This window comes from Zingiber officinale, chromosome 8B, assembly GCF_018446385.1.
Source record: "Zingiber officinale cultivar Zhangliang chromosome 8B, Zo_v1.1, whole genome shotgun sequence".
NCBI lineage: Eukaryota > Viridiplantae > Streptophyta > Magnoliopsida > Zingiberales > Zingiberaceae > Zingiber > Zingiber officinale.
The window spans coordinates 10,302,144-10,445,412 of record NC_056001.1 but is presented as its reverse complement, the minus strand read 5'-3'; the positions used below and the strand labels follow the sequence as shown (position 1 = coordinate 10,445,412).

Sequence of the window (143,269 nt, the reverse complement as noted above, 5' to 3'; positions counted from 1 at the left end):
ACTTCCTTGCCTTCATTTTAAGACTCCCTCACGGTTTGCTTTCTTCGTCTCTGATCGCTTCCTCCGCCTCGTTATCCCTCTCCGACCAGTACAACTACGAGGTAAATGGTGACGTCTTCTACTGGTTTTGTGATCTTGTTAATTTCTGTTTTTGCTAACGCAGTGATCTTTTTCTTTCTTCGAACCGTTGAGTCCTTCTTCGTGCTTCCTCTCAGCCTCTCTAGTATTTTCTGTTCATATCCCTTATCATATAGATTTCCGGGGCCTCCACCGCCGGACTCTCTTCGTGTTATTAGGAGTTGCAAATTTGATCATCTGTGACTTCATTATCGCATTATAATTTTTATGTGACAAATTTATGTTGAGTAGCTGGTGTTAGAATTGTGAAATATCAATAATGAACTAAGGCTGAGTTTGGTTTGGTAGGGCGTAATTTGTCTTGTAATGTAATCCAGATTACATTATAAGGCTGATTAATTTGTTTGGTTTCATTTTTAACTTGTAATGTAATATAACCTGGATTACAAAATGTAATGAAGTTTTGTAATCTGGATTACAAAACAAACACATTGTAATCCGATTACATTACAAGGTCATCGTTTAACAAAAATTTAAATGTCAAATATACCCCTAATCTATCGCCGCCCATCGTCGCCCGCCGCCGCCGCCCACCGCCGGCGACCGGCCGGCGGCGGTCGACCGACGGCGACCGGCAACCGGCCGGCGGCCGCAAACTCCGACAGAGATGTAGCGCCCACCGGTAGAGGTCGTAGGATATTTTTATCATTTTATAATAATACGAATTACATTCCTTATAAAAAATAATGGACACCAAATAAAAGAATGTAATCACCCTTACATTACATTATATTAAAAATTTGATTACATTACAAGTTCAATTACATTATACCCAACCAAACGTAGCCTAAAGGATGTATTTATAATATGATCTAGCTATTATTAATCTTTAAAGCAATATAGAAAATTGAAACAATAGCTAGCGAAGAGCTAATCTGAATCCATTGTTAAAGACTATTGCTTCTTATTTGTCACTGAAGTTCCTAAGTATGGAATAATTTTCTACAATAGTGGACGACGACAATCAGTATTCCTTCTTAACAGGGAAGAGAGGAGGTATGTGAAGAAGCTCAAGAACTTGCCCTAATCCATGAGCATCTTCTCTTATATATCAAGCTCATCCTATAAGGACCATCTATCTTAAAAACCCTATATATATATATATATCATTAAAAGTTCATTAATGTTAATGAATCAGATTATTATATCCACATATTAAATCCATCTCTATTTAATCTAAACTTTTTTTTACATGCAATTAAGTATTACATCACTTAGTTGTGATTTATTTTTTTAATGATAATTAGTTGTGTGTGTTAATCAAGTATAAGCCATCTTATGAAGATTAAGTCATTCATATGGACTTAATTAGATTTAGTCCACCATATGGATTTAATCCTACCGCCCATATGCAACCGTTAATTACATGTTTTGTTTATATCCTTTGTCACAATTCATTCACTCAAATGATTTATGAATATGAAAACTAATTTGATGCACAAGCTCCTTTTCAACTCAACTCCATGAGATTTGTGTATACAATAAATTGAAATTTGTTTCATTTTGCCTTGAACATTTATAGGACGTCAACCTTCTCTTTTTCTTGAGATCACTATTATTGAGTGCATTTTGGTTCTTCTCAGTTTATCAGGAAATTGTGTGGCAGAGTATTTTTTTAAAATTTTTTTTAGACTATCTAAGGATTGAGTCGGTGGGAACTTCTGCGAGACCAAATTGGTCATCCCAAGATTAATCGATATAAGCTGATACCTGATGTCAATTAAAAAAATAATTAAACTAACAAAGAAGATTATGTGATTAAATGATTGAACTATTATTAACTTGTGTGGTTCTAGGTTATAATTTGAATTGATTAGGAACAAAGAAGATTATGTGATCTAGCTTTTAGTCCAATAGTTGGATCTAACAAAGGGCCGACTCGACAATTCTATTGTTGCAAATAACCTTGAAGAGTTTCTTTGATACTCTAATCTTGTAGCTAATTGAACTAAATTGCTTAAATATGTACTTTGTTCAGATTCAATGTTTGGATTGGCGGATCTATCTTGGCCTCGTTGAGCACATTCCAGCAGGTACATTCTTCTTCTCTCTTTTAGATATCTGATTCACTCTTCTTGTTGTAATTATCGAGGTCCTCAATTTCTAATTTGTTGCGCCATTGATGTGGATATCGAAGGCAGAATCTGAAGAGTCTGGGCGAACTATCGTTCATATGAAACGCTTTTAGACGTTTTTATAGGCCCTTGTTTTGCTACTCTGTACGGTGCTTTTGGCGTGTGAGTTGAGGGTTGTTTGTGATTGATGCTTGGAGGATGTTTTCAAGTTGTTTTGCGACTCTGTACTCGATTGCTGAATTGGGAACTTGAGTGTTTAATTCTCGTGCGCGACTCCGTCCGCATCTCAGACTTCTGGGTTCCCCGGAGTTAGTTTGCAATAAATATTTAATTTGCATTTGAATTTCAATTTAATGCGGTCCCAATACTCCGAACTGAACTTGCTATTTTTTTTCCCCACCAAAAAAAAAAAAAAAAAAAAAAAAAAACTCGTGGTTTACTGTTCAGTTGTATTTAGAGTATTCGTCGGCCACTCGGCCTAGGGGACGAAGGCGGCGTAACTCGGAAGGGTGCGATGGCGGCTCTTCGCGATTGCTTCCTTTGCCCAGTCTATCGGCTTCCATCTCCGTTCCGTTCTACCCCAGTTTGCCGCCGCCGCCGCTTTTCTTCGAGCGTTGTTTCCGTAGGCGGCGATCGTCAGAGGCGGTCACAGAACGTAGAGGGAGACTTCTTCGTAGGTAAATCTCTTTTACTTGTTTCACTGTTCTTGGTTGGTAACTCACATCGCATATTTGGTTATTTCTCCGTGGATCGATTTCTTCATAGGTATATCTGTTTTGCTTGGTTCACTTGTTCTTACTTGCTTGATAACTCAATCACATATTTGATTATTTATCCGTAGATCAACTTCTCCGTAGGTATATCCCTTTTACTTGGTTTACTGTTCTCGGTTGGTAACTCAATCGCATATTTGGTTATTTCCCTGTAGATCAACTGTGTATCGATTGCGATACTTGCCGCTGGATGGCGCCGGTGAGCCACCGAAATAATTTGGTTTGAAATTTCGAACGATTCGATACCATATCATAAAAATAATTTTTTAAATTTAAATATTAAAAAAATAATTAAAAAAACTACAGGGTCGCGGTGCCTCCGCAACCCCGCGGAGGTCCCTGCGGGATTGCGGTGGCCCGCGGTGCTGATGCCGGTGCTAGTACTGGTGTGGGACGGCGGCGGGTGGGACGACAAATTCCACCTGTGCTGTTTGGCAAAGTAAAAAATTTTAAACTATGACTAATTCGGTGGCATCTGATGTCTGTGATCTTTGCGTGGCTTTATTGACTGCAGGAAATGTTCACACGGGTAGGGGCAATGTCAGCTGTCACCAAACAACCAATCAGTGAAGAGGAAAAAGTCATGGCTTTACAGGTAACGGTTCTCATGTAAACTTTAGGGGTTTTCGAATATAGCTTTGTCAGTGATGGAGTTTTGAGAATCGTATCAGCTTCGTCTCTCGAGAATATCTTATCAGTGTCGGAATTGAGCTTGAATGGTAAGTCGATATGGAACAAGTGTTGGCCTATAGACTACCGAAACACCATTTGGTCTGGTGGAATCTCCCTTTGAACTAGTGGGGCTGCTCTCATGGAGTTGGGAGTTGGGATTAGCCACCTGGAATTTTCATTGGTCATCGTTGTTGGTATTGAACTTCTAGAGCTGCCACTGGTCTCCTGAAGCTAAGACAGCCTCCAATAATTGTAATTGATCTCTTGGAGCTTTTGGATTAACTTCATGAAATTGTGGTCAACCTTGAGCTCAGATTTGGCCACATGGAGGTTTGATCAAAACACCAAGTACGAAAGGAGTTTTGGGAGTCCTAATGCTATACCTTGGATCTCTTAGAGGAGTATAAAATATTTAAATGATATATGATCTTTTCTAGTGCAGATAACGTAGCTGTATTAGACATGGGGATGACAGGGATCCATGAAATTTGTACCCATTAAGGCACTCGATGCACATATTCATTCAATACCTATCACCGGTATCAACTATTGTACTCATTTCCTCAATAATACACTTTTTAGATCACTTTCAATTACTTTGTTTTTTTGTCTCCCTTCCTTTAATGCCTTCAACTCTTATTGGTTCAACTTGTGTAACTTGTGAGTCTATTCATTGTTTTTTACCATGTCCACATTGTTTTAGCAAATTTTCTTAATTTTATCATCTATTAGAACTTCACCTAATTGCTTCTAAATAGTAGCATTAGCAATGTTGAGACATTTTTTTAAAATTACCAAATATGCATACATTGATGTATTATGCGCCTGTCAAATACTTGATGTAAAATGCACTGACCTGGCCACATATTGCCCACCTACACTTTTTTACATTGATTCTACAACATAGAACAAAATTAATCAAACTCAATATCTCAATTAACTGTACAAATGCAATTGCAATGACTCTTCAATTTGAAGATATTAATAGAGTTAATCAAACTCAATTATCAATTTTAATTAAATGCACAAGTCATTTATCACAAAACAAGCAATAGTTATGTTATGGATCGTGGACAAGCCCATGCAACAAAAGAGAATCTGGAGCCCATCAAATATAAGAGACACATGACAGATTTAGAAAGAAGGGTGCGTATCAAGAGAATTGATTCAGCTATACTAATTGATTTTTATTTAAGTTGTGTATCTTTTATTTTCAGTAGGATTAAGTCTAGTATTTTTTATTTTTAATAAGAATAAAACTTTTCTTATTCAATGTTTGTTTTCTTCCTTTGTTGGGAAGGAACGTCAGTAGTTGTATTTAAATGGCTGGAACAATGCAATAAAGATTACGATTGAGTTTACAAAAAAGAAACCAAACCCCCTAGATCGAGAGATTCTCTAATCCCAACAAGCCTCAAATTAGCCCTACCACCATAGGCCGTCAAGGTTGTAAAACCAAGAAGACAAAGATTGATTCCACCGATCAGTCGGAAAATCGTCCCATTACGTGATCCATATCCAAGAGCCATAACAGGTTAGTCACAAGATAGAAATACAGTAATGAACTCAGGTACAAACAATCACTATTTAAATAATTATATACCGTTTGTGTTGTTATATTGTTTGATGGTTCTCTAACTTCATCCATTTAATCAATTTTCAGGCACTAATTTGTTGTCCAACAAACTCCATACATACAGAGAAGCCTACTAAGAAGATTATTGAAGTTCATAAGATGTTTCCTCTTCCCATAGATGCAGAGAAACTCCCAGTATATTGCTCCTTTGATTCTTCTCATAGATTCATTCTCTAATTGTTCCTAGGCTGATATATATATGAATATGGTTCCAATTGTAAAATATGGAATGCATTTCTCTTTTGTTATATCCTTATTCAAAAAGATCATGTTTTAAAATTCAAAGTGTTTTGTGCTTCACCATAATAAACTACTACAATCAAAATCAATTCAGCATTCAGATATCAAGATTCACAGTTCTATTTTTATCCAATCATATAGTTACATATATTATCTATCTTTCTGAGAGATCTCAAATAAATAAACAAAATCATGTCATGGCAAATATTTGTATTGGGGCTTCATCCTTCTTCCTTGGATGAAGAAGCTAAAATTTTCATTTTATTAAAGGCGCTGAAGTACAATTGTGCGTGTATTTATTACTTCCAAATGCTACAAAAATTTAAGGAGAATTCTAGCATTAAAAGTTGAATGCTGAATGTTTTAGACTAAAAGACAATATAAACAATATGATAGGAGGAATTCAATATGAGGAGAAAGACCTCAAAGGATTAAAAGTAAAGGGTTGGAAATAGAATTCCACCAACTTAAATCCAAAAATATGAAGAAAATTATGTTTCTCTTCTGCATAGAGTCCATACTTGGAGTTTCATAGTAAGTGTTGAAGATTTATCAGAAAGTTGTAATTCTTTATTATTTAATACACAGGATACCTATATTTTTCTACACAGATAAAGGATAGTATCCTAATAGCTTCTGTGAAAACCTTACAAAATTCATTTATCAAATTCAAACTATTTTGATATTTTCATCTATAATGTCAATTAAGTGTCACATAATTGGGATGCTATTGCACTTTATGAAATTTTATAATGGTTAGTTTCTAGTTTGTGGTCTATAGTGTCTATATCTATGTGGAATCATGGTCTTATATTTATCATATATTACGGGTAGTTTTTATTCATGACACTCAAATTGAAAGGCGAACCATCTTGTTTTATGTTTTATTTTTCAGAAACGTACATTTCAAATATACTACTAGAATTTAGAAGGGTACACTTTGCCATGTGAATGCAATCAGCATTCTACACAATTCAATATTCAACGATATGGATACCTTTGATTTCCTTCACAACATTCAAATAGAAAGACATAGCATAAATCTTTAGGACAGAAGTCACTATGTTTTTCCCAATTTCTCATCAGTGTCTCTTACCTACAATTCTTAATCAATTCTCGCAAGTTTCAATTCATCTGATGATAAAGACATTCTTTCAGGGTGTTTATCATTGTGGCTATCATTCTGAGAGATCTTATGGAGCAACTTCATACTTGATCACTCATCCTGAAGGGAATATACTTGTTGACAGGTAGTTAGATTCCAATGCAGAATAATCAAAATTGGTGCTGCAGCAGTATATAGTGTACTCGAGGAATGATCATTCTTCCAATAATGACTGAGTATTTACGTGCAGCAGGAAATGAAAACTGCTACTACACGTGGAACTAGTATGTGGAAGAAGAAGATATTAGTACAACTTGAGATGAGGGTGCCTAAGATTTACATACAATATAGGGAGAGGAGGATGAGCTAAATAACTTGATGGTTTCATTCCATAATTATTTAATGCTGATTCCTAATGAGTGTTCCTCAATTATAGGCTGAAATGGTCATCTTTCCTAACAATCTATATTTAAACCTCTTATAAGCCCAACAAGTCAATACAAATATCCAAGCTCCAAGGTGATAACTGATCCTGCAATTCCAAGTTAAACTAAGCTTTAAGGGAATAGTTCAGTCCAACAACATTAGCCATACTTTAATGGTTTTAAAAGATTCCAGTTTTTGTGAATGAAAGTACTAGATAATGTTCAGGTGTTGAATCTGCTGTAAGTTCTTCAAAAAGTCTTCCCTGCGTCACTTATGTCAGCACAACCAGCACTCTTTAAATCTATGCAACTTGTTTTCATACGTTGCCCTATATGAATACCAAAATAATTTTCTAGTGGATATTCCACTATTTAACAAAAATATATGATCTTAACATTTTTATATACTATGCTATTCTGTGGGTTTAGTTGTTGTTGTATGCTATTTTGTGGGTTGATGCATTTTTTATGTCAAGCTTACAACAACATGATTCATCCTCTCATTTTCCTTTAGCTCAAAAATCACACTTAACTAATTATCAGATACTGGTTTTACTAGTACCAGCCCATTTATTGTCCCGTTTGTGAGGATCTAATTGGTGTTTGAAACTAAGCTTTGAATCTTTCTAGCATAGGTCACAAATTATATAACTAGAAGCGAGAATTTTATTGATGTTTCTTAAATTGGATCTAAAATCAACTAATTTTTTTTTGTAAAAGGTCTTGACAGCAGATAGAACTGAAATTGTCATATTATAGTATGCTACATGGTTTTGTGTTTTAAGTTGAGTTCAATAAGTTAGTTATTCCTTTTAGTTACATCTTACATGGCTATTGTAGTGATTTGATTCACCCTTCTATTTCCTATTCTTCACCAATTCATTATTTTGCTGAAGTACACACATAGAGAGTGGGAAATTACTTAAGAAGCTTTCAGCTTGTCTGAACATTACACTAACCTGGAGATATGTCTACTTTGCAGCCCAAGGTTTACAGAGAGATTAGCAAAAAATATAGAGAATCTTGGAGGGGCACGCTACATGTTTTTGACTCACAAGTATGTTAGAAATCTTGTAGTCAGCATTGTTGATGAGGCATGAAATTGATCTTCACTTGTTCAGTTGATGCCAGGGCCTCTAGGCCCATTTGTGGATATCATTGGGTTGGATCACCCCTTATGTTGTTACATTTTGCATGGTCATTTATGAAGCTCCTGACCTGTTGGTCTTAGATTTTGTTTATATTTAGTAGTATTTTTTTGGACAAGCATTGCTACACCTTTTTTCTATTTTACAGAGATGACATAGGGGACCATGAGAAATGGAGTAAGAGGTTGAGATGTGAAAGAATTCTCCACTCAGGAGATGTAAGTACTTCTTTTTGAAGTCATATTAGGTGTTTACTTCATTTAATTGATATCACAGTAGTGTATTGTCCACCACAAAATTAAATTAATATTGGAAATGTATAGAAGTAGCTTTAATCCAATGCTGCTTAGTCGTATATCACGGATAACACAAATAAAACAGGGATGATAGGGGTATTGAAGTTCCTTTAATAAATAGGAATCCTGCCACATCTGTGTACCAGGAGTGTCCTTTGCCATCAGCCACTTCTAAATCCTTGCAGAGAAGGATAACAATCATGAGAGATTTTTTGTGTTATTTCTATCATGTCATGTGAAGGGAAGGAAAATGATTGTTGAGCTAATTCATCCCAACTCCTTTGACAGAAGCAAAGTAGCCATTCAGTGCTAGGTTGCTTTGTTGCAATGCGAACATCTTACGTATACATTTGAGGAAAATTACTCTGTTGGAAATAGATTTTCAATTTACAGTTCCATATGTTTTTATTGTTCACAATGCATCATATAGAAATGACAAACTAATTGAAACAGTCCATCAACCATGTAAGAACCGCAGCATATAGCAATAACAGATTCTGTTAAGAGATTTATGTACATATCAGGGGTGCTCATTTTTTATGTATTTTGTCCATGCCAATCAGTGACATTCTTCAGAAGTTTGCAAAATAAAAAAAGCATGTTGCACATGGATCATAAAGAACTATTTGGAACTAGTAGTCAAATTATGATAATATCTCCGTTTTGTCTCCTCTCAAGGTTGTAATGACTAATGGAAATAGACCTAAATTGCAAAAAACATGCCGTCTATATAAAGTCACTAGCTAATAAGTTGTATGCAAGAAGCTAACTCAATTCATCACTTCAGTGTGAATTATATCAGCATTTCCAAACATGTTGCATCTATGGCTACTCAGCTTTTCAGTATTGGAAGTTTAATTCAAAATGTCTTGTGTTGTTTTAGGATTTCGGGATCTATGACTAATCTTATTCTGGAACTTTATCAGGTAGAGTTTTCCACAACTCATGTTGAAATTAAACTTGATGGGGAAGGCCCTTGGAGCATTGGAACTGATTTTGAGCTCATATATACTCCAGGCCATACTGAAGTAAGACCTCATTCAACATACATGACATCTAGAGTCTAATTTACAATTACTCAAATTTCTAGGGCATGCAAATGGAATGCAATTGAAAACTTTGTCTGTTCTTGTGGTAGCCATGCTACCGTAGCCTAGTTGGTTCATAAGATTTGACAAGTTACAACACTGGATGGTTTTTAGGTGCTTTATCTCATCCACTTCATATCTACCAAATTAATGTTCATTTCTCAGACTGGGTCATGTAATTATGGTTTAGTCAATGTTTGTGCAGAGTGATGCTAGGAAATCAATGACAGTTATGGATCATTTTGCTGCTTTCTGATACATATATGGTAGTAAAGCAGTTAGCATTTGTTTCCTTTATCATGCATTTTGCAAACCATTTCATTTTCTTTGTTCAATCTTTTAGAAATTATTGAGAGTAGATTTGTAGAGCACTCATTTTCTTTGAATGTTGAAAAAAGTTTTTTTTTGTGAGAAATATAACGAATTCTTTTATTTGTATCATCATGAACAACTTGTTAATGGGGTTTCTTTTATATGTCAGTGCAAGCTTTGCTCGCTAATATTCAAAATACCAATCAAAAGATGATTGATTGGTTACTAGTGTAGGCAATGATATAGATAGGTAATTTTCATTCTGTATTGGCGACTTTCCAACAAGGGACTAATACATATCCCATTTCTGAAGAACAATCTACAAGGTCTGACCAGTCTAATTTAGCTCTCTAGTTTAGTCCACTTGTAAAAGAGAAAACAAAGTTAAATGCTAATAAATTAAATTTGAATAAAATGAGACAACATTAGAAAGTCAAGTGAATGTATACATGATATTTGCAATCTCCCTAGAGATGAAATGAAATCATAAGGGCGAGAAAAAGATACTGAAAAGCTTTAAGGAATTAATCAAAGTCTTGACCTTTATCTAAGCTCTTGGAGGTGATTTAGCCACTTAATAATAATGTAGCACAACTAATAGAACTCAAGCCTTATTAGCCATGGTCCAATGTAGCTCCAAAAGGAGATCATCTAGAGGGTAAGACTTCTCAATTGAATCATAATTGTAGTTGTTAGCTAAGGATTTAAAATTTGGCCAAAAGGAGCTTCCATTTGACTGCATTTTTACTAACATATTCCCCCAAATCTTGGTGTTTATATACATGCTTGTTCTCCCTTTTCACTCCACTTCCGTTTATATAGGATATCACCATTACAAATAGCTTTTCAAAGTCAAAAACTAGCTAACGTGGTCTTTTGTTTGATCAGTGGAAGTAAACTTTTGCATTTAAGAGAATTAATCATTAGAGTTGTACTGGCTGATCATGATCAACGATTTGTGGCCGATCATGTATTTTCATCATTGCACTCTATTTGAGCCACATTGTGAATTTATATTGTGGTTTTTATACCTGTTTTGAAATGAACACTTAATTTGAGTGGTTTTTGACTTATGCAGAACTGGAAATTATACTAAACATTCTGCTTTGTGAATTCATATTGTGAAAATCAACGTCCAAATTTGCACCTACTTTGATTTCTTTTGCATGCCAGGGTTCAGTTTGTTTACACTATAAACCACTGAAGGTCATGTTTACTGGGGACCATCTCTTCAGATCAGAAGGATCTGATCTTTCAATCTCCGTGATATATAACCAGCAATCAGGTAGTATAAAAGCAGCTAAACAAATGATAATTAGTGTGCTCCAATACGGATCAAGTACCTTAATACTTTAGTAAGTCAATTCAACCGATGTTTGACTTGGCAGTGAGCTTGCAGCTGAAGAGTATTCAGAAGTTGTTGGACTTTGACTTCGAATGGATCTTACCAGGTGATTAATCTCTTAACTAAAACAGTTATTCCATTTTTTTTTTTGGTAATCAATCGAATTTCACACGCTTCAAAATTTATTTTACTATGATATCATGTGCCAAGTTAGTAATTGACATTGACTCCAATTTTAGGTCATGGGCGTAGAGTGGCATTCAGAAGCAACCAACATAAAAATGTAGCCATACAAACTTTCTTGGCGTCACAGGAACCGTTGTACTCGTACGATTAGTTTTTTTTTTTTAATCTCGTCCCAAGATCGGATTTTCTGTTTATAGAAGTATAGAACATATTTGTCCTTAAACTTGTTCGTTATCAGTAATTTGCTAAAGGTGTTTGCTGAGTGTGATTTTAATTTATTGACGCCGTAGAGTTATATTTCTGACTTAGGGGTGTCAAGCTATGGAGGCACGGACGATCAATCAACCTCCATGACCGCGCTATTTATAGCGGCAAAATGGAACAAATTTGTGGCCGTTCCTCTGCTTCCATCGTCTCCCCGCGAATTTCTCAGAAACCATGCGTCGGGTTAATCTTCTTCTCCCCCTTCATCCTCCCTCCCCTGGCCTTGATTCGTCGCGCCTCCTCCTGATTCATCAGCCATCCTTCCGCTATGGAGAAGACCCCAGTCGCCGGGGTCGATCAAGGAGGAAGAGTCCTCGACGAGGAGGCCGCGGGTCCGAGAGAGGACGACGTGGACGACCTGATCCTGGAGCTACTGGAGACGATCCACTCCGTCTCCTCCTTCGGAGACTACCGCCGGATGCATCGGAAGGAGTGCTTCAGCCTGGTGCGCTGGATGAAGCTGGTCGTCCCGATGTTAGAGGAGATCAAGGAGCTCCAAGATCCGATCCCTGACGCGGCGTACCATCGGCTATGTTGTCTCCACAAGGCCTTCACTGCCGCTCGGAAGCTGCTCCGTTGCTGCCACGACGGCAGCAAGATCTATCTGGTGCGGTCATTGCTTGCCCTAATTCCCACTTGTTCCCTCCTTTTCATGGTTTAATTCGTCTTCGCTGGTAGGCGTTGGAGAGCGAGGCTGTGATGGGGAGATTTCATATGGTTTACGAAAAAATCAAGGAGTCGCTGGACGGCATGCCGTATGAACAGCTTGGCATTACGGATGAAGTGAAGGAGCAAGTAGGGTTTGCTCGTCCTGTTCCTTTCTCTATTTCTCCATCTTTGTGACAAAAACTCCCAACTTTTGATTCTTAATTAATTTTATCTTGTACAGGTTGAGCTATTGAGCTTGCAATTGAAGAGAGCCAAGAGGAGAACAGACACACAAGATATGGAGCTTGCCATGGATCTGATGGTGTTACTCTCCCAGAATCAAGATCGGAATGCCGATGGTGCCATACTCGAAAGGCTCGCCAAGAATTTGGAGCTGCAGACCCTCCCAGATTTGAGGGCGGAAACGATGGCCATCAAGAAACTCATCAAAGAAAGAGGCGGCCAGAGCGGTGAAAGCGCTCGACAAATCGTCGATATGCTCGGCAAGTTTAAGCAAATTGCCGGGATCGAAGATAGCAATGGCCTGGACGATGTCGCCTTGCCTAAATACCTCGAGAAGTGCCCTTCCTTGATGATCCCCAATGATTTCCTCTGTCCTGTTACTTTGGAGATCATGGTGGATCCCGTCATAGTCGCATCAGGACAGGTATTTCTACGCCATTCTCGATGTAACCTGAATCAAACACCTAATTCGCTGATTAAAAAAAAAAACTTGCGTTGAATTGTTCTCGTAGACATACGAACGACGAAGCATACAGAAATGGCTCGATGCGGGCCATCGGACATGTCCCAAGTCCAGGCAAATCTTAGCTCACCTTTCACTAGCGCCAAACTACGCTCTTCGAAACGTGATCCACAATTGGTGCGAGAAGAATAAGATCGAGCTGTTGAAGCGCGAACAGATCGAAGACTCCGATTCGTTAGATGGCAAGGAAGATATCCCGACCCTGGTCGAGCAATTGTCCAGCATTCATCTCGATGTGCAGCGCAAGGCGGTGAAGAAGATCCGTTCGCTGTCGAGAGAGAATCCCGAAAACCGAGTTGCGATCGCCAAGCATGACGGAATACCTGCTCTAGTCAGCCTTCTAAATTACCCCGATTCTAAGTTGAAAGAGCACACGGTCACGGCCCTGCTGAACTTGTCCATCGACGAGTTGAACAAGAGACTCATAGCCAAAGAAGACGCGATTCCGCTGATAATTGAGATTCTGAAGAATGGCACGGTCGGGGGGAAAGAGAACTCGGCCGCAACCTTGTTCAGTCTGTCAATGCTCGACGAGAACAAAGAGTTGATAGGAAGCACGAATGGCATCCCTCCGTTGGTAGACCTGCTACAGAATGGCACCATCAGAGGGAAGAAAGATGCTGCCACTGCGCTCTTTAACTTGCTTCTGAACAGCAAAAACAAAGTCAGAGCCATCAACGCCGGAATAGTTAAACCATTACATACACTGCTGGACGACAGGAACCTCGGCATGGAGGACGAAGCCCTCTCCATTTTTCTTCTCCTCGCATCTCGTCCTGAAGGTCGCGGCGCGATAGAGAAGCATTCGTTCATCGAGAAACTCGTGCGATTGATCAAGGAGGGCACCTCGAAGACAAAGGAATGCGCGGTCGCGGTACTGCTCGAGTTGGGCTCGCACGACGCTTCCTTCACTTCGACCTTGATGCAATTTGGAGCATTCGAGCATATCTGTGAGATAGAGAGAAGCGGAACCAACAGAGCGCAGAGAAAGGCCAAGACCCTTCTGCAGCTCATGCGTCAGTGCCAGTTGCCAAGAAGCTTAGCGAGGCTGAAGAGTTAATTGCGCCAAGTTGTCGATTTACTTGTTCTAAGTTGCGCAAAAAAAAAAAAAAAATAAAAAAAATTGGATACATCTGTGCTTTAAATCGTCTTTCTCAGTGCCGTGGGATGCTAAATTGGTAAGCAATCCATTTTGTGTCCATTTTTGGAATTTTCAGACAGTGTCCATCTAGTTAGGTGTCCCCGTACTTCGTTCGTGTACCTTTTGGTTCCGAAAAATGAATTGTTAAAAAAAAACTTATATTCTGTTTAAGCTTTTGAAGTATTGTTAGTATATTACTATTTTGCATTCCGAGTTTGATATTATCTATGGTCGTAAAATTGTAAAAACATGGAATCTAACACTTAAGGGTCTCACGGTCGGCTTACTGTGAAAAAGATAAATCAAGAAGAATTTGATAATATCTAAAACGTTTTTCATTGCACTTTAAAATGTATTTGGATGTACTAAATTTAATATCAGAGCACATGATGAAATTCTTTGAAACATCGTGGACCTTATGGAATGAAAACTTCATGTGAAAAAACATTATAAATTCGGTAAATTATTGAATAATGTATTTTAAGTTTCCTATTACCTAAATCGCATAGACAGTTTTAAAAATATCCAAATCACTTGCCTGATAGCTATTTTGTCCCTTCATTAGTTCGCTTTCGCTAGCTAAATCGCTTGCTACAGTATGATGATACGATAGATTTCTGTGAAAAAAAAAAAGAATTTTATTTTTTAAAAAGTGATTTTAAAACTTTCTATGATAAAAAAATTAATTGCTCTAAATTTGGCGTATCAAATTAATATTTGAGGGTATGTATATAATAAAGAGAACTAGATGAATGCATAGAGATAGGGAGGAGCTGAATCATGTGATTTTAAAAATATTTTTTTTTTCTAATTTTTAAACCAAGTGTACAGCGAAAAAATAGTTAAACACAAAATAATGAGACAAGATATATGATTTACTTGATTTGGAGCGTTCAACGACTCCTACTCAAATACGTAAGTCCTTTGGACTTTTTCGATAGGTAATCTACTAAATTCAAATCTCAAATACAAAATACGAGAACAAGTGTAACACCCTACACTTTCCTATGCAAATATAATAATAATAAGCATGCACAATAATAGATTCGTTACCAACACGAAGATGTCAAAATGGATGTGCTCGTGTGTTGGTGTCGGTTTGTCGGTGGCGGTCGGATGTAGTCGTCTAGCAGTAAGGCAACAACGCGACGTAGCAGTATGAAGTCGAAGAAGCTGGATGGTCGAGGAATTGCATAGTAAATATGTAGTTAAGACTCTGCTCAAAACCCTCTTTTAAACAGTATTGGAGGCGCTTCCAAGGATCTAGGATGCCTTTAATAACACTTATCTGATCCACAAACTTACGTCGTTATTCACGTGAGGGTGCTTCTATCAGCTCCGAGGCGCCTCTAATATGCTCTGAAGCGCCTCCAGACACCTCTAAAGTGCCTTCCCTCAGCGAACTTTTATTCCTGAAGTTTATCCATGGGAGGACGCCTCCACCCTATTCAAGGCGCCTTCATTCAGTTCTGAGACACCTTCTCGTAGATCTGAGGTGCCTTGAGCACTGTTCATCCAAGGCTAACTTTTATATTTTAGCTCCTACAAAATATGTTAGTCCAAATAACAAAGATACCATGTAAAATAGAGTTAGCACATGAATAAAATAAATAAAATTATGACTTAGATCCTGTCTTATCAAGACCAGGATCTTGTCATAGTCTCAAGTTAGACTTTCAAAATGGATCTAAGTTGGATCAATGCCTACAACCCTACTTGGCTTGTCCTCACTAGATCATTCTGTTGGGACCGAAAAGTAGCTAGAGGGGGGTGAATAGCTCGTCGCGTGCTAGGTGTTCGTCGTTGCTTGTTTCTTCAAGGATGTGAAGCGGAAATACAAGAAACAAACCACACAACGCTAACAAGGTTGGTTTACTTGGTATTCACCTCATAAGAGGTGACTAGTCCAAGGATCCACACCTACTCACGCACCCTCCACTAATAAAACCCTCCTTTTCGGTAACTACCGAAGGCGGAGATGCCCTACAAGTTCACACTACAAGAAGAAGGGGAAAAGATACAAAATACAAGCACAAAGCTTACAATGAGTACAAGAAAACCCTAACCCTAGCTTTCTTCCTCTTGCAATAGATCCGCCTCTTGACTTGGAAGAACCTCCAAGAACTGGCATGGAGAGCTCTGTGGAGTCGCTGGTGAAGATCTGAGGTTTGTCGTGGAAGCAATGCGCAAGGAAATGAACGCCTGCGGCTTAAATCGACGCTAACGGTCGAATCCCGATCGATTGGAATGCTCCCAATCGATCGGGGAGGCTTTGGATCGATCCACGGATCGATCCAGAGCGCCTCTGTGCTCTGGAAAAATGTCTGGATCGATCCGCGGATCGATCCAGAGCTTATCGCGCGAAGCAGCAGCGTCCCAATCGATCCACTGATCGATTGGGACCTCTGGATCGATCCAAAGGCTTTCTGTGCGCTGGTAAACTGCCTGGATCGATCCACTGATCGATCCACTGATCAATCCACTGATCGATCCACTGATTGATCCAACTCTTGGTTTTTACCCAAAACCAAGTCCCAAGCCTCCCAAACCAACATTTGGTCAACCTTAACCTGTTGGTATGTCATGCCTAGCATCTAGTCACTTCCTTGACCTGCTAGGACTCCCTCACCAAGTGTCCGGTCAATCCCTTTGACCTACTTGGACTTTTCTTCCTCATGCCAAGTATCCAGTCAATCCCTTTGACCTACTTGGACTTTTCTTTGTGCCAAGTATCCGATCAATCCCTTTGACCTACTTGGACTTTTCTTCATCATGCCTGGCTTCACTCACCAGGACTTCCAATCTGCTTAGCTTCACTCACTAGGACTTCTCTTTTGCCTGGTTTCACTCACCAGGAGTTCTCTTTTCGCCTAACATCCCAGTTAGGACTTTCCAGTCAAGTATCCGGTCAATCCTTGACCTACTTGACTCTTCTTCAATCAACCTTGTATTGCCAAACATCGAAACCCAAACCAAGACTCAAGCTTGGTCAACCAGGTCAACCTTGACCTGAGAGATGTTGCACCAACAATCTCCCCCTTTTTGATGTTTGACAATACCACAATAATGTTAGGATCGATGGTCGCGGCTAGAGAGGGGGGGTGTGAATAGCCGCCCGAAATCGTTCGTTTCTTTCTACAAATCAAGGTTAGCGCAGCGGAAATAAACAATAGAAACGACAACGGAGAATAGCAAACCTCAACTCGTCGATGTAACGAGGTTCGGAGATGAAACTCCTACTCCTCGGTGTGTCCGTAAGGTGGACGAAGCCTATCAATCCGTCGGTGGATGAGTCCCCGGAAAACCGGCTAATAAGAACTCCTTCTGGGTGGAGAAACCTCACCACAAACTCTTGCAACAGCAAGATCAGAGTACAAGTACAAGAAGCACAGCAAGATACAAATATAAAGATGAATGTAACAACTCTTGCTTGCCTTCTCGTCGTCGACTGAAATCTGTAGATGAAGCACCAACTTCACAGAATCACAGCAGCAGCTGAAACCAGTCGAAGAAGTCGAGGAAGCTCACGCGAAGCTTCGGAGCTCAGCAAAGCTCAAGAGCACAGTTTTCAGAAGAACAGCAGCTCAGTTCCGAGGAGGAAGAAGAAGGAAGAAGAAGCGAGGAAATCCTCGATCTCCTTTTATAAACTCTGATATCCTGAGCCAACCTGCGAACCTGCAAGCAAAAAGGCCAGAACATAGAAGCCCGAAATAACCTAGCCGTTGAGTCACAACGGCTAGGGCCAGACCGATCAAGCATCACCCTGATCGGTCTGGGGCTGATCTGATCGGTCGTGGGGACCGATCAGGCTCTGTGCTGATCGGTCCCCAGACCGATCAGAACGCTTTCACAGAGAGTTGCCCAACTCTCTGTGCGTACCCTGATCGGTTCCGGGGACCGATCAGGCTTCCTACTGATCGGTCCCCAGACCGATTAGTAAGCTCACAGAGGCACACTGATCGCTTTCTGATCGGTCTCCAGACCGATCCAGGTCTTGGTTTTTGCCCAAACCAAGTCCAAACTAATATCCGGTCAACCTTGACCTCTTGACCTTCTCAACATCAGATGTCCGATCACCCTTGATCCATCTGGATTTTCCCTTGCCCGACTTCACTCACCAGGACTTTCACCTAGCTTCACTCACTAGGGTTTTCACCTGGCTTCACTCACCAGGATTTCCAATCTGCCCGGCTTCACTCACCAGGACTTTCCCACTGCCTGGCTTCACTCACCAGGACTTTCATCTAGCTTCACTCACTAGGGTTTTCACAACTGCCTGGCTTCACTCACCAGGACTTTCCCACTGCCTGGCTTCACTCACCAGGACTTATCCGCCTGCCTGGCTTCACTCACCAGGACTTTCCACATCCGGTCCAGAGAACGAGCTACCGAGCCCTCTCCGACTTCCATCCGGTCCAGAGAACGAGCTCCCGAGCCCTCTCTGACCACAGTCCGGAGAACGAGCTACTGAGCCCTCTCCGACTTCCCATGTACCAAGCTTCCATACTTGGACTTCTCCGTGCCAAGCTCCCTGCTTGGACTTTTCACCATGTCAAACTCCCTGCTTGGACTTTTCCCATGCCAAGCTCCCTGCTTGGACTTTTCCGAGTCAGGTCAACTCACCTCGGGTCAACCAGGTCAACCTTGACCACGGGTTACACCCACAATCTCCCAAGCTTGTATCCTTGTAAAACATCAAGGTACAACTTTTCTGTTCACTTCAAACATAGTCAAACATAACTCGTCAAACATCAAAACACAACTCGAGTCAAGTCAACTCGAGTCTGGTCAACCAGGTCAACCTTGACCTAAGGTTGCACCAACAAATAACACTTACAATACCACATGTAAGTTAGGCTAATCCCATAGCCTTAACCTTCTTTATGCCACTAGGTAATGGAAGCATAAGTTAAGCTCTTCATTCTTCCCCTAAGAGGGCAAACTCCCTCTTAGATAATGAAAGCCTAACTTACCCCCTTTCATAAGTCCTTTCATTCTCCCCCTATTGGCACACATCAAATCATGCCCCATTTTTGGGCACACATCAACAAATTCATTGTTGAAAACTCTCCCCCTGAAGAGTTGCTCATCGTTGATCACAACTTCACTCGTTGTGATCAACACGATAATGAAGGTCTCATTCCCTTCATTTTCAACCAATGCTCGCCCTGGAGCATTAACAAGGTCTAATGACCCAAATGAAGGTCTCATACCCTTCATTTGTTCTTAATCCTACATTCTCCTTCAATGTAGTTAAATGCCCATCCTTGAGCATTATCCACTTGAACAACTTGAACAATGAGGATATCCACTCCCCATTAAAGTTCAAACGCTCAACTTTGAGCATGTTCTTAAAGGAAAGTTAACCACCTTCTAAGGCTCATGAAAATAATTTTCATGTCTTTAAAAAGTCCCTCCCCCTAAAGACATGGTGATAACTTCTGTCATTGCACCAACAATGACTTGAAATCCCTAAACCTTTAGGAAACCCCAAATTTTGAAGTTGTGAGGTTCAAATATTCAAAACTTTGAAACAAACCTCAACCTAAACTTCAATATAGTCTTCCTTAACCAATCCATCCTTGTTTTCAACATAAAAACTTCCTTTTTATGTATACAAATGTATTTTGAGGGGTTTGGAATGGTTACCTAGACTAACATAGGTTCAAAATGCTGAAATCAGGCCTTCCTAGCCAAAATCAGCAACTTGGATCGATTGGAGTTGAGTTCCAATCGATTGAACCTTGCTGAATCGATCCACTGATCGATTCAGGAGGGCTGGATCGATCGGTGGATCGATCCAGACGGCTTCTGTTCGCAGAAAGCCTGCTCTCAATCGATCGCCCGATCGATTGAGACCCTTCAATCGATCGGGTGATCGATTGAGGTCTGAAAGTTGCTGAAATTCAATTTCAGTCAACTTCAGAAACCCCTAGAAAATTCTACAAAATTCCAAATATCGTGAAAATTTGTGTAGACATTGTTTAGGGCATATATTATCATGGAAAAATAGTTTTCTATGAAAATACTTCATGTTTTCAATGATTGACACAAACTTGAAAACTTACAAAAACTTTAGTGTTTTCTTCAAGTTTGTGTCTAACTATTCAATGGTGATTACTATCAAAAGATAGCTTTCACCAAGGTTTTCCAAAATCTTTTTTAAAACCATTTTCAAAACCAATATCACATCATGTTCCTTGGGCTTAATGTACATGACTTGTACATTAGCTTTCCCAATGATGGGAAAACACATAACTATGTGTTTTGATGAATTTAAAACTCAAAAGAATGCACTAAATCAACATCTTGAGTTTTTGTTCATCATCCTAACATCTCACTTGTATCTAATGCGCACTGAAACATATACAAGTCATTTTATATGTCTTTGTGAGATGTAAAGTTTGGTTTTGCCCTAATCTAGGGATCATGCATATTTATTTAGGCATTTTGAGTGGAAAACATCCAACAAGGATGTTACTTGTTGATTCCACTTGTTTATAAATGCCATTTGTTTATACCACTTGTTGGTAAAAACATTTGTCCTTAATTTTAAGGAAATAAACATAATGCATCATAATGTTATGGCATACATCAAAATAAAATAGCTTTCAAAAGAAAGATTCCTATAACTACATGATGTATGTATGACTTGACATGATATTTTTGTATTTTTCATAATAAGTCATGAATGCAAAAAATAATCATGATGTCATGGCATATGATGGGCAAACAAGATATGGTAAGGTTTAGCATAAATAAAATATTCCTAGATTTTTATCTAAGTATCCTTAAACCTTAGCTACCCTTAACAGTTAAACCTAGATCGCCCTAAATGCTTCAAGAAAATGCCAAAACATAAATTGACATTTCTAATTCTCTTGATTAACTTATGCCAATTGAAATCAAGCTTATTCCTCAAATGTTGGCATATTTCATTTTTCTACCAGAGTAGCATTTTAAATTAAAGCTTAGATTTGCCTTAAATTACTAAGCAAATACCAAAATCCCAACTTGATATTTCTTATGCCTTTCCTAAATTTTGCCATTTTAAAATAAGATCAAGACTTCTCAAATTTGGCACATTTTACTCTTTCAAAGAGTAAATTAATAATCCTTTTCATTTTCAAAGGTTAATAATAACCTTGAAAATGCTCCTTGAGTGTCAATTTCTTCAAAGTTGGGTTAACTACCCTTCTTCTTAGAGTTGACACTCTCTAACCCATCTATGGGATAGAGAAAATGCTCCTAGGAACCCAACACCTATTGGTGCTCATTGGATGCTCTAGGTATTTACTAGGGATAACTTCCCTAGATACCTTCCTAGTGACCTTGTTTGGCTTCTTGGAAACCTTGGTCACATTTTCTAGGTTAACTCTAGGGATAGTCTCCCTTGTGACCTTGTTTGTGACTTTCTTAGACTTCTTAGAAGCCTTAGTCACATTTATTGTAAAATACTCTTAGGGATGACTTCCCTAGTATTCTTGACTTGACCACTAGACCTAGGGTTGGTTATATAGCTATATGGAACCCTATGGTAAGTAGGTGTATCCTTTTTGATTTTAGGTTTGTATCCCAAACCTCTATGGCCCTTGGATGACCCATTGTGTCATATTTGTGATTTTTCTAAGGGTCTTCTCTAATTTATCAAGTCTTGACCTCAAGACTTGATTTTCCTTCCATAATTCTTCAACCTTAGGTTTTTCACTAAAACCTTGATTTTTCTTCTTCTTAGACACATACCTAGAATCCTTAGGGTTCTTGCCTAAGTTCCTATCTACCTTTCTAAACCTAGGTTGGGAGGTTTTAGCATGATAAGCTACATGATTTTCTTTAATTTTATCATGCCTCCTATTTTCATGGTAAATAGCATTTAAATGATATAAACTTGAACTATCATGCTTTTTACCATTATTTAAAGGGATAGGCTCAATAAAGGTTACCTTTCTTTTTACCTTGGAGGCTCCCCCTTGAGTTGAGCTTCCTCCTTGAGCCTTGACCACCTTCTTCCCCTTAGGGCATTGACTTCGGTAATGCCCCTTTTGATTGCAAGAGAAGCACACAATGTGCTCCTTGCTCTTCTTTGTTCCGGGGATGGTCTCCTTGGACTTCTCCTTGCCTTTTAATGCCACTTGGCCCTTCTTCTTGGCCAATTTAGGGCATTTGCTCTTGTAATGCCCATGTTCCCTACATTCAAAGCATATAATATGATTTTTATTATTAATTGAAATGTTTATACCTTTTTATGTAGGGATGACACTTTCTCCTTTGGATCCGGAGGTAGAAGCTTCCTCTTGATCCGAATATGATATTCCTCCATTTGATTTTGCTTGACTTGTGGAGGTGGAAGCTTCTTCATCCTCTTCTTCTCTTGACCCGGATGTGGAGGATTCTTCTTGCTCTTGTTCCGGTGTCAATGAAGATTGCTCCCCCTCAATCCTAGAGGTGGAGGCTTCGCCTTCTTCTTCATCTTCATCCTCTTGTACATGAAACAAGGAATATACTCCTTCCTTGCTCTTTTGATTGCTCTCCTTTGAGGATGAAGCTTCTTGGACCTTCTCTTTGGAGGTTGAGCATCTCTCAACCTCGGAGTCCTCCTCTTCTTGGTTTTGATCCATTGAGTTGCCCTGTTTGGATTCTCCTTGATTTGGTACAGTGGAGGGGATCTCATGAATCCTTGCCAATTTGCTCCAAAGCTCCTTGGCATCTTCAAACTCTCCAATTTGCTCCAAGATATTGCTTGGCAATAAATTGACCAAAAGCTTGGTCACTTTGTCATTGGCCTCACATCTTTGGAGTTGCTCCTTACTCCATTTGCTTTTCTTGAGAGATTGGCCCTTGGAGTTCTTTGGAGCTTCAAAACCTTCCATAAGAGCAAACCATTGCTCTATCTCCACCATTAAGAAATTTTCGATCCTTGATCTCCAAAGATCGAAGCTTGTAGATATGTATGGTGGAGCCACCCTTGTGTCAAATCCAAATCCATCTTGGAATTGCATCTTGAAGTTGAACTTCTTGAATTCTTTGACTTTGATGAATTTGCTCCAACTTCTTCACCCTCTAGCTTTGTTTGTTTTGTTTGCCCCTTCTGGCGATGATTCCGGTGAAGAGCAACCTTGCTCTGATACCATTTGTTGGGACCGAAAAGTAGCTAGAGGGGGGGTGAATAGCTCGTCGCGTGCTAGGTGCTCGTCGTTGCTTGTTTCTTCAAGGATGTGCAACGGAAATACAAGAAACAAATCACACAACGCTAACAAGGTGGGTTACTTGGTATCCACCTCACAAGAGGTGACTAGTCCAAGGATCCACACCTACTCACGCACCCTCCACTAATAAAACCCTCCTTTTCGGTAACTACCGAAGGCGGAGAAGCCCTACAAGTTCACACTACAAGAAGAAGGGGAAAGGATACAAAATACAAGCACAAAGCTTACAATGAGTACAAGAAAACCCTAACCCTAGCTTTCTTTCTCTTGCAATAGATCCGCCTCTTGACTTGGAAGAACCTCCAAGAACTTCAAGAATTGGCGTGGAGAGCTCTGTGGAGTTGCTGGTGAAGATCTGAGGTTTGTCGTGGAAGCAATGCCGAAGGAAATGAACGCCTGCGGCTTAAATCGACGCTAACGGTCGAATCCCGATCGATTGGAATGCTCTCAATCGATCGGGGAGGCTTTGGATCGATCCACGGATCGATCCAGAGCGCCTCTGTGCTCTGGAAAAATGCCTGGATCGATCCACGGATCGATCCAGCGCTTATCGCGCGAAGCAGCAGCGTCCCAATCGATCCACTGATCGATTGGGACCTCTGGATCGATCCACTGATCGATCCAAAGGCTTTCTGTGCGCTGGTAAACTGCCTGGATCGATCCACTGATCAATCCATTGATTGATCCAGCTCTTGGTTTTTACCCAAAACCAAGTCCCAAGCCTCCCAAACCAACATTTGGTCAACCTTAACCTGTTGGTATGTCATGCCTAGCATCTAGTCACTTCCTTGACCTGCTAGGACTCCCTCACCAAGTGTCCGGTCAATCCCTTTGACCCACTTGGACTTTTCTCCTCTTGCCAAGTATCCGGTCAATCCCTTTGACCTACTTGGACTTTTCTTCCTCGTGCCAAGTATCCAGTCAATCCCTTGACCTACTTGGACTTTTCTTTGTGCCAAGTATCCGGTCAATCCCTTTGACCTACTTGGACTTTTCTTCATCATGCCTGGCTTCACTCACCAGGACTTCCAATCTGCCTAGCTTCACTCACTAGGACTTCTCTTCTGCCTTGCTTCACTCACCAGGACTTCTCTTTTCGCCTAACATCCCAGTTAGGACTTCTCAGTCAAGTATCCGGTCAATCCTTGACCTACTTGACTCTTCTTCAATCAACCTTGTATTGTCAAACATTGAAACCCAAATCAAGACTCAAGCTTGGTCAACCAGGTCAACCTTGACCTGAGAGATGTTGCACCAACACATTCTCCTCCAATGCTTACATCACTTATCATTTGTTGGCTTATTCGACACTTTGACCCACCAAAACTTCATGCCAGATAATCCATCTGGACTCCAACCAGTTGTTAGGTCTCACAGATCCAATTGGACTTCCAACCATATATGAACCTATCTGGTTTTCTCATGCTAGCTATCAGGTCCTCTAAACCTAATTGGACTTCAGCTTGGAGTCAAATCCTATCAAGCCTTTCAGTTATGCACACTTGATAAATGAGTTATAAAAGAAGTCTAACTTTTGTTGGTACAGTTAGCACCAATGGTCAAACCTAAATTTTGATGAATGATAAATGGATTAAAGTTAAGTGTGATGTGGTCTAACTTTGTTACCAAGTATGTAAGACCTGACACCGGGCTGAAATCCAACTAGATTTGTTGGACCTCATAGTTGGTGGGAAGTCTAGATAGGTCAAGGAGTGACTCGATATCTGGCTGGAAGTTCGGCTGGGTCCACGGGACCTAACAGGTAGCCAAAGTCTAGGGTCGTAAATGAACCAACCAAGCTCAATAACCAATCAAATAACTAAAAGTTTCAAACAATCAAACAAGCTTGAATTGAGAGTTTGATAACATCTAAATAAACCAAGATTAAACCAAGCTCAAGCCAAGCTCAAACCAAGCTCAAGCCAAGCTGGAATTGAGAGCTTGATAACATCTAAACGAACAAAGCTCAAGCTAAGTTTCAAACAAGGTCAAGCTGATAAAAATAAACCAAACCAAGCTTGAACACTCATTTCAAAAGCTTGGTTCATTTTAAGCTCAGTTCGGCTTGGTTACCTTATCAAACAGGCTTGAACACCCCAAAGCTCGACTCGGCTCGGCTCATTTCCAACCCTACTAAAGTTTAGTTGACTCTGTGAACCTGACAACTGATGGGAAGACAGGGTGGGTCAAAGGTAAGTCAAGAGATTCTACATGGTAAGTAAGGTAAGTCACTGGAGGAGAGTATTCCAGTGAGGACGAGTTCCAATTATGGACTTTAGGTGTTGGTCCAGTTTATATCTATTTTGGATACCTAAACTGAGACCATAATTAGATCATGATTTTAGACAGACAAAATCTAATTAATAATACTTTTCTATATTGTGTTAACCTTGTTTTACAGGTTACACTTTATTTTTGAATTAACATATTTTGCAGGGTTGAAGTAACAAAAATCAGCCTTTGATGAGCAATGTCCGAGGCACCTCAAAGATGCTTAGAAGTGTCTCAAATCAACACTTGGAGGCACCCTTAAGGAGATAAGATTGTCGGATAAAACTTCATGGCACGAAGGTGCCCTGGAGGCGTTGGAGGCACTTCAAAGGTGCATTGGAGGCGCCTTAGAGAGCTTGGAGGCGCCCCGTGTAGATAGAAACTAAAGTTGGCAGGGGTGATCGAGTCCGAGACTTTGGGGATCATTTTTGAGTTTGGAGGTGTCTCGAATGAGCTTGGAGGCGCCTCTAACATTCTTTAAAAGAAGCATTCGACCCGTAGAATTGATACAACTCATCTTTCAGCTACTATAACTCTTCTGCTGCTGTGCTACTACTCCGAGATATTTAACCACTGTCGGTAGACCGATACCAACACATGAGCGCTCCCACAGCTACATCTTTCATGTCGGTAATTTTAATTAAAGTCATTTACTTTACTATCTAAAAGGAATGTGTGGGTTGCTATACTTTCCCATTTTTCATACTTGTATTCGATTCCCTCTTCTGTTAGTTTTGAAAGAGGTTTATAGTAGATTGTACATCGATATAGTCTGAGAGATCATGAGTCTTGGAGTAATAATCGACAAAGACTCCGAACCAAGTAAATCTCTTTGTGTTCATTTCTTTTATTACTTTGTTCAATCTCTATTTTCCGCCACACTTTTTTTTAAAGTTTTAAAAAGATTATTTTTAAAGTTTTAAAAAGATTATTTTTAAAATACACGTAATTCACCCCTTCTCTCACATGTCTCGATCCTACAACTTAAATCTTTGTCATACATCAAAATCTGAGTTCGATTATTAATGCAAATTGCACCAGCATGAACAAGGTTCTATGTACTCGTTTAGTTTTCCTAATTGTATTCATGCCCTCAAACACCATTTTCATATATCATATTGAGAGCAGTAAGTTTTTTTAAACGTAAATAAAGTTTTTAATCAATTGTTATAGCAATCAATTTAGTATATTTTTGTGATCATGAATAGTAACTTTAATCGATTGCTACATCGTAGCAATCAATTAAATCTTTTTTAAAAAATAATTAAAAGGCCTTCTATGATAAAATTCATTGTTCTCTGATCTTGTCTAAAATATGTGAAATGGTGCGCTGGCTTCGGCGAACGATGATATCTGATGAAAATGACCCTTTGAAGAAATGGAAGAGCCCCTCCGCGCTCCTACGCATAGTGAGACAAACCAACAAAGCGTTAGTGACCTAAGACTGTGGTGGAGATCCCTGGCTAGGTCCTCCGACGCTTAAGTTAGTTTCTCTCTCAAGGGTGGAAGAAGAATAATAGTAACTGAAGTACTTTGAAACAAAGTTTAGATGCTAGAACTTGTGTACCTTGCTAATGGAGAGGATCCCTTTTTTATACTATCTCATGTAACTTCCATAGTCATGAAGTGGTTCCCGGTTTATTAGAGTTTGTTAGGAGATGAAGTCATCTCTTGAGCTTTGTGCAATAATCTTTTTAAGGAATCTTTTTGGCACCCTAGATGTACCTCTTTTGTCATTTGTGACTCATATTTATGATGATATATGCATATGAACACGTCATTATAATTGAAGAAGCTTCTAGAAGATATTTCCCGCTAAGTTTGTTAGGCTGTCATACTTATATGCTTCTGTTAAGCATGTCTCGATCTATCATTTAACCCGGTCGTGTACATATTGAAAATACATTTTACTAAGCATGTTTCAGTCGAAAATTTTTATGCACTTTATGTAGGGGATCGGTCGGTCGGCTTGAAGGGGGGTTGGATAGACGACGCCCCCAAATCGATTGATCTTCCTACACTTGTTAGTATACGCAGCGAAATATACAAAATAAACAAGTTAAAGGAAATTAAACTAAAGACAAGAAAGAATGCAAACCAAGTTACACGATCATTTACGTGGTTCGGAGATAAAGCTCCTACTCCACGGCGTGTCCTTGAGGTGGGCGATCCCTATCCGTCAGTGGATTACTCCCCGGAAGACCTCCGGCTAGCTCACGTAGCTCCTTGTGGGTGGAGAAACTTCACCACGACTCTCACCAAGGACTCTTTATAAGCTAGGGCACAGGTAAACTACTAATAGAGATTAACCACCTCTATTTCGTCAACTTTAACCAAGCTCCCAAGCTTTGGTTATATAGGTTGCGGGTTGAAAACCCCGCCTACCAGTCGACTGCCAAAACATGCAGTCGACTGCCCTCTGTGGAAATTTGACCGTTACATCCCAACGGCTTGATACCAGTCGACTGCTAAAACTTGCAGTCAACTGGTGCAGTCGACTGCTAAAACATGCAGTCGACTGATCCACACTGACCGAACGAACAGAACCATTCTGTTCACACCCAGTCGACAGCATGGTCGACTACACCAGTCGACTGCTACAGTAGCGCTACATTATTGCTACAGTGCGCTATAGTAAAACCCTAAAACTAGGATTTTACTCCGAGTACAATCTCTCGTGCACTCGTACCCTTGCCCTTATGACTCATTTAATGCTTCTTTGCAGCCTTAACCTCTTGCCTTCAAGCATACTTTCTTTAGTTCTCGTCCCTCGGATGCATTCAAGCCCGCGGCTCGTCCCAATGCCATCCTTCGTGTATGTCTCGAAGTCGCTTCCCTCGGCCCTTGTCCTCGCTGCCTTGTCCACGGTCCCTCGGATGCTCCATCCTTCATCGAACCCGAAGCCATCAACCTGAGTCACATGTGTATCCTGTAAACCTGCACAACTCAAATACACATATCAAATATAAGGGTGAACCTAACTTAAACCCTTTGCCCAAACACTAAAACACATGGTCGCACGGACCATTGGGATTGCTCCAACACTTTACACTCAGTCGGGTTTTACCCGGCCGAGCACATATACCCACACTGGTGTTTGCTAGGCTTTCAATCAGCTGGTGATATACTAAAAATTTCCATAAAGCTTAAATGCCTTTACGCTCGGTCAGACATTGCCTATCCGAGCACATGTGAGCATATTAATGCTCGCTCGACCTTCCCTTGACCGGTAATATACTACAAGCTTCTATAAGGCTAAGTGCCTTTACGCTCGGTCGTATTTTGCCTGATCGAGTGCATGCAAGCACATGAGTACTCGCTCGACCTTCATTCAGCCGGTAATATATTACAAGCTTTTATAAGGCTAAATGCCTCTACGCTTGTTCGGACTTTGCCTGACCGATCGAGCGCAAGCACATGAGTGCTTGCTCGGCCTTCACTCGACCGGTAATATAATATAGACTTTTGTAAGGCTAAATGCCTTTATACTAAGTCAGACTTTGCCTGACCGAGCGCGTGCAAACACATGGGTGCTCGCTCGGCCTTCACTCGTCCGGTAATATACTACGATCTTCTATAAGGCTAAGTACCTTTATGTATGGTTGGGCTTTGCCTGACCAAGCGCGTGAAGACACCTTGGTGCTCGCTCGACCTTCACTCGACTGTTAATATACTACGAGCTTCTATAAGGCTAAGTACCTTTATGCTTGGTCGGGCTTTTCCTGATCAAGTGCGTGACGACACATTGGTGCTCACTCGGTCTTCACTCGACCGGTAATATACTACGAGCTTCTGTAAGGCTAAGTACCTTTATGTTCGGTCGGGCTTTGCCTGACCAAGCGCGTGAAGGCACCTTGGTGTTCGCTCGACGTTCACTCGGCCGGTAATATACTACGAGCTTCTATAAGGCTAAGTGCCTTTACGCTCGGTCGGACTTTGCTTGACTGAGCGCGTGAAGATACATTGGCTATATACCTTTCTTATTCTTCTCAATCATAACTCCTTCATTCGATAGGCCAACCTATCATAACTCGTATCATTCTCAATATGATAGATATATCAAGTTGATATTGTAGGGCATGAATATAATCAAGAGAACTAAATGAATACATAAAACTTTGTTTCATGTTATTCTGAGTTCTCTAGATCCATCAGTCATTTTGGCCAAAATTGGATGATGGACCTAGAAAAGTTAGAATGATATGAAATCATGTTATATGTGTTCTTCTAGTTCTCCTAATTATATTCATTATCTCAAACATTATTTCCATATGTCATATTGATAGTAGTAATTTTTTGAATATGAATATATTAAAAAACAATTTATTTTGTATTTAAAAAGTTACTGTTATCATTATAATGCTTCAAATTGATATTTAAAAATATAGATATAATCAATAAAATTAGTTGAGTATATATGACCATGTTCCGTATCATTTCGAATTCTTTATATTCATAAGTCATGTTTTGGTTAAAATGGTACGATGGATTTAAAAATTTCAGAATAATTTAGAACCATATTTCATATACTCATTTAGTTTTTTAAATTATATTTATGCTCTGGAATGTCAATTCGGTATACATTGAGTTTAAACATAGAATAGTTTTTAATCATTATTACAATGACAATATTTATCATGAAAAATTCTCCAAGCGAAAGTAAACGAACGATGTGGCAAAAAAGATATCAAATATGTAATTTAGGTTTTTTTAAAGTTATCCATGCGATTTAATAATTTACCGTTCAAAAATTTCTACTTCTCTCCCTCCTTTCTTCTCCATCTTGATCTATAAATATAAGTCCCACGGTCATGTGCATATGTGCATAATTGGGATGGTAAATAAATAAAAAATTTATTATTTAAAGTTGAGAGATTGAATCTTGAGATTGATGGAGCGTAAATCCCTATAATTCATGTGATAAGAAAGGAGAGGGGCTGCCCGGATAATGGTCAACGGTCCTGTGGCGGTCGCAACCAAAGTCAACCTACCTGAGCGATTGGCTCGGACAATGCCCGAGTCGGCGCTTTGACAGCTCGGCCGTTATGCCGAGCTTCCGACGCTCACAAGCTAAGCAGGACTCCTTTTGTTTAGAGGATCGCGCCAGTCGCCCTCAGTCGAGCGGACGACCTGATCGGCTCGGCCGTTATGCCCATCGAACGACCGGGTGACTGACGAGCCGAGCGTCCCTTCCGCTCGGCCCGATACCGACAAAAATAATATCTGGCTATATCTTCCTTGAGATAAGCGCCACCGACAGACGACATGGGCAGCGACCGGACCAGACAGAGAATCGTACGGTGGAAGCTTCCACTGTCACGTCAGGGATATGCTCGGACAATTGAGGTATGACGTCAGACGCACTTTTCTGACACGACCATTTCTAGGTATGCTTTGAGGAGCGTGCATACTTCAGAAAGCGTGCACGTGCCCCCGGGGAGCCCTATATAAGGACCCCCAACCTTCGACAGAGGTATGCATTCTCATCTACTATAGCTACAGTCTTCATTCTCGTTATTCTGCCTCGATCTCTTCTCGCCGGAGCTGACTTGAGCGTCGGAGGGTCGTCGTCGGGAACCCTTTCCCGGCTCGATTTTGTGGTTTCAGGTTCTCACCGGAGGCTCAAGCCAGTCGGAGGTTCATACGCCGTCAATGAGAGCGCCACGTCCCCAGCCTCTGTCGACTCAGCACCCGAACATGATCAATAATGTTAACTTTGCATGCAATTTTCATGTTAAACAAATTTTGTTTCCACTTCCTGCATGCAAAGTTTTATTTGTTTTAACTTCCTTATGCAAATACCATTACCTAATTGTTCCTCAGATTTTTTAGGTGCAAAAAGTTCAAAAATGAGTATAATTCCTCTTAAATTCAGCACTTTAAACTAGAATTGAGTATATTTTCTATCAAAATTGCCCCTCATATTTTTTAGGTACAAAAAGTCTAAAAATGGATATAATTCCTATTAAATTACGTACTTTTTATTAGAATCAAGTATATATTATATTCTATCAAATTGAGCATGATTTTATAATTGTCCCTCAGATTTTTTAGGTATAAAAAATCTAAAAATAAGTATAATTACTCTTAAATTTAACCATTTGAACTAAAATTGAGTATATTTTCTATCAAAATTACCTCTCATATTTTGTAAGTACAAAAAGTCTAAAAATGAGTATAATTTCTATTAAATCAGCACTTTAAATTAGAATCGAGTATATTTTCTATCAAATTGAACACGATTTTTTTCCTACTTAATATAATTTCTCCTAAATTCAACATCATTTAAAGAAAATTTAATATATTTTCCATCTAATTGAGCATCATTTAAAAATATATATATATATATTTTCTATCCAATTGAGGTGGAAAAAGAGTCGTGCTAAATTTGATAGAAAATATACTTGATTTTAGTTTAATATGTTGAATTTAAAAAGAACTATACTTATTTTTGAACTTTTTATACTTAAAAATATCCGGAATAATTATGTAAATTAGTATTCATTATATTTTACTGAAGAGTGAAAACAAAAATTTTTATCAATGAGAATTACATATAAAATTTTATTTCTAATTAAGGATTGCATGTAATTTTTTTTATTATAATTTATTTTTTCCGTATTGATTTTGGAACGAACTGATAGAGGCATTGGAAAAGCGCTTCACCGTTTTTACCACTTGATCTGTAAATATAAAATAAATAAGAGTAATGATACGCTGCGGGAAAACAAAGCACGAAACGCTGCACGAATGAGTCATCCATTCCCACGTGGAATGAAAAAAATGCATTTTCCATTCCTCTCTGTCCACCTCAACTTTGACTAAAACCCTAAACTGACACAGTTTCCCCCCGATCTCTCTTCCACAGAAGCTGCCCACCCATCTCCTCCGATTTCTCTTCTGCGCCGCACTCTCCTCCGAGAAGCTTCGCCTCTCCTTTTTCTCTTCTGCGCCGACCTCTCCTCCGAGAAGCTTCGCCTCTCCTTTTCTCTTCTGCGCCGACCTCTCCTCCGAGAAGCTTCGCCTCTCCTTTTTCTCTTCTGCGACACCCTCTCCTCCTTTTTCACTTCTGCGCCGCACTCTCCTCTGAGAGATCTTCCACACAGAAGCTTCGCCTCCTCTCCTTTTTCTCTTCTGCGCCGCCCTCTCCTCCTTTTTCTCTTCTGCGCCGCACTCTCCTTCGAGAGATCTTCCACGCAGAAGCTATGCACAAGGCAGAGATCCGCCACCATCGAAGCTCCTCCATCGCCGAGTGAACCCTAAAGGTGCACCACTAGCGAAGCCGCGAAGCTCCTCCACGGCCTAAGCCCTAAAGCTCTTCCACCGCCTAAGCCCTAAAGCTCCTCCACCAGCGAACCGTGCCTTTGTACGTGTTTGTTTTTTCTCACTTGACATTAAGTTCTTCTCAAGACTGTTCTTCTTGAACAAATGCAATTATAATTCTGTTTGCCCTATTATAATTCTTGTAGCATCTCATTGATCAAACTTGAGACATGTCCTATTATTAACCAATTTTGTTTGGTTCCCAGAAGTGGAACCAATTAGGAAATTGAAAATCATGTTTAGGATATTTTAAATTTCCAACATTTTATACACTGGAGATCTCTTATACTATGTGTGGCCTCCTAAGTATTAGTATAACTTTAACATCAATTACCTAAATTATAGTAGTTGAGCAAGGATATGAAAGAGTAGATGGTTTTTGTTCTTTTGATATGAAAAAGATTACAGGACAAAGGAACAAATATTCATGGCAGCCGGTTCGATATCATCATCATCTTTCACTCGAAGACGCATGAATGATGAACAAGATGAAACACCTCATATATTATGCTATTGTGGGTTAAGAGCTACTCTTTGGACTTCATGGAAGGAAACCAACCCAGGCAGACGATTTTTTTCATGCCCAAAATTTAGAGTAAATTTTATTTATATAAAATGATTTCAAAACCAACCGTATTTATATGCTTTTTAATTATTGGATTTTGATTAAGTTTATTCGATATTCAGGAAAGTGGATGTGTCTTCTTCTTATGACATGATCCAGAATTATCAGAGAGAGCTAAGGGAATTATTAATGATCTGAAGAAGGATAACAAAAAATTACAAATGGAGATTAGTGAATTGAAGAAATCTAATATGTACATCGAAAGTGCAGTTGATTGCAATGTTCTCCTGGAGCCTGTGAACAACTCTGTTACTATGAAGTTGAGTGATGAAATATGTTCATTTAATAGAAAGTTTAGAGTTGTTATCATTGTATTTGTATTTACTTGGATTGTGATGATTTGGAAGTGGTTGGTGTAATTTGCTATAAGCAAATAACTGTTGTAGTAATGAAAGATGTTTTTTGGTTTTTTAATGTGGCTTCAACCTATATTAGCCATATATTTCTAATTGAAGTTTGTAAGTAGTTTTTTGATATATAATGTGATTGAAGCAATTTTAGTTGCTTTCTGGTCTTGCATTTTGTCAAATTCATATCATGGTTAATCTTGTTTCTTTCTTATTCTAGATGAATGAAACTTTTTCGTTCCATTTCCATTGCATCTAGTTTTAAATTTTCTCTATGTGTTGTACTTGTAAAAGTGTAACAACTGAGGATTAAAGTGATCCATTGTCTGGAAGGAAAGGGAAATGCGGTTTCAGTGCACGAGTACCAATTGGGTAGTAGCGAGCAGAGCTGCTCTTCAAATGGCTTCATGACCATGAGCAATGCAAAATACTAAGATATCTTCTAATAAGATTTTTTTTCTTTATAGTTTTGTTATCATGTTTCTGTTTACTGATCTATTCAAATCATTGGAGAATATGTTTCATCTTGTTTATTTTTCAAGTTTTAGTATTCTAAAGGAAGTTGAGCAGAATTGTATTTAGCATTTTAAATCTGGCATCCGAGCATGTTTGGAGTTGCCATCATGCCATGTGCTGGATCACTTCAACGAATAGAGCTAAACATGGGTCAGGTCAATTGATTATATTCACCAGATTTACTGGAAACAAAATCTTTCAACTTATGAGTGGACTGTTTATTATCGTTCTGATGCTGAGGAAATAGCATGCTTAAGACAATTGTTTTGCAGCATCAAAGCTACTCATACATACTAGCATTCTCATCGTGCCAAAAGCTTCAAAAGCTAGCACTCAGCTGATCACCAAGTCAAGTTGATTGCATCAGCAACACCAAAAGTGGCCGTAGGCCATTGATTTGTCCCCCAAAGCAACGTGCACCTTGTTACTTCAAAAGCTACTTGATGCTAAAACGTTTCCAGAATGAAATAATCGTGCTGAAGGAAAGGGAAATGGAACTTGAAGCTAAAATTGTAATCCTCTTAGAAGATAAAGAAGTTCTTGCCCAAGAGCTTTATCATGTCAAAGAAGAAAAGAATAACTTAGAACAGAGAAGAAAAAAATAACTTATAACAGAGGCATTGAGATTATAAATTGGAAACTATGAACTGAAAGAGGCTCCAAATGATGCAAGCTCCAAATGATGCAAGTTCATTACAAACTTTAATTGGATACTACTTACAAACTTAAATTGGAAATATAAATCTAATTGCATTACAATTCTCAATTGGATACTACTTACAAAATTCAATTGGAAACATAAACTTAATTGCATTACAATCTTCAATTGCATTACAATATTCAATTAAAAAAGAACCCAACATAGGGCTAACATAAATATCATTGCAACCCCTCAAGCACACAACAAAAAGTGTCTAAATGTCATGAACATAAATCCAGCATATTCTCTCTCTTTTGTCATCAACTCCATTTCCCCGGCATAGGTCTTAGTACACAACCTGCAAAATAAATAAAAGCCTGATGAAATTGCTGGGCTGAAGGATAAAGTTAAGATGATTGATATAGTAGACATATAACCTAAGAAAGACATTCAAAGTTAAGATGCTGGGCAGAAGGAGAAAGCATGATTGACAACGAATTAAAGCAACTATAAAATGTTTACAGATCATTTCATTCCTAGTTAGGTATGTGCAAAGACATTCAAAAATAGATGTGTATTTTTCACCTAAGAAAGCTGTGCATACCTTTCTTTCAGGATCTTGCAAAGACTAATTATTGATCGCAATTTTGATACATAGTAGTTATTCTCAAAATTGATGTGTAGTAACCTAAGAAAGCTGTGCATACCTGGTGAAATCGCAACTTACATTTTTACTGGACTCATCATCGATCATACTTGGAGAATTCATATTTGATAACTCATCTTACTTTTTATCAACTATAGAACTCTGTAGATAGATGTAGTTATGTTCAATATTAACAAATAACAAAAGCAAAATCAATTATCACTAAAACATAACACCAAAAGTATATTTCGCTAAATATACAACCATACCTTTTTTTGAGACTTTGTCTTCGTCTTTTTCACAATTTGCTCAATTTTGGATTGTTTTCGTTTCATCGGTGGACGTCCACGAGACCTTACTTTTAGAGGACTGTGAAACTGTTTGCTCTCATTTCTTGATTCTTCATATATTTTATTGCTGTCCTGATAACCATCAAATGAATCACCAATATTTATATCCATAATTCTTTTTTTTGGCTTCTTTCAATATCCCTGTTAAAACAAAGCACCTTTCATCATTTTTTGACCCAAGCTGTCCCACTTCTTGTAACAATGGTTGAAGATTATTATATCTTTGTCGTTCCTCTGCATGATGATAAGAATCATCATATATATTGGTGATTCCTTGATATCCACGTTTAATGTCTTTGCGCCATCGTTCCAATATATAATTTTCTGGAACTATAGTTGTTGGTTGCTACTCGGAAAACCTAGAGGTTCCACTGTACAAAAATTTTGTACAAAGGTCTGAACCTTTTCCTAGCTACCATGTGTTCTTTTAAATTAAATTTTGGATCGCCTGCGGAACTTAACACGTTTGATCCAAAACTTAATCTATTTGTTCTTTTAGGTTTTGACTTGGATCTCCTGCGGAACTTAACACGTTCGACCCAAGTCACCTTAAGTTATTAATTCTATTAAATATTAATTTCCATAATCGGTTCCCAGTACTGACGTGGCGAGGCACATGGCCTTCTTGGATATGGGAGCAACCACCACCGACTAGACAAAACCTTTTATAGAAAGCTAATATTTAATTTCCTAAAATAACTTTAGGTTAACCGAAAAGAACAATCAAATCACAAGGAAAAGAAAAACAAAAGAACACTATATCGAAAACAAATTCGAAACTCTAGAATCGTATGCCTCTTGTATTTAGTATTATTTCAAAAATAACTAGTATGATGCGGAAAGAAAATTACTAGTTATACCTTTTAGAAAAACCTCTTGATCTTCTACCGTATTCCTCTTCTAACCTCGGACGTTGTGTGGGCAACGATCTTCCGAGATGAGAACCACCAAGCACCTTCTTCTTCCTTGCAAATTTCGGCCACCACAATTCTCCAAGAGAAGTAGAGGTCCGGCCACCACCACCAAGCTCCAAGGGATGCAAGAAACAAAACCACCTTTCTCTCCTTCTTCTCCTAGCTAGAACCGGCCACCATCAAGAGCTCCAAGAGAGGTTGCCGCCGGCCATAAGAAGAAGAGAAGAGGAAGAAGCTAGGGCCGGCCACCAAGGAGGAAAAGAGAGGAGAAGAATAATAGAGTTGATCACCCATGAAGGCACCTCTACCCCCTCTTTTATAATCCTTGGTCTTGGCAAATAAGGAAATTTAATTAAAAACTTCCTTAATTATTTTGCCATGAAAAAGAAAATTTTATTTAATTAAAAATAATTTCCTTTTTACAAATACAATGGCCGGCCACACCATTCCACAAATCAAGGAAATTTTAATTCACACAAGAATTAAAACTTCCTAATTTGCTTTCGGAAATTTATAAAAATTTCTCAAATAATTTTTCCCTTCATGGTGGTTAATAAAAAGGAATTTTTATAAATTAAAATATTTCTTTTAAACATGTGGATAAAAAGAAAGTTATCTCTAAAAATTAAAATCTCTTTTAATCTACAAATAAGGAAAGATATCAAATCTTTTCTTAATCTTTTGTAGAAACTTATAAAAGAGAATATTTAATTTTAAACTCTCTTTTAAATCATGAACATGATTAAAATTGAAAGTTTTCTTAAAATTTAAAATCCTCCTTTAATCAACAAATAAGGAAAGATTTCAAATTTTAAACTCTCTTTTAAACATGTAGATGATTTACAAATAAGGAAAGTTTTTACCAAAAATTAAAACCATCCTTTTAATCTACAAATAAGGAAAGAGATTAATCTCTTTTCTTAATCTTTTGTAGAAAGTTATAAAAGGAAATTTTAAATTTTTTAAACTCTCTTTTAAAATCATAATATCCACATAAGAAATAATTTTAATAAAAAACCTTTTTAATATTCTAGTGGCCGGCCACCTAAGCTTGGGACCCAAGCTTTGGCCGGCTACCTACATGGCTCATCCACTTGGACTTGGCCGACCCTAGCTTGGGTTCCAAGCTAGCTTGGCCGGCCCCATTGGATGGGTAAGAAGGTGGGTATGCGGTGGGTATAAATCTCTATATACTAGAGGCTATGATAGGGACCGAGAGGTGGAATTGGTTTTGGTCTCCCGATGAAATTAAGCATCCCGTGTTCGCCCCGAACACACAACTTAATTTCATCAATAATAATTCATTCCACTAAAGAACTATTATTGAACTACCGCACCAATCCCAAATTACATTTTGGGCTCCTTCTTATTATGAGTGTGTTAGTCTCCCTGTGTTTAAGATAACAAATGTCCACTAATTAAGTAAGTTACTGACAACTCACTTAATTAATATCTAGCTCCAAGAGTAGTACCACTCAACTTCATCGTCATGTCGGACTATGTCCACCTGCAGGGTTTAACATGACAATCCTTATGAGCTCCTCTTGAGGACATTCTCAACCTAGATCACTAGGACACAGTTTCCTTCTATAATCAACAATACAAACTATAAGTGATATCATTTCCCAACTTATCGGGCTTATTGATTCATCGAACTAAATCTCACCCATTGATAAATTAAAGAAATAAATATCAAATATATGTGCTTGTTATTATATTAGGATTAAGAGCACACACTTCCATAATAATCGAGGTCTTTGTTTCTTTATAAAGTCAGTATAAAAGAAACGACCTCTAATGGTCCTACTCAATACACTCTAAGTGTACTAGTGTAATTATATAGTTAAGATAAACTAATACCTAATTACACTACGACCTTCCAATGGTTTGTTCCTTTCTATTATGGTCGTGAGCTACTGTTTATAATTTATAAGGTACTGATAACATGATCTTCTGTGCGTGACACCACACACCATGTTATCTACAATATAAATTAATTGAACAACTATATTTATCATAAATGTAGACATTTGACCAATGTGATTCTTATTTCTAGATAAATGTTTATACCAAAAGCTAGGGTTTTAGTATACACTCTAACAATCTCCCACTTATACTAAAAGACTAAGCTGTCATATCTGCCATACATCTGATTCCCAACCCTTCAACATGCCCATCAAAAGCTCTTGCCTTAAGGACCTTAGTGAAAGGATCTATAGGTCATCACCTGATGCAATCTAGGCGGCAACAACTTCTCCTCGTTTATACGATATCTCGTATTGGGTGGTACTTGCGCTCTATTGTGTTTACTTGCCTTTATAGACTTATGGTTTCTTCGAGTTTGCTACTGCACCAATATTATTACAATAAATTGTAATAATCTTTGGACAAACCAGAAATCATATCTAAGTCTATCTTGAGGTTATTGAGTCATTCAGCTTTTATGGCTACCTCAGAGGCTTGCCATATACTAAACTTCTATGGTGGAGTCTAGAAAAACACATATGCTTATCACTCTTCCATAGTTATGACTTTACCTCCTAAAGTAAACACAAAACCCCGAGGTTGACTTTATTATTGTCCCTATCCGATTGGAAGTCAAAATCCATGCAACTCACAAGGACCAAATTAACTGCCTTGTAAGCTAACATATAATCTCTAGTACCTCTAAGGTACTTCAATATATGCTTTACTGCAGTCCACTGTCCTTGTCTAGAGTTACTTTGTTATCTGCTAACTATGCCCTTGGCAAAACAGATTTCTAATCTCGTGCATAGCATACATTAGGCTTCTGTCAGCCGAAGCATAAAGAACTGCCTTTATTTCCTTTATCTCCTTTGATGTCTACAGAGACATATCTTTAGATAAAGTTACTCTATCCTGAAAAGGTAAGAAACCTTTCTTGGAGTTTTGTATGCTTAAAACGAGCAAGGATTTTTTTTGATGTATGAAACTTGGGATAAGTAAAATATTCTTTTCTTGCGATCCCTTATTACTTTGATCTCAAGAATATATACATTCTCTCAAGTCCTTCATATCGAATTGTTTGGACAACCATACCCTTACTTCTGACAACACTTTGATATTGTTTCCAACTACCAAAAATGTTATCTATGTATAGTACAAGAAATACCACCACGTTTCCATCACGCCTTTTGTATACACAAGACTTATCCGGTTACTAAATAAATCCATAGGTCTGGATTACTTTGATAAACCGGATGTTCCAAGACCTTGAAGCTTTGCCTCAGTCCATAGACTGATTGAGCTTACACAAGATGCTCTTAGCCCTTTGCAATGAACCCTTCTGGTTGCTTTATATGGATGCTTTCTTCAAGACTTCCATTAAGGAATGTTGTCTTGACATCCACTTGCCAAATAGATAAAAGAATCCGGATAGATTTTAGCATGACTATCAGTGAAAAAAGTTTCCTTTTTCATCAAGCCTTGCTCTGAAGGTTTCTACCTTCCTGTCTATCCTTCTTTTCCTATTATAGACCTTTTACACCCAAAGGCTTTTACACCATTTGGTGGTTCTACAAGCTTCCAGATTTTATTAGAATACATATATTCTAATTCTGTTATTCATTACTCTTTGCCAAGATGCTGCATCTTTATCTTGGAGTGCTTCATCATATGACCGGAGATCAGGTTCATGTCCTTCAGGGATCGAGTCCAAAAACTCTCCCAAAACATGAATCTTTTTAGGTTGCTTAACAACCCTCCCACTATGACAAGACACTTTCTGTAATTGTGTATCATTTGTGATACGTGTTGCAGTTTTCTTGTGGTATCTCATCTTATACAGTTGGTACTAGATTAGACATATCTTTTATTATTTCCTTAAGAACAAATTTACTTATGAGCACGTGGTTCCTTATATAGTCCTTTTCTAAAAATCAGTCATTGATGCTAACAATGACCTTCTGATTTTTAAGACTATAAACCTTCTTTTGTTTATCTAGGATAACTTACAAACAAGTGAACTCCTATCCAACTTATCATTGTCTCTCTTTAACATATGTGCTGGATTACCCGAATCCGAATATGCTTCAAAATAGGTTTTCACCTATTCAGCAATTCTATATGAGTAGAGAGTTCTAACTTGGAAGGTACTATGTTCACTTTCGTTTTTAGAGTTTATCCTTAAAACAAATTTGGTAATTTTCTGAATAACTCATCATCTATCTAATTATTCCATAAGAGTCCTTTACCTTCTTTCTACTACACCATTCTGTTGGGGTGTACCAGATGCAGTTAGTTGGGATTGAAATCCAACTTCTGATAAGTGACTCCTAAAATCTCTCAAGAGGTACTTGCCACTACGATCTTCCATAGTGACTTTTTACTTTAACATTTCTCCGCATCAACCTTGTACTCTTTGAACTAATCAAAGTACTTAGTCTTGCGGTACATTAAGTAAATTTATTTGTATCTTGAATAGTTGTCTATAGACAAAATATTCAATACTACCTCTTGTCTGTATAGTCATAGGATCACACAAATCAGAATGAACCGATTTCAACATATCTTTGACTCCATACCCCTTGGACTTAAAAGCTTCTTGGTTATTTTCCTTCCAAGTAAGACTCGTAGGTTGGAAAGATTTCCACTACCAATGAACCCAAAAGTTCATCAGCTACCAATGAATCATACTCAAGTATAACCTAGCTTTAGATGCCAAAGATATAATTGGTTCATTTCCGAAGGTTGCTTTCTCTTAAAATTAGAAGATGTGTTACTAATTTCCATTTGTTGCATCGTGGGAGTTATTGGATTATAAATTGTCAACCATCATACCAAAATAGATAACTTCCCTATTTTTCTTGATAACAACTTATCAAAATAGACACAATATCTATAATAGTTTAGAAACTGAAATCAGGTTCTTTCTAAACTTGGTATGTAAAGAAAATTACTTAAAATCCATATTTTATTCTTTATCAAAGGATAAACATCTCCTACTGCAACAGCTACCACTTTTACAGTAGTGCCCATGTGGACGGTGATTTACCTTTCATTTAGTTGTCGGGTTTCCTGGAACCCTACAATGAATTGCAGACATGATTAATGGCATCTTGTATCTACACTCCAGGTTCTGGTAGATAACACCACTAGACATGTTTCAACTAATGAATTAAATACACCTTAATTGTTTTTAGTTCTAAGAAGACAGTCTACCTTAATGTCCAAGTCCTATTTCCAATCATTACAATTGGGACTACTAAGTCTTTTTCTATAGTATGACTACTAGGGATTGACAAACATCTTAAATCCTAAGAATCACAAAAATATTTGGTCAATATCAACTCCTTAAAAATCCCCATGAATTTTGTATGTCACGTTAGTGTGGACGTATACAAATTCAAAGAGGAAATTTTATCATTTAATTTTATTATGTCGTCAACCTTACTTTATGACGAATAAAATTAATAGTTGGTCTATCTTTAATCAAATATTTGGTCAAAAACTTTTGAATTTTTTAAAAAAATATTGATTCCTCAAACAATATTATTTAAATTCACCAACACCTCAAACACCGTGAATTTTGCATGCCACGTTAGTGTGGACGTATACAAATTCATCATTTGTAAAAGGAGGGTTTTAACCCATTAATTTTATTATCTTGTCAACCTAACTTTTTGACAAATAAAATTAATAGTTGGTATCATTTGGTCACACAAATAATAGCAGTGACTCCGATGGGGAGGATACTATTAAATGTGTCTAAGTGTATACCATTACTTGACACTAAGTCCATTAATAAGATTATGCCCCTTCCGTTGGGGAAGATCACACGCTCTTAATTAACTTCCTATAGTCATCTAAAATGGAAGTCTGTTCTAGTGATCCACAAACAAGCTCATCCGTTATGGAGGAAGGCACTCAGAGCCAACGCGCAAGCTTGTTTGCATCACTTACAAACCAGTAATGGAGACCATGGGATTTACTTAAAAATCCCTCTCCCACTTAGTTATTTATAAATGAGGAATTTTAACTATGCTAGCCTACTAAAAATGTAAACTAACATGCACACACAGCATAATATAAAAGCAATAAATAGAAAATCTAATTTTCAACTATTATGGCTTTTATCTCTAGTTGTCCTCCGTGTGTTGTCATCCCAAGCTGCTGCCATATTTGGCCACCGCCACCGGGTCTAGCTGTCGCATCCATCTTGCTCCTAGTTCCGCTGCGCCTCTGGTCCTCAGAAGGTTCCACGCTTTGCAAGATTCGATCCGCGACATAAATAGAATTTTACATTTTGATCCTATATTCCATAAAAGGAATGTACATGTATCTAGATCAAAAATAAAATCCTAATAAAACTAAATACAGCTCCTGCTGTATTTTATAATACAATCATGCACATACAATAAAATGCCCTTGACATGTCCAAGGGTCCAATCACACACATAATAACTATAAGCCATAATAGTTGGATCCTGCATCCACAAAGTTAGCACATCCTACTATTATCCTGCCTAAATTATGTATGACATGTGCATGATTAAACTAATACAAAATACACAGAGGCAAAACCCTAGCTCTGATACCAATTGTTGGTTGCTACTCGGAAAACCTAGAGGTTCCACTGTACAAAAATTTTGTACAAAGGTCTGAACCTTTTCCTAGCTACCATGTGTTCTTTTAAATTAAATTTTGGATCGCCTGCGGAACTTAACACGTTTGATCCAAAACTTAATCTATTTGTTCTTTTAGGTTTTGACTTGGATCTCCTGCGGAACTTAACACGTTCGACCCAAGTCACCTTAAGTTATTAATTCCATTAAATATTAATTTCCATAATCGGTTCCCAGTACTGACGTGGCGAGGCACATGGCCTTCTTGGATATGGGAGCAACCACCACCGACTAGACAAAACCTTTTATAGAAAGCTAATATTTAATTTCCTAAAATAACTTTAGGTTAACCGAAAAGAACAATCAAATCACAAGGAAAAGAAAAACAAAAGAACACTATATCGAAAACAAATTCGAAACTCTAGAATCGTATGCCTCTTGTATTTAGTATTATTTCCAAAAATAACTAGTATGATGCGGAAAGAAAAATTACTAGTTATACCTTTTAGAAAAACCTCTTGATCTTCTACCGTATTCCTCTTCTAACCTCGGACGTTGTGTGGGCAACGATCTTCCGAGATGAGAACCACCAAGCACCTTCTTCTTCCTTGCAAATTTCGGCCACCACAATTCTCCAAGAGAAGTAGAGGTCCGGCCACCACCACCAAGCTCCAAGGGATGCAAGAAACAAAACCACCTTTCTCTCCTTCTTCTCCTAGCTAGAACCGGCCACCATCAAGAGCTCCAAGAGAGGTTGCCGCCGGCCATAAGAAGAAGAGAAGAGGAAGAAGTCGGCCACACCAAGGAGGAAAAGAGGGAGAAGAATAATAGAGTTAATCCCCATGAAGGCACCTCTACCCCTCTTTTATAATCCTTGGTCTTGGCAAATAAGGAAATTTAATAAAAACTTCCTTAATTATTTTGTCATGAAAAAGAAAATTTATTTAATTAAAATAATTTCCTTTTACAAATAAAATGGCCGGCCACCATTAAATCAAGGAAATTTTAATTCACACAAGAATTAAAACTTCCTAATTTGCTTGAAATTTATAAAATTTCTCAAATAATTTTTCCCTTCATGGTTAATAAAAAGGAATTTTTATAAATTAAAATATTTCTTTTAAACATGTGGATAAAAAGAAAGTTATCTCTAAAAATTAAAATCTCTTTTAATCTACAAATAAGGAAAGATATCAAATCTTTTCTTAATCTTTTGTAGAAACTTATAAAAGAGAATATTTAATTTTAAACTCTCTTTTAAATCATGAACATGATTAAAATTGAAAGTTTTCTTAAAATTTAAAATCCTCCTTTTAATCAACAAATAAGGAAAGATTTCAAATTTTAAACTCTCTTTTAAACATGTAGATGATTTACAAATAAGGAAAGTTTTTACCAAAAATTAAAACCATCCTTTTAATCTACAAATAAGGAAAGAGATTAATCTCTTTTCTTAATCTTTTGTAGAAAGTTATAAAAGGAAATTTTAAATTTTTTAAACTCTCTTTTAAAATCATAATATCCACATAAGAAATAATTTTAATAAAAAACCTTTTTAATATTCTAGTGGCCGGCCACCTAAGCTTGGGACCCAAGCTTTGGCCGGCCACCTACATGGCTCATCCACTTGGACTTGGCCGACCCTAGCTTGGGTTCCAAGCTAGCTTGGCCGGCCCCATTGGATGGGTAAGAAGGTGGGTATGCGGTGGGTATAAATCTCTATATACTAGAGGCTATGATAGGGACCGAGAGGAGGAATTGGTTTTGGTCTCCCGATGAAATTAAGCATCCCGTGTTCGCCCCGAACACACAACTTAATTTCATCAATAATAATTCATTCCACTAAAGAACTATTATTGAACTACCGCACCAATCCCAAATTACATTTTGGGCTCCTTCTTATTATGAGTGTGTTAGTCTCCCTGTGTTTAAGATAACAAATGTCCACTAATTAAGTAAGTTACTGACAACTCACTTAATTAATATCTAGCTCCAAGAGTAGTACCACTCAACTTCATCGTCATGTCGGACTATGTCCACCTGCAGGGTTTAACATGACAATCCTTATGAGCTCCTCTTGAGGACATTCTCAACCTAGATCACTAGGACACAGTTTCCTTCTATAATCAACAATACAAACTATAAGTGATATCATTTCCCAACTTATCGGGCTTATTGATTCATCGAACTAAATCTCACCCATTGATAAATTAAAGAAATAAATATCAAATATATGTGCTTGTTATTATATTAGGATTAAGAGCACACACTTCCATAATAACTGAGGTCTTTGTTTCTTTATAAAGTCAGTATAAAAGAAACGACCTCTAATGGTCCTACTCAATACACTCTAAGTGTACTAGTGTAATTATATAGTTAAGATAAACTAATACCTAATTACACTACGACCTTCCAATGGTTTGTTCCTTTCTATTATGGTCGTGAGCTACTGTTTATAATTTATAAGGTACTGATAACATGATCCTCTGTGTGTGACACCACACACCATGTTATCTACAATATAAATTAATTGAACAACTATATTTATCATAAATGTAGACATTTGACCAATGTGATTCTTATTTCTAGATAAATGTTTATACCAAAAGCTAGGGTTTTAGTATACACTCTAACAATCTCCCACTTATACTAAAAGACTAAGCTGTCATATCTGCTGCCATACATCTGATTCCCAACCCTTCAACATGCCCATCAAAAGCTCTTGCCTTAAGGACCTTAGTGAAAGGATCTATAGGTCATCATCTAATGTAACAACTTCTCCTCGTTTATACGATATCTCGTATTGGGTGGTACTTGCTCTATTGTGTTTACTTGCCTTTATAGACTTATGGTTTCTTGAGTTTGCTACTGCACCAATATTATTACAATAAATTGTAATAATCTTTGGACAAACCAGAAATCATATCTAAGTCTATCTTGAGGTTATTGAGTCATTCAGCTTTTATGGCTACCTCAGAGGCTTGCCATATACTAAACTTCTATGGTGGAGTCTAGAAAAACACATATGCTTATCACTCTTCCATAGTTATGACTTTACCTCCTAAAGTAAACACAAAACCCCGAGGTTGACTTTATTATTGTCCCTATCCGATTGGAAGTCAAAATCCATGCAACTCACAAGGACCAAATTAACTGCCTTGTAAGCTAACATATAATCTCTAGTACCTCTAAGGTACTTCAATATATGCTTTACTGCAGTCCACTGTCCTTGTCTAGAGTTACTTTGTTATCTGCTAACTATGCCCTTGGCAAAACAGATTTCTAATCTCGTGCATAGCATACATTAGGCTTCTGTCAGCCGAAGCATAAAGAACTGCCTTTATTTCCTTTATCTCCTTTGATGTCTACAGAGACATATCTTTAGATAAAGTTACTCTATCCTGAAAAGGTAAGAAACCTTTCTTGGAGTTTTGTATGCTTAAAACGAGCAAGGATTTTTTTTGATGTATGAAACTTGGGATAAGTAAAATATTCTTTTCTTGCGATCCCTTATTACTTTGATCTCAAGAATATATACATTCTCTCAAGTCCTTCATATCGAATTGTTTGGACAACCATACCCTTACTTCTGACAACACTTTGATATTGTTTCCAACTACCAAAAATGTTATCTATGTATAGTACAAGAAATACCACCACGTTTCCATCACGCCTTTTGTATACACAAGACTTATCCGGTTACTAAATAAATCCATAGGTCTGGATTACTTTGATAAACCGGATGTTCCAAGACCTTGAAGCTTTGCCTCAGTCCATAGACTGATTGAGCTTACACAAGATGCTCTTAGCCCTTTGCAATGAACCCTTCTGGTTGCTTTATATGGATGCTTTCTTCAAGACTTCCATTAAGGAATGTTGTCTTGACATCGACTTGCCAAATAGATAAAAGAATCCGGATAGATTTTAGCATGACTATCAGTGAAAAAAGTTTCCTTTTTCATCAAGCCTTGCTCTGAAGGTTTCTACCTTCCTGTCTATCCTTCTTTTCCTATTATAGACCTTTTACACCCAAAGGCTTTTACACCATTTGGTGGTTCTACAAGCTTCCAGATTTTATTAGAATACATATATTCTAATTATTCATTACTCTTTGCCAAGATGCTGCATCTTTATCTTGGAGTGCTTCATCATATGACCGGAGATCAGGTTCATGTCCTTCAGGGATCGAGTCCAAAAACTCTCCCAGAACATGAATCTTTTTAGGTTGCTTAACAACCCTCCCACTATGACAAGACACTTTCTGTAATTGTGTATCATTTGTGATACGTGTTGCAGTTTTCTTGTGGTATCTCATCTTATACAGTTGGTACTAGATTAGACATATCTTTTATTATTTCCTTAAGAACAAATTTACTTATGAGCACGTGGTTCCTTATATAGTCCTTTTCTAAAAATCAGTCATTGATGCTAACAATGACCTTCTGATTTTTAAGACTATAAACCTTCTTTTGTTTATCTAGGATAACTTACAAACAAGTGAACTCCTATCCAACTTATCATTGTCTCTCTTTAACATATGTACTGGATTACCCGAATCCGAATATGCTTCAAAATAGGTTTTCACCTATTCAGCAATTCTATATGAGTAGAGAGTTCTAACTTGGAAGGTACTATGTTCACTTTCGTTTTCAGAGTTTATCCTTAAAACAAATTTGGTAATTTTCTGAATAACTCATCATCTATCTAATTATTCCATAAGAGTCCTTTACCTTCTTTCTACTACACCATTCTGTTGGGGTGTACTAGATGCAGTTAGTTGGGATTGAAATCCAACTTCTGATAAGTGACTCCTAAAATCTCTCAAGAGGTACTTGCCACTACGATCTTCCATAGTGACTTTTTACTTTAACATTTCTCCGCATCAACCTTGTACTCTTTGAACTAATCAAAGTACTTAGTCTTGCGGTACATTAAGTAAATTTATTTGTATCTTGAATAGTTGTCTATAGACAAAATATTCAATACTACCTCTTGTCTGTATAGTCATAGGATCACACAAATCAGAATGAACCGATTTCAACATATCTTTGACTCCATACCCCTTGGACTTAAAAGCTTCTTGGTTATTTTCCTTCCAAGTAAGACTCGTAGGTTGGAAAGATTTCCACTACCAATGAACCCAAAAGTTCATCAGCTACCAATGAATCATACTCAAGTATAACCTAGCTTTAGATGCCAAAGATATAATTGGTTCATTTCCGAAGGTTGCTTTCTCTTAAAATTAGAAGATGTGTTACTAATTTCCATTTGTTGCATCGTGGGAGTTATTGGATTATAAATTGTCAACCATCATACCAAAATAGATAACTTCCCTATTTTTCTTGATAACAACTTATCAAAATAGACACAATATCTATAATAGTTTAGAAACTGAAATCAGGTTCTTTCTAAACTTGGTATGTAAAGAAAATTACTTAAAATCCATATTTTATTCTTTATCAAAGGATAAACATCTCCTACTGCAACAGCTACCACTTTTACAGTAGTGCCCATGTGGACGGTGATTTACCTTTCATTTAGTTGTCGGGTTTCCTGGAACCCTACAATGAATTGCAGACATGATTAATGGCATCTTGTATCTACACTCCAGGTTCTGGTAGATAACACCACTAGACATGTTTCAACTAATGAATTAAATACACCTTAATTGTTTTTAGTTCTAAGAAGACAGTCTACCTTAATGTCCAAGTCCTATTTCCAATCATTACAATTGGGACTACTAAGTCTTTTTCTATAGTATGACTACTAGGGATTGACAAACATCTTAAATCCTAAGAATCACAAAAATATTTGGTCAATATCAACTCCTTAAAAATCCCCATGAATTTTGTATGTCACGTTAGTGTGGACGTATACAAATTCAAAGAGGAAATTTTATCATTTAATTTTATTATGTCGTCAACCTTACTTTATGACGAATAAAATTAATAGTTGGTCTATCTTTAATCAAATATTTGGTCAAAAACTTTTGAATTTTTTAAAAAAATATTGATTCCTCAAACAATATTATTTAAATTCACCAACACCTCAAACACCGTGAATTTTGCATGCCACGTTAGTGTGGACGTATACAAATTCAACATTTGTAAAAGGAGGGTTTTAACCCATTAATTTTATTATCTTATCAACCTAACTTTTTGACAAATAAAATTAATAGTTGGTATCATTTGGTCACACAAATAATAGCAGTGACTCCGATGGGGAGGATACTATTAAATGTGTCTAAGTGTATACCATTACTTGACACTAAGTCCATTAATAAGATTGTGCCCCTTCCGTTGGGGAAGATCACACGTTCTTAATTAACTTCCTATAGTCATCTAAAAATGGAAGTCTGTTATAGTGATCCATAAACAAGCTCATCCGTTATGGAGGAAGGCGCTCAGAGCCAACGCGCAAGCTTGTTTGCATCACTTACAAACCAGTAATGGAGACCATGGGATTTACTTAAAAATCTCTCTCCCACTTAGTTATTTATAAATGAGGAATTTTAACTATGCTAGCCTACTAAATATGTAAACTAACATGCACACACAGCACAATATAAAAGCAATAAATAGAAAATCTAATTTTCAACTATCATGACTTTTATCTCTTGTTGTCCTCCGTGTGTTGTCATCCCAAGCTGCTGCCATATTTGGCCACCGCCACCGGGTCTAGCTGTCGCATCCATCTTGCTCCAGCTGCGCCTCTGGTCCTCAGAAGGTTCCACGCTTTGCAAGATTCGATCCGCGACATAAATAGAATTTTACATTTTGATCCTATATTCCATAAAAGGAATGTACATGTATCTAGATCAAAAATAAAATCCTAATAAAACTAAATACAGCTCCTGCTGTATTTTATAATACAATCATGCACATACAATAAAATGCCCTTGACATGTCCAAGGGTCCAATCACACACATAATAACTATAAGCCATAATAGTTGGATCCTGCATCCACAAAGTTAGCACATCCTACTATTATCCTGCCTAAATTATGTATGACATGTGCATAGCATTAAAAAATATATGGAGGCAAAACCCTAGCTATCATGTCCAATTGTTGGTTGCTACTCGGAAAACCTAGAGGTTCCACTGTACAAAAATTTTGTACAAAGGTCTGAACCTTTTCCTAGCTACCATGTGTTCTTTTAAATTAAATTTTGGATCGCCTGCGGAACTTAACACGTTTGATCCAAAACTTAATCTATTTGTTCTTTTAGGTTTTGACTTGGATCTCCTGCGGAACTTAACACGTTCGACCCAAGTCACCTTAAGTTATTAATTCCATTAAATATTAATTTCCATAATCGGTTCCCAGTACTGACGTGGCGAGGCACATGGCCTTCTTGGATATGGGAGCAACCACCACCGACTAGACAAAACCTTTTATAGAAAGCTAATATTTAATTTCCTAAAATAACTTTAGGTTAACCGAAAGAACAATCAAATCACAAGGAAAAGAAAAACAAAAGAACACTATATCGAAAACAAATTCGAAACTCTAGAATCGTATGCCTCTTGTATTTAGTATTATTTCCAAAAATAACTAGTATGATGCGGAAAGAAAAATTACTAGTTATACCTTTTAGAAAAACCTCTTGATCTTCTACCGTATTCCTCTTCTAACCTCGGACGTTGTGTGGGCAACGATCTTCCGAGATGAGAACCACCAAGCACCTTCTTCTTCCTTGCAAATTTCGGCCACCACAATTCTCCAAGAGAAGTAGAGGTCCGGCCACCACCACCAAGCTCCAAGGGATGCAAGAAACAAAACCACCTTTCTCTCCTTCTTCTCCTAGCTAGAACCGGCCACCATCAAGAGCTCCAAGAGAGGTTGCCGCCGGCCATAAGAAGAAGAGAAGAGGAAGAAGCTAGGGCCGGCCACCAAGGAGGAAAAGAGAGGAGAAGAATAATAGAGTTAATCCCCCATGAAGGCACCTCTACCCCCTCTTTTATAATCCTTGGTCTTGGCAAATAAGGAAATTTAATTAAAAACTTCCTTAATTATTTTGTCATGAAAAAGAAAATTTTATTTAATTAAAAATAATTTCCTTTTTACAAATACAATGGCCAGCCACACCATTCCACAAATCAAGGAAATTTTAATTCACACAAGAATTAAAACTTCCTAATTTGCTTTCGGAAATTTATAAAAATTTCTCAAATAATTTTTCCCTTCATGGTGGTTAATAAAAAGGAATTTTTATAAATTAAAATATTTCTTTTAAACATGTGGATAAAAAGAAAGTTATCTCTAAAAATTAAAATCTCTTTTAATCTACAAATAAGGAAAGATATCAAATCTTTTCTTAATCTTTTGTAGAAACTTATAAAAGAGAATATTTAATTTTAAACTCTCTTTTAAATCATGAACATGATTAAAATTGAAAGTTTTCTTAAAATTTAAAATCCTCCTTTAATCAACAAATAATGAAAGATTTCAAATTTTAAACTCTCTTTTAAACATGTAGATGATTTACAAATAAGGAAAGTTTTTACCAAAAATTAAAACCATCCTTTTAATCTACAAATAAGGAAAGAGATTAATCTCTTTTCTTAATCTTTTGTAGAAAGTTATAAAAGGAAATTTTAAATTTTTTAAACTCTCTTTTAAAATCATAATATCCACATAAGAAATAATTTTAATAAAAAACCTTTTTAATATTCTAGTGGCCGGCCACCTAAGCTTGGGACCCAAGCTTTGGCCGGCCACCTACATGGCTCATCCACTTGGACTTGGCCGACCCTAGCTTGGGTTCCAAGCTAGCTTGGCCGGCCCCATTGGATGGGTAAGAAGGTGGGTATGCGGTGGGTATAAATCTCTATATACTAGAGGCTATGATAGGGACCGAGAGGAGGAATTGGTTTTGGTCTCCCGATGAAATTAAGCATCCCGTGTTCGCCCCGAACACACAACTTAATTTCATCAATAATAATTCATTCCACTAAAGAACTATTATTGAACTACCGCACCAATCCCAAATTACATTTTGGGCTCCTTCTTATTATGAGTGTGTTAGTCTCCCTGTGTTTAAGATAACAAATGTCCACTAATTAAGTAAGTTACTGACAACTCACTTAATTAATATCTAGCTCCAAGAGTAGTACCACTCAACTTCATCGTCATGTCGGACTATGTCCACCTGCAGGGTTTAACATGACAATCCTTATGAGCTCCTCTTGAGGACATTCTCAACCTAGATCACTAGGACACGGTTTCCTTCTATAATCAACAATACAAACTATAAGTGATATCATTTCCCAACTTATCGGGCTTATTGATTCATCGAACTAAATCTCACCCATTGATAAATTAAAGAAATAAATATCAAATATATGTGCTTGTTATTATATTAGGATTAAGAGCACACACTTCCATAATAACTGAGGTCTTTGTTTCTTTATAAAGTCAGTATAAAAGAAACGACCTCTAATGGTCCTACTCAATACACTCTAAGTGTACTAGTGTAATTATATAGTTAAGATAAACTAATACCTAATTACACTACGACCTTCCAATGGTTTGTTCCTTTCTATTATGGTCGTGAGCTACTGTTTATAATTTATAAGGTACTGATAACATGATCTTCTGTGCGTGACACCACACACCATGTTATCTACAATATAAATTAATTGAACAACTATATTTATCATAAATGTAGACATTTGACCAATGTGATTCTTATTTCTAGATAAATGTTTATACCAAAAGCTAGGGTTTTAGTATACACTCTAACAATCTCCCACTTATACTAAAAGACTAAGCTGTCATATCTGCTGCCATACATCTGATTCCCAACCCTTCAACATGCCCGTCAAAAGCTCTTGCCTTAAGGACCTTAGTGAAAGGATCTATAGGTCATCACCTGATGCAATCTAGGCGGCAACAACTTCTCCTCGTTTATACGATATCTCGTATTGGGTGGTACTTGCGCTCTATTGTGTTTACTTGCCTTTATAGACTTATGGTTTCTTCGAGTTTGCTACTGCACCAATATTATTACAATAAATTGTAATAATCTTTGGACAAACCAGAAATCATATCTAAGTCTATCTTGAGGTTATTGAGTCATTCAGCTTTTATGGCTACCTCAGAGGCTTGCCATATACTAAACTTCTATGGTGGAGTCTAGAAAAACACATATGCTTATCACTCTTCCATAGTTATGACTTTACCTCCTAAAGTAAACACAAAACCCCGAGGTTGACTTTATTATTGTCCCTATCCGATTGGAAGTCAAAATCCATGCAACTCACAAGGACCAAATTAACTGCCTTGTAAGCTAACATATAATCTCTAGTACCTCTAAGGTACTTCAATATATGCTTTACTGCAGTCCACTGTCCTTGTCTAGAGTTACTTTGTTATCTGCTAACTATGCCCTTGGCAAATCTGATCTCGTGCATAGCATACATTAGGCTTCACACCAAGCATAAAGAACTGCCTTTATTTCCTTTATCTCCTTTGATGTCTACAGAGACATATCTTTAGATAAAGTTACTCTATCCTGAAAAGGTAAGAAACCTTTCTTGGAGTTTTGTATGCTTAAAACGAGCAAGGATTTTTTCGATGTATGAAACTTGGGATAAGTAAAATATTCTTTTCTTGAGATCCCTTATTACTTTGATCTCAAGAATATATACATTCTCTCAAGTCCTTCATATCGAATTGTTTGGACAACCATACCCTTACTTCTGACAACACTTTGATATTGTTTCCAACTACCAAAAATGTTATCTATGTATAGTACAAGAAATACCACCACGTTTCCATCACGCCTTTTGTATACACAAGACTTATCCGGTTACTAAATAAATCCATAGGTCTGGATTACTTTGATAAACCGGATGTTCCAAGACCTTGAAGCTTTGCCTCAGTCCATAGACTGATTGAGCTTACACAAGATGCTCTTAGCCCTTTGCAATGAACCCTTCTGGTTGCTTTATATGGATGCTTTCTTCAAGACTTCCATTAAGGAATGTTGTCTTGACATCGACTTGCCAAATAGATAAAAGAATCCGGATAGATTTTAGCATGACTATCAGTGAAAAAAGTTTCCTTTTTCATCAAGCCTTGCTCTGAAGGTTTCTACCTTCCTGTCTATCCTTCTTTTCCTATTATAGACCTTTTACACCCAAAGGCTTTTACACCATTTGGTGGTTCTACAAGCTTCCAGATTTTATTAGAATACATATATTCTAATTCTGTTATTCATTACTCTTTGCCAAGATGCTGCATCTTTATCTTGGAGTGCTTCATCATATGACCGGAGATCAGGTTCATGTCCTTCAGGGATCGAGTCCAAAAACTCTCCCAGAACATGAATCTTTTTAGGTTGCTTAACAACCCTCCCACTATGACAAGACACTTTCTGTAATTGTGTATCATTTGTGATACGTGTTGCAGTTTCCTTGTGGTATCTCATCTTATACAGTTGGTACTAGATTAGACATATCTTTTATTATTTCCTTAAGAACAAATTTACTTATGAGCACGTGGTTCCTTATATAGTCCTTTTCTAAAAATCAGTCATTGATGCTAACAATGACCTTCTGATTTTTAAGACTATAAACCTTCTTTTGTTTATCTAGGATAACTTACAAACAAGTGAACTCCTATCCAACTTATCATTGTCTCTCTTTAACATATGTGCTGGATTACCCGAATCCGAATATGCTTCAAAATAGGTTTTCACCTATTCAGCAATTCTATATGAGTAGAGAGTTCTAACTTGGAAGGTACTATGTTCACTTTCGTTTTTAGAGTTTATCCTTAAAACAAATTTGGTAATTTTCTGAATAACTCATCATCTATCTAATTATTCCATAAGAGTCCTTTACCTTCTTTCTACTACACCATTCTGTTGGGGTGTACCAGATGCAGTTAGTTGGGATTGAAATCCAACTTCTGATAAGTGACTCCTAAAATCTCTCAAGAGGTACTTGCCACTACGATCTTCCATAGTGACTTTTTACTTTAACATTTCTCCGCATCAACCTTGTACTCTTTGAACTAATCAAAGTACTTAGTCTTGCGGTACATTAAGTAAATTTATTTGTATCTTGAATAGTTGTCTATAGACAAAATATTCAATACTACCTCTTGTCTGTATAGTCATAGGATCACACAAATCAGAATGAACCGATTTCAACATATCTTTGACTCCATACCCCTTGGACTTAAAAGCTTCTTGGTTATTTTCCTTCCAAGTAAGACTCGTAGGTTGGAAAGATTTCCACTACCAATGAACCCAAAAGTTCATCAGCTACCAATGAATCATACTCAAGTATAACCTAGCTTTAGATGCCAAAGATATAATTGGTTCATTTCCGAAGGTTGCTTTCTCTTAAAATTAGAAGATGTGTTACTAATTTCCATTTGTTGCATCGTGGGAGTTATTGGATTATAAATTGTCAACCATCATACTAAAATAGATAACTTCCCTATTTTTCTTGATAACAACTTATCAAAATAGACACAATATCTATAATAGTTTAGAAACTGAAATCAGGTTCTTTCTAAACTTGGTATGTAAAGAAAATTACTTAAAATCCATATTTTATTCTTTATCAAAGGATAAACATCTCCTACTGCAACAGCTACCACTTTTACAGTAGTGCCCATGTGGACGGTGATTTACCTTTCATTTAGTTGTCGGGTTTCCTGGAACCCTACAATGAATTGCAGACATGATTAATGGCATCTTGTATCTACACTCCAGGTTCTGGTAGATAACACCACTAGACATGTTTCAACTAATGAATTAAATACACCTTAATTGTTCTTAGTTCTAAGAAGACAATCTACCTTAATGTCCAAGTCCTATTTCCAATCATTACAATTGGGACTACTAAGTCTTTTTCTATAGTATGACTACTAGGGATTGACAAACATCTTAAATCCTAAGAATCACAAAAATATTTGGTCAATATCAACTCCTTAAAAATCCCCATGAATTTTGTATGTCACGTTAGTGTGGACGTATACAAATTCAAAGAGGAAATTTTATCATTTAATTTTATTATGTCGTCAACCTTACTTTATGACGAATAAAATTAATAGTTGGTCTATCTTTAATCAAATATTTGGTCAAAAACTTTTGAATTTTTTAAAAAAATATTGATTCCTCAAACAATATTATTTAAATTCACCAACACCTCAAACACCGTGAATTTTGCATGCCACGTTAGTGTGGACGTATACAAATTCATCATTTGTAAAAGGAGGGTTTTAACCCATTAATTTTATTATCTTGTCAACCTAACTTTTTGACAAATAAAATTAATAGTTGGTATCATTTGGTCACACAAATAATAGCAGTGACTCCGATGGGGAGGATACTATTAAATGTGTCTAAGTGTATACCATTACTTGACACTAAGTCCATTAATAAGATTATGCCCCTTCCGTTGGGGAAGATCACACGCTCTTAATTAACTTCCTATAGTCATCTAAAAATGGAAGTCTGTTCTAGTGATCCACAAACAAGCTCATCCGTTATGGAGGAAGGCACTCAGAGCCAACGCGCAAGCTTGTTTGCATCACTTACAAACCAGTAATGGAGACCATGGGATTTACTTAAAAATCCCTCTCCCACTTAGTTATTTATAAATGAGGAATTTTAACTATGCTAGCCTACTAAAAATGTAAACTAACATGCACACACAGCATAATATAAAAGCAATAAATAGAAAATCTAATTTTCAACTATTATGACTTTTATCTCTAGTTGTCCTCCGTGTGTTGTCATCCCAAGCTGCTGCCATATTTGGCCACCGCCACCGGGTCTGGCGCATCCATCTTGCTCCTAGTTCCGCTGCGCCTCTGGTCCTCAGAAGGTTCCACGCTTTGCAAGATTCGATCCATGACATAAATAGAATTTTATATTTTGATCCTATATTCCATAAAAGGAATGTACATGTATCTAGATCAAAATAAAATCCTAATAAAACTAAATACAGCTCTGTATTTTATAATACAATCATGCACATACAATAAAATGCCCTTGACATGTCCAAGGGTCCAATCACACATAATAACTATAAGCCATAATAGTTGGATCCTGCATCCACAAAGTTAGACATCCTACTATTATCCCGCCTAAATTATGTATGACATGTGCATGATTAAACTAATACAAAATACAGAGGCAAAACCCTAGCTCGATACCAATTGTTGGTTGCTACTCGAAAACCTAGAGGTTCCACTGCATAAAAATTTTGTACAAAGGTCGAACCTTTCCTAGCTACCATGTGTTCTTTTAAATTAAATTTTGGATCGCTGAACTTAACACGCTTGATCCAAAACTTAATCTATTTGTTCTTTAGGTTTTGACTTGGATCTCCTGCGGAACTTAACACGTTCGACCCAAGTCACCTTAAGTTATTAATTCCATTAAATATTAATTTCCATAATCGGTTCCCAGTACTGACGTGGCGAGGCACATGGCCTTCTTGGATATGGGAGCAACCACCACCGACTAGACAAAACCTTTTATAGAAAGCTAATATTTAATTTCCTAAAATAACTTTAGGTTAACCGAAAAGAACAATCAAATCACAAGGAAAAGAAAAACAAAAGAACACTATATCGAAAACAAATTCGAAACTCTAGAATCGTATGCCTCTTGTATTTAGTATTATTTCCAAAAATAACTAGTATGATGCGGAAAGAAAAATTACTAGTTATACCTTTTAGAAAAACCTCTTGATCTTCTACCGTATTCCTCTTCTAACCTCGGACGTTGTGTGGGCAACGATCTTCCGAGATGAGAACCACCAAGCACCTTCTTCTTCCTTGCAAGTTTCGGCCACCACAATTCTCCAAGAGAAGTAGAGGTTCGGCCACCACCACCAAGCTCCAAGGGATGCAAGAAACAAAACCACCTTTCTCTCCTTCTTCTCCTAGCTAGAACCGGCCACCATCAAGAGCTCCAAGAGAGGTTGCCGCCGGCCATAAGAAGAAGAGAAGAGGAAGAAGCTAGGGCCGGCCACCAAGGAGGAAAAGAGAGGAGAAGAATAATAGAGTTAATCCCCCATGAAGGCACCTCTACCCCCTCTTTTATAATCCTTGGTCTTGGCAAATAAGGAAATTTAATTAAAAACTTCCTTAATTATTTTGTCATGAAAAAGAAAATTTTATTTAATTAAAAATAATTTCCTTTTTACAAATACAATGGCCGGCCACACCATTCCACAAATCAAGGAAATTTTAATTCACACAAGAATTAAAACTTCCTAATTTGCTTTCGGAAATTTATAAAAATTTCTCAAATAATTTTTCCCTTCATGGTGGTTAATAAAAAGGAATTTTTATAAATTAAAATATTTCTTTTAAACATGTGGATAAAAAGAAAGTTATCTCTAAAAATTAAAATCTCTTTTAATCTACAAATAAGGAAAGATATCAAATCTTTTCTTAATCTTTTGTAGAAACTTATAAAAGAGAATATTTAATTTTAAACTCTCTTTTAAATCATGAACATGATTAAAATTGAAAGTTTTCTTAAAATTTAAAATCCTCCTTTAATCAACAAATAAGGAAAGATTTCAAATTTTAAACTCTCTTTAAACATGTAGATGATTTACAAATAAGGAAAGTTTTACCAAAATTAAAACCATCCTTTTAATCTACAAATAAGGAAAGAGATTAATCTCTTTTCTTAATCTTTGTAGAAAGTTATAAAAGGAAATTTTAAATTTTTAAACTCTCTTTAAAATCATAATATCCACATAAGAAATAATTTTAATAAAAACCTTTTAATATTCTAGTGGTCGGCCACCCAAGCTTGGGACCCAAGCTTTGGCGGCTACCTACATGGCTCATCCACTTGACTTGGCCGACCCTAGCTTGGGTTCCAAGCTAGCTTGGCCCCATTGGATGGGTAAGAAGGTGGGTATCGGTGGGTATAAATCTCTATATACTAGAGGCTATGATAGGGACCGAGAGGTGGAATTGGTTTTGGTCTCCGATGAAATTAAGCATCCCGTGTTCGCCTGAACACACAACTTAATTTCATCAATAATAATTCATTCCACTAAAGAACTATTATTGAACTATCGCACCAATCCCAAATTACATTTTGGGCTCCTTCTTATTATGAGTGTGTTAGTCTCCTGTGTTTAAGATAACAATGTCCACTAATTAAGTAAGTTACGACAACTCACTTAATTAATATCTAGCTCCAAGAGTAGTACCACTCAACTTCATCGTCATGTCGGACTATGTCCACCTGCAGGGTTTAACATGACAATCCTTATGAGCTCCTCTTGAGGACATTCTCAACCTAGATCACTAGGACACAGTTTCCTTCTATAATCAACAATACAAACTATAAGTGATATCATTTCCCAACTTATCGGGCTTATTGATTCATCGAACTAAATCTCACCCATTGATAAATTAAAGAAATAAATATCAAATATATGTGCTTGTTATTATATTAGGATTAAGAGCACACACTTCCATAATAACTGAGGTCTTTGTTTCTTTATAAAGTCAGTATAAAAGAAACGACCTCTAATGGTCCTACTCAATACACTTTAAGTGTACTAGTGTAATTATATAGTTAAGATAAACTAATACCTAATTACACTACGACCTTCCAATGGTTTGTTCCTTTCTATTATGGTCGTGAGCTACTGTTTATAATTTATAAGGTACTGATAACATGATCTTCTGTGCGTGACACCACACACCATGTTATCTACAATATAAATTAATTGAACAACTACATTTATCATAAATGTAGACATTTGACCAATGTGATTCTTATTTCTAGATAAATGTTTATACCAAAAGCTAGGGTTTTAGTATACACTCTAACAATAGTGATATTTCTTTTCACCATAACTGACATCAAATGTCTATACACAATTCCACAAAACTCAAAGAGATGACACAAACACTTCATCTGAGATTGTAACTCACTATATTGTACCCAAAATGAAACATTTTTTTTGAGTTGCTCCCTCTTTCCCATATATAGTTTCTGTCACCTCAAAAAAGAGTGTTGACCCTTCTTGCTTCACAAATGTAGTGTTACAAAACATCAAACCTCGCAATTCATCTTGAAACAACTTGAATATTTTGTTAGTGTAAACACTTTGAAACTGTTTTTCAATTGGATTGCCACTGATAACTGGAATGATTGAATTGAAAGATGCAAAATCAGAATTATCTTCCTTTTCAATCTTGCTTTTCAAAGCATTGTCATATTGTTCAATAAACTGTTTCAAAGTTGTTTTTGAATGAACATAATCATCAAAAAATGTATTCATACTTTCGCTTCTTTGACTTGTCGACATCCCTGCCCAAAATTTATCTTTCACATATACAGGCATCCACTTATGACGAATTTCATATAAAGAATTCAACCAATCATTTTTCTCTAAGTTAAATTCTTCGATCAATTTTTTCTAGTTGCTATCACATTCTTCAGATGTCATAGAATTGTAAACAATATTCTTCAAGTTTCTCTTTATCAACTTATAGTTGGCATGACTACTAAACTTCGCTGGAAGTTTTTTCATAATATGCCAAAGACATAAACGATGATGAGAGTCCGGAAATACCTCAACAATTGCAATTTCCATGGCTTTGCATTGATCTGTAATAATAGCTCGTGGAGCTCGTCCTCTCATGCATGTCAACCATGATTTAAATAACCAAATAAAAGTTTCAGAATCTTCTTTAGATATCAAACCACAACCAAGTAATATGGATTCACCATGATGATTTACTCCAACAAACGGAGCAAATGACATATCATAACTATTGGTAAGATATGTAGTATCAAATGTAATGACATCAGAAAAAGAATCACATGCAGCCCTAGATCTTGCATCAGCCCAAAATATATTTCTTATGTGAGAATTTTCATCTACGTCAATCACATAAAAGAAATTTGAATTTCTACTTTGCATACGACAAAAGTAATTATTCAAGGTTTCTGCATCACCATTCCCAAGCCTTAATCTCCGTGATTCAGCCACATAATTTCTACACTTTCTCTCATCAAACGATAAGTTTTCATAGCCACCAGCTTCAACAACAAATGATTGAAAACTCTTACTCAAAGTTATTCCCGCTTGATCATTCAACTCTAATTTCCTCTTAGTTTGGGAATCTAACACTTTATTACATCTAAAATGTCTTGACTTTCTTAGACTTAATGCATGATTGTGTTCAAGTTGAATACTCGTAATGACACATGATCCATCATTCTGAACTGTAATATTAATCTTTGCTTTGCAATCCGTTTTGCTACAGGGTCTAGGATAAAAAGAATTTTTCACTCTAGGAGCAGTCTTACCATTTTTAGAGCATCCGAATGAAAAATACTTCAGCTGGCCATCATCTCCTTTTTTGGAACCCAGCTTTGCAATACCAAAACCAAGAATCTGGGCATAGGATTTGTAAAAATCGCGAACTTCTTCTTCAGCTGAAAAACACATCCCAACTTGTGGAGTATCAACTCCATTTGAGCTTGACGAATCGCCCAACACTTGGAAATCACCCTCAATTAATCGTTCTTGCTCCATAATAATTTTACAACCTACATTCAAATAAAATAGCTATTAGCAAACTTTTATACAGTGAACAAAGAAGACAAATGATATGCTATAAGAAATGATATGCTGCAAGAAGAGATATGTTACAAGAATTACAAATAAATAAACAACATAATATAAAAGAGACCATAGTCATATGAATAACAAAATCACAAATCTCAACAGCAAGAGATATCACAAATCACAAAAGATATTCAATCCTCCATTGGGATTTCTCCCAAATATTGACAATAAATTTAATAAACAGATATAAGTTAAATAAGTATAACTTGAAGAAAAAAAATTCTGCCTATTCCATAAGATAAGAAAATGGACCCTTTAACATACTATACTAGAAAATTCATGCCCGATATAGTCACTAAAAACCTTGTGAAGCATCTATCCAAAGACCTCCCTGAACTTCAAGAGTCATGAATTTGGAGTTGCAGCAAAGTCAAGCTCGACAAAGTTCAGAAGGAATAAGCGTGTTGCCTGATTGGTTGTCCAGTAAACACTCACCTTTCTCGTCAAGGCAGGGTCGCTAGTGGAGGAGCTTTAGGGTTTCCAGAAAGAAGCCGTGGAGGAGCTTCGCGGCTTCGCTGGGGGTGCGCCTTTAGGGTTCGCTCGGCGATGGAGGAGTTTCGATGGTGGCAGATCTCTGCTTTGTGCATAGCTTCTGCGTGGAAAAGAAATTGGAGGAGAGGGCGGCGCAGAAGAGAAGAGAAATAGGAGGAGAGGGCAGCGCAGTAGAGAAAAGGGAGGAGAGGTGCAGGAAGACTTCTCGGAGGAGAGTGCGGCGCAGAAGAGAAATCGGAGGAGATGGGTGGGCAGCTTCTGTGGAAGATAGATCGAGGGGAAACTGTGTCAGTTTAGGGTTTTAGTCAAAGTTGAGGTGGACAGAGAGGAATGGAAAATGCATTTTTTCATTCCATGTGGGAATGAATAACTCATTCGTGCAGGATTTCATGCTTTGTTTTCCCGTAACGTATCATTACTCAATAAATAAATACATTGAAAATTTTCTACTTCTATCCACTCCCCTCCCTCTCCTTTTCCCTCCCCTCTTCTCTCTGTAAACAGGTCGCACTGGAGAGAAGAATTTGTCATAGGCGAATCGTGACGCGTTCATGAGATGCCGATCGGACGGCCGTGGTTCATTTAACAGCCGAAACATATTTCGTGTTGATCAAGCACTAGGTCAGTACGGTTCCTACCCAACAAACAAAGGAAAGGAAGCGAGAAAAAGAACGGGAAGAAGATGTCGAAGTCGGTGATCGAGCACGAGGTGGTGGGGCATCACGACATCCTGCGCTTCGGTCTGCACGCTGTGAAGGGCGACATCGTCGGATCCCACCCTCTTCAATCACTTCGCGATTCTGTAATCTCGATTTCGCCCTATCTTTCTCATCCTCTTTGCTAATTCGATCTGATTTTTTTAATTATTATTTCTTTCCGAATTTGGATTTCTTTTGTTATAGCTCTTTGTGTTGTTGATTATGTCAAAGCTTAACCCTAATCTTGTTTGAATTCGATCAGAGGAGTAGAATTTCGGAGGAAAAGAAGCGCATGGGGTTGGATTTTGCCTATGGATCAGCTTTCAATCTGAGGAATGATTTCGATGCTCAAATTCTATCCAGGTCTTGTATTTTTCCTCTTGAGAAATTGCATGAATACCACAAAGACAAAAATCGGTTAACTATTTGTTCTGTAAGAGAGGGTTAGGTTGTCGCAAAATCAGTAGAGTTGTTGTCCTGATCAGAAACGGGAGTATGAGAATGGAGTGTATGATGCTAAAATCCAAGTGTTACACATTAAACCCGCATAATAATGTAAAGTATTAACTCTTTAGTTCTGAATCTATGAAATCAACTTTTTTATTGATTTTTTATCACCGTGTTTTTCTTCTCAATTATATTTGCTAAATGTATTCAAGTATACCGTATAAATTTTCAATGCCAACGTTAAAGCCTTAAAGGTTTAACATTTATACCATTCGTGACATTTTCATCCTTCCATATAAATGTCAGGACAAAAACCTAACCTGATGACTATAAAATAGTAACATGCATTGGTAGTAGAAAGTGAAGAGGGTGTATGTTCCAAAACTGCATTGTACCTGAAGATTGTAGATCAATGCTAGGTGTGAAGGATATTGACAAAAATCTAATTATGTACAACTATGAACCTATGATCTGAAATGACATGTAGATGGCGATGCATTAACTTATATCTTATATAAGATCCTGCCTTTCAGTTATCATATAGTATAGTTCTATGTTTATTTTTGGATATAAGAAGTAGCATCTTGGTTTGTTCAAGTTATTGTTAGCTCCAAACATCTTTCAATAGAAAGTACTCATATATACTCTAGGGCACTACTAGACCCTTGCAAACATGTGGTTTTAATAATTCAGTATTTAGCCCCTAAATTATGAAAATCACATGTTTGCATGGATCTAGTAACGTCCAAGGGTACATATGAGTACCTCTTTAAGGAAGGAGGAAAAGCAGCAGATGTGATATCCAGTGTCCTATGGATAAAAGCTAATTAACACCTATAATTTTATCATCCTTTTTGTCTTTGTCCATTACTCGATCAACTTCTAACAGCTACTAAAAACATTGTGTTTACTTCAACTTACAATGTTCAAAGTCATCCAACCTTTTTTTTACCACCTTTCAGAAAATAGTTGTATAAACACGCACGTTAAGATGGATACGATACGTTTTTTAATTCTGTTTTGACATGTATGAGGCTTGTTCTTTGCTACTAATCACATTACATGCATATTGATTTTGCTTCTTTTTTTTAATTAAAAAATTCTGATGTTATATTACTTTTACTGAGATAACACTACAATTGTAGATTCCATAGACCTGGAGCATTGCCATCCTCCATGCTAGGTTTTGAGGCTTTTTCTGGTGGATTAGACGAATTTGCCTTTGAGGACTACCTCAATTGTATGCTCTCTCCTTTTTATTTTATATTTACATTTTTCCTTCTGGTTTTCCTTTATCTTCCATTATGTTTCATGTGATAGCTACGATGTGGCATATTTATTTGTGGAAGTAACTGTTTATTATAATTCCTCTTGGTAATGTAGTAGCTTGTCACAAACTACACACTATCGCCCCAGCAGTTTCTACTGATTTATTAATACACTCCTTTGAGCTTGGACCGTTTCTTTTCTTTTTCCCTTGATATTTTGTGTCGTAATATCAATTTTTCGTTTTCCCTTTCTTGATTTGCAGTGCCACAAGATTCAGAATCCATCAGACCATCAGACTTGCATCACAGTATGGAAGTTCGCCTTGGCATAACAAAGGGGCCTGTGTGCCCAAGTTTCACCTAGATCACTCGTCTTTGTTGTGGTTAAATTTGCTTAATGAATCTGTCTGAAGACTCAATTTGGTTGCTGCAACTACCTTTTCTTTTCAAGTGGTCATGAGACATGTTGTGTAATGTTGCTCGAAAATTATCTTATGTCGTGAACTGAATGAACTTACTTAAAATTTGGAAAAACATCTTATGATCACAATTTACCGTTGTTTTATTTCCTTTTCAGCATTCAAATATTAAATATCTGGAAACAAGGATTGTTGGAAAAACAAGTTATGGGATAGTTGGATCCGCGATCGATTCGCGTACTTGAGAGTAGTATTGGATTTGGTTTTTACAAGCACTACGCGAGGCATTTGAATTCCACTTCGTTAAGTAAATTAAATTGTTCTAATTTCCACCAATTTGACAAATGCTACCATCATTTTTTTTCTAACCAATAATCATTACTAGTTTAGTCGGTATTATTAGCAGGTGACAGTCAATCGAGGTTTTAGTGTCCGTCCGTCCTTGCCCGGTACCATGTGACGCCGTCGCAGCGTAAGCAGTGTCAGACACGTAGCCGCCGTCGACGACACTTCTTGAGCTGTCGGTTATATTTTATTTTGGCGCCTCACCTTGCCCTTTACTCGATTGATCCGGGTGTTCTGGGATTAGGGCAACGAGTTTTACTGAGTTAGAGGTAGGAACCGTGTCGGGATCGATCGCCGATCAAGGTGGAAACGGCGGTGGAAGATATGCTGTCAGTTAGGGCTCCGGGTGAAGTGAATTGGAGCTGAACCGAGGTGGGTCATTTGGATGTGGAGGGAATTGATGGGGGAAGTTGAGTATTTCCGTTGGGTTGGATCGATCCGAGTGCTCCTGCTTGGGTTTTCGAGAAATCTGGGGCTTTAGAGGTCTGTTCTTCGATAGAGGAAGAGGGGGAGAATCGAGAAAGTTGAAGTCTTTGCTGCTGAAGGTGGTGGTAGCTCTTGTTGATAACTGTGATTCTTCAAGTTTGTGCATGTAGTCTCGGGACTTAGGTAATCATCGATTTCCTGTTTCTCCCTATTTGTCGTGTTTTTGGAGAATTTTTTTTAGGAGCTTTCTGTAGTTACAATTGTGATTGTACGGATTCGATTGCTCCTCAAATGATGTTGAACGCCCTCTTTTTGATTCTCTGATGCACTCACTATTCAATGCCAGAGTTCATTCTTTTAGCTGATTTGGTTGAACTCCTCGTCGTGTGTTGTACAAAATGGCTTGATTTGAGCAAAATAAGGTTTTTCAATTGTTTGTTTTCCCTTTCTTTTTTGATTATTATTATCCCCTTTAATGAAGTTTGATTATATCGTGGAAAGTGCAATCTCTAGTTGACTCTCTGTTCTTGCTCTTTCTAGGAAATGGCTACGCTGGTCGATCCTCCTAATGGTGTGGGAAACCGTGGGAAGCACTACTACACCATGTGGCAGACCTTGTTTGAGATCGACACAAAATATGTGCCCATCAAGCCTATCGGCAGAGGTGCTTATGGAATTGTTTGCTCATCAATCAACCGTGAGACAAATGAAAAAGTTGCGATCAAGAAAATACATAATGTTTTTGATAACCGTGTGGATGCACTTAGAACTCTGCGTGAACTGAAGCTTCTTCGTAACCTTCGACATGAGAATGTCATCTCTTTGAAGGATATTATGATGCCGCCTCACAGAAAAACATTTAGGGATGTGTACCTTGTTTATGAACTTATGGACACTGATCTGCATCAGATTATCAAATCATCGCAGTCACTTTCCAATGACCATTGTCAGTACTTCCTTTTTCAGGTATGGGTCTTTGTAATTTGAATTTATATGTGCTACTAAAAGTGAATCGAGGGGGCACCAACCATAAGCCACTCTCTCTCACTTGCCCTGATTAATCCTGCCTCATAAGGTTTGGTTTCTTATGCTTCTGGGTACTTATTCTACCTTTTTTCTTTTTTGCTATGACATTAGGGTCACTTTTCAATAACTATCTTTATATGACTCGAGTAAAATGTCTCTTGCCTTAATTTCCTTATTAAAAAACACTTGGCTTGGGTTCACTGTTCACTAACTTCAAAGTATATGATGATTGGTTGGCCACTCGTTCAGCAACTAACTTAATGCCTCAAGGCTAGCTTCACCTTTGGCCTATTTTGCTTTGACAGCATGGCTTAGATTCTTGTAGATTAGCTGATCTGTTGTGGTCTTTTTGAAATTATATGTATTACCCAACCTCTTTTGACTTGCTTTTTAAACTCTGATTTTCTTTGTTATTTGTCATTGCAAGCTGACCTGTAATGATTTATTTTTGCTTATGATCCTCTAGTAACCATTAGTATCTAAGCTAAACTTCTATTCCCTGGCTTCTATTTTGCATTGTAATTAATGATTTTTTACAAGGAAAAGTGGTAGGAAAGAAGTAATATGCTGATAAGTCACTTATTGGTTTGCCTCTGATATCGGCTACTTCACTTCCATTCTTTTTAAAATGACAATTGAAATATATCCTTCCAACTTCTCCCTTTAAGGGACAATTTAGGTTTATTGTCTTCTTTTGTTCAAGTTGTGTAGCTTCTATAACAAAGCAGTCTTCTTCTTGCTCGTAGCTTTTGGTAATATATCACCTAGAAGAAAAAAAGAGAGCTTAATTTGGTAGCCTGGAACTTCAAATTGTATGCTATAAAGCGCAAGAAACATAATTAATGGGGGTTAAGCAATTCATTACTGTGATTTCACTAATGGTCCCTCATGTTGCTAAAGTGATATTCATTTGAAGGGATAGATTAAGATTCCTTCTGTTTGAAGGAAATAAGGTGAGAAATCTAGTTTTACTTTATATTATTGTAAATTATGTGTAAATGTGTTTGGTGGGAGGTTGGACTATAATCATACACTGATATTTTTGCTTTTCCAATGTGTTTACTGGTCGAAGGAAAAGTTAATGCTCTGTTACTTTTTTATGTGTGCCTGTATAAGATGGAGGGATGCAAGAACTTAAATTTAAACAATTGTTCCTTGAAAATACCAGTGTAAATTATAGTCTTTACATCATTAGTGTTGGTATCATGTCAACTGAGATGATACAATTTGTCTCTAAATTTGTTTCCGATTTGGAAACTGAAATTTGTTGCACTTCAGGCTACAACAACTCTTTACTTAAAGAGTAACTGGCTCTTGTGTATTATGTAGTATTTTTGTTCTAGATATCCAGTAAACTCTACCGTCACCCTTCTCATTGGCTATTTCAAGTACCACAATGGCATAATTTCCTTTTTAGTTCTTTGACAAAGCTTGACTAGATGCCATCTTTATACTTCTCGCTATGATACTATACTATTTGCCTTTGTACTATTTTTAATTCTGGCTGCTTCATGCAAATGAAAGTTATTTTGGTACCATCCCAGACACACTGCATCTTGTTCTGTTTATGTTCAAAATCTCAAAAATTAATGCCCATCTTGTTCGGGCCATGGTTAAAAATCTCATGTCGCACTGTCTAAGCTAGGTGCTCCATGTGGACCTACTTGGGTGGTGAAGATGCCTTACATGCCTCAGCCATTTATGGTGTACCAAGTAGTAGTGGTCCATGCAACTGATTGGTATGGGCCATATACTATTGGTTCCTACTGCTAGATTATCCATTTTACCCTTTGCATTGGCCATTCAGATCTCCAGAAGAAGAAAAATGAAGTAAATCTAGCTGCTTGGGTTGGAACACAACTAACTCACACTTATCAAACCTCTTCGTTTTCCTTAGACTGTACTTCAACTCTCTCCCTTTCAAGTTCTTCTAGTGTTCAAGGTTGGTGTGTATTCATTCTCCAAGTGAGATGAAGTTCCATTGAAGTTAAATGGTAGCCTTAATCCTTCCTAATTCAAGTTGATCAATATCTATAGAAACTTTACTTTTGTTTTATTTAATATAAATAATCCTCCAATATAAGTGTTCTAAGATTTTCGAGATCGTATCATGCTTGTGAGCTGGCCATTGGGCAAATCACTTCTCTTGTTCTCTTAGTAGACATCTGTCATCCGCATGAAGGTACATGGTCAACAGATTTTCTCTTGGGCTTGGTTGGGTTTTTACTGGATGCCATCTCATTTGCTAAAGTAACAGTTTAATCGAGAATTGCACATATATTTTGTTCATGAACTTTTATCTTTGATAACAGTTAAGCTATAGATATTTATAGGAAGAATTCAAAGTATAGAACTGAGACATTTTCTAGAATTTTCCTTTCCCCTTGATTTTAATGTTCATTCTTTCTTATATTTATGTTCTCTTATTTTACTTTATCGTTAGCTAATTCTCTTGTTGATTTGGTTGCTTAGAACAATAGCTAATATTGCGATGTCTTGTTGTCGACATTTCACCTTTTATCTCTGTTTGAGGGATATGATTGTCAAAAGCATACTTTGATTATTCCTGAATGAAATTGCTTCTTTTGATTACAGCTACTGCGAGGGTTAAAGTATATCCACTCTGCTAATATTCTGCACCGAGATCTGAAACCTGGAAATCTTCTTGTTAATGCCAATTGCGAACTAAAGATTTGTGATTTTGGTCTGGCTCGCGCTAGTAGTGGAAAAGGACAGTTCATGACTGAGTATGTTGTTACCCGCTGGTATCGGGCCCCCGAGCTGCTCCTTTGTTGTGATTATTATGGTACCTCAATCGATGTTTGGTCAGTTGGATGTATCTTTGCAGAACTGCTTGGACGGAAACCCATCTTCCCCGGTACAGAGTGTCTTAACCAGCTTAAGCTCATTATCAATGTACTTGGTACAATGGGTGATTCTGACATCAGCTTCATCGATAATCCAAAGGCCTGCAAATATATCAAGTCCCTACCATATACCCCCAGTATCCCTATTGCCAATCTTTACCCTGGTGCCGATCCTTTAGCCATTGATTTATTACAGAAGATGCTCGTTTTCGATCCATCCAAGAGGATTAGCGTCGATGAGGCTTTGCAACACCCTTATATGTCACCTCTTTATGACCCTAATACCAATCCTCCAGCTGAGGTTCCTGCGGACCTTGACATTGATGAGAATCTAGGCGAAGATATGATTAGGGAGATGATTTGGAATGAGGTGTTGTACTATCATCCAGAAATTTCTGCAAACTCATGTTAATCAATGCTTGTTTCGGAGCAGGTTGTAGGGTTCCTTCCAAGTCATAAAGCCAATATTAATTTGGCTTCCTTCCAAGTTATACAAGCTAATATTATTTTGTTGGCTGGTTTCCTGTTATGAGAATCGTTCCAAAGTCTGACTTGTAAATATTTATGTGCGCTATATTTATCTGGTTTGGAACTTCATGCAATAACAAAAATGCTTGTATGACTGAACTTTGTTATGCTTTGTAATTTACTGGGTATCTTTGGTTACCACATGTGAAGGTCTCTTACAGATCTAATTGCCTTAGTTTCATGCAATTTAGAAAGGTTGCTGGCTATGCACGTTGCTAGTGTTTGAAACGTTACGCTGCTACTGGCCCTCCGTTGAAAAAACAAGAGAGAATGTGTCAATGTGTGCTGCTACTGGTGGCCAAGTGTGCTGAGAGTTCTTATGTCAAAGAATTTCGAATTTATTTGTAGCCTTGTAATTGGATGAGTTGAATGGAGTATATATCCATCTACATAGAAGAATTCACAATTTATAAATTAAGTTGGGATGAATTACATGCAGTATATCCATTATAAATATAATATAAATTAAATAACGGGAAGAATACGAAGAGTTAGCTATTATTTGGTTAGAGTTGACGTTATCCATGCTTTTTTTTTACGGGAACTAAAATTAACTGCTAGGACACGTATAGAGTTAGAGGGATGAATACGAAGATTTGAGTGAAGACTTTATAATATTCATGATACGGTGATATAGGGAGCTTCATTTGACACGGATCAACTGTTAAAATGGAGATTAAAATTAAGATGATTAATATTAAGATATCAAAAGGTCAAACAAAGGATAATTATAATAGTCGATCAGGGCATTCAGTGCTCGATCAACGCGTGACATGTCTAAGTAGGCCACCCATCCAGTTCGGAGATAATATGATAAAATAATCCGACATTCAGTGTGGAGTTGCAGGACGCTGAGGAGATCGGATAGCTTGTCTGAACGGGGGAGAGCATGTTACTACAAAGTCACCGTAGGGAAGAGCAACTGAGGCCGACAGAGCGGAGGAGTCCCGACCGATGCCGCTCGGCCAAGCAGCGGGACCTGGCCATGGACGGAGCGGAGGAGTCCTGACCGAGCGGCTACCTCGCACGGTCAAGCAATGGGACCACTGTAGTATCTCTTGACATCCTTTTGAGAGATAGTGCCGCTGACACAAGGCATACTCGACAGACGGCGCCAAAATAATCTTGTCTAAAAACGGGAAGGTGGAAAGCTGGGGATGTGACGGCTTCGCAGACCGACTATAGACCTCGCTCCATTCTGCAAAACAAGTAACGTCAGTGCTGAGCTAGGGAAGAGGTCCTGACGTTGGCCCTTCGACGCTCAAGTCAGTCACCAGAATAGTGGAAGAAAGTGGAGCAACAGTAACTATAGAGCAAACAATGAATTTTGCGTACCTTCACCGGTGAAGGACCCCCTTTATAGAGAGTTCTGGTCGGCAACATGCACGTTTCTCGAGGCATGGACACATTCTCCAATATGTCCTATGAAGGGATCTGTTAGGAAAGTACCTCTGACATCATACCTTAACAGGGTATACATATCCCTGATAAGACAGTAGAAACTTTCACCGTACGATCCGCCTATCGACCATGCCTCGTGTCAGCGACACTATTTCCCAAAAGGATGTTGAGAGATATTACAGTAGTCCCGTTGCTTGGGCAAGCAAGGTAGCCGCTTAGCCGGGACTCCTGTGCTCTGTCCATGGTCAGGTCCCGCTGCTTGGCCGAGTGGGGTAGCCACTCAGCCAGGACTCCTTCACTCTATCGGTCTCAATTGCTCTTCCTTACGGTGACTGTGTAGTAACATGACCTCCCCCGTTCGTACAAGCTATCCGCTCTCCTCAGCATCTCGTTGCTCCATACTGAAGGTCGGATTATTTTATCATATTATCCTTGAGCTGGACGGGTGGTCCGTTAGGACATGTCTACCGCCGGTCGGACATTAAATGTCCTGACTGGCCATTGCAATTGTCCTCCATTCGGCCCTTTAACACCTTGGCGTTGACCACCTTGACTTTGATCGTTACCTTGATAGTTGATCCCGTGCTAAGTGGGTCTTCCTATATTGCCGCATCAATTCAGATGATCAATTTTATTTGGTATCTATCTCTTTGAAATAATTAATTCAGATATTCATTTTTCACGTATATCTCTACTATAAAACCCCCTTCTTAGATATGGAGAAGTCTGATACAAGTACAAATATAAGAATACAAACAACAAACATAAATAAGATTACACAATAAATTAAAAATAACTTTACAATAATGATTAACTAGGCCAGGTAATATCGAGTCTGGGGTTATTGACCTGATCCCCCGAAAATTTCTTACTGGCCACTAAGGTAAATCGGGAAGCACTTGCGGCGGGTGGCCTAGAAGCCCAGTATCCCTTAGTTGCAAGTTTTATTTGGAGGAAAAATCTTTATAAAAACACCATAGTTGAGAATCGAACCGTGAGTGTCTGGGAGACAACTGAGCACCCTTACTACTGCACTATAGCCCTAGGGACAAAATGATTAACCAGGCTGGGTAACGTCGAGTCTGGGGTGACCAGTCCGGTCCCACAAGTTTTTCACCGGCAACCTAGAAAAATCAGGAAGCACTTACAGCAGGCGGCCCAGAAGCCCAGCATCCCTTAGTTGCAAGTCCTATTTAGAGGAAAAATCTCTGTAAATACGTCATTGTTGGGAATTGAATCGTGGGTGCTTGGGAGATTACTAAGCAGTACATCCGGCCCTATATCCGGCGGATTATTTTTTTTCGGTTCGGTTCGGGTTGGTATAAGCGGGTTGGTCGGTTTGGCGGGTTGACTGCTCACCCCTACTAAGCACCCTTATTGCTGCACCATAGCTCCGGGGGAAAAAATGACTTTACAACAATGAACCTTGTTTTACTTACTCTTGCTTTGATTAGCCTCTTGATGCTTGAAAAGTACAACAACGCTTGACACCCAAATCTCAAGAATCAACATGAACAATTATGCTTCAAATCTTCTTGAAAACTCTTTTCTAGAGTTACCTCTATGTATCTTATTCGATTAGACTTACTCCTAATCGATTGTCACGTTAGACGACCGTTCAAACACTTGCAGAACAACTCTTTTTCGCTTATCTAATCGATTAGTGAGTTATACTAATCGATTACCAACTTTTAATTGATTAACCCAATCAATTCTAAAGCTTATTTTCTCGCGAAAAAAATACTCCTAATTGTAGGGTCGTTGAGAAAGAGAGAGGAGGGGGGGGGGGGGGGGGGGGAATCTCATCGCTTAAAAGCTTTTCTTTTCTTTAACAAAACCTTTTGGAAAATTCAAGACGTGAAAAGACAAATCTTTTTTTTTTAGTTCGGAGCCCAGTTGACTCCTACTCCAAAACTCATGATCTCTTGGATCGTATCAATTGAGTAATTCACTAAAAATCTTCTTCAAAACTTCGCAAGGAAAAATCGAATACAAATGAAGGAGAGTATAACAACCTTTACATCTCTCCTTAATAAAATAAGTACAATAATACTTTACCGACAAGTCAAAGAATTGGAAATCAGAGCTTTCTTGTCGGAGTAGACTTTAGCATAAAAGTAGCAGAACTTGCACGATCTGAAGCAGTAGTAACAAATAAAGCAATGAGTAAGTCTTCTAGGCTCGGAACTCGAGGTCATTTTTTATAGGCAATGTTCCGTCGACTGATCATCCTATCCGTTGACTAATCCACGTGCTTCCTTGTTTGCTTTGATCCAATTTGTTCGATCATAGAAATCACGTTGTTCCATTGACTGATCAAAGTTATCTGTCGACTGAATCCTGTGTCTTTCCTTGTTTGATCTTATCTGTTCCGTCCAATCCTAGAAATCATGTTGTTCTGTTGACTGACTGAACCTCTCTTTCCTTTTCACTGGATCTTGTTGATCTCTAAAATCCTTGATCCGTCGACGGAACTACTCAATTCCTATAAAATAGTATTAGCACAGATAATATATATTTAATTTACAAAATAAAGTAAACACAATAAATATTGATGCATGAGTATGACAGTAATGACTGTCTTGATCTCAACTTAGAAATCTCTTGATTTCTTCAGTTAGACCAGCGCTTAAGATTTATCTCTACTAGGACACGACCTTACTATATTTTCTCTAGGAGTTTACCTTAACTCACCTGCTAAACATCTAGTCCTTCAAACTTGTTTGGACTTTTTTTGCTTATTGTCTGATTGCTTGATCCATTAAGATTTTTATGCAATACTAAATTAGTACAACAATAAGAATAACAATGCAAAATAGTATTGGTAAAACTATACTTAGGTTTATCAAAATCCGCTAGTTCGATTAACTTTTTTTGCTTGAAGTTTACTTTTCTAAGACTTCTCATTATTTAAAGTTTTACATTGTCTAACTTCACTCACTAAGATTTTACCATTTAGTTTCACTCATTATGTTCTAGTTTTACTTACTAGGACTTTTATCATCTAGCTTCAGTTACTAGGACCCAACTTCACTTATAAGGACTTTCACATTTCTTGGAGTTCACTTCTCCAAGATTTCTCACCCCTTTTCTAGTCATTCGATCAACCTTAACCTGACTAGACTCTAATAAACATATTGCTAAATAACTATCAAAACCCTAGAAGTCAATTGCACCAACATTAATCGATTAACCCATGCTGAATCGATTAACCCAATTGATTCAGCAACCTTCTGTTTATTTAGGAAAAACCTCTCCAATCGATTACCTTAATTGATTGATGTGTAGAATCTATTAGCCAATTGATCCTAGCACTTTTTATGCTCTCGTGTACACTCCAATTGATTATCTTAATCTATTGATCAATTGATTCAGATCCTTATTGTGCTTTCGCGAAGAGCTTCCCAATCGATTACTTACCTTAATCAATATAATTGCCCCACCCTAACTCCCTTGATCCAAGTGTAGGGTTCCCTTGTCCAATATCCATTAATTTTGAGCTGTTAGGATTTTTTATTGCTTTGCATCTGGTTAACCTTGACTGACCTGCCAGGACTTCCTCATCAAGTGTCCTTTGACTTACTTGGACTTTCTCATTGCCTAGCCTCGCTAGGATTTCATATCATAAAATGTCCGATCAATCTTTCACCCGCTTAAACTTTTCCATTACCTAGCATAATTAGAACTTTCATTATTTAATTCTCAACTAGGTTTAACTGTCTAGTCCCAGTAGGACTTTCATTGTTTAATTCTTAACTGGATCTTTATTACCTAGCCTCGCTAGGACTTCCCTTATCTAATTCCCAACTAAATTTTCACTATTAATTCCGCTAAGACTTTCATTATCTAATTCTTAATTATGTCTTTACTGCCTAATCTTGTTAGGACTTTTCATTTCCTAACCTTCAGTTAAAAGTTCCATTATCTAACCTCCAGTTAGAATTTTCATTCTCTAATTAACTTCTAGTTAAAATTTTACATTATCTAATTTCCAATTAATTCTTACTTAGATAAATATCTGATTCTCCTCTAATTTACTTAACTTCTCTCCTCCATATAATCAAATATCATAACTTACACTTACCCTAACTCAAATTAATTAAACTCATCTATCTTACTGAGAATAATTACACCAACATTAACTTCGTTAGAACTTCTAATAAAAGATAATTTAATTATAATTTTTATTACGTTAAATAATAAAAAATGAGCGATGATTTTTTTCCCCGATATCAACCGAGTTTAATACGATTTCCTGCATGCATATTCACCATCCACCCGCCACATGTGTCGCCCATGCAGCTCGACGACGTCGCACCACCTCCACATCACACGTGTGCCAGCGGGCAACCTTCCACGTAGCGACAACGGCGATGAGTCACCGGACATCACCGATCTATTTATATCCTTAATTATCATCTCCGCAAAAGCAACTTTCGCCGGAATAACGACGAAGCTGGGAAGGTCGATCATATCAGCAATGGAATACAAGAGGGAGGAGCACAATGACATGATTCCGCAGACGGACGCATACGGCAACCCCATCCGCACCCCCGTCAGCCAAGGCTACGGCGGCGTCAGCGCCGGCGAGGAGAAGCACCACCAGAGCGCCGGAATCACGGGAATCCTCCACCGCTCCGGCAGTTCAAGCTCCAGCTCAGTAAGTACATTTTAGATAATTAATTCTGAAGATTAATGTGTAGGAGCTTTTGACATGGATTTACGAACAATACGCATGCAGTCTGAGGATGATGGGATGGGCGGGAGGCGGAAGAAGAAGAAGGCACTAAAGGAGAAGATCAAAGAGAAGTTACCGGGTGCTCACAAGAGTGAAGAACAGAAGGCGAGGCAGGACGGAGAGTACGAGCACGAGCACGAGAAGAAGGGATTCATGGAGAAGATCAAGGAGAAGTTGCCTGGCACCCATAAAGACTACTAGATTTTGTAATTCCTTGTGCTTGAAAAGCTCTCATGTTAGCTAGTTACCTGGCAGTGTAAGGGGGCAATCTAGTTTTTAAACTAAATGTTGTCTAAAAATAAATCAAATGTTTTTAATAAAATGCTCTGTTTTACCTATTTTTAATAATAATATTTTTTAAATATTTTGGTAATATTAAATGTTCATCCTAATTTATTTCAACGTGGTTACGTGGTCAGATTTGAAGAAAAAATTTATAAAATTATGGTGTACTATCTCAATCACATTCTACCCGGGCGCGTTGACACTACATATGCATATACAAAGTGAATAGTGCACATGCTAAAAGGGTACACATAATACAGAGCAATTAAGTAAAACTCATAAATTAGCGTGAGAGAATTAAATAGAATAATATGATAGAATATATTTAAATTTTAATTTTTTAACAAATTATCTCTAATATCTTCTAACACACGAATTATATTGCTTATAGTTATGAACTATGAGTTGTTAGAATTAGTCTAATCCATGCAGCAACTAACAGCACGAGGCATTATTGTTCCGTTCAGAGCTCATTGTCACCAGCTCTCTCATCATTTTTTTTGTTTTATCTCCTTGTAATATAATTAATTATATCCCATAAAATTGACGGTGGTGATGGATTGATGCTAGCTGGTGCACCAAACACAGGTGATATGAACCGCTTACCTGTCTAATATCACTGATTGACACAAAGTATTATATCACTGAGAACTGTCGGCAGCAGCTGCATAATCCTCCTGCATTGTTTTTTCAACAGACAGTGTTATTTAAGAATTATAAAGCACCTGGTTTGAATTACTTTTTTTTTTTGACTAATTTAATTTTATTATTAAAAAACTTCAATTCATTTTTCAAACAAAGCGTGAATAGAGAAGTTCCATGATTAAATTGCATGCGTTATGCAAGATTCTTCAGAAATTGTTTCATTATATAGGTAGTTAGCTCAATAATTAGAAGAAGGCTTGCAATTAGCATAACCTAATGGGATTAATATTATTGTTTATTTGCAAGTTGTAGCTTTTAGCTAGTATTTGTGCTTGGGGATTGAATAAATGAATAAAAAAAGAATTGCCACCACGGACGTGGAATTTTGGATGATTAATTACTGCATGCAGAACTTTCCAACTTCAAGGTAGTAGAGTTGAAATCTTTACATGGAGTGCAATATATATTGTTTTAAATTTCCTTTGTATATACTTCAAGGAGAGTAAAGTCTACTTCTTGTGTAGTTTTTCCTCTTTGAGATTGTGGAATGAAACGAGTAGGTGCTTTGGCAACTTCATGACTTTAACCTTCCACCAGCAGCATCTTTATTTTATATTTAATTCTTCTTGCAAATAATTTGCAAGCTGAGGGAGGGTCAATATATGTGTTCAAATGTAGTGCACAAGTTTGTTGCACCTAATTGTGTTCTTGTACACCACACCATGAATTCAAAGCCTCCTACCTCAGAGCTCCAAACTGCAGGAAGCAAAATTGCAAGCCTTCCGAACACCCCAAGGATTGTCCTGCTCCTTACCTTCTCCTTGGTACTCCTCACCATCATTCCTCTGTACCTCTTCCCGTTGCTCGCCACTTCGCTCGCATCCACTTCGTCGGATTTATCCTCTCCCCCAACGGCTTCGTCTTCGTCCTCCCGTTCGAGTGCTATTAGACTGGTGGGGAAGAGATATCCGTCGTCGAGATGCGATATCTTTCGAGGGGAATGGGTGCCCAACCCCAGCGCTCCCTACTACACCAACGAGAGCTGCTGGGCAATCCATGACCACCAGAACTGCATGAAGTTTGGAAGACCGGACAACGAGTTTATGAAGTGGAAGTGGAAGCCCAACGACTGCGACCTCCCCGTCTTCAACCCCGGCCAGTTCCTGGAGCTCGTCCGCGGCAAGTCCCTGGCCTTCGTCGGCGACTCTGTCGGCAGAAACCAAATGCAATCCCTCATCTGCTTCCTTCTCAGGGTAATTAAATGTATTTCCTTACCGGATTAAATAGAAATTATGTAAAAAAAAATGATGCTAAATTCGGTAAGATACAGGTAACTTACTCTGTGGATGCGTCGCCGACGAAGGACGATAGGTTCAAGCGCTACCATTTCCCCACGCACAACTTCACCATCGCCAGCTTCTGGTCGCCGTTCTTGGTGCGGTCAGAAGAGGCGAACGCGAACGGGCCAACGCGGACAGGGCTCTTCAATCTCTACCTAGACGAACCGGACACTAACTGGACGACGCAGTTGAGCGGGTTCGACTACGTGATCATCTCAGCCGGCCACTGGTTCCTCCGGCCGAGCATGTTCTACGAGAGCCGCAACTTCGTCGGCTGCCACTACTGCCTCGACCCCAACGTCACCGACCTCACCATGCACTACAGCTACCGGCGAGCATTCAGGCTGGCCTTCCGGGTCCTCAACGACCTCGCCGAAGCCGGAAATTTCAGGGGCCTCGTATTCCTGCGCACCTTCGCGCCGTCGCACTTCGAGAACGGGGAGTGGAACAAGGGCGGAAACTGCGTGCGCCAGCGGCCGTTCCGGAGCAACGAGACGAGGCTGGACGGCTATAGCCTGGAGATGTACATGACGCAGCTGGAGGAGTACGCGGAGGCCACGAGGGCGGGGCGGGCGCAGTTCCGGCTGCTGGACACCACCGACGCGACGCTGCTGAGGCCGGACGGCCACCCAAGCCGGTACGGCCACCAGGCGGGGGAGAACGTGACGCTGTACAACGACTGCGTCCACTGGTGCCTGCCGGGGCCCATCGACACGTGGAATGATTTCTTGCTTCAGATGCTGAAGAATGAGGGCGGACGGGGAGCCGCCGCAGGAAGGAGGTCGTGGGGCCTCAGGAAGTCCACAATCAAATAGATTAAGTTAAGATTCTTCCTTCTTTCTTTATTTTAATTCTGTATAATGTTAATTTGATTGGTAAATATAAGAGGCTCTGCTCTTTCATTTATCTACTTTTCCAAGCTGTAATTTTTTTTTTAAAAAAAAAAACGAGAAGGATTCAATTCAACCTATCCGATAGGACATCGCAAACACAATCGATGACAACCAAAAAGTTTATTTTTGAATAACCACAAATAGAAATAGACTCATCGAGATCAAGTGATCCAAACCCTCGGATCAGAAAACGCCAGCAGAAGCCACAACGGCTCGCCCAAAGGATCACGAAAGCTATGAACCCAAGAAAACAAATTAAGGCAAGAACCCTACCTCTACAGCTGTATTCACAGTCTGACGTTGACCCACGACTCGATCGCCGAACGTCGCTGGCTAGAATATATCGACGCCCAACATCCAGAGCTGTCGTCGCCCGTTCAACTCTCGCAGACGGTGCAGATGGCTGAACAATCACCGTCGTGATCCTCTTCTATCACACTCGCCCGTCGCCCGTCGCCCGTCGCCCGTCGCCCGTCGCCCGTCGCCCGTCGCCCGTCGCCCGTCGCCCGTCGCCCGGATTGCCTGTTGTGCGAAGAGCACCGACTTCCACCGGATCCATTGCTCGTCGCCGGATTCACCTTAAAAACCCCAACGGAGATAGTAACTCGATGTTGATGTCCCCAAAGCCCAGCCCAAGAGTCCAACATTTCGCCTTCTTATCGCCACATGAAAGATCGGCCTTCCTGTATTACTATACTAGTATGTCAATAATTAAGCATTTTTTGTTAGATCAACAAACTGCACAATTTATAACGAGGGTAGGTTGGTCATTTCCTATAGGAAGGTGATTGGAAATAAAAGAAATCATCCTGAAAGAGAAAAGGCTGGGGAAGGGGAGGGGGAGGAGGAGGGAAGGGGAAGGGGAAGGAAAAGGGAAAGGAAAGGAAAGGAAGGCCAGGGTAGAGACGGAGATGTAGACGGAGACGTGACCTTACGGGGCATACAAACAATTCGTCTTCCTTATTTGGGGGCGATCGATAGCAACCGATGAAGCAACCAGCCAATCTATCTCCCCAATTTTGAACAATTCGACATGGCGAAATCAGCACTCCTCTTCCTTTGATCCCATCTCTCGCTCCCTCTTCCCACTTCTTTTGTTCCTTTTCATTCCGTCGATCTGTTGGCCAGATGAAGAAAGGCCGAGTTCCGGTGGAGCCGGCGGCGGCAGTAGCGGAGACGCGGTTCCGCGGCGTGCGCAAGCGGCCGTGGGGGCGGTTCGCGGCCGAGATCAGGGACCCCTGGAAGAAGGTCAGGGTGTGGCTCGGAACCTTCGACTCGGCCGAGGCTGCCGCCCTGGCCTACGACTCCGCCGCTCGCGCGTTCCGTGGTTCCAAGGCCAAGACCAACTTTCCCCTCGCCGCCGCTGCGTCTCCCACCCGTACTCCTGCATTCCGCTTCCCTCCCTCCGCCCGGTTTCCCGTCTGCGACGACCACCATGACCCCCCGCCGTCCTCTCTGCAACGGCCGACGTCGAGCAGCCACAGCAGCACCGTGGAGTACTTCGGCGGGCCACGTCTTCCTGCGCCTGCGTTCGCGACGCTGAGCCACCGATGTGTGTCGCAGCTAGAGAAGCAGGCCAAACCACTTCCTCAGAGAATTCCAGACAACGACGAAAACTGCCACAGTGACTGCGGGTCGTCGGCCTCCGTCGTTGACGACGAGCGTGACATCGGTTCCACATACCGGCATACACTTCCGTTTGATCTTAACCTTCTCCCTTCCCCCGATGACGACATCCAAGCCACGATTCTCTGCTTTTGACATCCTGATCGCACGAGTCCGTTTGTTTCCTTATCTCTTTAGCACTATCGATCGTTGCGCTTTCTTACATGCTCGCCATTTTATATATTTATGCTAGTGATTTCATTTGATCAAAATGCATATTAGCGGTACCTAATTAAACAGTTCTATCTGATCTTCTTTGATTTATGCTGAATTAGAAAACTTTGACTATTGCATATTAGTAGTGAAATCTCTCTTAAGAACTGAATTCCACCCACGAAGAAGAAATGACTGAAGAACAATCAAGTTTATAGTTATTCATTCAATCTTCTTTTAGATTATTTAATCTGAAGAGTTAGCTACATGAAGGTAGGGGAAAAAACTAGGTAAGTATGATGAGGTGCACCGAGAATATTCGTAGTTTTTTTGCAATTTTTGCCAAGGACTGCTGCCTGAGGATTCACTTAGCATTCTATATTTTAGTTTAGTTGTTCAGGACCTTAGGTGAGTGTGATTATTAGTTCAGCCTCATGATGAATCTTGCTTAGTTGCTTTTATTGTTCCTCAAATACTTGTCTGCTGTCCATATTTTTTAAGTTAGAATCGCTTCTTCCAATTGTATGGTTTGAATAATTTGTTTCTATATCTTCTCTTGTGTGTATTGATCCTTCACCAAGTTTCTGGTATTACACAACCTTGTTACATGTTTTTTGCTATGATGGCTTGCAGTTTTGGCAATTTTATTGTAGAAACCACATAGTTATGGCATAAGCTCATAGGTCACTGACTAAATTGGCATGTGTGCAAATCAGAAATTTGTATCTTTTTATATTTAGTATAATTATTTGTTACTCAAAATTAGATCTTATCTGTTATATCCCTATCAACTGTCACTTTGGATGATGAATAATATAATTCAAAAGTCTTATCGTTGATTGTTCTATCTATTGCTTATGATATTAGCAAAAGTTTTAGTATCATTAGAGGCAGTGGCGCATGGAGGATACAAGTGGAGGGGAGCAAGTTACACTGATTTTTTTTTTAGGGGGGAGGGGGGGAAAACATTAAGGAGGCTTAATATGTTTTAAAAATCGAACAAAAGTTTTATATTAAATTATATGCATCAATAATCAAGCTTTATCCCACTAGGTGGGGTCGGGTATATCAATCCTTCTACGCCATTGGGCTATATCCCCTACTATATTATCATCTATATTTAAATAAATTTTATTTTATTGTTGCTAACCAATTCTTCTTTTGACCTAACTCTTCCTCGTTTGATGTACGTATTTGTCATAGTTTCACATCGCCTAACTAGGATATTTATTCGTCGTATATTCATACCATCTGAAATGTCTCTCAGAATTTTTTCTCAATAGATGAAACTTCAACTTTCTCTCTAATGCTATCATTTCTTATTCTGTCCATCCTCGTACGTCCACACATCAACCTTAACATTTTCATCTTTGCAACTTTCATCTTCTACTCATGTGCTTGAGTCATAGCCTAACATTCAGCGCCATATAACATAGCAGGTCTAACCGCCATTTTATAGAACTTCACTTTAAGTTTTAGAGATACTTTACGATCACATAAAATACCTGACGCTAACCTCTATTTTTAATCATCTTGCTTCTATTCTATGTAAGACATCTCTCGCAATTCTTTCATCATTTTGTAAAAATGATCCTAAATACTTAAAACTCTCAGTTTCAGACAACTCGTCATCTCCTATCTTAACAATTGTCTCATTACATCTAATATTGCTAAATTTAAATTCCATATATCATGTTTTTATTCTACTAAACATAAAACCTTTTACTTCTAATGTTTTCCACTAAAATTTTAGTTTAGGATTTACTTCTTCACATGTCTCATCTGTCAAAATAATATCATATGTAAATATTATGCACCACGATAATTTTATATTAAGTTTTCTTGCTTAGTTGCTTTTATTGTTCCTCAAATACTTGTCCGATGTCCATATTTTTTAAGTTAGAATCGCTTCTTCCAATTGTATGGTTTGAATAATTTGTTTCTATATCTTCTCTTGTGTGTATTGATCCTTCACCTAGTTTGTGGTATTACAAAACTTTGTTAAATTTTTTCTGCTATGATGGCTTGCTGTTTTGGCAATTTTATTGTAGAAACCACATAGATTTGGGATAAGCTCATAGGTCACTAACTAAATTGACATGTGTGCAATATTCAGAAATTTGTATCTTTTTATGTTTAGCATAATTATTTGTTACTCAAAATTATATCTTATCTGTTATATCCCTATCAACTGTCACTTTGGATGATGAATGGCATAATTCAAAAGTCTTCTCTGATTGTTCTATTTATTGCGTCTGATATTCGCAAAAGTTTTAGTATAATTAGAGGCTGTGAGGCATGGAGGATAAAGTAGAGGGGACCAAGTTACACTTATTTTTAAAGGGGGGACAAAACATTAAGGACGCTTAATATGTTTTAAAAATTTAACAAATATTTTGTATTAAATTATATACAATAATAACAATAACTAAGTCTTATCCTATTAGGTAGGGTCAATCATATAGATCCTTTTACATCATTGGGCTCTATCCCCTACTATATCATTATCTATATTTAAATAAATTTTATTTTATTGTTGCTAACCAAGTTTTTTTTACCTTTCTCTTCCCCGTTTGTTGTGTGCATTTCTCATAGTTTCAAATTGCCTAACTAGGGCATTTATTGGTAGTCTAAGTACTATCTTAAATGTATCTTTTCGATTTTTCCCTATGCAACTTCAACTTTCTCTCTAATACTTTCATTTTTATTCTATACATCTTCATATGTCCACACATCCACCTTAACATCCTCATTTTTGTAACTTTCATTTTCTGCTTATGTACTCAAGTTATAATCCAATATTCAACAACATATAACATACCAGGTCTAACCACCGTTTTTCTAGAACTTCTCTTTAAGTTTTAGAGGTACTTTACGATCACATTAAACACTCGACGCTAACCACTATTTCAACCATCCTATTGTATTCTATGCAAGACAACTATCTCAATTCCTTTATCATTTTGCAAAAATAATCCTAAATACTTAAAGCTAACCGTTCCATTTCTGTCTTACCAATTGTCTAATATTACTAAACTTAAATTCCATATATTATGTCTTTACTCTTTATTTCTAACATTTTCTGTCGAGATTTTAGTTTAATATTTATTCTTTCACGTGTTTTATCTACCAAAATAATATCATATCAGGAAACACTATAATTTTATATTAAATTATATGAAATCAAAAAAATATGTTTCAAGTTCTCTTAAATTGCCCATAAGATTCTAATTTATTTCTTGAGCATCGTTTCATCATCTGAAATTCATTTATTGATTATGCTCGGATTTATAGGATATACATATTTTTCTTTTTTCTGATTAAGCCCAAATGTACACATAAATAGTTTTGTATCTACTACAGATTCATGGATCCTTTAGTTAATAATGTATTTAGTCAAATAAATTGCATATTATTTGTTGCTGTGACAATTATATCCAAATTTTCCTTTCCATGTGCCCATCACATATTTTCCTCTGATCTGATCCATAGGGTTCCATTTGTTAAGTATGAAAAAGATAAAGTGCCATATTTTTCTTTGTTCAATTGATCTCATCTATTCCGGCATGTGGTCGATAGAAGTCTACTATCATTTGGATGCACACTATTCACTCAAGGCTAAGGATTAGTAACTGAGATAGTCCCCACCGGAGTAGGAATCATGTTCACTAGGGCCTTTTTCTTCATCATTTTTTTAACGTATAGAAATTTCCTGAATAAATTGCATTTAATTCTTTTGTGAGACAGCCTATTTTTAATTTTTACTTAATTTCATTTGTAACATGGTATATGCCTTGCAAACCTTATGTTTCATACAATTTTTCTCATGCTGATGTTATATATCCTAGATAGTTAAAATTCTCACTATTCATTTTATTTGTACTATTCAATGGAAGAAAAAGATTCCTGTCAGTCGGAATTAGTTGGGCTAGCACTGAATGATCCATGTACTTTCTGTTCTTTTTTAGGTCCATTTTTTTTTTTCATGTTATAGGTCTGACAATTCGAATGTAGCTCTGAGTAAATTTCTTACGAGGGAGCGAGGTGTAAACTTCTTCGACTAATACTTTTGTGTTTTCTTTGGCTGTTAATACTCTCTGCAAGTTTTCATAATCTCACTACTGTTAGATTCATTTCTGTAATTTTTTTTTTCAGCTTCTAAAGATATCCCAATCTTCTCGCCCATGGCCTGGAAGTTCAGTTCTGCTAAGGCATTCAGATACGTTAATCGACACAACAAAACAATGAACAGGAGTTTAGAAAGTATGGAAGGAAGGTGAGAATGCCAACGGTAACAAGTCGACAGCACGAGAAGAGGAGAATCAACCTTCTTTTTATGGTTTGACCATAAGCTGGAAATGCTAAAGGTGAGAGGTTATAGTCAAAACCATCAATCAAATCGTCCTGCTGCTTGGTTGGTACCTGTTCCTTGTCAATGCATTGTTGGCTTCTTATTAGTGATGCAAGTTTACCATTTGGGTAGGGCATTGTTGACTTCTCATTAGCTTGTGGACAGAGGATGAAGGTCAATGTTCGGTTTTGGTTGATGCCTATCCAATTATCTAGTCAACAAAAACCTGATTCTTATAGTTTTGATTACCTTAGCAATTTACTTGGATGATGTTTTTGTGCTAGGAGTTTTTTATTTCGATTCTTGGAGAATGTCTTTGGTAATAATTTAGCAATTGAGCCGCAAATCTAGTCCATTGGCCTAAACATTGAACTTAGATTCATGGTTCTTTTTAAAAACTCTTGCACTCAATAACCGCTTAAAAGTAGTAAAACAAAGGAGTCTTAATCTCCACGATAATTTAAAATTACGGTGGAGTTTGTTTTGATTCTTCGTTGTCGATACAAATTCTAGCAATCGTCCACTACGCATCAGACGGTCGTTGCTTCATGTTAGTCTTCGCCGTTGGAGGTCTCCTTAAGTTCGTGGGCTGGGTCCATCTCGTGATGGGCCGCCCTCCTCTCGAGGAATTCCTTGTTCTCCTTCCACACCTCCCCGTTCTCGTACACTTCCTTCTTCCAGATCGGCACCGACGCCTTCACCTCGTCGATCAAATAGCGGCACGCCTCCATCGCCTCCGCCCGGTGAACCGCCGACGCCGCCACGAACACGCTGGCCTCCCCCACCCCCACCGTCCCCAGGCGGTGCGCCACCGCGAGACGGAGGAGCGGCCAGGAACCCCGCGCCTCCGCGCAGATGGCGGCGAGGCGACGCGCCGCCATCGGCACGTAGGCCTCGTACCGAAGCTCCTCCACGAGCTTGCCCTCGAAGGTGTCGCGGGTCGTGCCTTCGAAGGTGGCGATCGCGCTCGCCGCGGGGTCGCGGACGAAGTCGACGTACCTGGCGATGTCGATCGGGCCGGAGGAGGCGTCGAGTATATCGACCAGATCCATTTCCGCTGCCGCCGAAGCCATGATATTGAGGCGATTTTGCCCTACTTTTGGGGGGATATAAAAACCCAGTGAACATCGACCGGAGCAGGATTGGTATAATTACACAGACAGGGACAACTGTATGTTGGTCAGTTGTCAGTTGTCAATTGTCAGTTGTTCCCATCTTTCATTGCCAGAAACTGAAGGCTCATCTTCACAGCCATGAAAAAAAAAACACATTCTACCAAATTAAATTATTTTTTCCCAATCATATTTCAATTTATTTTTTTTATCAAATCAAATTCCCATCGTAAATGCTTATATTACAATTCCTGTTACGTTTCCTACAAAGCAAGCATACTTGTTAAATGATATCTGAATTTTTTCCTACATTCACTATTATGTAATTTTTCTCAAGATTTTATAATTATTAAAATTTGATTAAATAATTTAACGGTTTCAAATTTCCCATCCATGCAAACGCGCATCTTCCACTCGCAACTCGCCAGCGACGCGGGCTCTCTAGCAAACGCGGAGGTCCAACTCAGGAGTACCCGCCACGCAGCCCGATTTCAAGATCCGATAAATACGGGTATACGACTCTGCCCGCTAACTATCGTCGCACCACTCCGAGGCCACAAAAACTCTGCTCCTTCCCTAAAAATCCAAATGGGATTCGACCATCACTTCTCCGCTTCCTCGCCTCCGTCCCTCATGAACCAGCTCCGTTCCTCGATCTACTTGTCGTGCTGCTTCGCCGGCGGCGGTGGCACGGGAGGAGACGGAGAGGACGAGCAGCCCGCCGTGATGATTCGTGCATCTGCCACCTGGATTCAGCGAAAGGCGCGGGATCTGCTCAAGTTCGGAGGGAAATGCCGGATCCTAGCGTCTCGGATCAGGCGGCGCCACCACTCGCGCCGCAAGTTCGGTTATGATCCCCTCAGCTACGCCCTCAACTTCGACGAGGGGCGAGACGGCGACGACGAGGCCTCCGGAGGCGAGTTGCTGCATCGCGCCTTCTTGTCCCGCCTCCCTCCATCACCTTTTCACCCTGCGTCCGCGGGAGTCGTTGATGCCTGAAGAATCTGGTGACTCTTTCCGAGTCTTTCTTCTCCGATTCTTTGATTTGAAATTGTACATAAGGTCATAACAGTTGAAAATTAGGTTTTTTTTTTTTTTTTTTTGCGACACGCGAATTAATTTGCAGATTTCATTTGATTTTGGAGATTTGTTCCTTTAAGGTGCGTGACCAGTAAATCCTTCTCTCTCTGATTTTTTTTTTTTGTTTTTTTGCGACACGCGAATTAATTTGCAGATTTTAAGGTGCGTGACCAGTAAATCCTTCTCTCTCGGATTTTTTTTTTTTTTTTTGCGACACGCGAATTAATTTGCAGATTTCATTTGATTTTGGAGATTTGTTCCTCTAAGGTGCGTGACCAGTAAATCCTTCTCTCTCTGAATATTTGTCTGTCTTCTTTCTTAATTTATTTTTTATACTTTTTATTCTTCTTATCTAAAAGGAAATATACATCTTGCGTCAATCAGTCAAAAAGATGTCTTATTTAAAATATTTTAAAAAACACTTTATTATATTTTTATTTTAATTTGATAAACTATGCCAAAATAAAAATAAACAGAATGTCTTTTTATATATATATATATATATATATATTAACAAAAATGTCATTTTAATGGTAATAAAAAAATGAGAGATGTCCCCAAAAAAGTAACAACTTCTAATACATATCAAAATATTATTAGAAAAAAATTAAATATATTACTTTTTATTATTTCTAAGGAAGTGCGTGTTACACGATTAATTAAGAAAATAAATGTAAATAAAAAACATTAGATACAAATTAATAATAATGATATATCTGTATTGTTGGTCGTTTAGCATTCATAGTTCATAAAGTATTATTGTTAGCTGTGCATTTGGTCACTTTCATTTTAAACCAAAGATATAAATAAAATCAGAGGAATAACATTTGTTTATACTTGAAAAGAGTTCAACAAGAACGCAAGCATCAAACAGAGATAATAGAAAAACGCTCGCATTGTGAGCGAAGTAAACTAGGCAACCAAGTTTTAAACAAACAACTTTGGACCTCAATAGTTCTTGAAGCAAATGAAACATAATGCAAAAACTCCGACACCAGTAATATGACATTACACAATAGCATTTGCCGCACTAGCAATTCTTGGCCACAGGTCCGCACATTCTTTTCCAATGGGTCCGGTAATTGCAGATCCTGTGAAAACCATGAAGATCAGAAAGAGTTTTTAAGGCTTTTTTGCTGAGATTAATTTACTCGGGTGGATAACTAATCCACTAAAGTAAACAAATCATTCAGCCCAAGCAACAACAGCAAGAAATGCAACTCTGGAGTGACCATAGTCTAAGTAATATCATAAATGACTAAGACTTAATGAAAAACTCACTACACTTTAACTAGTAATACTGGAAAATAAAGTTTTTTCCTACTCCATGTCTTGCTTACCTTTCATTTCACCCTTCGGATTGACAATCACTCCTGCATTATCTGCTTAATTTGAGTGATAAAGAAATTAGACTCGTATACAAACATAAACAGATGTAAGAAAACATATGAAGAGAACTTCTAGCTGTTGCTTAGCAACAAGTGATGAGAGCAATCATGAAGGGTAAGAATTCTATATCAAACTTATGGCAAATTGGAAATGATTATTCCATCTAATGGAATACTTTTATGGAACCTGGTACCTGTAATATATTTATAACATATGTTGAAATTTGACACCAGGAACACAAAAAACCCAGACATGTAGGCCAAGTTTGTAGAAAATGACATAGCCACTTATAGTGAGGCTAACACAAAAAAGACATACCAACTACTGAACGTTTATAATAGTCATCCAAAGGTCAAACTGCAGCTTACTGGCTACTATATTCTTGAAGTGAAAAAAAAACAAAGCAAAAAACTCTATAGAAGAAATGAGTAATCAAGGACTTTGGACAATATTTGCACACATAATAAGAAAAGGATTCTTTATTACGAAGACAAAATTCAACTACACTAATTAATTAGTTACCAGTAGTGATACAAGAAATATTTTACAAAAAGTTAACTGATGATAATAACTATACATAGAGCTCAATAGAGACATGAAATCCATGTACCCAACTTCAAACAGTTGGAACAAGCACACTCCTAGAAATTTTTGTCAAAGAGGACAAACAATCCTCATTCCCATCTTTTATCATCATAAGAAACTCAATAAGCTATTGAAATAGAGCACAAAAGATAATAAACATTTTTGTATTGTGGCAGGCACAACTTTGTCTGTAAAGATAATATGAAAGGCATTTTTAGAACACAAAAATAAGACTTTCAGACAATTTATCTTCCATCAAATTTAGTAACACTCGCAAGGAAATACAAGGAATTTTAAGAGCACAAAAATAAGGCTTTCAGACATTGTTTTCCAAGAAAATTATTGACACTTGCTAGATAGGGTGGCATTCTAAGGGCTGGATATGGTGATGTTAGGTATTTACCATCCAAAGATTTTCATGTTCTCAGCAGTGTATTTCAGTCACTGACTAGTGACTAGTTAGTAGAGAATGAGGATGATGTTCATGAAAAATATAATATCAAGAAAACTGATCCTAAAAACCTCTTTGCAAGTTAAGATGAAAATCATTCTTACATGAAAATAGACAACAAATTAGCCTTCAAGCAGCAAGCAACTATATGAAAGCCAACAAACCTTGAAAAAATAAAAGCGCCTTGAAAGATAAGTAATCAGACTACCATGAGCGATGTGTATGTCAACTATAGCTATAAAAGGGAACTTTTTCTTAACATTGGAAACCCTAGACTGAAATCTATTAAGGGCCCACTTATTTCCAATTCAAAGCAATCAGTTATAATACAAATCAATCTTCTAAGCTTCCTTTGAGCAGTGATATGTGTTACCTAAACAAGTCTTAAGAGATCAACTTGAACAGAATCAGGCTGTAATTCCCTACATGCAAAGCTACATGAACTGGGTCAGACAGCAATCCACTTCTATGAAAGCTAACTCTAATCGATGTCATCATCGCACATCAGTTGCATTTACATAATTATCAAAGAAGTTGAATGATAAACCTGCTATGAGATACAAAGCGGAGATTCACAATCATGGGGGAACACGAGAGAGAGAAAAACAATTTGGTAATGGGCAGATACAACCTTCAAAGTACATGTAAACACCGTCCTTTCGGCGCCAAGGCTTTCGCTGACGGACAATGACGGCGGGCATGACCTTCTTCCGGAGGTCAGGCTTCCCCTTTTTGACGGTGGCCATGACCATGTCCCCGACGCAAGCGGAGGGCAGGCGGTTGAGCCGGCCCTTGATCCCCTTGACGGAGATGATGTAAAGGTTCTTAGCCCCGGTGTTGTCGGCACAGTTTACCGTCGCTGCCACCGGAAGACCCAGAGACATCCGGAACTTGTTCCCTGCCGTTCCTCCACGGCCTGTAAACTCCAATGCAGCAGATCTAAATCAAACACAAACCCCAACACGACGGAGAAAAAAAGAGGGAACGAATTACCTCGCTTCGACATCTTGGAGGTGCAGAGCTGACAACGCCGCTCTCGGAAGAAAGCAAGAAGCTCTAGGGTTTTGGTTTGTGGGAAATTAAGCGAGAACCCTTGGGTATAAGAAAATGGCGATTGGGTTTGCATTAAAAATGTAGCCCAATCATTAGACCAGTAAATCGAGCACAGATTTTTTGGACCATTTTTTTTTACGTCCAAAGATATGTCACTCATATTTACGACTGAATTGTGATCGTGATCCAACCGTAAATTATTACGATTCCTTCTTGGGTTCATCGCCCCCATCAGATTATAGGTTTTGTTCGGAGCGGCGGGCCAGAGGTCGTCCGGAGGACACCTTCGCTCGGCGCCCAGTAATTTGGTCACTTATCCACCATCGGAGGCCTTCGGTCGCCCGTCCGCCCGCTCGCTCCGAATAAAAACTATAATCTGATGGAGACGGTGTACCTAAGAAGGGATTGCAACTATTTGCGGTCGGATCATAGTCACGGTCCGCCCACAAATACGAGTGACACATCTTCTAGACCATTTTTTTTTTCTGGGTCCAGGAGAGTAAATTTAACAGGGACAGTAAATTATAAGAACACTTAATATAGTATAATATATTAATATTCTATATTTTAAGCGTCTTGCCTATTAGCTCAGTTGGTTAGAGCGTCGTGCTAATAACGCGAAGGTCGCAATTCGAGACCTGCATGGGCCATTTAAAATCAGATTTCCTTTTTTTTCTCATTTTCCGATATATTTGTGGACGGGCTGCAAATGGGCCTTTACGCAAAATTAGCGCTCTTAGTACATGGGTTGCTTCTTCCCCTTAAATTATATTTGTTGACGGGCTGCAAATGGGCCTTTATGCAAAATTAGCTCTCTTAGTACATGGGTTGCTTCTTCCCCTTAAATTATATAGAAAATTATATTTTTAATAATGTTTTGATAAATTAGTATTTTTTTTCTCTCTACTACTACTATATACAAAAAAACATGTTATGACATTTTTTTTATTAGCTATCATTATGGAGGAGGAAAATATAAAAAAATAGCATCAAGCTCAACAAATAACGTTTGCATTTCAAGGTCAACAAACAGAACTATAAAGGAAATTCCATTAGAGCGAGAGCTGAACCAAGAAAATTACTCACGTCGCTGTTCTCATCTCATTTCTGTTTCATCACCATGTTTGAATACATTCCTTTTAAAAAAACTCGATCATCTTTTTATAATTGAATTAACTACGTTAATTGCAAGCTGGAATAGAATCAGAAAATCATAAAATGTAAAATAAAGGCATTATAAAAATAAGTAAATTGATTCTTTAAATCGGAAAAGTTTGAAATATACAAAGAAGATTAAAAAAATGCGAAAAACTATAAATAGGAGCATCAACTAGCCTTTCCTTAATCCGACAAAGAACCAGGCTAGCTCGGCTGAGGAGAGAAGGGATGCAGATCTTCGTGAAAACCCTAACTGGGAAGACGATCACCCTCGAGGTCGAGAGCAGCGACACCATTGACAATGTCAAAGCCAAGATTCAGGTGTTCCCTGCCTTTCCTTGGATCTCAACCTCTTGTTGGTTTCGTCTTCGTGGTCCAATTTAGGGTTTTCTTGAGCACGCAGTACGCAACTCGGCTGCTTTATGGTTTTTGTTCTATGTTTTTTCCTTTATGCTTTTCTTTTCCAGTTGCTCGTTCCGGTTCTTCATAGCGGAGGATTGATAAAGCTTCCGCCAACTGGTATTGTAGCTTTTATGGTTGGGCTTGGACAAAGAATGCAATTCTTTGGCCGCAAAACAGTTCTCAGTCCGCAAAATCTTATGCAACGCATTATTTGATCAAGCACGCGATTTTGCAATTGTGAAATTAATGATCATACGGCATTCATCATTTGATTTTTATTCTTAGGGTTTTAGGTACGGCTGACTAACCTTTCGAGTTGATTCGGCCTGAACTCATAACGATCACAATAAAATATAATATAATATAATATAATAAAATAGCATCAACGATTATTTAGGTTTGAACTTCTACGCTGATTAACCACTCTAAAAATATTCCTGAATGATCACTTATTGATGATGCAGGACAAGGAAGGCATTCCACCAGATCAGCAAAGATTGATTTTTGCAGGGAAGCAATTGGAAGATGGTAGAACTCTTGCAGACTACAACATTCAGAAAGAGTCGACACTTCATTTGGTTCTCAGGCTTCGTGGTGGAATGATGATCAAAGTGAAGACCTTAACTGGGAAAGAAATTGAGATTGACATTGAGCCCACTGATACAATTGATAGGATAAAGGAACGGGTCGAGGAGAAAGAAGGGATCCCGCCTGTCCAGCAAAGGTTTGTTTGCTTTTCTGTTGAATGGTAAATTTAATGAGATTGAATCTGTCTGACAATTTCAGATTTATTCTAACGTGTTAAAAATCCTCAAAAGCTCATTCTCTCTTCGAAATGGATGAGGGTGCTCATATTGTTTCTTCAAGAGTTTCCGTGAAGTGTTTTCAGAGGATTTTACTCGAATGCTTTCGTTTTAGAATTGGATTGTCGAGTGAATTGGTTTGACCTCCATTTCGTAGAAATAATAATTTAATCAGTCCAACGCTGAAAAAGTGATAGTGAAAAGATATGGTTGACAATCTTGACACCAAATTTTATGCAATTTTGTCCTTAGTTGATCCACTGAACCTGCTTACCTGTTAGTGTCTTTTCATTTTCAAAACAGTGCTTAGAGGAAATAAAACAGCATAGTTGTTTCTTCATTTCCTTATCATATACTTAGAATCTCATGATCATTTTGTTAGAAATTTCAATTTAGCTATAATCTTCTACTTTGATATGTAGATAGTCCAGTACTTTTGAGACAGACAACCTGTGGAATTGGAAGTATCATTTGGGAACAAAATGTTTTAATTGTAAATATCAATTGTTTAAAGCAACCATTAAAGAAAAAAGAATTACTGCCAAAGAGACTTGGTTCACTGAATTTTTTGTGTCAAAACCTGTGTGATTATATTAGCTTATGTTTCAAATTTTGCCGAACTTCTGTATTTGTTGTCCTTGCAAGATTTTGGATTCGAAGATAAAATTGCTAGCAGAAGCTTCAAATGTAGTTGTTTCTTTTTTAATCTGAGTTACTCCTGATTGTTTAGATTTATTAAATTTCTTTTGAACTTGGCCTCCATTGATGTTTTAATGTGTGAAGTTGTTAATTTGTTACCTCGTCTACTTAATATCTTTTTATGATGCTAACTGGATTTTGGTGCCGTTTTACTAATCGTGATCTTGCTGTGGATGCCAATTGTTGGTGGAGCGTCTTACATGCCAAATATAATGCTGGGAGTTTTAGTATTATTTTGTCCGATAATTACTGGGTTTAGTTTGATTTTGTCCTTATCACTGAGTTCACAGGTATCTTATATTGTTTCGGTACAGGCTTATATATGCTGGAAAACAGCTAGCTGATGACAAGACTGCCAAGGAATACAATATTGAAGGTGGCTCTGTTCTCCACCTTGTGCTTGCTCTGAGGGGTGGCAAGTACTAATTCCAGTATGCTGGGGATGTGTTATTTGTGACTCTCTTTTTTAATGAAGGTGTTATACTGTTATTTGTGACTTTGGACATCAAATGAGGTTGTTTTAGATATATTTTACGATATGATAGTCTCAATCTAAGTGGCTTTGCTATTAGGCATTCTTGTATCAATGAAGTCTATTCCAAATACATACTTTAAATTTCGTGGTAATGGTACTCAAGATCATAGGCTTTGCTCTTCATAATTCTTTGACATCAAAGATATTTATTTGAAAGGCGGCGTCTGTTTTTTTTCCAGAGATTGACAAAGGAGTATTTTGATAAACCGATACACCAATTAGTTATTTGAAAAGTAAATGCCTGATTTGCTTATTTAGGAAACCTATGTAAACTTGCATTGTAAAACATACATTTAAGTTTATCGTCACTCGTGCAACATGTGAGAAGAAACAATGTTAAGGTGAGACGTAGTTTATTTTTATTTTGCAAACTATAGGGTGTAAAATGAAAAAAGAAGAATAAATTTCCACGATCCTAATGGGCACACAGTTGTAGGAGAGTGCAACAAGGCCTGCTCATCTGTAGAATTGGAGGCCCAATTATGCCCAACAGAAACTTGCCTCAAATAAAGCGCAAGTATCTGCCCCTTCCTTTTACTAACGGCAGTCGTCGATCCTCAGATTGCGGTTTGCTTCGCCTGTTGCTTAGTTTTACCGTCTCCGAAACCCGGCGGAATCTTTGAAACCCTAGGATCGATGGGGCAGGGAACCCCCGGTGGGATGGGGAAGCAAGGACACCCTGGCGATCGTAAGCACGATGGTGATAAGAAGGACAAGAAGTTCGAGCCGGCGGCACCGCCATCTCGTGTCGGCCGCAAGCAGCGCAAGCAGAAAGGTCCCGATGCCGCTGCACGAATTCCCACCGTCACCCCCCTCTCGAAGTGCCGCCTCCGCCTTCTTAAGCTCGATCGCATCAAGGACTATCTCCTCATGGAGGAGGAGTTCGTCGCTAACCAGGAGCGCCTCCGCCCCCAGGAGGAGAAGAACGAGGAGGACCGATCCAAGGTAGACGACCTCCGGGGTTCGCCCATGAGCGTGGGGAATCTTGAGGAGCTTATTGATGAAAACCATGCCATCGTCTCCTCGTCCGTCGGGCCGGAGTACTACGTCAGCATCCTTTCCTTTGTCGATAAGGACCAGCTGGAACCTGGTTGTGCCATCCTCATGCACAATAAGGTCATTCTTTTTCTTGATCGCTTCTCCATTTTAGGGTTTGTGTTAGCACTTTTTTCCGCTGTAAGATCGACGCTAACCTTTCGTATTTTTGATGAAAATTTGAGGCTGCTACGTTGGAGCATCTTCTTCTGTCGAAACGAATGATAAAGTGTCTTTTTTTTTTTGGCCCTTATTCCTCTTTGTTGGATTTTTTTAGGACTGACTTCAGATCCTCTGCTTAAATGAACACCTAGAATTGGCTCTTTCTGCAATCACTATAAATTTGTCTTTTCCTTGTATGCAAGCCGTGGAACTAGCATGTTCTCTATTCGCTACCCCTTTCCTAGGATCATAGGGCTCTTAGGATAGTTGAGTTTGCATGAACTATTTGTTAACTTTTTATGGTCATATGGACCAGCATAACAGTAAAGGGTCTTGGCGCAACAGTTACCTAGAGGTCACGGTTCGAGTCTCAGACGGAGACCCTTCCCTAGGACCCGTATTGGTGGGAGCTTCGTGCACCGGGCTGCCATTTAGAATCAGCTCAAGGCACTAGATTAAACAAAACTTGGATCAAAGGAACAAGTACGCTGGAGATGATGAACAGGTGAAGATGACCTCTCTGGTGGAGTAGGCATGGAGCTGGCAGAAGTCAAGTAAGAAGTGGGAGGGGAAGGAGAGTGTGGATAGGAAGAAAATCTTTCTTTCTGTTTGTTTTTGTTGACGGATCCCCATTCATGTTTATAAATTAATTCTGATACTCATTGTGCTACCTTGACCCTCTAGATTTTTCTCTTTAAACCATTCTAATTACTTATTCTTCTGTGTTTTTTGATATAGTATGCAGAAGTTCATGTTTACTCGATAAAATAAGAAAATTCATTTAGTGTGTAAGCAATCATGTAATGATAAATCATTATTTTTTTTCTTCCAAAAGCTAGATTAATGACTTTGTAAAAGAATAAAGAATAATATTTATGTCAAGCTTGTTTAAAAAGAATGTAATGGTTGGTATACCAAACATTACAAATCATTACATTTAGAACTAATTTAGTATACAAAGTGGCATATAATTTATTTATTTCCTTATACCCTTAAAGTTTAGATTATGTAGACAAATAACTTGCATATACAATCTTTCTTTGAGGACAGTCGAGGGTCCGCAAACTTAGGATTGCAAGATCCTATAACATATTTAAGATATTGTATCTTGTATATGTTATTTTATAATTTTAACTGCAGCTTAAGTTTAATTAAGAGCACATAGCATGTCCTAAAATGTAATACTCTATCCAATTTAAAGCAATAAGTTAGAGCAAACTATCAGGTTAGAGAAAAATATTTCCAGATGCAATGAGTTCACGTACCACATGCAAAATATTCCAAAGTAACCTTATATGTGAGTATAATTCTAATCATACAATAGGTAAAATACTTTAGTTCTGTGTTTTTTTTCAATTAGTGAACACATGTTACACATTTCTTCTTTAAAATATGTAGAGAATTATTGACGAGTATCACTGCATTGTAACTATACTACCTGTGTTTCTTTTCTTTGAAATGAAGATCTGTTTTAATTGGAATATCATACTTTGTACTGCAAGTATCCATATAGCTGTCACTACAAATGCACTTGCTGTGTTTGCCTTTTTTTTTTTGAAGTGAGAATCTTAACTACCCAATATTATTATTTTTCCTGTGTATCTATTGTTAATTAAATCAGAATGCCTTCTGCAGGTCCTATCGGTTGTTGGCCTTCTTCAGGATGAAGTTGATCCTATGGTTTCTGTTATGAAAGTTGAGAAAGCACCTTTGGAATCATATGCTGATATAGGTGGCTTAGATTCTCAAATTCAAGAAATTAAAGAAGCTGTTGAACTTCCTTTGACTCATCCAGAGCTGTACGAAGATATTGGCATTAGGCCCCCTAAGGGTGTCATATTATATGGGGAGCCTGGAACTGGAAAAACTTTGCTTGCCAAGGTGAGAGATTGTATTATTTTGATTCTGTTCATTTTTTGTGACTCACAAACTATCATGTCATTTTGCATTGCTTGGATCTTTCCATTTGCCTTTTCTTTTTATTTTTCTGTCTATGTTTTACTTTTTACCAATAATTTTGTGTAATTATATTTGCACAATTAATTGGTCTTCTCTTTGACAAATTTGCATCCCTGTCATTTTTTTATGAGTTGAATGGAATAATATCAAGGTTCAAAGTTGTGTTCTGAGTTGGGCTAGTTGTCCTCTGTCAAAAATAACCACACTGATGTTGTGCCGAGCAATACTGAAGGGGCTGGGGAGCTGCTGCAGAATGCTAGCAGCATAATGAAGAAAAGGACGCAGGGAGCAACTTCCAAACCATAGAAGCATGATGTTGATGAGATGGAAGATAAGCAGGAGAAAGAAAAAACAACCTAGAAGTTTGCTGGAGCCATCACCATTGAAATTGTTGCCTTTTGGTCTTGTCCTGTTCCGGCGTACTACCATAGGAAGGAACATAATGTCTCACCAAAACCCTTATTAGTATAATTCTCAGCTTTTGTTAGGGATAACAATACATGCAGAGATATGATTATAGGAAAGAATAGAACTGTCGGTGTAATTTATTGTAATGAAACATGGCGTCTCCTAGTGCTAATTTATTACCTATCCAAAATTTTATTGTACTCCTTTTACACATAATTAGATTGTTGAAATTATTATAATCTTAGTCACTTTAATGCTATGATTGACAGCATCTATAACTCCTTAACCATGCTATAATGGACAAATTGCAGGCTGTAGCTAACTCAACATCAGCCACTTTCTTGCGAGTTGTTGGCAGTGAGTTGATTCAAAAGTATTTGGGTGATGGCCCAAAACTTGTTCGAGAATTATTTAGAGTAGCAGATGAACTTTCTCCTTCAATAGTGTTTATTGATGAGATAGATGCAGTTGGAACCAAAAGGTAAAATTAAACGGGAATTAAAAGTCTGCACTTCTTTTTCTGTATGAGTAAAGATGATGTTATTTTGAAAAAAAAAATAATTGCATTATTTTCCTAGATATGATGCTCATTCTGGTGGTGAGCGCGAAATACAGAGGACTATGTTGGAGTTGCTGAACCAGTTAGATGGTTTTGACTCAAGGGGTGATGTTAAGGTTATTCTTGCAACTAACAGAATTGAAAGTCTGGATCCAGCCTTGCTCCGTCCAGGTCGGATAGATAGGAAGATTGAATTCCCTCTGCCAGATATTAAAACAAGGCGGCGAATTTTTCAAGTGTGTTATTTCTCTTGACTAATTATAGAGCTATCGTTCAATGCAATATACCTATTTCTGCACATGTCTCTATTTTTGGGACCTGCTGATATTTTGCCATCGATTGCTTAGATACATACTACTAGAATGACACTGGCAGATGATGTCAACCTGGAGGAATTTGTCATGACAAAGGATGAATTTTCTGGAGCTGATATCAAAGCAATCTGTACTGAAGCTGGTTTGCATGCTTTGAGAGAGCGTAGAATGAAGGTAACTTATGTTTCTAGTGGTTACTATATTACTTGAAAGTGAAAGTAAGGGGAATGTTTATAGTCTGGTGCCACCAGATGCTACTTTGTTATTCATAGATACCTTTGCTTCCATATGCGCACATGTTTTTAATTTATCTGTTAAAATATTTGCCACCTATTTCTGAAAGAGACCATTAGATTTTTTTTCTGTTCATATCCAAGATTCCCAAACCTAATCCTGATATATAATTGGTACATATTATTTTTGGAGATTTTTTGCAGAGAAAATTTGCATAGTTATGCCCTTTTCTTCTATCTTGTTCTGATGACTGATGGTTGTAGTTTCCATCCGCTCCTATTCAAGTTTTCCAAGCCGAATCATTTACATAGTTATGCCTTTTTCTTCTATTTTATTCTGGTGGCTGATGGTTGTAGTTTCCATCTGTTCCTATCCAAGTTTTCCAAACCTAATTGATATATAATTGGTGCATATTACTTTGGAGATTTTTTACAGGGCAAATTGACATAATTATGCCCTTTTTTTCTTCTATCTTATTCTGGTGACTTATGGTAGTAGTTTCCATCTAGTGGTTCATGTGAAACTTGATTATATGTTTTTCACTAACAGATTTGAGCATGCCTACTTTAGTGGCTTGCTTTTTTTAAGATTCTGTAATGTTTAACTCCTACGTCTGGACAAGTATGTCAACTCCCAACACCTACATGGAATTCCTAGTACAGTTTGTTAATTTATCTCTTTGAAAGTGAAGAAATCTAATTTTGTTAAAACTAGATATTGTAGTGGATTTAGCTATTTTAGTATGTCTTTATATTACCTTGACTAAATAAAGTGGAAATTGTTCGTTGATGAGATGTACTTGCATTGTAAATAAAGGCTATCAAAAATTTTGGGTGGCATATTTGCTTGTTTTTGAATAAAAATTCATGTTACCTTCATGCAAGGTTTTCTTTTTATGATTATTACAACCAAAAAACTTGCTTCTCTTTGGAACTCTCCACTCATGTTTTTCAAGTAATACAAAATTGACACTACATAAGTGTTCATAGGGTTCTCTTCCTCTTATACCCCATCTTGCCTTAGAATAATATAATCGTGCTTATCATTATAGATGTTTGTCTTGCCTGGAAGAATATAATCATGCTTATCATCACAGATGTTAGCCTTGACTGGAAGAATATAATCATGCTTAGTTCACCACAGATGTTTGTCTCTCCTTTTTTTCACATGATTTCTCTTTCCTCTATTTGATTTTGTTGTATCTTGCTAGAGTGGCGAAAGTGATGGAGGCCTATCACTGAGGCTTCCGCAATATATTTTTAAGGGGCCAAGCCGAAATATTTTAGCTGTGCTTTATCCAATTATACTAATAGAATAAGCTTGTTCATATAGCACAATAAGAAACTTTATTTGGACGCCTTCATGCCTGAGAACTTTATTGTTCACTAGGAGATTGACAGAAAAAGATCTAGAATTTAGACCTTGATATGGAACCGTTGAGATCATGTTCGTTTGAAATATATTGCAAATAAAATCCAACTTATGCCAATTGCATTTGTTGATCGATATGAAGTATGATGAGTCAGATTATGTAGGTTATCCGTGAGAAACCCTAAAAGTGTCGACGCATAGGGAAAATTTGCCAACTGGATTCCCTACATAGAATGCATTCTTTCATTACCTTGCTGAGCTGCATTCAATTGACGGGTTAATGGAATGCCAAATTGTTTGCTCTTTTTTCCCCTCTGAACGTCATAGACAGTACTAGCTTATCAGCAACTCTTTATGACATCATCTTTTCCCAGGTTACTCATGCAGACTTCAAGAAGGCCAAAGATAAAGTAATGTTTAAAAAGAAGGAAGGAGTACCAGAGGGACTCTACATGTGACAAACTGATCCTCTTGGACTGGAAGGTTATTCTTATTTGTTGCTTTTTAGCATTCTAATTCAACCTTTTAAATTTTTTTCATTAACCTTGATATCGGCAAATGGGTAAATAAACGGCTTGGATTTATGGTCTTGCTAGAAGTAAAATTTGGTGATTTTCTTATTCAAACTGCAAATGTATACCTTCATTTGAGAGTGACAAATCTATGTCATGGTAGTTCTTGCTGATGTCCTAGCTGCTATAGTTGATCAACTATACTCAATTTGATGTATAAGAGAGGATGAATAAGAAACACAGACTATATGGTAGACGTTACATCCTTTCTTAAACATAAAATTAACTATAGTCCATCAACTGCAGTAGAGGTTTTTTGTTTCTCATTGCATCAACTAGACATCAGGAACCAATTCTAGTACTGATTGTATGCTAGAAAAGTGCTTTCATTTCCCATGTGTTGCATCCTTTTGTTGTTAGCATAAGTGACCAATTAATCAACATTTTCTATATATATGGTATGCCTCAAGCTTAGTATGGCAAGTGAGGCCATTAGAGGTCTTATCCTTGTCTGCAAACTTTCTGCACTGGGCTATTAAAAATGTTTTTCCCATGGCAGAACAATAAATTCTATTCAACATCATGTCTTAACATTTAAATAATTTACTTATACATGGTTTGCATTATAGAATGAAGTTAACAAAGAACGAAATAGTTATTTTTAGGGATGAGTGAGAATGGAAGAGGAATATATGTAGTCATATTTTGGTTTGTTCATGGCATGAAATTTCTTAGATATTGAATGTGTACTTTATAGCTTGGTTCGTAATTTTCATTCTCTTTTCATCATTTGGTTTGTCGAAATCGTACAAGTAATAGACAATGAATAGTCACTATATTTCAAAATGTTCCAACAAGAAATATTTTGTCCAATCCACTTGGTTTCATTTGCCGCCAACTTGGCTATCCTTGTCTTTATTTATAATATGACCTCAATTGTAGGATCCATATTGTGAAACGAAACAGCTGCAACATTCTACTTTTGTTGCAAAGAAATTTAACACCTATTGATTTCAGCACTTCGGCTGCAGGTAGGATATCCCCCACGCGTGGAGCAATGCTGTTTACAAGGGCACCGTCCAATGCCTTACCAAATGTATTTCAAATCCTCTGAATTTTTATTTTTATTTTGTAATTTGTATTTCGATGAATGAACGTATTTATGTACTTAAAACTTTATGTATTTGCATAAACTTGACAAGGAAACTTCAAAAGGACCCGAGGAAAACGAGCTATTGGTGTTTTTTATTTTCAAATATTGGACCCACTGATTAATCAAATGTAGGCAAGGAACCGGAGGGCAATTCGGAACGACCAGTTCGCCGTTCTATTTTGAAAGCACTACTTTAGTTGGTTTGTTTGTTAGATAAATAATTGCAACTGCATTGACTGCCCTTGTGCTTATTTACATTTCGTGAAAACGTAATTCGTCCCTCTACTGAAATTCTTGAATCAAATAAAATTTTGCTTTGGAGTGGCTGGTAATTTTCTTTCTTTTAATTAAGATATTTGCAGTATCGGCGGCACGATGGTTCAGCCATTTAAAATGAGTTCGTTTAATTGTTGGTTAAAAGTTGATCTATTCGAATAAACTGAAAGTTAAAAAGGAAAAAATTAATCAGGAAGGGAGACCGAAAATTGGTCTTCGGGAAAATAAAACACGGCAAGCTTGTGCTATGTATAGACAAACTAAGCTCATATCGATCCAGAATCAATGTTCAAAATTTTCATTATTCTATGTAAAATACCAAAATAATGGTTGCTTACCAAAATAGGAAAGAAAGTACATGAGCTACTCATAGTTTAAGAGTCAAGTCGAGCTCCTCTACTAGCTCCTGTCCGTTACTCGTCTGAGTTTCCACTACAACTGGTGATCCTGCCACAACAGATGGCTGAGGAGACTGAACGCGCGTGGCGACGGCTATCTCCCTTCTCAACCTTCTATTTTGCCTCTCCTGCTTATGCGCATTCTGGTGGCCGCCTAATGCCTGAGAGCTGAAGAACCTTCGCGGGCAGTAGCTGCAGGTGAACATCCTCTCTAGATTCAACTCTGCATCCAGATTCCGGTTATCATCATTGTTAGTCCTCTTGCTTTCATGCTCCATAGGTCCAATGAATGATAGCATTATGTGGGTAACCCATACCCATATATGCAAGGAAGAAGTAGGTACAGTAATTAATGAGCTGAAATCCTCCGATTAGACTGGGAATGGCCAAGCAATGCATAACTTCTGATCATCTTCCTCACGCTTTTAATGCGCTGCACATTTTTATCCTCTCGATGCATCTGTTTTGTTTTACGCTGTAGATATTCTCTTTTAAGAATGTGTATACACTTAACCACCCACTCAATAAAGCCCCTAGCACTTGGAAATCCACAAGTCAATTAATGCCCCGCTAGTAAAACTCATGATGTTCACGTGGTTTTTGTTGGTGGCAAACCCAAACCTGACTAACTTAATTGCGTCACTATAATTGTGATATGTTTTGCAATCAAGTGGTTCAGTAGTCAAATTCTTATGCATTGCCATGCCAAGAATAACTACAAAAAAATGATCTAATTTTTCTTAGCCCTAGGACCCCATTTAAACCGACAAAAAGACCATCGATCTTTGTCAACTTGAACATCTTGCAGCCCTACTTTAGCAGGTACAGCATATTAATTTAATTAGGCAGAGACGTGTAAATTGTGCTCCAAACAGTAGATTGATTTGCTACTGTAGATAATTCCATGTATCTATCGCAACTCGGAGGAGAATATTCTATCATGTCTGGTGACAACTACCGAACAAGCATCCAAAACTTGACATTCTTGAATTCCTATGTATCTCAGCTTTTGGAACAACTCCCTCGGACTAACTTTATTATCTGCCATTTATGCATGCATTTGACCGCTGGCTGATGCATCAATATAAGACCTGATCCTGTTGGGAGGATGCAATGCATGCACGAGGTTAATTGCAACCTGCCTTTAATTATATATGTGCCTGCCAGATTACTTTCGTAAGGGAAACATACAAGCTAATCAATCATCATCGTGGTTGTTAATTGCTCTAATCGTTGTTGCAATTGTCATGATCAAACTGTAGTATTTGTTCCAACTAATACACTCTAAAGTGATTCATTATGAAATTGGGGAAGACGGATAGCCGGCTAGGTAGCTTTAATATTGATCGTAAAAAGACTTTGGAGTAGAGGAAGCCGGCGCCAAGTGAACTTGCATGTCACAAAAAAAAAAAAAGAATGTAGAGAGAAAAAATATCAACAAACAGGCCAGGAAAGGGTCCCTGATACAGATACTCCGACGCTCAAGTCAGGTAAGTGATCAGGAGGAAAATGAAATGCGACAAATGATAAAAATGAGCAATGAGATCCAAGTATATAATTTTACGTACCTGCACCTTTAGGAGGAGACCTCTTATATATATAGTGCTAGTTTTTCTCTGTGCATGAATATTGATGTATTTTTAAAGAAGGACCGACTATTATGGGATTTTGACAATTTTTCTAAAATAGACCCACCATTTCTGTGCTTTAAAGGGTAAAAACTTTCTTTATGCGGATTACACATGGAATATTCCTTTGATTCTCTGACAACCATTCTACAAAATGCCAAAAAGGAATATTAGACCGTTGGATTGGTGGACCTTGAATACGCTTTGATGGAAGGTCGACCGACTCCCTTTTAACATCGGGTCAGACCTCGTTCTCGGATGGAGTCGGGTCATCTAAGGGATATTGACCATCCGAGGACTCGACCTCCCTGAGGACTCGGCCTCCGCCCGACCAAGGAGTCCGATCGGACCTCGTTCTCAGAGAAGAGTCGGATTAGCTAAGGAATGTTGACCATATTGAGGACTCGGTCTCTACTTGGCCAAGGATTCCGGTCGGGTCATATGTCTATCATATCCGATTAAACCGTGAGGACTCGGCTTCGAATAGCACTAATACGACTCAAGGTTCCATCGAGTCTAGAGGGACTCGCAATCCGATCGGCTGGACCACGTTGGACCATGTTACCGTGCTAGCTTCGAGTGTTGACACCTCCTTAACTTTGACCACCACATTAACTAACCTTATTGACTTTGTCCCCCACTTCGGGGACCCTATCTAATTCGTTGTTACAAATCTCCCATTCAAGTACAGTCAAAGGAGGCTGCAAGCCCGACTGATTAGACACTTATGTCCTTTTGTGTTTCTCATGTTCTGATTGGACGCTTGGTCCCTGATCCGTCACTTGACTTGAGCTGACGTCATACTCGCCCCTTGAAAACAGAGCACATCATTCACCATTAATGCTTAGTATAATGAGAACACTTTTTATTCATAAGCATGCTTACAACCTCTCATCCCTAACAAATGCAACCTGTATCTTACTGCCACGTGGAGCATGTTTATGAAAAGAATATCTAAAATGATATGTTACTGTTGAGATTTGATGTGACCTCTAGCAGTTCAAGTTTTACGGTGTTGATTAATCCTCTCTCCTTCACTCCCATGATCAAACAACTATAGTGGGGAACTGCTAGGGTTTTTTAGGTTTACAACCTTTGATGCAATTTCTATCATTTTCTTATTTTCATCTTTGTCTTCTTCCTCGACTTCTTCTTCAACTTCCGTCATTGCCGCCAGTGATTTTTTTATGTTTCATTTTTTCGTCGTAAGTTCGTTTTCACCCCTTTTCTATTCACTTTTCCTGTTCCTCATGGCCACTGCTCCTCCCACCGCCGTCCATGGTCTCTAATACACTTCTATCTCCTCTGACTTCAACGGGGGGAGGGGGAGTGGATTAGATGTGACTTACTTATAATCTCCCTCACGACCACCACATCATCATACCCTCTGGTCATGATTGTCCCCACCTTCCCCCTGCCAACTACCTAACTTTCTTTAAGGATCAATTTTTGGTCGACCTTCATTTCCCATTACACCCCTTTTTTCGAAGTATATATATATTTCCATATTCTGCTCCAATAGTTAGCCCCCAACTCCATTAGATTACTGTGTGGAGTCATCATCCTCTTCCATTTAACAGAGTCCTCTTATATCCCGAGTCTTCCATTATTTTTATTCTCTCAAGAAATCTGAGCCAGGTGTTTTTATCCTCTAAACCCAAGCAAACTCTATTTTCTTTGATAAAATGCCCACTTCCAACAAACGTTGGAAGTCTCATTACTTTTACATCCAATCGGTTCCTCTAGTATCCTTCCAGACCGGCCAGAAAATGGAATTGCCTCCTTCTCTCGAGCTAAGTGGATTCTGCTGGGAGCCGGTCTACCTCACTGCTTCTAGTCAATTGTCTGATCTAAAGTTCAACATTCACCAACTATTCTTGGAGGGTGTTTTGTATATCTTCAGACTCATCCCCATCCGAACTAGGCTGCTTGACAGTTTTAGTGAGAAATTCGACCTCCCTCAACTGTTGTATTTGGCTAATTTTTTCTTCTGTTTTGCAACTAAAACTATATGGATAGCCTGCCTAGGGGATTCCACCAAGTTGGACGATGAAGAAATGGACGAACGTGGTGAGGCTGAACTAGCAAGCCGTGGGCTTTGGATGGTGGGCTCAATCGAGGATCCGACAAGTGAGGAGGGTGCTAACTAACTCACGGGGAGTGACGCTGTCGTTAACACTGAGGAATTGCCACCTCCTTGGTTTTTTATGATGGCCGTAGAAGTTCTCTCTGAGTCCACTACCTCCGACGAGTCCCTGCTTCAATGCCAACGTTGTAAGAGACGCTGCTCAGCTACACCCATACAATAAACTTCCACCGAAGTGCTAGCACCTCTCCCATTGTTCGAGCGGGGAAAGAGTTCCTCGTCAATTCCTCTTGAACTCGGAGCCGACCGTCAGACTCCTATTTCGTCCGAGCAGACACCACCAGACCCTGCACTATCGACCGAAACGATTGTTGCATTGTCAATTTCCTTTTTGCATTGTCAATTTCCTTTTTACTTCCTCTGTCGACTGAACCATCAGGGCCACGTTCAAAAATATACTCGACACCCAAATCAAAGTCTAAGTCCAAGTCTAGCTCATAAGGGTCGTGACCCAAGAAAGTCAGCGCTACACTCAGGCTGTCTTATCACGAGTGATAAGAGTGGCTTTGTGCTAACCCCTTCAAGCCACTTTCCCCCCATCACCTGATAAAAATATAAGGCCTGTTGGCACATACTTGGACAGATTCTTGAGCACAGACAACCGAGTGCTCCCTAGAGGAGCTGGTTGATCACTTCTCTTAAGATGTCACAGGAGTAAACTTTCTCCACTGTTGTATAATATTTTTTTCTTGTGTGTTTCGCTTTAATTTATCATTTAATTCGTCAGTTCTAGGTGACTAGCTTGTCTCTTTTCCAAAAGATGGCCGAGCTAAGTAATCATTATCGGGCCTTGAAGGGCTCGACGAGAGGAGCAAGAACTTCTCAAGGCTCCTTCGAGTGACTCCGAGATGAAGTGGCTCACTTAATGAAAGAGCTGGAGAGCCAAGCCGAGCTGCTGCTGAGACCCAAGCGGACCCTTATTGAATAGAAGGATACAGGACTCAGCTAGGCGTGGCAAATTGACAAGCTCTAGAGACAACTACAGACTTCCGAGTCCCGCCTGTGATCGGAGACCACTCGGAAACTATGGGTACCTAAAGAACACTAAAGACCAAGCCCTTGCTGGGAAGCTAAAAGAAATAGAGACCACCCTTACTTCCGAGATGGTCGACAAAGTTGCCAAACTGACTATTAAGGACCTTCTACTTGAAGAGAGACAACGTACCTTGTATTCCAAGGACACCAAGCTGGAGGTATTAAAGGACGAGCTGGCAAATTACAAGGCGAGGGAGTCCGAGCAGCTAGAAGCTTACAAATTGGATTACTTGTGCTATCAGTAGTTCAAGATATTGCTCGATCGACGTACCTCGAAGATGTTTGGCTATGTTGTGGAAGGAGCCATGAAGCAACTTAGGGAAGCTAGCTATCTGATAGTGGACATCCCCAAGAATTTCATCCGCCACCAGAAGATTTTGGAGGACATTTCAGATGATGCTTTCTTGGACTTCACTTAATATTCTTAGGAGAACTTTTTCCTTGGGGGTTTCTTCCCCTTATCCTTGTAAAAGTGTCAGAACATGTGTTACTTTACTGTATATATTCTTCTACTGCTTTTTAGCTTTGTTTTTTTTCCTTAGCTTTGTGTCATACATTTTTTTCTTGGTGTTGTGTCAATTTATGCCCACAATTTATTCGAGTAGTGCTAAAATAGTTGTCGCACGACTAAGCATCACCCTGACTAATCAAAAACCTTTTACTTTAGCGGGTGCGTGTAACCCTTGGCAAGGTGGCTATCCGCTGACCTCCTTTTCACTGTCTTATTAGAGGTTTATTGATGAAATATTGACTAAGTGAATAATAAATAGATATCCCTCGAGCATTTCAACCTTAATCAATTTATCCAATCCATCGACTGAGTGGTGTTGAGAGAGCGGTTGAGTGGTGTCGAGAGATCGGCTGAATGTCACAGAGTGAACGATTGAATCGTGCCAAGCGAGCGGCTAAATCATGCCGAGTGAGTAGCTGAATGGTGCTGAGCGAGCGGTTGAATCATACTAAGTGAGAGCGGCTGAATGGTGCTGAGTGAGCAGCTTCATGATTTCTATATAAATGTACGGAGGACCCCACCCATGACTTGGTGTTAGGTTACAAGAGTTGGGAATTGAACCTTCAACTGACTAGTTGAAAGGAACAGGGAACCCGTTTATAACTCGGCGCTAAGGCATGAGAGTCTGGAATTGAACATCCAACCAGATAGTTGAAGGGCATAGGAAAACCACTTATAACTCGACGCTAAGGCTCGAGAGTGGAATTAAACCTCCGACTGGATAGTCGAAGGGCACGGGGAAACTTTCTTATAACTCACCACTAAAGTTTGAGAATTTGGAATTAAACCTTTGATTGGATGGTCGAAAGGCACGAGGAAATCTGCTTATAGCTTGGCGTTAAGGTTCGAGAGTTTGGAATTAAACCTCCAATCGGATGGTCGAAAGGAACAGGGAAACTCGCTTATAACTCGACTCTAAGGCTGAAGAGTCTAAAATTAGACCTTTGACTGGATGATCGAAGGGTATAGGGAAACCTGCTTATAACTTGATGTTAAGGCTTGAGAGTCTGGAATTAAACCTCTAATTGGATGGTTGAAGGGCATGAGGAAACCTACTTATAACTCGGTGTCGAGGCTCAAGAGTATAGAATTTAACCTCCGATCGGATAATTGGAGGGTACGAGGAAACTCACTTATAACTCAACGTTAAAGCTCGAGAGTCTGGAATTAAACCACTGACCGGATGATTAAAGGGTACGGAGAAACTCACTTATAACTCGGCACCAAAGGCTCGAGAGTCTGGAATTAAACCTCTGACTAGATGGTTGAAGGGCACGGGGAAATCCACTTATAACTTTGGCATCCAAGCCTAAGAGTCTGGAATTAAACCTCCGACCGGATGTTCTAAGGGCATGGAGAAATCCACTTATAACTCGGTGCTAAGGCTTGAGAGTTTGGAATTAAACCTTTGATCGGATGGTCGAAGGGTACGAGGAAATCCGCTTATAACTCGACGCTAAGGCTCAAGAGTCTGGAATTAAACCTCCGATTAGATGGTCGAAGGGCATAGAGAAATCTGCTTATAACTCAGCACGAATGCTTTAGAGTAACATTCGACTGGATGGTCAAAGGGCATGAGGAAACCCGCTTAAAACTTAGCATCCAAGCCCAAAATTCTGAAATTAAACCTCCTACCGGATGATCGAAGAGCACAGGAAAACTCATTTATAACTCGGCATTAAGGATCGAGACTTTGAAATTAAACTTTCGATAAGATGGTCGAAGGGCAAGGGGAAACTCGCTTATAACTTGGCACGCCAGCCGAAGAGTCTAAAATTAAACCTCCGGTCAAATGCTCGAAGGGCACGGGGAAACTGACTTATAACTCGACGTTAAGACTCGAGAGTCTAGAATTAAACCTTTGATTGGATAATCTAAGGAAACGGAGAAATCCACTTATAACTTAGCGCTAAGGCTTGAGAGTCTAGAATGGAACTTCTTGAGCTGAATTTGCCTGCATTCATTAAGCGTGAATATTCAACGGGATATATAAACGCATTACAAGTGTATTCTTAGGTCAGATAAGATTGGAGATGATTTACACTCTACGATTGATCCAAGTTTTTCCCTTCAACGTCTTGAAGAAAGTTGGAACCCGAGGCGAGCTTCTGCACTACCTTATATGGTCCGCCCTATTGTGGCTCCAACTTACTGACATCGTCGACTGACTTGATCTACTTTCAAACCAGGTCACTCACTTGAAAAAATCTTAGGATGACTCTCCGATTATAATTTTGCTTCATTTACTGGTGATATGCTATCAACTGAGCGCTAGCTTTATCTCTGGCTTCGTTTATCAGATCGAGCTCCATAAGGCACCGATCAGAGTTGTCTTCATCATACAGTTGCTTTTGATCGACCTCTAAGCTGACTTCAACCGGGATGACTGCTTCTCCACCATAAACCAGATGAAAAAACATTATACTTGTGGCTTCTCGAGGAATAGTGCGATAGGACCACAACACACTCGCAGTTCATCCACCCAACTTTCTCCAACATAATCTAGCTTAGTCTTGAGTCCCTTGATGATTTTCCTGTTAGTAACTTTCGCTTGACCGTTACTTTGAGGATATGCCACAGAGATGAAAGCTTGCAAGATATCATAACTTGAGCACTATTCCTAGATTTTCCAACCCTAGAACTGCCTTCTATTATCCAAAATGAGCTTGTAGGAAATTTCGAACCAATATACGATGTTCTGCCACATGAATTTCATTACCATCTGCTTAGTTATTTTTTCCAGCATCTTAGCTTTCATCCACTTGGAAAAATAATCAATGACCACAAAAGGAATCTTTTTTGAGCAAGTGCCATCAGGAAGGGCCGTACAATATTCATCCCTCATTGGTCGAATGGGCATGAAACATTTGAGCTCTTCAGCAGTTTTGTAGGGTGGTGCTAGATGTTCGAATACTTTTGACACGATAAACAAGTGGCTACCATCCGAGCTGAGTCAGCTTGCAGAGTGGGCCAAAAATATTCGGCTAGCAAAATATTTCGAGCGAGCTATTGGCTTCTCGAGTGGCTTCCACAAGAACCTTGATGAATCTCTTGTAAAATATACTACACATCATTCAGCCTGATACATCTGAGTAGAGGACGAGATAAACCCTCTTATACAAGTGATCTCCAACCAATGTGAACTCACTGACCCTTTTCTTGATCATATATGATTTTTTGGGTCGGTAGGTAAACTTCATTATTAGAGGAATGAAATTAACAACACTCTCCAATCGTTCTGTAATTCTAGCTCGGCCTTCCATTCGATGTAAGCTATCAACAACGTTTGCTCCACAGGCTTGTCTAGAGTCCAAGGGATTAAGGAGCTAGCCAACTTGGCTAACTCACCAGCCTTCTGATTTTTTGCTCATGGGACTTTCTGCAAGGCCACTTCTTGAAATTTTACTTTCAATTTCTCAAAGGCCTCCGCGTACAACCTTAGTTGTTCACTATTGATAAGCCTATTCAACCGGTCGGTTAACCGGTTTATCGGTTCCGGTTAATTCCGATTGACCATGATTTATTTAAAATCGATTAACCGACTGGTATCTTACCGGTTCTACTGATTCCGGTTGAACCGGTTCCAACTGTGAACCGGTAAATTTTTCCCATTTGAAAAGATCCAGCAGCAATACTGTCATCCAATCGGTTCTAGATCGACTTTCTTCTCTTTTATCCTTTTTATTTTTAGATTGACTTTCTTCTCCTTTCTTTTGTAACATCTTATTATTGAACTGACCTACCTGATATATGCCATCTTTGAATTACATTGAGCTCTAACAAGTACATGGTATTCTGTTATAATCCATTAGCACTGAAGAATACGAAGAGGACACGTGCATAGAAATCAGATTGGTCTCAAATCATTTTCAAATCGAAAATCAAATTGGTCTCAAACCAACTGTTGGCGTCATCTGACGACGAAACTATCATGCGGCCAGCGTACGCGAAGAGAGGAAACAGGAGGAATTGAAAGAGGTGACCTGGAGAGGAGGAGGGAGGAAGGAAGGAAGGCTGAAGATGATTCGCTCCTAGTTTTATCGGTTTATTGGTTAAACCGATAAAAAAAAAAAATCCAAAACCGGGAATTAACTGGTAAACCGGTAAAAATCGGTTAATCGGAACTGGTTAAAACCGATTAACCGATTAACCGGTAAACCGGAACCGGTAAGCTACCGGTTCCGGTCAGATTTTCAGTTTGCCAGTTTTTTTGCACTGCCCTAACTATTGATCTCAAAGTTTCATGACAACTACTGAGCCACCAACTGAGAATCCAACATGCTTCGCGGCTTACAGACTGGCTAAATAATGCTTCGTGCTCTGCTTCATTATTAGTTGCTCGATAATATAGTTGAATGAATAACTGTAGCCTGTCTTTGCAGGGTGATATCATAAGAATTCCCACCCCACTGCCTTGCTGAGTGGGCGATCCATCCACGTAGATTTTTCATGTTTCTTTTGGTTCCAGGTTTTGTATTTCAATCACAAAATCGGCTAAGGCTTGAGATTTAATAGTCGTTCAAGGTTGATACTGTATGTTATATTCGCTGAGCTCTGTAGTCCACTTGATTAATTTTCTTAAAGCTTCTGAGTTGATGAACACTCGACCTAAGTGTTATTGATTAATACTATGATTGGATGAGAGAGAAAATAGAGATATAACCTCCGAGCGACTAAGACTAGCCCATATGCTAACTTTTTAAGAGCGGTGTAGCGACATTCAACATTTTTCAATAAATAGCTTAAGAAATACATTGACTGTTGTTCTTTATCCTCCTACCATATTAACACTGATCCAACGACACTTACAGTGGCAAACAAGTACACCTACAATGACTCGTCCACTATTGGTTTAACAAGTACAAGTAAGGTGGACATGTAATCATTCAATTCCTCCAGCGTTCTGTCGTACTCGGCATCCCATTGGAACTTGGTAGTATGACGGAGTATTTTGAAGAAGGGTAGGCTCTAATCAGACAATCTCGAAATGAAACGGGACAAATGTTGCGATCTGTCCAGTCAGCCATTGCGTCTCCTTCAAATTCTGCAGGGGAGCCATATCCCGGAGAGTTTGTACCTTGCTTGGGTTCATCTCAATCCCCCGTATATCACTATATAGCCAAGGATACACCCACTCTTGGCTCCGAACAAGCATTTGCTAGGGTTGAGCTTAAGTCCATACTCTCTCAATGTTCGGCAAGTTTCGTCTCTGTTTGCAAATATATCATCTGCTCTAAGGGACTTGATCAGGATATCATCCACGTACACCTCTATGTTTCGTCTGATATACTTTTGGAATACTTTGTTCATAAGCAGTTGGTATGTATCCCTGTATTCTTTAGTCCGAACGACAAAATATTATGACAATAGATTCCTTAAGCAGTTATGAAACTAACATTCTCCTGATCCTGCTTGGCCAATGAGACTTGATAAAAGCCCTGATATGCGTCCAACATGCATATTAGCTCACAACGAGAGGTCGAGTCCACTAATTGGTCAATGCAGGACAAGGGATAACAATCTTTTGGACACGCTTTGTTCAGATCCTTGTGTAAATACCCCAAGGTAGTTTTGATGTGATCAACCAAGTCAGATTAGGTCCTATTGGTATTTAACCCCTATGTCTAAGTGTGCATGAACTTAGGAGCACATGAAGTCGAGCGAAAGATGCAACTAGTGAGAAGGACAGTACGGGAAAGAGCCGACGGGCTCGGTGCGTCCAAGGGATGAGGTGCTACGGAAGGGTACACGGGCGGACGAGAAGGAGGCGCGCGGTATTTTCGAGGGACGAGAATTCGGAGCGGAAGGTTGCTCAAAGGCCGGAAGTTGGGTTTGGGTGAGCCCTATTCCAGATGACCGAGATTACCCAAGCGAGAGGAGCCGAAGCGGAAGACCCGGATCCAAGTGAGGGGAGCTAGAGCAAGAACCCGGACCAAACAGTTAACATAAAGTTAACTTAGGTCCGGGTACTCGGACTTGGTCCGGGCTCTTGGACCATGAATTTCATCCCGATCATGTTTGTCGCGATCCATTGCGACGGGGATAAAGTTTATCCCCTAGAAGCGCCTAGAACCCATCGAGGCACTCCGACCAGAGCTATAAATACAGCCCTAGTCCCAATAGCAAAGTAGAACACTTGTAATTGATTTCCTTTGAGTTTAGCTTTGCATTTTGAGTGTTTTAACTGCTGTAAGAGGCTTCTCCACCTAAAGGAGACACTTGTAAGCGTTTCATCTTCCTAAGATTAACAACCTCCCCAGTTGTAACCAAGTAAACCTTTGTGTCTTTTCCTTTCTTTTTAGTTTCTTATTTCTTTTATGCAAGTGTTGATTATTAAACTATAAAGGCGAGAAAGGTATTTTTTTCTATTTTTATTGTGCAAGTTATTCACCTCCCTCTAACCGGTCGCCAAGGGACCAACAAGTGGTATTAGAGCGGGTTCGCTTCAGGAGGACTAACCGCCGAACGAAGCACACGAGATGGCAGGACCAAGCATCTATTCACTGAAGTTCAAGGGGGAATTTGCGAACTAGAAGAAAAAAATGGAGGTATTTTTTAAAATATATTTTAAATTATTAATCATTATGAAATATGATTTTGTAACCCCGAAAGATAAAGAAGAATATCAGTGGATGAAGAAGGAGAAAGCTGACTTCGTGGCAAACAGCAAAGTAGAGTTTCATTTTCTTAGCGTTTTACCACCTCAAGAAGTCAACCATATTGGAGCCTACGAGTCAGCCAAGGAGCTCTGGGAGAAATTTCTAGAACTATACGAAGGGACCTCGGAGGCAAAACTAGCAAGATAGGACCTGCTCCAGAATTAAATCAGCAACCTTCGATTAGAAGAAGGCGAAACCGTCGCACACCTCCACTCAAGAATCAAGGAGCTTATCACTAGACTCACGAATCTTAGAGAAAAGGTAACCAACCGAGATTCACTAAGATACACACTTGACGCATTTCCTAGGACTCTGGAATGGTCGACCTTAGTAGATGCGTATTTCATCTCTAAGGATTTAGAGGTAAGCACTTTAGAAGAACCTTTTTCAACTTTTGAAATTCATGAGTCAAGATGTGCAGATCTAAAGAAGGAATCAAGGCAAAACATTTCCTTAAAAACAAAAATGGATGAACCAAATTCTGAGACATCACTTGACGATGACGAAACGATGTTAATGGTAAGGATATTTAAAAAATTATTCAAATCCAATAAGTTTAATCAAGTACAGAGTAAGAGAAGAAAAAGAAAGATCAAATGCTACCACTGTAATGAAGAAGGACTTGTAAAGGACAACTACCCAAAATTAAAAAGCAAGGACAACAATAAGGACACAAGCACGGACAAGATGTTGGTGCAAAATCCCTCAGGTCAAGGTTGACCTGGTTAACCAAGCTGAGTCTTGGTTTGGGTTTAGATGTTTGACAATAAGATATTGATCGAAGAAGAGTCAAGTAGGTCAAGGTTGACCGGATACTTGACTGTGAAAGTCCTAGTGAGTGAAGCTAGGCAGAAGGAAGTCCTAGTGAGTGAAGCTAGGCAGAAGGAAATCCTAGTGAGTGAAGCTAGGTGAAAGTCCTGGTGAGTGAAGCCAGGTGAAAGTCCTAGTGAGTGAAGCTAGGCAGAAGGAAGTCCTAGTGAGTGAAGCTAGGCAGAAGGAAATCCTAGTGAGTGAAGCTAGGTGAAAGTCCTGGTGAGTGAAGCCAGGTGAAAGTCCTAGTGAGTGAAGCTAGGCAGATGGAAAACCCTAGTGAGTGAAGCTAGGTGAAAGTCCTGGTGAGTGAAGCCAGGCAAGGAAGGAAATCCAGATGGATCAAGGATGATCGGACATCTGGTGTTGAGAAGTCCAAGTAGGTCAAAGGATTGACTGGATACTTGGCAAGAAAGGAAATCGAGATGGATCAAGGATGATCGGACATCCGGTGTTGGGAAGTCCAAGTAGGTCAAAGGGATTGACCGGATACTTGGCAAGGAAGGAAATCCGATGGACCAAGGATGATCGGACATCGGTGTTGGGAAGTCCAAGTAGGTCAAAGGATTGATGGATACTTGGCAAGGAAGGAAGTCCAGATGGGTCAAGGTTGACCAGACATCTGGTGGAACCCCAAGTAGGTCAATGGAGTGACCGGATACTTGGCACGACGAGTAAAAGTCCAAGTGGGTCAAAGGGATTGACCGGACACTTGGTGGGGAGTCCTAGCAGGTCAAGGGAGTGACCAGATGCGAGGCATGATGTACCAACAAGTCAAGGTTGACCGGATGTTGGTTAGGGAGGATTGGGACTTGGTTTTGGGCAAAACCAAGTCTTGGATCGATCCGTGGATCGATCAGCCGTGGATCGATCGGTGGATCGATCCAGTTCTTCTGGCGATCGATCCACGGATCGATCCGTGGATCGATCGAGGTCCCGATCGATCGGTCGATCGTGCTGCTTCGCGCGATAAGCGTGGATCGATCCGTGGATCGATCGAGCGTTTTAAGCGCCGGATCGATCCGTGGATCGATCCAGCCTCCCGATCGATTCGAACATTCGAATCGATCGGGATCCGACCGTTGCGTCGGGTTTAAAGCCGCAGGCGAGCGTGGTCTTCGGCATCGCTTTACGAGCTCTTCTCAGATTCATTCCAGCTCCTCCACAGCTCTCTACAAGCACGTGATCGCCAGTTCTTGAAGGTTCTTGGAGGCTTTCCAAGTCAAGAGGCGGATCTATTGCAAGAGGAAGAAGTTAGGGTTAGGGTTTTTACTGCACATCTTGTAAGCTTTTGCTTAACTTGTATTTCCCTTTCTTCTTCTTGTACTGAGAGTCTTGTAGGGCTTCTCCGCCCTCGGTAGTTACCGAAAAGGAGTGTTTCATAGTGGAGGGTGCGTGCGTGGTGTGGATCCTTGGATTAGTCACCTCCTTTGGAGGTGGATACCAAGTAAAATCCTAGTGTTAGCGTGGTTGTATTTGTTTCTGTATTTTCCGCTGCATATCCTTGAAGAAACAAGCAACGCCAAGCGACGAGCACGCGAGCTACTTTTGGACCTAACAAGTGGTATCAGAGCGAGGCCGCTCTTCACCGGAATCATCGCCGGAAGGGTCAAGCATATCAAGAAAAGAGAGGGTGAAGAAGTTGGAGCAAATTCTTCAAGTTCAAGACTTTATCAAGCTCAACTTTAAGATGCAATTCCAAGATGGGCTTGGATTTGACACAAGGGTGGCTCCACCATACACTTCTACGAGTTTCGATTCTTGGAAATCAAGAATCGAAAATTTTCTTATGATGGAGATAGAGCAATGGTTTGCTCTAATGGAAGGCTTCAAGGCTCCAAGAAATTCAAAGGGTAAAGTTCTCAAGAGGAGCAAGTGGAGCCAAGAGCAAGTCCAAAGGTGCGAGGCTAATGACAAAGTGACCAAGCTTTTGGTCAATTTATTGCCAAGCATCATCCTTTGCAAAATTGGAGAATTTGAAGATGCAAAGGAATTATGGAGCAAATTGGACAAACTTCATAAAGAGATCCCCTCCACTGTACAAGATCATGAAGAATCCAGAGAGGGTGACTCTTTGGAGCAAGATCAAGTGGAGGACTCCGAGGTTGAGAGATGCTCAACCTCCGAAGAAGAGGAAATCCAAGAAGCTTCATCCTCAAGGGAATGCAACGAAGGGAACAAGGAGGGAGCATACTCCTTGTTTCATGTTCAAGATGATGAAGCCTCCACCTCTAGGATTGAGGGGGAGCAATCCTTGATGACGCCGGATCAAGAAGAAGGAGAAGCTTCTACATCCGGGTCAAGTGAAGAAGAAGAAGATGGTGCCACCTCCGAAATTCAAGAAATATCAAATGGAGGAGCAAGTGCCATCCCTACACAAGAAGGTATAAACATTTCAATTAATAATAAAAATCATATCATATGTTTTGAGTGTAGGGAAAGTGGGCACTACAAGAGCAAGTGTCCCAACTTGGCCAAGAAGAAGGGTCAAGTGACGCAAAAGGGCAAGGAGAAGCCCGAGGAGACCATTCCCGGAACAAAGAAGAGCAAGGAGCATATCATATGCTTCTCTTGCAATCAAAAGGGGCATTATCGGAGTCAATGCCCTAAGGGGAAGAAGATGGTCAAGGCTCAAGGAGGAAGCTCAAGTCAAGGGGGAGCCTCTAAGGTAAAAAGGAAGGTAACATTTATTGAGCCTACCCCTTTACATTATGGTAAAAAGCATGATAGTTCAAACTTTTATCATTTTAATGCAATTTACCATAAGAATAGGAAGCATGAGGGCTTTAAGGAAAAGCATGTGGCCCTACATGCCAAAACTACTACATCTAAGGCTAGGAATGTAGGTAAAAGTCTAGGCAAGAACTCTAAGGATTGTAGCTACAAGCCTAGAAACAAAAATGCTCATGAACTTAATGGAAAAACAAAAACTAAGGACTTAGTGATGGAAAATCAAGTCTTGAGGTCAAGACTTGATAAAATGGAAAAGACCCTAAATAGGATGGAAAATATCCTATTAGGGCAAAAAGAGCATAACCTAGGTTTAGGGGTACAAAAGCCATCCAATGGCCATAGAGGTTTGGGATACAAACCAAAGGCTAAGAAGGATGTGCCCTCTTACCATAGAGTTTCATATAGTTATGGAACAAACCCTAGGTCTAGTGGTCAAGCCAAAAATACTAAGGAACTCATCCCTAAGACTACTTTTGCAATAAATGTGACATAGTCTTCTAAGAAGTCTAAGAAATTCACAAACAAGGTCACAAGGGAGGCTATCCCTAGAGTTGACCTAGAAAGTGTGACCAAGGCCTCCAAGAAGCCAAACAAGGTCACTAGGAAGGTATCTAGGGAAGTTATCCCTAGTGAGTATCTAGAGCATCCAAGGAGCACCAATAGGTGTTGGGTTCCTAGGAGCATCTTCTCTACCCCATAGATGGGTTAGAGAGTGTCAACTCCGATTAGAAGGGTAGTTAACCCAACTTTGAGGAAATTGACACTCAAGGAGCATTTTCAAGGTTTTTGTTAACCTTTGAAAATGAAATGGAACTATTATTTACTCCTTGAAAGAGTAAAATGTGCCTAGTGGTGAAAATTTGATTTTAATCTTAAAAGGCACATATTGGGAAATTCATAAGAGCTACCAAGTTGGGATTTTGGTATGTTCTTAGGAAATTTAAGGCAATCCGGGCCTTAACTTTAAAGTGCTACTCTTGTGGAAAAATGAAATATGCCAACATTTGAGGAATATGCTTAATTTCAATTGGCATAAATTAATCAAGGGAATTAGAAATGCCAATTTAGGTTTTGGCGTTTTCGTGACGCACTTAAGGGCAATCTAGGATTAAGTTGTAAGTTTAGCTAAGGTTTTAAGGATACTTAGATAGTTAATCTAGGTATATTTTATTTATGTTAAATCTTGCCATGATTGTTTGCCCATCATATGTCATGACATCATGTCTATTTTTGCGTTCATGTTTTATTATGAAAAATCCAAAAATACCATGTCATGACATTCATACATCATGTAATTATAGGATATTTTCTTTTGAAAATTATTTCTTTTTGATGTATGTCATAACATTATCATGCATTAAGTTTAATTCCTTCTAATTAAGGACAAAAGGCATTTAACAACACTTATTAACAAGTGACATCCTAGGTGGGTGTCTAATATCTCCAAAATGCCTAGATAGATATGCATGATCCCTAGATTAGGGCAAAACCAAAATCTACATCTCACAAAGACCTATAAGATGACTTGTATGTGTTTTAGTGCACATTAGATACAAGTGAGATGTTAGGATGATGAACAAAACTCAAGATGTTGATTTAGTGCATTCTTTTGAGTTTAGTTTCATCAAAACACATAGATATGTGTTTTCCCATCATTGGGAAAGCTAATGTACAAGTCATGTGCATTATGCCCAAGGAACATGGTGGGATATTGGTTTTGAAAAAGTTTTCAAAATGATTTTGGAAAACCTTGGTGAAGGCTATCTTTTGATAGTAATCACCATTGAATAGTTAGACACAAACTTGAAGAAAACACTAAAGTTTTTGCAAGTTTTCAAGTTTGTGTCAATCTTTGAAAAGATGATGTATTTTCATAGAAAACTATTTTTCCTTGATAATATATGCCCTAAACAATGTCTACACGAAATTTCATAATTTTTGGATTTTTGTAGAATTTTCTAGGGGTTTCTGAAGTTGACTGAAATGGAATTTCAGCAACTATCAGAGCTCCGATCGATCCATGGATCGATTGGAGTGCCTGAATCGATCCATGGATCGATTCAGAAGGCAAATCTCGCGAGCAGTAGCTCGCTGGATCGATCAGCCGATCGATCCAGGTATTCTGAATCGATCAGTGGATCGATTCAGAAAGGTTCAATCGATTGGAACCCAACTCCAATCGATCCAAGTTGCTGATTTTGGCTAGGAAAGCCTGATTTCAGCACTTTAAACCTATTTTAGTCTAGGTAACCATTCCAAACCCTTAAAATACATTTGTATACATAAAAAGGGTGTTTTCGTGTTGAAAACAAGGATGGAATGGTTAAGGAAGACTTCATTGAAGTTTAGGTTGAGGTTTGTTTCAAATTTTGAACATTTGAACTTCAAAACTTCTAAATCTGGGTTTCCTAAAGGTTTAGGGATTCCAAGTCATTGTTGGTGCAATGACAGAAGTTACAACCATGTCTTTAGGGGAAGGGACTCTTTAAAGACATGAAAATTATTTTTCATAAACCTTGGAAGGTGGTTAACCTTCTGTTAAGAGAATGCTCATGGATGAGCAGTTGAACTTGAAATGGGGAGTGGATATCCTCATTATTTCAAGTGGGAACTCAAGATGTTAGAAAATGCTCAAGGTTGGGTATTTGTCTACATTGAGGAAGAAGTTAAGGATAAATGAAGGGTATGAGACCTTCATTATTGTGTTGATCACAATGAGTGAAGTTGTGATCACGATGAGCAACTCTTCAGGGGGAGAGTTTTCAACAGATGAAGTTGTTGAAGTGTGCCCAAAATTGGAGCATAGGTTGATGTGTGTCCAAAGACGGGTTGATGTGTTTTATTAGTAGGGGGTTGATGTGTGCCAATAGGGGGAGAATGAAAGGAAGTAAGTTAGGTTTTCATTACCTAGAGGGAGTTTGCCCTCTTAGGGGGAGAATGAAAAGCTTAACTTATGTGTTCATTACCCAGTGGCATGAAGAAGGAGGCTATAGGATTAGCCTAACTTACATGTGGGATTGTAAGTGTTATTGTGGTATTGTCAAACATCAAAAAGGGGGAGATTGTTGGTGCAAAATCCCTCAGGTCAAGGTTGACCTGGTTAACCAAGCTGAGTCTTGGTTTGGGTTTAGATGTTTGACAATAAGATATTGATCGAAGAAGAGTCAAGTAGGTCAAGGTTGACCGGATACTTGACTGTGAAAGTCCTAGTGAGTGAAGCTAGGCAGAAGGAAATCCTAGTGAGTGAAGCTAGGCAGAAGGAAATCCTAGTGAGTGAAGCTAGGTGAAAGTCCTGGTGAGTGAAGCCAGGTGAAAGTCCTAGTGAGTGAAGCTAGGCAGAAGGAAGTCCTAGTGAGTGAAGCTAGGCAGAAGGAAATCCTAGTGAGTGAAGCTAGGTGAAAGTCCTGGTGAGTGAAGCCAGGTGAAAGTCCTAGTGAGTGAAGCTAGGCAGATGGAAAACCCTAGTGAGTGAAGCTAGGTGAAAGTCCTGGTGAGTGAAGCCAGGCAAGGAAGGAAATCCAGATGGATCAAGGATGATCGGACATCTGGTGTTGGGAAGTCCAAGTAGGTCAAAGGATTGACTGGATACTTGGCAAGGAAGGAAATCCAGATGGATCAAGGATGATCGGACATCTGGTGTTGGGAAGTCCAAGTAGGTCAAAGGATTGACTGAATACTTGGCAAGGAAGGAAATCCAGATGGACCAAGGATGATCGGACATCTGGTGTTGGGAAGTCCAAGTAGGTCAAAGGATTGATGGATACTTGGCAAAGGAGGAAGTCCAGATGGGTCAAGGTTGACCGGACATCTGGTGAACTCCAGGTCAATGGAGTGACCGGATACTTGGCACGACGAGTAAAAGTCCAAGTGGGTCAAAGGTTGACCGGACACTTGGTGGGGAGTCCTAGCAGGTCAAGGGTGACCGGATGCGAGGCATGATGTACCAACAAGTCAAGGTTGACGGATGTTGGTTAGGGAGGATTGGGACTTGGTTTTGGGCAAAACCAAGTCGGATCGATCCGTGGATCGATCCGGTGGATCGATCGGTGGATCGATCCAGTTCCCAATGATCAGAAGTTTCGGATCGATCCGTGGATCGATCAGAGGTCCCGATCGATCGGCCGATCGATCGGACGATGCTGCTGCGATAGCCGGATCGATCCGTGGATCGATCCAGCGCTTCTCGTAGGCGCTGGATCGATCCGTGGATCGATCCAGCCTCCGCGCGAACATTCGAATCGATCGGGATCCAACCGCTGCGTCGGGTTTAAAGCCGCAGCGAGCGTGGTCTTCGGCATCGCTTTACGAGCTCTTCTCAGATTCATTCCAGCTCCTCCACAGCTCTCTACAAGCACGTGATCGCCAGTTCTTGAAGGTTCTTGGAGGCTTTCCAAGTCAAGAGGCGGATCTATTGCAAGAGGAAGAAGTTAGGGTTAGGGTTTTTACTGCACATCTTGTAAGCTTTTGCTTAACTTGTATTTCCCTTTCTTCTTCTTGTACTGAGAGTCTTGTAGGGCTTCTCCGCCCTCGGTAGTTACCGAAAAGGAGTGTTTCATAGTGGAGGGTGCGTGCGTGGTGTGGATCCTTGGATTAGTCACCTCCTTTGGAGGTGGATACCAAGTAAAATCCTAGTGTTAGCGTGGTTGTATTTGTTTCTGTATTTTCCGCTGCATATCCTTGAAGAAACAAGCAACGCCAAGCGACGAGCACGCGACGAGCTATTCACCCCCCCCCTCTAGCTACTTTTGGACCTAACAAGTGGTATCAGAGCGAGGCCGCTCTTCACCGGAATCATCGCCGGAAGGGTCAAGCATATCAAGAAAAGAGAGGGTGAAGAAGTTGGAGCAAATTCTTCAAGTTCAAGACTTTATCAAGCTAAATTTGTTTCCGTAGAACATCTTTCTTTTAGTTTTGGATCTAAATGCACATTTGAAGATTTTTGTAAAGAATCTCTTAATCCATGTGCTAAAAGTGTTCCTAGGACTACACTTACTCGTACAATTAAAAAATTAGTAAAACAAGGAAAAAAGAATTTAATTGATGAATTTAGTAAATTAGATAATAAAGTTTCTTTATGTTCCGATATTTGGAGTCATCATTGGCAAACACATTCGTATATGAGTGTGACTTGCCATTGGATCGATAACTCTTGGAACCTCCAAAAAAGATTATTAGCTTATAGAGTTTTTGATGAATCACATAATGCTCATAATATCGCACAATTATTATGTTTAATTTTAGAAGAATATGGTTTAACTCATAAAATATTTTCAATATCATTAGATAATGCTAGTTCTAATACCGCTTGTATAGATGATCTAACATTTGTTTGTCAACCTATTATTGGAGGTTTATTTTTTCATATTCGTTGTGTATGCCATGTTTTAAATTTATGTGTTCAAGATGGTTTAAAAATTTTAGAAAGTTATATTAAACCAATTAGAATTGCAATTTCTTATTTATGGTCTCATCCATCTATAATGAAACAATGGGGTATGTTTTGTAAAATTAATGGAATGAGACCTAAAAAATTTCCATGTGATGTACCAACACGTTGGAATTCAACATACCAATTATTACAAGATTCATTTCAATATAAAGAATTATTATGTTCATTTTTTGCACAAAACACTAATACTAATATATATTTATTTTCACAACAATGGAATATTTGTAGTAGTATTTGTGAAATTTTAAAAGTATTTAATGATGCAACCGAACAACTTTCCGGTTGATCCTGTCCGAACCAGAAGTCAAAGGACGCTGGGGACGTGGCGCTCCCTGCTGGATCCTCGAGTGCTCCGGCAAACCTGTAACAAAATCGAGCCGGGAGGGGTTTCCCGGCAACGACCCTCCGACGCTCAAGTCAGGCGAGGAATAACAAAGAGGTGGCTTCAGAGATTCGAAAACCAGCGTACCTCTGGTGAAGAAATGGAGACCTTATATAGACCTCTTGAAGGAGCCTGGGCGCGCCAATAAAAGCAATCACCTACTTTCGACCATGCCCAGGTATGGGTTTGTCAGAAGGGCATCCATAAGGCCATACCGCTACTGTATCAACCTCTCCATGATGTGACGGCGAGATCCTCTATCGTGCAATCTTGTGTACGGCATAATCATCAGACATGCCTTTGCTGACATCCCATATCCCGAGCCGAACGAATAGGCCGCTCGGCTAGCCTTTGTATCCTCGCCCTTATCCTGGCCGAACGGACCACCCGCTCAGCCCTTCGGTTCCAGCCGGGTAGACACCCGCTCGGCCATTTGGTTCTCCCGCCTTGGCGTCGGAAACCCAAGCCCATGGCTGGGTTATCTCTGGCTCCGCTCGGATATGCTTAGCGCGGCCATTACCCGCTTGGCCAGCCCTCCATCCGTTCTTAGGCCGGGACCCTTCAGGAAGTGGGTCCCCCATTCTTACCGCCGGATCACTTGCCTCCCCTTCAAGTCTAGTCGAAGGAGGCAGTGAGTCCGACTGACTGGACTATGTGTCCGAGCGGGCGGTCGTCGCCTTACCGTCGCTTATAATATCCCTTGAGCCGTTCGACCTTTATGCCAAATTTAGCCGCTCGGCTCTTCGTTTTGGATGTCTTGGCGCTCAACGTGAATGTTTGCTTGTCTAAATCTTCTCAAAAATCATGCAAATCCTTTTCATTAAGTCGCAGCATGCGCAGTATGGGCGCATTAATTGCGCCTGGTGACAGGGCGCCACGTGGCTCTTCTCGCGTGGCGGTGATGATCCGTACGATGGGACGCCGATTATTTTGAAATGGATGGTTAGATGATGACCTCGTCTCTCGTGACCTGCATCCGACGGACGAGGCCGACCAGCCTCGTTCGCATAAAGCCTTCGTCTTCGCCTTTACGCTGCATTCTCTGTTTCATTCCGCTTCCTCCGTCGAAGGTGCCCGCGGCTGTCCTAGTTCTTGCCTCTTGGTGGTTTTCGGCTTTCTGGTGATCCTCTTCGTTCATCTTCCCTCAGTAAGCTTCTCCCTTCCTTTCGTTCGGCCTTTCCCTTTCGCGTGGGACTCCTTTCGTTCCCTTGCTTGCGAACTCTTATCTGTCCTCCGTTTCCGAGTTTCTTTCGACTTCCTTCTTTCTTTTTCTTGGTACTTTAGTCATGGCAAGCACTTCCGTACCCACTGTTGATGTTCATGGTCCTTGGTATATGACCATGGAGAGTCGGTTTGATGAAGAGGGCGCTCGGCGTCTTGTTCGGACGTACGGGATCCCGGACGACCATGAAATAGTTGTAGCCGACCCGACCGACCGGCCCCATAACCCGCCGATCGGTACCATTTGTTTTTTTCTGGACCAATTCCAGGGCGGCCTTAGATTTCCCACCCATCCTTTTGTTCTAGAAGTTTGTAATTATTTTCGCATCCCGCTCGGCCAACTTGTGCCGAATTCCTTTAGGCTGCTGAGCGGGGTGGTCATCCTCTTTAGGCTGCATAATATCCCACTCGACCCCCAAATATTCCACTACTTCTTCTACCCCAAACAATCCGAGTTGGGTACTTTTATTTTCCAAAGTAGAATATGCTTCAAATTTTTTGAGAATATGCCGACCTCTATATACGACTTCCTGAGAGGCCAGCATTCCGAACCAAATGGCAGACCGCTGTGCCGACCCAGCCGGAGCTCGGCAAATTCAGAAGCAATCCAGCCTACCTTCATGCGGCAAACTGGTTGTCCGGTCAGCGGTACAAAATCGACCAGTTGCTTCTCAAGGGGGTGTTGTACATTTTTGGATTATCTCCCGTTCGGGCCAATCTCCCCTACCGCATGAGTAAGGACTCTTTACTCCCTTCATCTTTTTTATCTAACTGATTTTAATTTTTTCCACTGCAGCTGAAGTCATGTGGCGCTCCAAGGCTACCGATCATCTGAAATTGAAGGCCGTGGAAATTGAGGCGGCTACCAAAAAAGAACTCGCCGAGCGGGGTCTCATCCCCAGCCGCCCGGCAGATGCAGGAGAGGGGGGGGGGCGCAGTCCGCCCCTGAAACAGAGGTTGCCCCGTCCGCTTCAACGGAGGTTGAGGCGGATCCTGTTTCCTCTGCTCCAGCTGAGCTGGGAGTCCCGCAGGCCGGGGATTCACCACTGGAAGTTCGGCGAAAACGTCGAAGAGGCTCCAGCCTTCCGCCGACCCAAGAGGGCGAACCACAGGCGTCGATCGAGATCGCTTCTCCAGATCGCACGCCGTCGCAGATCAGGACCCCCGTGGCCTCGCCCACTGCACATCCCTCTGGCTCTCCTCCACGGACTCGTCGTCGCTTACGACGGTTGGGCGAAACTTCAACCATAGGGGAGTCCTCGGGCCAGGCGACTGCGGCTGAAGAAGTGCCGGCCGGCCATCCGACCATCAAGACTACCCTTCGATTCCCATCGGAGGAATATTTATTGTCTGCCGATCGGCCATCGAGCCCCGTTCATGAAATAACCTTGACGGGTCCGCTCGCCAAACTTTTCGAGGACGCCCAGATTCGGGTGGCCCTCATGACGCCCAAGCAGCTCGGCGATAATCATATGCAGCAAGCCACTCAGGTAGGTTCATTTTTCTTCCTGTGCCATGCTACTGTTCAGTTCCTGATTTTGTTATCTCTCTTATAGCATTGGGCGGAGCAAATCGCCACTAGCCATCGGCTGGCCGAGCTGGAGGACCTCATGGAAAAACTCCAAGTCTCGGGGGGTCCATCGGCCGAGCGGGAGAAACAAGCCCGTGAGGCCGAACAGAAGAAGGCCGCCGACCTGGCTATAGAGGTGGCTCGACTTAAAGGCCTGGTGAAGAAGCGCGACGAAGACATGAAGCGCGCCAGTAGCCGGAAGAAGCGGGCGATCGCTGATATGGACAAAATGAAAGTTGAAGTCCGAGCCCTAGATCAGCGATCTAAGGAGCTGGAAGCCCAACTAACTGCCGAACGGGATGGGTGCTCAGCTGAACGCACGAAAGCGGAGGTGGATCAGAAAGTCCTCCACGATTCACTGATTGCCTCCCGGGCGGCGCTCAGAAACTACAAGGAAGGGGAGCCGAGTCGTCTAGCTGCTGCACGTCAAGATTACCTCCGCTCGGAGAGGTTTGGCACGAAATTTGGCGGCAGCGTCTCTTCGACCTTTGCCGAGGCCGTTAAGGTCACTATGGCCTACTTGAAGAAGGGTGGCCACCTTCCTGCGGGAATGCACATTCCCGCCTCCGATCTGGCGGCCATGATAGACGACATTCCGGACGGCTTCTTCAACTTCGAAGACCCTGAGTGAGGAGTGTTCCTTGTCTGTACCTTGTTTTTACGTTTCCTAAGCCCAGCGCAACTTTTTGTACTTTTCGTTCGGCATGCTTCCTTTTTAATGTGATTATGTCTTTGCTTGTGTCTTCCTATCCATAATATTCTTCTGTTTGCTTAACGTTTATGCTTAGAGTTAGTCATGCTCTTAAGCGTTCTCCGTCACGCGGCCGGTCAGCTTAACCCATTAAACAAAATACGAGCAGGAGGGCCTACTCGCTCTACACGTATCTAGCCAGCGTGAACTTAACAAACGCCAAGTATCGAAGGACTAACGCCCGAGCGGGCCTAAATGTTTTAATACTTGTGGTTTCCGCGGTTTCTTATTCTCTGATATTCGTTCGTCCGCCCGGGGTATTTATAGTCGCCGGACCGACTCTCGATTTTTAACGACGAAGTTCGTCGGTCTTCTATTCGGGGATTTATAGACGCCGGATCGTCGGCGCGGATATTTATAGCCGGTCGGCGCGGCTCTCGATCTTTAACGACGGAGCTCGTCGGCGCGGATATTTATAGCCGGTTGGCGCGGCTCTCGATCTTTAACGACGGAGCTCCCTGCTGGGGACGTGGCGCTCCTTGCTGGATCCTCGAGTGCTCCGGCAAACCTGCAACAAAACCGAGCCGGGAGGGGTGTCTCGGCAACGGCCCTCCGACGCTCAAGTCAGGCGAGGAATAACAAAGAGGTGGCTTCAGAGATTCGAAAACCAGCGTACCTCTGGTGAAGAAATGGAGACCTTATATAGACCTCTTGAAGGAGCCTGGGCGCGCCAATCAAAGAAATCACCTGCTTTCGACCATGCCCAGGTATGGGTTTGTCAGAAGGGCATCCATAAGGTTATACCGCTACTGTATCAACCTCTCCATGATGTGACGGCGAGATCCTCTATCGTGCAATCTTGTGTACGGCATAATCATCAGACATGCCTTTGCTGACATCCCATATCCCGAGCCGAACGAATAGGCCGCTCGGCCGAACGGACCACCCGCTCGGCCCTTCGGTCCCAGCCGGGCAGACACCCGCTCGGCCATTTAGTCCTCCCGCCTTGGCGTCGGAAACCCAAGCCCATGGCTGGGTTATCTCTGGCTCCGCTCGGACCTGCCCAACTGCTCGACGCGGCCATTACCCGCTTAGTCAGCCCTCCATTCGTCCTCAGGCTGAGACCCTTCAGGAAGTGGGTCCCCCATTCTTACCGCCGGATCACCGGTGTTTATTATCCCACTGCTCAATTAGTTTTAGAAAATTTTTCTAATATAGTATTAGTTTTAAATGAACATATTAATAATGAATCTTTATCTCCTTGCATCTTAGCTATGAAAACTAAATGGGAAAAATATTTTTATTTAATTCCTGAAATTTATTTAATTGCATTTGCTTTAGATCCTAGATTTAAATTAGAAGTTTTACAAGAAATGTTAACTTTATATTATGATGCTTTAATTCCAATTAAAGATTCTTCTTCCCCTGATCCAGCTAATATTGTATATAATGTTAGAATTTATTTATATGATATTTATAATCAATATTATGCAAAATATGGAACACAAATTAATATTTCTGAAATTCAACAAACTACTAGTAGTAATTTAAAACTTACAAAAGTACAACTCTTATTAAAAGAACGGACAAAACGTCCACGGGGATCCTCAAGTTCCACACAGGAACTTGAGAATTATTTTATGACTTCTTTTGATTTTAATGAAGCAGATAGCGAAAACTTCGATATCTTAAAGTGGTGGTCACAGAAGGCTCAAAGCTTTCCCGTTCTCTCCGTGATCGCAAAAGAAATTTTAGCTTGTCCAGTGTCAACTGTTGCTGTGGAGCAGACGTTCAGTGCCGGCGGCAACATATTAGATGAACGACGATCAACTTTGTCTCCCGACTCATTGGAAGCCCAAGCATTACTGGACGATTGGACCAGAGCGGAGAAAAGAATCCAAGGAATGCAACTTTCAGATGACGAAGTTGAAGATTTTGATACTGAAGGAACAAATACGACAGGAACAGGAAATGGAAGTGAATGAAAATGTAAAAGGATAAAAATGTAAAAGAACTACGTGAGCTTTGATTCCCCTAAAGGGATACGTAGGCAACTTAAATAAGTGCAAGCCATTTTTTTAATAAATTTTAATTTCTAATTTTTAATGTTTAATGTTTAATTTTTAATTTTTAATTTTTTTTAACATATTAATCTTGAACCGTGACGAACCGAACCGTGAACCGGCGGTTCTAAACCGTGAACCGTAACCGTCTTGGGCGGTTAAGGTTAAGGGTCGACCTGCCTGGAACCGTCGAACCGGCGGTTCCGAACCGTCGAACCGTCAGTTCCAAACCGTGGTCAGGTCTGATGAAGGGGGAGTAACATCAGAAGAGAGCAACTCTACAGGGGGAGTCTCAAATGCTGAAATCGACAAGATAAGTCAGGTATGATCCTTACCGCCTAATAAGCTATTTAAATTTATAAAGTTTCTAACTAAAATGTCTTATAAATTATAAATTGAGAATAATAAATTACAAGAAGATTTCGAAAATTCAATAAGGAAAATGATGAACTAAAAGGAATTTTAGCAACATCTTGTCGACTAAAAGACTTTGATAAAATAAAAATGAAAAATGAAAAACCGAAAGCAGAAATAGAGGAATTAAAAAATCATGCATGCTCAAATAGTTAACATGTTAGAAAATACAATGGATTAAATTGACATTTTAAATAACATAAGGGTCAAATCAAAAAAATATCACAGAAATATATTTCTAAGAAATTCTTGATTAATCATGTATGAAGAAATCTATTTTGAGTTTCAAAATCATATGTAAATTGACTGTTTTTTTAGACTTAGAGCTTTCAGAAAGAAAATTAAATATTTAATTTCTTTAAATGACTTTATCTAGAAGTGGTTGTTGTTGTCCAATAATCAAGAAGGCCTAGTGTCTCGCCACAGCCTGGAAGTTAATTATTAAAATAAATATTTAATTAACTTACTGAGAAGTATTTAACTAATGCTTTAAATTGTTTGTCAAAATTTCTGTTAGAAAAATTCTGATCATTAAAATCTATTTAACAAAAATCATATTTGTTAGAGTTATTTTAGCAAATTTATTTTTCTATGAAACTTTATCTAAATAATTTTTTAAAATTTTTCTGTTAGAAAATGTTTATGAATTAGTTATCAAAATGTATTTTTTTCTTATAATTCAACTTTTTGTGAAAATTTTTTTGCCTGCTCAACCCTTGTTAAAATTTTCAACAATTAAAGGAGTTTTTTCAATTTTTTTTTTCAAAAATTGTTTATAAAACTAGAGTTTGTGAAGCTTAACCTTTTATATTTTTTTTGTTTTCCCTTAGACTTTAAATTTAGATTTTCCAAAGTCATTTTAAGTACCCTATTTAAGTGATCAAAGGGAGAGAAGAGAAGATTAAGTCTAGGGGGAGGGTAATTTAATTTTTACACATTATTGAATTGTAAATTTATTACCTTGTTATTTCCTTTTTATATTTGTTTACCCTAATTTAACTTGAGTTGCTCACATCAAAAAAGGGGAGATAGTAAGTACCCCAAGGTAGTTTTGATGTGATTAACCAAGTCAGGTTAGGTCATGTTAGTATTTAACCCCTGTGTCTAAGTGTGCAGGAACTTAGGAGTACAGGAAATCGAGCAAAAAACGTAGCTAGCGAGAAGGACGACACAGGAGAGAGCTGACGGGCTTCGTGCGTCCGAGGGATGAGGTGCTGCAGAAGAGTACGTGGACGGACGAGAAGGAGGTGTGCGACGTTTCCGAGGGACGAGAAGCTAGAGCAGAAGATTGCTTGAAGGCCGAAAGTTGGGTTTGGGTGAGTCCTATTCCGGATGGCCGAGATCATCCAAGCGAGAGGAGCCGGAGCGAAAAATTCGAACCTAAACGAGCGGAGCCGGAGCAAGAACTCGGACCAAATAGTTAACATAAAGTTAACTTAGGTCTAGGCGCCCGGACCATGAATTTCATCCATATTGCGTTCATCACGATCCGTTGCAACGGGAATAAAGTTTTATCCCATTAGACGTGCCTAGAACTTTTCCAGGTGCCCCGACTAGGGCTATAAATATAGCCATTATCCCAGTAGCAAAGTAGAACACTTGTAATTGATTTCCTTTGAGTTTAGTTTTGCATTTTGAGTGCTTTAATTATTGTAAGAGACTTCTCTGCCTAAAGGAGACACTTGTGAGCTTTTCATCTTCCTTGGATTAATAACCTTCCAGATTGTAACCAAGTAAATCTTTGTGCATCTTCCTTTCTTTTTAGTTTCTTATTTCTTGTATGCAAGTGTTAATTATTAAACTATAAAGTCGAGAAAGGTATTTTTCTATTTTTATTGTGCATCCTATTCACCCCCCTCTAGCCAACCGCCAAGGGACCAACACCTTAAAGTCCACACAAATGCGCTATTTGTTCTCGAGTTTGGATACTAGGATTACCTTGGCTAATTAGCTCGGGAACTGTACCTCCTGAATGTACCCGACTTTAAGCAGTTTATCAACCTTCACTTGGATGATCTTGTTTTACTTGGCTCCAAAGCCTCTCTTCTTTTGCTTGATAGGTTGAGTGTCTGGGAGGACATGGAGCACATGTTCCATAACACTTGGTGAGACGCCAGTGATCTCCTAAGGCATCCAGGCAAACACATCATTGTTACACGTTAGACACAATTAGATCATCCTTGAATTCTGGGCTTAGGTCGATTGTTATTTGAGTGGTGGCCTCCGATTGACTCGGCTGGATCTGTACCTCTTCCTTCTCTTCATAAATTAGTATTGGGAGGTTTCATGAATGTCATTGACCTCCAATCGTTAGATCTTCAGAGCTGTATAAGATTTGGTTTTGATCATATCCACCTGGCACCTGTGTGCTACTAGTTGGTCCCGCTTCACCTCTCCCACCGAGTCATTGACCAGGAACTTGATCTTCTGGTAGAAGGGGGAGATGACTACTCAGAACTCATTTAGCACCAGTTGGTCAAAATCATGTTGTAGGCTGAGGGCACATCTACCATAATGAAAGTCGATCGATGGGTCCTCATCAGGGGCTCCTCCTCCAAAGAGATAGTCGATCGAATTTATCCGATCTATTGCACTTTGTTGCCGATGAATCCATACAGGGGTGTTGTCATGGGTTGAAGTTCACACTTCTCTATTTGCAATTGATCGAACGTCTTTTTCAATATGATGTTGACAGAGTTTCCTGTATCCACAAAAGTACGATATATATTATAGTTAGCTATAATAACCTTAATGATCAAGGTATCATTGTGCGGTACTTCCACCCCTTCTAGGTCCTTAGGATCAAAGCTGATTTTCGACCCATGTGCCTGCTCTTGGCTACATCCAATTATGTAAATTTTCAGTCAACAAACGTGTGACTTTCTGGCTATGTTGAAATCGTCGTCGGTCGGACTGCCCACTATCATATCTATGTCCCCTCGAGCGGCATTTATGCGGTTTTCTTCTTGACGAGTCGGGGGCTCTGAGCACTCGGGCAAGCGTCGAGCTCTGTCTTCTCGGTGTTGGGGTACTTGCTGGGGTCGATTGACATCTCGGATGTCTCTTCTATGTGGTCTATTTGGAGACCGCAATAGCATCCGAAACTCTTAGTTGGTTGTTCAACACCTCTCCTGATTGTACCTATAACACTCCTGAGTGCTTTGGGTTATGGTTCGGTGCTAAGTATAAAAGCCATGGACCCATTGATGGGGCTCGACAAACGGGACTCAATCGGTCTCCACATGTTGGACCGTGTTTGACCTTTGCTCGTGAGAATGCGGCAAGGGGCCCGATCAAGGTTCTTTGTGTGGAAGAGGAGCTTGGCATTTTGAGGTAGTGATAGGAACTGGTGTAGCTACCTCCTTCTTCTGAGTGGAATGAGCCTCCTCCATGTTGATACACTTGGTCACCCTTTTTAATAGATTGTCAAAATCTGTATGGGTCTTCTTGATCAGGGACTGAAAGAAATCTCCATCTGTGAGCTCTTGGAAAAAAGTACTCACCAAAATTTCTGGAGTAACCAAAGAGACGTCTATAACCACTTGGTTGAACCATTTAATATATGCCCTCAGTGCCTCCTTAAGCCCTTTCTTGAGGAAAAGTAAACTTAGTGTGGTCTTATGGTACCTTCGGCTGCTGGTGAAGTGGTGGAGGAACGCCTTACGAAAATCCTCGAAGCAGCAAATGGAGTTGGTCAGAAGCCAGTTAAACCATCTCTGTGCAGAGCGAGACAGGGTAGTTAAGAACACTCAGCACTTGACATCATCCGTGTATTGGTGAAGGGTAGCTACATTTTCAAACTTTAGCATATAGTCCTCCAAGTTAGTTTCTCCTCCATACTCCTTGATCGCCAAGGGTCAGAAATGGCTTGACAATTTATCTTCCAATATTTTCAAGGAGAATGATATACTTATCTACTCAGGTGAGCTACTGGCATTAAAGCTTTCCCCTTCTGATTATCCCGAGTGGATGTATCTCCAAAAGTTGATCCTTGGGGCCTCTCCGCTCAGCCCATATCATTGAAGGGCATGTCAAACAACACTCTGTGATATGCAAGCGGGGATGAGGGCATGGGCTGAAGGTTAATCGGTTGTGCAGGTGCCTGCATGAAGCCGACTAGAGGAGGAGGAACCGATGGGAGCCTAGTTAGCCCTTCCACTTGGGTCCCTCGCTTGGTGTACGGGCTTGCCATCGATATAGCTAGGTCGTTCAGCAAAGGATATTTGGCTATTGCTTGCTATTATTGCACCAACTTTTACGCTCTGGCAGCTACAAGTAACTCCAGGTCCTCTTGTGATAAAGAAAGTATTGTGAACCGTCTAGCTTCTTCCATCTTTGCGTTTCAGATTCAAGTGAAGTTTCCACAGATGGTGTCAAATTTGATCCTGTTTGAAATTGGAGAAGACAGATAGCTGGCTAGGTGGCTTCGACGTTGACTGTGAAAAGACTTTGAGTTGGAGGAAGATGGCGCTGAGTGATCCTGTGTGTCAAAAAAAAAAGAATATAGAGGGAAAAAACGTTAGCAACTGAGCCAAGGAGGGGTACTTAGGACAGACACTTCGATGCTCAACTCAAGCAAGTGATCAGGAGGAAAATGGAATGCGACAAACAGTAAAAACTAGCAATGAGATCCAAGTGCATAATTTTAGGTACCTACGCCTTTAGGGGAGACCCTTTATATAGTGTTAATTTTCCTCTGCGCGTGAATATTGATGCATTTTTAAAAAAGGATCGACTATTCTAGCATTCTGACAACTTTCATAAAATAGACCCACCATTTTTATGCTTTGCAGGGTAGAAGCTTCCTTCGTACGGATTGCACAGGAAATATTCTCTTGATTCTCTGACAATCGTTATACATAATGTTAAAAAGGAATATTAGATCATTGGGTTGGTAAACCCTGAATACACTTTGATAGTAGGCCGACTAAATCCCCTATAACGTCCACTCATACCTTGTTCTTAGATGGAGTCGAGTCATCTAAGGGATATTGACCATCTTGAGGACTCGGCCTCCTTGAGGACTCGGTCTCTGCTCGACCAAGGAGTCCAGTCAGACCTTGTTCTCGAATAGGGGTCGAGGCTACTAAAGAATGTTGACCACCTTGAGGACTCGGTCTTTGCTGGGCCAAGGAGTCCGGTCGGGCCGTACATCTATCATATCTGATCAAACCGAGAGGACTCAGCTTCGAATGACACTAATATGGCAACTGGTTCTATCATGTCGGGGGACTCACAATCTGATCGACTGGACCATGCTGGTTGAGTCATACTACCGTGCTAGCCCTGAGTGTTAACATTTCCTTAACTTTGACCGTCACATTAACATACCTTATTGACTTCGACCCCCACTTCGAGGACCCTACCCTATTTGTCGTATCATAAAGGATAATGCATGGTAGCCTCAGCGTCACGCCCCGGAGGAGTCCCTGTCCGAAGAAATTTCGGCAGCATCTCCCCTGTACGGCGGACAATATGAAACTTTCTACATATCCATATACCTCAGCCACATGCGGCTGGAATAATAACAGTAAATAAACAATCACCCATGCAGCTTAATAGTAGACAAACAGAGCAGTAATAAGATGACTCGAAAATAATCCTACTCCACTACACCCATAAAGCTCAAATCCGATTTTTTCTACTCCACTACACTCATAAAACACAAATCCGACAAAACTCACCTCTTCTGCCGTCCAGGCAGGTATGTAGTAAAACATATCGAATAAAAATCCATCGACAAACACAATCCATACATTATCCAAGTATCAAAATAAACCAATTCTAAATATAGTCAAATAAGAAGAAAAAAAAACTAAAAGGTCAATAAGTCCTCGTGGTCTGCAGGGGACCAGCAACTGGAACTCTCTCCTGACAGCATCAACCTGAAAATATCAACAATGGAGGCGGGGTGATTCCAACACTCAGCAGGTACAACTGATATGCAAAGTAGGGAAATAACATCTAGCACTAATCATGCGTACAGTCTCTTGATATAAAAGGGTGAAATGCAACTGAAGTAAACAGGAGAAAAACTGTACTAACCAGGACCTGAGTATAAGGACAAATAGTCCGAGTGGTACAGAAATCCTATATGCATGTCAAACATAGGCGTCCAAACAATATACAGCATATAAATGCAACAAACACAAACACAAGCAATAAATGCATCATGCATATGATGCCAATGATGCGTCCTGGTCACCCCTGACGCCAGTCGATCATCTCACACTCAATAGTGAGGCCGAGTGGGTAGGGCTGTGACAACCATGCACTCTGTCGTCACTACTCCTGATGAGTGACCGAGTGGACGGGATGCTGTCGGAATACACCTATCCTCCTACCCCAAATCATAAATGGGGGAGCGCAATGCTCTCAACTCCCGGTACACGATGACGGGGACGAATCCCTGCCGGCTAACACGTTGCGTCACGCTACACATGAGCAGACCAACGGAGCCAAACAAAGTTCCTGCTGCAACACACTCTGCCTGAATCGACCACTAACCCATGAGTGGTGGTATGTGCAGATCCATGTAACTGGCGATGTGCTCAACAATAATGGAGAGGACTATCGCACAGCATGCAATCATGCAAATGGTACATGACACTAACCACAAAATATCCTGAGCTAATCCATATATATATAAAAGTGCACCATAGGCCAACGAATCAAATCAAAGGTACACTGAAGGTATAAAACCTAGGTCCTGAACATGGTGAAGCATGGTGTATCACTACCCCTATAAGCATGTATCAACAGGTAAGGAATACATGAGATGCAAAACAAGCAATCAACCAATCATGTAACGGGTATCGGGTAGTGATTAACCGAAACAAATAAGAGAACATAATTATTACTACTTGTTAAATTCACTACTATGCATATCAAAGACATAAAGTCAAAAGTACCTGCCTCCAATAGGAATGTCGAAATCCGACATCGAGATACTCGCCTCGCGTCAAAGTCCTGTAATACCAATATATAAATATTTTATTTAGCTAACTTCATAAGAACAGCTAAATAAAATCCCTAGGACTAATTTAGGGTAAAACCCTAGTCATATATCCTCAACCTACCTTGATTAAATCCAACGGTTAATTAGGGTTAGTTATCTAATCCCTAATCAACCCATTAGATTAATAATTCAAACATAAATCAATTATACGCGCAACAATGCATTTACCTCAATCCAAACTCACCCAAATTCGTATACTTCGTCGTTAATTTGTCGATGAAACACCTGCTGCCGGAACTGTGGTCGTAGCTAGAGTGAGCCACTGACCTACACATCAAACACCCAAAATTTTTAGTTAATACATCCACCTCTGTGAATTAAACCCTAACCTTACCTCCACAGTTCTAAACCAACAGCTTACCCTAAAGCCAAAGCTCGGTAGAATCCAGGGCAGCAACTCACGCCAATGTGAGGCTCGGCTAGGGCAGAAGAAAGGGTCGGTTCGGCACTGGGGCAAAGTGTGTAGCGGCAGTGGCAAAGGAGTGGCGTCGGGCTCGCTAGGGTACGGTGACGGCACTGGGGCTCGGGTGCCGGCACAGAGAGTCGGCGTTGGCTCATCGGACCAGAGGAGATGGAGTGAATGAGGCTAGGCTGCCGCGACAGTGGAAACTAGGGCACGGCTCGTCGTCGGCTGTAGTGGTGGCGACGCGATGCAACGGTGCTGATCCTCCTTCTGGCGAGCCCCTGTTGGCCGTGACCCGGAGAGGGAGACCGACAATGGTTCGGCAAACCTGTGGTCGGCGCTCGAAGCTCCTGTGGCCAAAGAATCGGCGTCGGAAGGGAAAGGAGAAGAAAGAAAACGAAAAGGAGTGCTCGGCTTCTCCCTTGATCACAGCTTAAACGCTCGGAGGGAGGTGGAACGGCCGAGTGCGGTTAGGGCAAGGAGAAGGAAACGGAGGAAAAAGAAATAAAAATAAAGAAAAGGAAATAAAGATAAAGAAATAGAAACATTTCCTCGCTAAAAAGGGGTAACTTAAACATGCTTTTTTGGGCCCCATTTTTATCCCCGTTAACTCGTTCATACGAGCTCCGAAAAATTCCCGGAAATTTTCCAAAAATTCTGAAAAATTCCCTTATTAATATTCACCTATTTTCGGTATTTTACACTCAGGGTCAAGGGAGGCTCCAGTAGGGTAGGGAGGGCTCTCCCCTTAAATAGTTTGATATGAAATAGTGGAGTATTATAGTAATAGAGTTATAGCAATAGTACCTATTGGATTGAAAAGAACGCTAGAGGGGTGGGGGTGAATAGCGATCATTGAAAAATCATTATCAAGTCAAAGTACGCAGCGGAAAGTAATACCAAAAATAATGCTAACACACTAAGTTTTACTTGGTTCGGAGCCTTCGTCGACTCCTACTCCAAGGCCCGCACGTGAGAATATTTTCGTTGGGTAATCCACTAATGGTTTGCAAAAGTGTTACACAGTAAGTACAAGAAAAGTAAAGTTACCGACAACAAGGAAAATAAAAACTGAGTCACAGGTTGTCGGAGAGGCTTTACAGCGTCGTAGGAGCGTCTTTGGAACAACGCACAAGAAAGCAGTTGCAGAGAGAAGTTGTTATTTTTGCTCCTGGTGGAAGGATTCTTATATAGAAAGTTTTGGGCACCTGTATCATGACATCAGCCATCCAATCAACACGCTCCAAGCTGGCGAGAAGATCGATTTTGGGCATTTCAAGTACTCGGACCGCTTCCGGGCACCCGGATCACTCCGGGCGCCCGGATCAACTTTTCCAGCCGCTTTTATTTTTTACAAAATGAAGTTAGTCTGAGATAATAAAACTTATCCTACCCTGCAAAATAAGTGTTAGTAAAATTATAGTCAAGGGTAGTAATTAGATTTTGTTTCCTCGAGACCAGAATCTAGTCAAGATCTTAACTTAGAATTTTCAAATGGATCTAAGTTGGATCGACACCTACTATTCCCTCAAATGGGGAACGCGTCCTCACCAAGTCACTCTCCTCCAGTGACTTACTTTAACTTACCGCTTTGCCAGACATCAGATCCGCTCATCGACCTGTCTGAACTTCATGTCAGCTATTCAATCGGCCCATTGACCAAGCTGGACTTCGTGTTAGATATCCGGTTTGCCCTTCGACCTATCTGGACTTCATACCAGCTATCCAATCAACCCATCGACCTAGCTGAATTTTTTGCCAGATATTCGGTTAGCCCGTCGAACTATCTGGACTTCTCCTGCACACTTAATTAAATCGTTAGATCGCTTTAAATCTAACTTAACTTACTTTGTCATTCATCAAAACCTGAGTTAAACTGTTAGTGCAACCTACACCAATAATCTTCCCCCTTTTGATGCAATGACAACTTGGGTTAAGTTAGAAAAAAATAATATGTAAAAATAAATGACATGGTTTTTAAGTTAGTCTTATTTTGATGTTATGCTTGGTATTTTGCTAACTTAATCCACCGAACTCATCCCCTTTGACATTCATCAAAAAATAGGAATAGACAATACATGGGAAAAAATTTGCTAAGTTAAGTAACGAAAAAAAACTTTGACAATAGAAAATTTTTAGGGTTACTTGGGGGAGTTAAAAATAGATTTAGAAAATAAGTTAATTAACATGAAGAGAATCTTTAAAGACAACTTGGAAAGTGATTTTTAAAAGTAAAAACTTTATGTTAGGTGATCCTGTCTGAAAGCTTGACACGATGAAGAGCTGGGGACGTGAACACTCTGGAGAAAGGATAGGCGACAGCTCCCAAGGAAAACGAATAATAATGGATCTGAGAAAACCAAAGCAGATCCCAAAGAAATCCAATCAAGAATACCTCCTAGCAGCAAGAGCAGCGAGTCAAAATTGAATCGAAGAAACCCAAAGTCGATCCAGAGCAGAGACTCCAGCGAATGAGAATAATGCGTCAAAGGGAGTCCACGGATCAATGCCCCTGCAGATGCTATCACCTCCTGCGCACTATGAAGCCAACCGACAAAACGTCAGTGACCTAAGACCGGGGTGGGAATCCCTAACTAGGCCCTCCAGCACTTAAGTCAGTCCTCTCTGTTCCAAGCGGGAAGAAGAAGAAGTACAGTGAACTGGAATGGAACTAGAGTTTCAGTGGTGGTGTTGTGCGCGTACCTGGCCAACTGAGAGGATTCCCCTTTTTATACCACTTCATATAACCTCCGTAGTCATGAAGTGGACCCCAGTTTGTTAGAGTTTGTTATGAGATGGCGTAAGTACTTGCAATAATAGTTTAAGAAATCTTTTTCGTACTCCAGATATACCTTCTTTGCAGTCTATCATACCTACAGAAGTTTCTAGGAGCCGTTTCCCGTCAAATTACCATATGATTGTATATTATCCATACATCACTTATATTTAGTTATAATACTCCTTACTGGATATGTTTATGAGACTTAATGAATGTGAGTGTCTTTATATCCGGTCAGATTTTGCCGGGTCGATGTCACACTAATAGCCTCATAAAGGTGCGTATTGGTATATCCGCCCGGGATTATATTATCGAGCGTATTGTGTCTATGTTCGACCGAATATTTCCGAGCTGGGTTCCTTCTAACAACCTTGATTTGTATGTCGGCTTGATCACCCGAGATCACATTACCATACGAGTTATGTGTATGCTCGATCGGGCATATTCTACCGAGCATGTTAAGCCGGGTCTCTCCTAACAACCTTAGTTTGTATGTCGGCTTGATCACCCGTGATTATATTACCGTACGAGTTATGAGTATGCTCGATTAGGCTTATTCTACCGAGCATGTTAAGCCAGGTCCCTCCTGCCCGTCTCGGTTCGTATGTCTGCTTGATCGTCCGAGATTATATTGCCTAACGAGTCATGTATACACTTAACTGAACTTATACTACCGGACGTGTCATATCTATGTCTGAACAGATGTTTCCGAGCCGAACCCCTTCTGACCGTCTCGGTTTGCCGAACGAGTCATGTATACGCTCGACCGGGATTCTACTACCGAGCGAAATATGTTTGTATTATGTTTATGCTCACGTGGATTTTGCCTATCGAGTCATGTTGTGCCTTATGACAAGTAATCAGTCTTTACTAGACCGACTACAGAGATTGGTTAGGGATGTACATCTTTAAACTCAGCGGAGCTTTGCTTGCTAAGTACTCCTAGGTTTATTGACCCTCTGTTATTTTAACTTAGCCGATATTTATGCTCGGTCGTCTGTCTACTACCGAGAGTATCAACACGCGCTAATCCTTCGTTTGTTATAGTTCGATCTGGCTTATACTCTTGACCAGACTTACATTCTCGGTCGATATTTCCTGCTTGATCAAGACTTCCTCGTTGGGCGTAGGTGCACTTGCTAGTACTCCACCCATATGGATTTGTTCGGTCTCATATACCTATTTATATCATGTGCTCTATTATTTTTATCCCGGCCTGTCCAAAGTGGACAACCAAGATTTGCTTACCGAGTGCATTTGTCATGACCGAACCTCTTTACTTCCTCTTTCTTCTCTTTATATCCCCTTTCACATTATTACACGGACTCCACTCCTTATAACCCATATCATCATGATTTTCAAAAATAAGATGATTTTGAAATTATTTTCTAAATCTACACAATTTTTAAAATATAAGATTTCCAAAAGATACAAAAAATTGATAATTCTAAGTTTTTGTAAAATGACTTTAAAGATTAGAAAATTTGAAATTATTTTCAAAATCTACTAATTATTCATAAGGTTTTCAAAAGATTTTTTTTTGCAAAAATAACTTTAAGGTTCGAAAATTCAAAAAAAAAATAACAAGAAATATTTTTAAAATAGCTAGGTTTTTTTAAGATAACTTTTGAAAACATTTGAAATTTATATTTTTTTTAAATGTCTTTTAAAATAATATTTCAAAAACTTAAATAGTGGTCAAACTGATTTACAAAGCTATCATTTAAAAACACTAAGGGTGATAAAGTTGAAGGGTTTAGAAACTTTACAAATTTTCAAAACAATATCTAAGTTATT

The 143,269-nt window shown here is 39.3% G+C and overlaps 13 protein-coding genes across 15 annotated transcripts; 10 read left to right on the top strand and 3 right to left on the bottom strand.

Moving 5' to 3' along the window:
* The first annotated feature begins 2,663 nt into the window (after positions 1-2,663).
* Positions 2,664-12,089, top strand: LOC122016020. 2 transcript variants are annotated; one of them, XM_042573149.1, is made up of 12 exons: positions 2,664-2,890; positions 3,142-3,185; positions 3,501-3,581; positions 5,322-5,429; positions 6,693-6,784; positions 8,047-8,121; positions 8,361-8,430; positions 9,435-9,536; positions 11,082-11,193; positions 11,297-11,359; positions 11,493-11,580; positions 11,749-12,089. In XM_042573149.1, the coding sequence occupies exons 1-12, from the start codon at positions 2,728-2,730 to the stop codon at positions 11,948-11,950; spliced, it is 1,200 nt and encodes a 399-aa protein (XP_042429083.1). In that variant the 5' UTR covers positions 2,664-2,727; the 3' UTR covers positions 11,951-12,089. The 2 variants fall into 2 exon arrangements, with proteins under 2 accessions (XP_042429083.1, XP_042429084.1); XM_042573150.1 differs by having other exon boundaries at positions 2,665-2,890; positions 11,759-12,030.
* On the top strand, positions 11,972-14,350 carry LOC122016019 (U-box domain-containing protein 15-like). Its single transcript, XM_042573148.1, has 4 exons — positions 11,972-12,310; positions 12,382-12,498; positions 12,593-13,018; positions 13,107-14,350. Exons 1-4 carry the CDS (start codon positions 11,972-11,974, stop codon positions 14,175-14,177), a joined length of 1,953 nt encoding a protein of 650 aa, XP_042429082.1. The 3' UTR covers positions 14,178-14,350.
* A 49,077-nt stretch (positions 14,351-63,427) lies between these two features.
* Positions 63,428-65,780, top strand: LOC122017951 (cyclin-B1-2-like). The gene is made up of 4 exons (XM_042575675.1): positions 63,428-63,619; positions 63,778-63,878; positions 65,108-65,202; positions 65,494-65,780. The coding sequence occupies exons 1-4, from the start codon at positions 63,500-63,502 to the stop codon at positions 65,592-65,594; spliced, it is 417 nt and encodes a 138-aa protein (XP_042431609.1). The 5' UTR covers positions 63,428-63,499; the 3' UTR covers positions 65,595-65,780.
* Positions 65,781-66,007: 227 nt separating this feature from the next.
* On the top strand, positions 66,008-70,948 carry LOC122017950 (mitogen-activated protein kinase 4-like). The gene is made up of 3 exons (XM_042575674.1): positions 66,008-66,603; positions 66,961-67,386; positions 70,042-70,948. Exons 2-3 carry the CDS (start codon positions 66,964-66,966, stop codon positions 70,723-70,725), a joined length of 1,107 nt encoding a protein of 368 aa, XP_042431608.1. The 5' UTR covers positions 66,008-66,603; positions 66,961-66,963; the 3' UTR covers positions 70,726-70,948.
* Positions 70,949-76,582: 5,634 nt separating this feature from the next.
* Positions 76,583-77,297, top strand: LOC122017396 (dehydrin Xero 1-like). Its single transcript, XM_042575003.1, has 2 exons — positions 76,583-76,902; positions 76,984-77,297. Exons 1-2 carry the CDS (start codon positions 76,723-76,725, stop codon positions 77,179-77,181), a joined length of 378 nt encoding a protein of 125 aa, XP_042430937.1. The 5' UTR covers positions 76,583-76,722; the 3' UTR covers positions 77,182-77,297.
* Positions 77,298-78,549: 1,252 nt separating this feature from the next.
* Positions 78,550-80,160, top strand: LOC122014693 (protein trichome birefringence-like 19). Its single transcript, XM_042571055.1, has 2 exons — positions 78,550-79,163; positions 79,241-80,160. The coding sequence occupies exons 1-2, from the start codon at positions 78,573-78,575 to the stop codon at positions 80,063-80,065; spliced, it is 1,416 nt and encodes a 471-aa protein (XP_042426989.1). The 5' UTR covers positions 78,550-78,572; the 3' UTR covers positions 80,066-80,160.
* Positions 80,161-80,970: 810 nt separating this feature from the next.
* LOC122014694 (ethylene-responsive transcription factor 3-like) lies at positions 80,971-86,615 on the top strand. The gene is made up of 2 exons (XM_042571056.1): positions 80,971-81,920; positions 86,117-86,615. The coding sequence occupies exon 1, from the start codon at positions 81,272-81,274 to the stop codon at positions 81,902-81,904; it is 633 nt and encodes a 210-aa protein (XP_042426990.1). The 5' UTR covers positions 80,971-81,271; the 3' UTR covers positions 81,905-81,920; positions 86,117-86,615.
* A 194-nt stretch (positions 86,616-86,809) lies between these two features.
* Positions 86,810-87,524, bottom strand: LOC122014695 (molybdopterin synthase catalytic subunit-like). Its single transcript, XM_042571058.1, has one exon. It carries the CDS (start codon positions 87,383-87,385, stop codon positions 86,864-86,866), a length of 522 nt encoding a protein of 173 aa, XP_042426992.1. The 5' UTR covers positions 87,386-87,524; the 3' UTR covers positions 86,810-86,863.
* A 431-nt stretch (positions 87,525-87,955) lies between these two features.
* On the top strand, positions 87,956-88,872 carry LOC122016686. The gene has a single exon (XM_042574067.1). It carries the CDS (start codon positions 88,013-88,015, stop codon positions 88,421-88,423), a length of 411 nt encoding a protein of 136 aa, XP_042430001.1. The 5' UTR covers positions 87,956-88,012; the 3' UTR covers positions 88,424-88,872.
* A 435-nt stretch (positions 88,873-89,307) lies between these two features.
* LOC122017256 (60S ribosomal protein L23) lies at positions 89,308-92,040 on the bottom strand. The gene is made up of 4 exons (XM_042574815.1): positions 91,923-92,040; positions 91,561-91,845; positions 89,845-89,886; positions 89,308-89,595 (listed from the first exon to the last, which is right to left on the bottom strand). The coding sequence occupies exons 1-4, from the start codon at positions 91,933-91,935 to the stop codon at positions 89,513-89,515; spliced, it is 423 nt and encodes a 140-aa protein (XP_042430749.1). The 5' UTR covers positions 91,936-92,040; the 3' UTR covers positions 89,308-89,512.
* Positions 92,041-93,307: 1,267 nt separating this feature from the next.
* On the top strand, positions 93,308-95,671 carry LOC122017771 (ubiquitin-NEDD8-like protein RUB2). Its single transcript, XM_042575460.1, has 3 exons — positions 93,308-93,461; positions 94,007-94,266; positions 95,359-95,671. Exons 1-3 carry the CDS (start codon positions 93,369-93,371, stop codon positions 95,468-95,470), a joined length of 465 nt encoding a protein of 154 aa, XP_042431394.1. The 5' UTR covers positions 93,308-93,368; the 3' UTR covers positions 95,471-95,671.
* A 433-nt stretch (positions 95,672-96,104) lies between these two features.
* Positions 96,105-103,361, top strand: LOC122014939 (26S proteasome regulatory subunit 4 homolog). Of its 2 annotated transcripts, none has more exons than XM_042571488.1 (7): positions 96,105-96,695; positions 98,412-98,657; positions 99,455-99,624; positions 99,722-99,938; positions 100,050-100,190; positions 101,996-102,104; positions 103,165-103,361. In XM_042571488.1, the coding sequence occupies exons 1-6, from the start codon at positions 96,216-96,218 to the stop codon at positions 102,077-102,079; spliced, it is 1,338 nt and encodes a 445-aa protein (XP_042427422.1). In that variant the 5' UTR covers positions 96,105-96,215; the 3' UTR covers positions 102,080-102,104; positions 103,165-103,361. The 2 variants fall into 2 exon arrangements, with proteins under 2 accessions (XP_042427422.1, XP_042427420.1); XM_042571486.1 differs by having other exon boundaries at positions 103,151-103,361.
* Positions 103,362-103,929: 568 nt separating this feature from the next.
* Positions 103,930-104,238, bottom strand: LOC122013493 (zinc finger protein 2-like). Its single transcript, XM_042569771.1, has one exon. The coding sequence runs from the start codon at positions 104,236-104,238 to the stop codon at positions 103,930-103,932; it is 309 nt and encodes a 102-aa protein (XP_042425705.1).
* Between the last annotated feature and the right edge of the window lie 39,031 nt (positions 104,239-143,269).

Coding starts and splice junctions, on each gene's coding strand:
- LOC122016020 (XM_042573149.1), top strand. CDS start 2,728: ATGGCGGCTCTTCGCGATTGCTTCCTTTGCCCAGTCTATCGGCTTCCA. Junction 11,194..11,296: donor GATATATAACCAGCAATCAG/GTAGTATAAAAG, acceptor TTGACTTGGCAG/TGAGCTTGCAGCTGAAGAGT. Junction 11,581..11,748: donor TCACAGGAACCGTTGTACTC/GTACGATTAGTT, acceptor TTTCTGACTTAG/GGGTGTCAAGCTATGGAGGC.
- LOC122016019 (XM_042573148.1), top strand. CDS start 11,972: ATGGAGAAGACCCCAGTCGCCGGGGTCGATCAAGGAGGAAGAGTCCTC. Junction 12,311..12,381: donor ACGGCAGCAAGATCTATCTG/GTGCGGTCATTG, acceptor CTTCGCTGGTAG/GCGTTGGAGAGCGAGGCTGT. Junction 13,019..13,106: donor TCATAGTCGCATCAGGACAG/GTATTTCTACGC, acceptor TTGTTCTCGTAG/ACATACGAACGACGAAGCAT.
- LOC122017951 (XM_042575675.1), top strand. CDS start 63,500: ATGTCGAAGTCGGTGATCGAGCACGAGGTGGTGGGGCATCACGACATC. Junction 63,620..63,777: donor TTCAATCACTTCGCGATTCT/GTAATCTCGATT, acceptor GAATTCGATCAG/AGGAGTAGAATTTCGGAGGA. Junction 63,879..65,107: donor GATGCTCAAATTCTATCCAG/GTCTTGTATTTT, acceptor CTACAATTGTAG/ATTCCATAGACCTGGAGCAT.
- LOC122017950 (XM_042575674.1), top strand. CDS start 66,964: ATGGCTACGCTGGTCGATCCTCCTAATGGTGTGGGAAACCGTGGGAAG. Junction 67,387..70,041: donor GTCAGTACTTCCTTTTTCAG/GTATGGGTCTTT, acceptor TTTTGATTACAG/CTACTGCGAGGGTTAAAGTA.
- LOC122017396 (XM_042575003.1), top strand. CDS start 76,723: ATGGAATACAAGAGGGAGGAGCACAATGACATGATTCCGCAGACGGAC. Junction 76,903..76,983: donor GCAGTTCAAGCTCCAGCTCA/GTAAGTACATTT, acceptor ATACGCATGCAG/TCTGAGGATGATGGGATGGG.
- LOC122014693 (XM_042571055.1), top strand. CDS start 78,573: ATGTGTTCAAATGTAGTGCACAAGTTTGTTGCACCTAATTGTGTTCTT. Junction 79,164..79,240: donor TCATCTGCTTCCTTCTCAGG/GTAATTAAATGT, acceptor GGTAAGATACAG/GTAACTTACTCTGTGGATGC.
- LOC122014694 (XM_042571056.1), top strand. CDS start 81,272: ATGAAGAAAGGCCGAGTTCCGGTGGAGCCGGCGGCGGCAGTAGCGGAG.
- LOC122014695 (XM_042571058.1), bottom strand. CDS start 87,385: ATGGCTTCGGCGGCAGCGGAAATGGATCTGGTCGATATACTCGACGCC.
- LOC122016686 (XM_042574067.1), top strand. CDS start 88,013: ATGGGATTCGACCATCACTTCTCCGCTTCCTCGCCTCCGTCCCTCATG.
- LOC122017256 (XM_042574815.1), bottom strand. Junction 89,887..91,560: donor TGTTTACATGTACTTTGAAG/GTTGTATCTGCC, acceptor CAAATTAAGCAG/ATAATGCAGGAGTGATTGTC. Junction 89,596..89,844: donor TCCGAAGGGTGAAATGAAAG/GTAAGCAAGACA, acceptor TGGTTTTCACAG/GATCTGCAATTACCGGACCC.
- LOC122017771 (XM_042575460.1), top strand. CDS start 93,369: ATGCAGATCTTCGTGAAAACCCTAACTGGGAAGACGATCACCCTCGAG. Junction 93,462..94,006: donor ATGTCAAAGCCAAGATTCAG/GTGTTCCCTGCC, acceptor TTGATGATGCAG/GACAAGGAAGGCATTCCACC. Junction 94,267..95,358: donor ATCCCGCCTGTCCAGCAAAG/GTTTGTTTGCTT, acceptor GTTTCGGTACAG/GCTTATATATGCTGGAAAAC.
- LOC122014939 (XM_042571488.1), top strand. CDS start 96,216: ATGGGGCAGGGAACCCCCGGTGGGATGGGGAAGCAAGGACACCCTGGC. Junction 98,658..99,454: donor GAAAAACTTTGCTTGCCAAG/GTGAGAGATTGT, acceptor GACAAATTGCAG/GCTGTAGCTAACTCAACATC. Junction 99,625..99,721: donor GATGCAGTTGGAACCAAAAG/GTAAAATTAAAC, acceptor TTATTTTCCTAG/ATATGATGCTCATTCTGGTG.
- LOC122013493 (XM_042569771.1), bottom strand. CDS start 104,238: ATGGAGCATGAAAGCAAGAGGACTAACAATGATGATAACCGGAATCTG.